Consider the following 144179-nt stretch of genomic DNA (forward strand, 5'->3'; position numbering starts at 1 on the left):
TGATATACAATGTTGTGTTAGTTTCAGGTGTACAATACAGTGACTCAGTTACACATACATCAGGCCACTCAGTTTTGACAATTAATTTGGTCTCAAAGACACTGAAGGAGGCCCTTGGTTATTAGGAGCCCCTGGTGCTGCTGCTGCTGCTAAGTCACTTCAGTTTTATCCCACTCTGTGTGACCCCATAGACGGCAGCCCACCAGGCTCCCCCGTCCCTGGGATTCTCCCGGCAAGAACACTGGAGTGGGTTGCCCCTACCAAACTATTATTTCAGCACATGCTCAAGATTGCCATCTTGGTGAGATTAAAATCAAGAGTGTTTTGAAACAGAAACAACTGAGTTTAAAAAAAAATTCTTCCATCTATTACTAAACACTTCAAAGCACTGAGGGAAGGCAAGCATTAAGCCTCTAAATAGATGGTAAAGAGCTTGCCTGCAGTGTAGGAGACACGGGTTCTATCCCTGAGTCGGGAAGATCCTCTGGGGAAGGAAATGGCAACCCACTCCAGTATTCTTGCCTGGAGAATCCCGTGGACAGAGGAGCTTGCCAGGCTACAGTCCATGAGGTCAGGAAAGAGTCGGACATGACTGAGCAACTAACACTTTCAAACATCTGCTGGGTTAAATTAAGGAGGTGCCATGGGGTCCCACAGAAGGCTTAAAGCTACTTATCTTATCAAATGCTGTGATGAGCTATGAAATGAGTTCTGGCACATATTCTTTGCTATTAGCAAGCTATGCTCTTTTTAAAGAAATGTCTTATTTCTTATGCACTGTAGAATTATGCACAAGAATAGAAAAAAGGTTTGGCAACCAAGTCCCTTGACAAATCACATCAAGGTGAAGACCAACAAAACAGCTTCTACAGACACATTTGCAGTCTCCAAGCAACAGTTACAGTTTTTGACAACAGAGGGACAATATAATGAGATTTGACCATCAGAATATTCCCAGGTCTTTCCAAATTCATAACGGGTTCAGCTGTATCTACTTGGCACACCTCCAAAGGGGAATAGGATTAAGATAGCCTTGTGTATCAGACACATTACAACTCTCTATGGACACAGTGCTATCTTTCCAGGAAAGCCCAGCATTTTCCAGTAGTTTTAAACTCAAAATCCAGCCCCAATAATGAGAAAGAGATGTTGTTATACAGTTGTGCAAACCCATAGAAGATATTCACACCATGCAGCATGTGCTGGTCTTAGTTCCTTACCCAGGGATCAAATTCAGCACTCCAGCATTGGAAGGGCAGAATCTTAACCACTGGGCCACCAGGGAAGTCCTGAAAGATAGGCTTTAAAAAGCAGTTGCACTTTAAATAAATGACATGTAAAGCCAGACACAAGTAAATGACTTGACTAAAATCTCCAATTTTGTTTTCCTGTGATTTATAAAGCTAAATTAAGAGAGGGCCTAGGTAGTAACAAGATGTCCAGATTATTTAAAAATTTTTTCTACACCTAAAAGCACGTTATATTACTTGTACATTTATGTACATGGTTTTAAATTTTTATAGTTTTTAATGAAGTTTATTTGATTTATAGTGTTGTATTAGCTTCTGGTATAGAGCAAAGTGATTCAGTATTTTGGTAGATTATATTTCACTATAGGTTGTTACAGGGTAATGGGTATAATTCCCCATGCTTCACAGTATATGCTTGTTGCTTAGGTATGTATGTATTTTGCATCTGTTAATCCCATATACCAAAGTTGTCGCTCCTCCCCTTCTCTCTCCTCTTTGGTAACCACAAGTTTGTTTTCTATATTCTGTGAGTCTGTGTCTGTTTTGCATATACATTCATGTTATCCTTCAGAGTCCACATATAGATACTATCATATGGTATTTGTGTTTTCTCTGTCCAACTTATTTCACTAAGCATAGTATTCTCTAGGTCCAGCCACATTGCAAATGGCAATATTTCGTTCTTTTTTATGGCTGAGTAGTATTCCATTGTGTGTATATACACACACAAACATATATATACCCTGCATGTGTGCTAAGTTTCTTCAGTGATGTCCAGCTCTGTGCAACCCTATGGACTATAGCCCTCCAGGCTCCTCTGTCCATGGGGTTCTCCGGGCAAGAATACTGGAGTGAGTTGCCATGCCCTCCTCCTAGGGGATCTTCCTGACCCAAGGACTGCACTTGGGTCTCTTAAGTCTCTTACATTGGTGGAATTTTTACCACTGGGGTCACCTGGGAAGCATATATATGTATATGTACATATATATGTGTATATATATATATATATATATACACACTACATCTTCTAAATCTCATTGTCTGTTGATGGACAGTTGGGTTGTTTCCATGCCTTGGCTATTTTAAATAATGCTGTTATGTATATTGGGGGGCATGTATGTTTTCAAATTAGTGTTTTTATCTTTTCTGGATATATACCCAGGAGTTGTATTGCTGAATCATATGGTGCTCTATTTTTGGTTTTTTAAGAACTTTCATACTGCTTTCCAGACAGTGACTGGAATAGTGGCTATGCCAAATTTTCATTCCTACCAATAGTGTAGTATAGGAGGGTTCCCTTTTTCCACATCTTCTCCTACATTTTTCATTTGTGGACTTTTTGATGATAGCCATTCTGATGGGTGTGAGCTGATACTTCATTATGGTTTGATTTGCGTTTCTCTAAATGAACAATATTGAGAATCTTTTCACATCCCTGTTGGCCATCTGTATGCCTTCTTTGCTGAAATGTCTATTTAGGCCTTCTTCCCATATTTGACTGAGTTTTTTGGGTTTTTGGGTTTTTTGATATGAACTGTTTGTATATTTCGTAATTAATATAATTAATATATTTCATATATTAATATGCCAGCAAGTTTGGAAAGCTCAGCAGTGGCCACAGGACTGGAAAAGGTCAGTTTTCACTCCAATTCCAAAGAAAGGCAATGCCAAAGAATGCTCAAACTACCACACCATTGCACTCATCTCACATGCTAGTAAAGTAATGCTCAAAATTCTCCAAGCCAGGCTTCAGCAATACGTGAACCGTGAACTCCCTGATGTTCAAGCTGGTTTTAGAAAAGGCAGAGGAACCAGAGATGAAATTGCCAACATCCGCTGGATCACGGAAAAAGCAAGAGAGTTCCAGAAAAACATCTATTTCTGCTTTATTGACTATGCCAAGGCCTTTGACTGTGTGGATCACAATAAGCTGTGGAAAATTCTGAAAGAGATGGGAATACCAGACCACCTGACCTGCCTCCTAAGAAATCTACATGCAGGTCAGGAAGCAACAGTTAGAACTGGACATGGAACAACAGACTGCTTCCAAATAGGAAAAGGAGTGCATCAAGGCTGTATATTGTCACCCTGCTTATTTAACTTCTATGCAGAGTACATCATGAGAAATGCTGGACTGGAAGAAACACAAGCTGGAATCAAGATTGCTGGGAGGAATATCATTAACCGCCGATATGCAGATGACACCACGCTTATGGCAGAAAGTGAAGAGGAGCTAAAAGCCTCCTGATGAAAGTGAAAGAGGAGAGTGAAAAAGTTGGCTTAAAGCTCAACATTCAGAAAACAAAGATCATGGCATCCAGTCCCATCACTTCATGGCAAATAGATGGGGAAACAGTGGAAACAGTGTCAGACTTTATTTTTTTGGGCTCCAAAATCACTGCAGATGGTGACTGTAGCCATGAAATTAAAAGACACTTACTCCTTGGAAGAAAAGTTATGACCAACCTAGATAGTATATTCAAAAGCAGAGACATTACTTTGCCGACTAAGGTCCCTCTAGTCAAGGCTATGGTTTTTCCTGTGGTCATGTATGCATGTGAGAGTTGGACTGTGAAGAAGGCTGAGCGCCGAAGAATTGATGCGTTTGAACTGTGGTGTTGGAGAAGACTCTTGAAAGTCTCTTGGACTGCAAGGAGATCCAACCAGTCCATTCTGAAGGAGATCAACCCTGGGATTTCTTTGGAAGGACTGATGCTATAGCTGAAGCTCCAGTACTTTGGACACCTCATGCAAAGAGTTGACTCATTGGAAAAGACTCTGATGCTGGGAGAGATTGGGGGCAGGAGGAGAAGGGGACGACCCAGGATGAGATGGCTGGATGGCATCACGGACTCGATGGACGTGAATCTGAGTGAACTCCAGGAGATGGTGATGAACAAGGAGGCCCGGCGTGCTGTGATTCATGGGGTCGCAGAGTTGGACATGACTGAGCGACTGAACTGAACTGAACTGAACCCCTTGTCAGTCTCATCATTTGCAAATATTTTCTCCCAATCTATAGGTTGTCTTTTCATTTCATTGATGGTTACTTTTGCTGTGCAAAAGTTTAATGAGGCCCCATTTATTTTTATTTCTTTTGCCTTAGTAGACTTACACAAGATAATATTGCTACGATTCATGTCAGAGTGTTTCACCGATGTTCTGTTCTCAGAGTTTTATGGTTTCAGGTCAGCTAGGTCTTTAAATCATTTTGTGTTTATTTTTGTATATGGTGTGAGAAAATGTTCTAATTTCATTATTTTATGTAGCTGTCCAGTTCTCCCGGCACCACTTGTTGAATAGACTGTCTTTTCTCCATCGTATATTCTTGCCTCTTTTGTTGTAGATTGCCTGTAGGCGTGTCAGTTTATTTCTAGGCTCTCCACTCTGTTCCATTCTGTTCCATGAATATATGTGTCTCTTTTAGTGGCAGTACCATGCTGTTTTGATTACTGTAGCTTTGTAGTATTGTCTGAAGTCTGGGAGGGTCATATCTTAAGCATTGTCCTTTTTTATCAAGATTGCTTTGGCAATTTGGGATCTTTTTTGGTTCCATATAAATTTTAGGATTATTTGTTTTAGTCATTGATATTTTGATCGGAATTGCATTAAATCTATAGATTGCTTTGGGTAGTATGGCCATTTTAATAATTTTAATTCCTCCATTCGAAGAGCATGGGCTAACCTTCTATTTCTTGAAATCATCAGTTTTCTTCATCAATGCTTTTAAGTCTTAAGAATGTAGGTCTTGTACCTCCTTGGTTAAATTTATTCCTAGAGATTTGTCTGACTGCTGTGGCTAGGACTTCTAATCCTATGTTGAATAGAAGTGGTGAGAGTGGGCATCCTTGTCTTATTTCTGAATTTAGTGAGAAGGCTTACAGCTTTTTACTATTGAATATTACATTGGCTGTGAGTTTGTAGTAAATGACTTTTATTATGCTAAAAAACAGCCCCGCTCTACCCATTTGGAGAGTTTTTAATCATGAATGAATATTGTCAAATGCTTTTCCTATTCCTGTTGAGATGATCTTGTGGTTTTTGTCTTTTGTTGATGTTGATTTGCCTATGTTGAGCTATCCTTGTGACCTTGGAATAAATCCAGCTTGATCATGGTGTATGATCTTTTTAAGGTATTGTTGGTTTTGGTTTGCTTTTATCTAATTGTTAATTGCCTGCTTTCCCTCATTATAAAGAAGCTGCAAGAGCAGGAATTTTCTCTTATTTCCTGCTTTGTCCCATGGATCTGTGCCATGCAAACCTTTATTGACTGAAAGCAAACAACATAGACTTTTCAACAGTAAACTCTAGGCACAGTCACATATTTCCATCAGATATATTGTATTGTTAATTCTTGAGAATATGCAGTCATCTGAAATGTTTTAGTAATTAAGTCATCTTAATGGAGCCTAGTAGTAAACATGGGATAGCTTATTTTTACAATCTGAGGAGTAGTTAGCATCAAAAAAATTACATATTCTTTTTCTGTTTATCAAAGAAATACATAACAGTTGTCATATTGTGTTTATACCATATGCTTCTCATTACATAAATTCATGTCCCTGGCATACAAGAAGTACCATGTGTTTGACAAAAGAAGGAAATACTAGAATTCACGTATGTCATAAATCTGTCATTTAGGGAATTTATAGTGTACTTTGTTGCACTGAAAACAAAATTTGTAAGATGTATTTTCTTCATTTTCACACCATACTAATTTTATACCATAGAGAAAATACCACATTCTTACAAGTTCACTAAATGAAAGGTGTGTGACCAAACAATGAGTTTAGCATTAGACTCATGGGTTTTATCCCCTTGGTTATAATCAGACTAGAATAAATGAATGGGTCATACAAAAATGACCACTTCTCCATCTAAAGAAGGGCAAAACACCCCACTCTTCTCAAATTGGCCTTGGGGAACCTCAGAGCTCACACATACAATAGAATTTATGCTAGATGGAATTAAAAGGAGATTCTGCTTCCAAAACCGCCATAAGACGTAATTCAAAGTTAGAGTGGAAATTGTTTCTACCAGAATATATAAATGTCTTGTTTGGGGTTTCCCTGGAGGCAAGAAGGTGAATGCCAGCAGGTATTTGGAAGGTGATTCCTGGAAACACTGGCAAGGGAGGGGAAAGTGAGACAAGGAAAAGAAGGAAGCCACGGGAGAGTAAGTTACGAAGCCTGTTTCCTCTCTGGGCCTCTGGACATCATTCCCACTGGGGATCACTAAGGGAGGATGTACGGTATGACTCAGTTTTCCCAAACAAGGGGTGAGGTGGCTGGGGTATTGACTCACCAACTCCCTATCCGTCAATGGTTTTGGGCTGCTGTCAGTAACTAAGAAACTCTCAAAGAGTTGCAGGTGTTCACAGTAAGAAGCCTTTGGCAATTAATGGATTCAGAAGCCTTGGTGCCCTTAAACACACATATCTGATCATGTATCATGTTCAGTTCAGTTCAGTCACTCAGTCGTGTCCGACTCTTTGTGACCCTACGGACTGCAGCACACCAGGCCTTCCTGTCCATCACCAGCTCCTGGTGTTTACTCAAACATATGATACCATCCAACCATCTCATCTGCATCCCCTTCTCCCACCTTCAATCTTTCCCAGCATCAGGGTCTTTTCCAGTGAGTCAGTTCTTTGATCAGGTGGCCAAAGTATTGGAATTTCAGCTTCAGTATCAGTCCTTCCAATGAATATTCAGGACTGATCTTCTTTAGGATGGACTGGTTGGATCTCCTTGCAGTCCAAGGGACTCTAAAGAGTCTTCTCTAACACCACAGTTCAAAAGCATCAATTCTTTGGTGCTCAGCTTTCTTTATAGTCCAACTCTCACATCGATACATGACTATTGGAAAAACCATAGCTTTGACTTGGCAGTGTAATGTCTTTGTTGGCAAAGTGATGTTGCTGCTTTTTAATATGCTGTCTAGGTTGGTCATAACTTTTCCAAGGAGCAAGTGTCTTTTAATTTAATGGCTGCAGTCACCATCTGCAGTGATTTTGGGGCCAAAAAATAAAGTCTGCCACTGTTTCTATTGTTTCCCCATCTATTTGCCATGAAGTGATGGGACCAGATGCCATGATTTTGGTTTTCTGAATGTTGAGTTTTAAGCCAACTTTTTCCACTCTCCTCTTTCACTTTCATCAAGAGGCTCTTTAGTTCTTCTTTGCTTTCTGCCATAAGTGTGGTATCATCTGCATATCTGAGGTTATTGATATTTCTCCCGGCAATCTTGATTCCAGCTTGTGCTTCATCCAGCCCAGCATTTCTCATGATGTACTCTCCATAAGTTAAATAAGCAGGTGACAATATACAGCCTTGATGTACTCCTTTCCCAAATTGGAACCAGTCTGTTGTTCCATGTCCAGTTCTAACTCTTGCTTCCTGACCTGCATGTAGATTTCTCAGGAGGCAGGTCAGGTGGTCGGTCTGCTATTCCCATCTCTTTAAGAATTTTCCACAGTTTGTTGTGATGCACACAGTCCAAGCCTTTGGCATAGTCAATAAAGCACAAGTAGATGTGTTTCTGGAACTCTCTTGCTTTTTCGATGATCCAACAGATGTTGGCATGTATCATGTTGCTGCTGCTGCTGCTGCTAAGTCGCTTCAGGCATGTCCAACCCTGTGTGACTCCATAGATGGCAGCCCACTAGGCTCCCTCATCCCTGGGATTCTCCAGGCAAGAACACTGGAGTGGGTTGCCATCTCCTTCTCCAATGCATGAAAGTGAAAAGTGAAAGTGAAGTCGCTCAGTCGTGTTGGACTCTTAGTGACCCCATGGACTGTAGCCCACCAGGCTCCTCCATCCATCGGATTTTCCAGGCAAGAGTACTGGAGTGGGGTGCCATTGCCTTCTCCAATGTATCATGTTAGTCCCTGTTTAAAGTCCCTCAATGGCTCCCAGAGTCCATAGGATGAAATCCAAACCCTTCAGCCAGGCTCATGAAGCTCGTCAGCATGCTAGGCCAGTGGTTCTCACCAGGACAGTACCACTTTCATGAGGGTGTTTTGAAAATTCACAGTGGCTTTAAAGGTAAGCATGATGACTGGGGGCACTAATGTCAGTTAATGCTAGACATCCTGAACTTTATATCACCAACCCCAGGCATTGTTCCTGGCCCCAAATGGATACTCAACAAATTAATATGTACATGTAACAGCTCTCACAGGATGTGGAATAAACTCTAGAAGCAAAGCTGGATGGATATTAACCACAATGGAAGAAAAAAAAATCCACTCATTTGTCTATCCATTGATTCTTGAGATCAAGTTTCCTTTGTTGAAGTTAACCCAACTTTGCCATTTCAAATACGGTCTTTGGGGACATAGATGATTTTTTCCCACCCTCCTCCCAAACAAAGTGCTTGAATCAGGCAACTTTGGAGAAAGACAGTGAAGGGTCCAGAACTCTTTTGTTGTTGTTTAGTTGCTCAGTCACTCATGTCCAACTCTTTTCTGACCCCTTGGACCATAGCCTGCCAGGTTCCTCTGTCCATGAAATTTTCCAGGCAAGAATACTGGAGTGCATTGCCATTTCCTTCTTCAGGGGATCTTCCTGACCCAGGGATCAAACTTGCATCTCCTGCATTGTAGGCAGATTCTTTACTGTCTAAGCCACCTCGGATGGAGAAGGCAATGGCACCCCACTCCAGTGTTCTTGCCTGGAGAATCTCAGGGACAGAGGAGACTAGTGGGCTGCCGTCTATGGGGTCACACAGAGTTAGACATGACTGAAGCAACTTAGCAGCAGCAGCAACAGCAAGCCATCTGGAAAGCCCCCAGAATCCTTTGCAAGCACAACATAGAAGTAGAAAGTGAGACCCAAACAGGTAGACTGGATTGAACTTGGCACTAAATTCTGATTCTTGTCATTTCCAGTTCTGGGCTTTTTTTTTTTTTTTTTAACCAAATAGTGCCTCACTCAAGAATAGCAGAACTCCTGTGAGTCAGGACAGTGGGTTTGGGGCAAATTATTTTCTGAATGAATTCAGTTGTCAGGGTTTTCTATTTTCTAGAAATCTTGCCATTAAAAATCATTTTATAAGACGATTCATAAATGCAGGGAGTCAAACAGGGACAAACATTTGCACATAGAGAACACAAAGAATTCATCTCTTCCCTTTTTTATTTCTGCAGGCTTTCCTTGTGGCTCAGCTGGTAAAGAATCAGCCTGCAATGAGGAAGACCTAGGTTCAATCCTTGGGTTGGGAAGATCCCCTGAAGAAGGGAAAGACTACCCACTCCAGTATTCTGGCCTGGAGAATTCCATGGACTGTATAGTCTATGGCATTGCAAAGAGTCAGACAAGACTGAGCGACTTTCACTTTTTTTATGTCCACAGCACCCTAAAGTACTTCTTTAAGACTTAGGCTATTTATTCTAATAGTATATTTACATTTCTGTCACCTAGGGGTAGGGATTATGTCTTAGCCATCTTTATACCTCAACCAAACACTGTCCAGCCCGTGATGGCCAGAAGACATCAAATGTTTGTTAAGAATGAATAAATCTATAAACCATGTATGAGAACTTTTTGAAAATAGAGAGGTAAATATGTTTTAAAAATTTTTTGTTTTAACAAATTTTACTATTTTTATCTTTTTTTAAAAAAAGGTCATAAATGTAGTTCTAATCTTAGAGTTCACAGAATATTTCTCAACCCAACTTTCCCAAATCAAGTTGGAGTGACTTTGAGTAAAAGCCTTTACTCTTAAGGCTATCTAAACTGAGTTTCCTGGCTTTAGCTCTCAGAAATCATTCTATAACGTTTACACAGGAAAAAGTAAATAGACAAGCCTGGTAGGTGTAGGCCAAGTTATTATTACATTCAATTGTGAACAAGAAAATAGCAAGATGTTTACACATGGGACAGGAAGGAAGTGCTCAGGATGAACTCAAGCCACACCTTCCCCCAATAAAGACAGAAAAGCCCCTGATGATTGAGTGCCTTAAGTTGGAAACATGAATTTGGTAAAAGTCAAGAGAGCTCACATGCAGACAACAAGATTTTATTCATGGACAAGGGGATTTTTCTATATGGTAACCACATTTAAAGGGTCATAGGCTCACTTAACGGAGAAGGCAATGGCACTCCACTCCAGTACTCTTGCCTGGAAAGTCCCATGGACGGAGGAGCCTGGTAGGCTGCAGTCCATGGGGTCGCTAAGAGTCAGACATGACTAAGCGACTTCCCTTTCACTTTTCACTTTCTTGCATTGGAGAAGGAAATGGCAACCCACTCCAGTGTTCTTGCCTGGAGAATCCCAGGGACGGGGGGAACTGGTGGGCTGCCATCTATGGAGTCGCACAGAGTCAGACACGACTGAAGCAACTTAGCAGCAGCAGCAGATTCACTTAAAAATCTGAAGAAACTCCTATCGCTCCTCACTAGAACATACTCCCCTCCCCTCCACATACAACATGATTCACTGTTGCTGGTGGTGAACTGATCCCTGCCCCCTTCCCCACCACCACCACCCCATGTCATGAAGAATGAAATCTGGTGGCAAAATTAATCTTCAGTGAGATCTAACTTCAAAACCATGTTCCTTCTGTTACGTTGATAAGTGATCTTAACATAACATTTTGTCTGCTCTAAACATCCCATTGATGTAAAATTGTGTAGTGATGTCTACTTTATATCAATATTGTTAGGAGTAAACAGTTACTATCTCTAAAATGTTTGAAAGTCACTCAGTTGTGTCCGACTCTGCAACCCTTAGGACTATGCAGTCCATGGAATTCTCCAGGCCAGAATACTGGAGTGGGTAGACTTTCACTTCTCCAGGGGATTTTCCCAACCCAGGGGTCGAAGCCAGGTCTCCCACATTACAGGCGGGTTCTTTATCAACTGAGCTATCAGGGAGGCCTAAAATGTTTACATGTCAGAATCACTCCACAAATATCAATTACTTTCTCTTCCCCAAATCTCAAGTGGGAAGTTGGCAAAATTTGAGGAGAAAATGGATCATGATGGGTTTTTTCCCTCTTTTAATCTTACCTTCATTTTTTCCTGCTTCCTAAGAGGTGAGAGTCCTACTGTTAAAGATCATATGTTCTTATACTGCTGGTTATCCAGCCCATGTCACCAGGGAGTAAAGGGAACCAGGGACTATCTTTGTACCCATGTCCACCAAGTGTCCTCACTTAGTGGACAATAAATACCAGGGCCTGGCATTTTGTAGCTTCCAGGTAAATGTTTTATGGACTTCCCTAGTGGCTCAGATGGTAAAGCGTCTGCCTACTATGCAGGAGACCCTGGTTCAATCTCTGGGTCGGGGAGATCCCCTGGAGAAGGGAATGGCAACTCACTCCAGTATTCTTGCCTGGAAAATTTCATGGACGGAGGAGTCTGATATGCTACAGCCATGGGGTTGCAGAGAGTCGGACATGACTGAGCAATGTGGCACTCAGGTAAATGTTTGAGTAAGGACAGAGGGTAGGAATTGAAAGGGAAGGATAGAGGCTGTGAGGTGGGAAGGGAGAAAAGGAAAGACAACTGAAGTTGTTTGGAATTTCTTTTTCAACCTTAAATCCCCAAGAACAGATTCCTTGAGAGGCACGGGATGAAGGAAAGCAATGGGTCCCTAAAGACACACTTTCCCCTGCAGAATTTAACAGTGTCTGCATTGAGTCTAACACTTACTTCTTCACTGCGCCATTTCATGGAACAAGCAGAGATGAAAAGGAAGAGACTAGGAAAAGACATCCATTTCTAGACCATGTTGCTGGGGTACAACTGATGGAGAAGGTGAAGAAGCCATGCCATTTTCTTCTTCGGTAGGACTGGTGATGGAGAAAATGTTGTAAAGTTTGAAGGGGAGGGCTGATGTGATGGAAACTCAGGGACATGAACTCATCCTGGGTGCGGCCTCAGGCAAGGTGCTTCACACATGGAGTTTTCCCATCTGTAAGATATCAGAGCTGGTCCAGATCAATGGATCTCAATCTTGGTTCTCCAATAGAACCACCCAAGGAGTTTCCAACTGTCCCCATGCCCAAGTAATAGTCCAGACAGTAGACTCACCTTGCATGGGACACAGGCCTCAGTAGTTTCAGTTTCCCAGATGATCCCAATATGCAGCTGAACTTGAGAACTACTGGGCCAGGTGGTCTCTAGACCCTCACTGCCCTAAGTTGTTCTCAACAAACTGCCTGGGCACCACTTGGGTTCCTTTTTGTAATCAAGACTCAGCCCTCATTCCAGAGCCACACAGACAGAACCTGCATTTTCACAAGTGCGTGCTAAGTCGCTTCAGTTGTGTCCGACTCTGCGACCCCTGCCAGGCTCCTCTGTCCATGGGATTCTCCAGGCAAGAATATGGGAGTGGGTTGCCATGGCCTCCTCCAGGGGATCTTCCCGGACCAGGGACTGAACCTATTTCTCTTGCATCGTCTGCATGCAGGCAGGATCTTTGCCATTAGCGCCACCTGGGAACATTTTAACTAGAGACCCCCCCCCCCCAGGTAATTTGTATTGATATTAAAGTTTGAAAACTCTGGCTTGGACACCCTCCCACCCTGCCTTTTCATGCAACAGTGCTTTACTTCTGGTGTTGATATTTCAGTATAACTTCTGGATCGCAACCCCAGGCAGATCATAAGGGTTGAAAGCTTTATGTGTGTGTTATGTGTATATATTCAGCAAGCACAAAAATACCCCATCACTCCTGTGCCATGCAGGGGGCTAAGTGGAAATACATTGGGAAAAAATAAGTATTCCTGTAAAAAGGGCGGGTGATTTTATGATTCTGATCAAAGATTGCGTTTCCTTTGTAGAATGCAGTAGGGCCGTCTAAAGAGCAGTTCTCCTCAAAGTCAGCCCTGCCGGTGTGGTTATTACAAACACCTGCCTCTAAGTGGCGGTTTGTGTCCTGCATCTTCTCACCTGGCTGCACATCATTTCCAGCTTTCCTTCTCTGTTCCTCACGTTTCCGGACCGTGCCCTCGTCGATAGCTCTCCCCAGGAAATAATGGGTGCATTGGCGGAGGAGTGTTTGACTTCCTCTGAAAGTTTCCCCTTTCATGTTCCCCTTGTCATGTTCGTCACCTCCTTTAATTAAACAAAAGTCACCTCAGAAAAATACAAAGCAGAAACCGCATCAAAATGCTGAAACTAAAGCTAGAAAGTGACAGACAAATGTTATGCGAGATGTAATTCTGACCCTTGATAATGCAGGGCTAAGCAGGTGGGAGGCTTGTTATTTTCTAGTAGGACTTTTTTGAAGAATGGTGATTTTGGAGGAGGGAGTGATTTGGGTCTGAATGTGTGGGGAGAAGTGGCATGGGTAAAAGCTTAAGTCTCAGTTCAATTCAACTTCTAGACTTTAGGTCACAGTCACTGTGGGGCCTTGCCCACATGCCTCCAGCCTTAACGTTTCAATAGGACTTCACCAGTTGGCATCTACAGGACTAAGGGCTTTCTTTGGCTCAGCTCTCTGCCCTCAGCTTTCTCTGCCCTCAGCTCAGCAAGCAGAAGACCTGCGATCAGTGCCCTGCTAGAAGGCATTGCCCTTTAGGCAATCTCTGAATTCAGATGGTGTCTAAATACCCTAGCTCCCTTGCCTGTTGCGTGAGATCCCGTGGCGATGCACAATCTAGGCTGGCTCTGGCTGATGCTGGCAGCCTGATGCTTCAGTGGCCCTGTGATAACTTGATACATTCCTGCTATTGTTTTCCTCCCTTCCTGATTCACTCCCTCACTCCCCTACTACTGTTTTGTGTGCCTGTAGAGCAATCTGCTGCTGCTGCTGCTGCTAAGTCGCTTCAGTTGTGTCCAACCCTGTGTGACCCATACACGGCAGCCCACCAGGCTCCACTATCCCTGGGATTCTCAGGGCAAGAACACTGGAGTGGATTGCCATTGCCTTCTCTGGTAGAGCAATCTACTTCTGCTCAAATCCTTGCCTTAGCATCTGCTTGTGGGAAAACCCACACTTAGACAAATTTAATCTTGCATTTGCTTTAAGATACCATTCATTCATAGGTAGGTATACCATTCATACCTTTATATTCTTTCCATTCAATTTTGATATTTTTGGTTGATAGAGCTCATTATGATATGAAGATTTCAAAGGGTTTTAGTAATGACCTTGAAGAGATCATCTTATTACCTTGTTCATGAGACTCACTGACATCTGAAGTCACCAAGGAGTCAGAAGATGAAAAAAAGGGGTCAGTATAGTAGCGGCACAGCCCAGGGGGGAGATGCCTGCTGGTCTCCAATCCTGGTGCTATACTTGTTAGCTTTGTGAACTGGGGCAAGTCATTTCACCTCTCTGCCTCTCAGTTGGATGCTTCAAACATGAGGGAGCTATTTACCCTAACCTACACAGTTGTGAGTGTTCAGTAAGATGTGTGCAAAGTGTTTAGGATAATGCTTGTCACTATTAGCTATGAACAGTTCAAGGCTTAAATGGTTACTAACCAAGGATACTGAGTCCATTAAGATGTCTTCATCCATAAAACAGAAGATCCAGTGGAGCATGGCTTACTCCAGTATGGATGTCCATGGTTTGAAGCAGGCATCTGCCATATCCCCATTTTGCATATTTCACTGCCTAGAATTAAAGCATATACCCATTATGTAACCAGGAGTCAAGCTTACAGTCAAGACAAATCTCCTCTTTCTCTATATTCTTCATTTTATTTCTGATAGCAGGTCACAGGTGTATCAGACTGTTTGTTACTGCTGTGTAACAAATTATCCCAATAAGCCTCAGTAGCTTGGCTGGTGCTGCTGACCGTGACTGAGTTTACTCATGCATCTGCGGGTTGGCTAGTATACACTAGGCTTGCTACAGGTCTGCAGTTGACCAAGTAGCTCTGTTCCCCTGATCCTCATTCTCCTTGAGTCAAGAGGCTGGCTGGGGCATGGTCTTCTCAGCACCATAATAGAGGCCCAGGTCTTAACATCTAGGCTTGGAACTGGTCCTTATGCCATTAGTCAAACAAGTCACACAGCCACGTCCAAAGCCAAAGTGTGGGACCAGAGGCTCTGCCCATCATGAAGCTGCAGGGTGTGGGTTCAGGGAGGGGGTGCAGGAGGGACCAGTCATTCATTCTATTATAACAAGTTGTCAAAACAGAGAACCTCTAAATACCCACGTGAATTCTCTGAGCTCACATAGCACTGGTGTTTCTACCATGATTTCTACACTGGTTATTATATTACAATATCCTCTGGCGGCCCCTAGGTCAGGAAAGCTGTTGCAAATGAGCAGGAGAGATCACTTGTCAGCTGAAGGGGTCGCCCAGAACCTGGTGACCTTCCAGGTCTAGCCGCCGGTGATTTGCCATCTGGGAAGAAAACCTCGCAGAGTATGAAAGCACAGAAAGTAAGGCAGAAGTGTCTTACTGAGAGAGCTAAGGAAGGTGGGTGGTGCTGGAGGTGGTTCCCGGCCACTTGTGCATGGCCCGCCCCGCCCTCCCTTGCGCACCAGGAGAGGAGCCACAGTGCCCATCACAGGGGCGCCCCTAGCATCTCCTAGGCTGCGAACACCCCCGCCACAGTTGCCCAGCATCTCCTTCCCGCCGGCGAGGACCGAGCCCCAGGAGGAGCCGAGGCAGGAGCAGCCGAGGTTAGCAGAGGCGGTGGCCCCGGGGTGCCTGGGGTTCCACGCCCTCCCGAGGCGGCGCAGCAGGAGTCATGGAAGAAGGAGGACCCCGCGAAGATGCTGCAGCCCTGGGCTCTGGCTCTCCCGCTTCTGCTCTTCTGGGTGGCAGGTGGAGTAGGGAAGGCAGCCAGGTGAGTGTCTGGCTGACGACTGGCCCCGGGCCAAGAGCTTTCCGCACCCCCCTCCACCGTTGGCCCCTTTTCTTTGTCCCCCGTCCCCCTAGGCACCCATGGGCAGGTGTATCTGTGTGCATTGAGACGGAGTTCAAAGAGGATGTCAGGCTGGGTGCGCCTACGGACTCCCCCCCCTCTGGCGGGCTTCGCAGAACCTCCTTGGCATCTGCTGCACCCCACCTGGCTGCATCCTTAGGCAGAGGGACCCACCGGTGCGTGCGGACTCCGAGGGCTGCAGACATCCACCGCTGGGCTGGCGTGCGTGTCTGTGGGTGGCTGTGTTCCGTGCTTGTACCGTCCTGTGTTTTCCACTCTATTGGAAGGGGGCCAACTGATGGTCAGTGGCTAGTTTTGCTGCGGAAGGAGGGGGAAAACCAGAGGATGATCCATGGTGAGGGTTTACTGCTCCCGCCGTGAGGGGCTGGGGGGCCCGCTGCTCAATGCCTTTATGATTAATGTTGATGAACTGGAGAGAAAGGCAGGGATTGTCAGATGAAATTGACTCTCTCTTCTTGCCCTGGCAATTCAGCGTCTGAAGCTGTTTCTTTACTTCTCACAAACTTTTCTAAGCCCTGAACTGATTTTTCCAGAGAATAGCAAGTTCAGTTCAGTCGCTCAGTCGTGTCGGACTCTTTGGGACCCCATGAAGCGCAGCACGCCAGGCCTCCCTGTCCATCACCAACTCCAAGAGTTCACTCACTCACGTCCATTGAGTCAATGATGCCATCCAGCCATCTCATCCTCGGTCGTCCCCTTCTCCTCCTGCCCACAATCCCTCCCAGCATCAGAGTCTTTTCCAATGAGTCAACTCTTCTCATGAGTTGGCCAAAGTACTGGAGCTTCAGCTTTAGCATCATTCATTCCAAAGAAATCCCAGGGTTGATCTCCTTCAGAATGGACTGGTTGGATCTCCTTGCAGTCCAAGGGACTCTCAAGAGTCTTTTCCAACACCACAGTTCAAACGCATCAATTCTTCAGCACTCAGCTTTCTTCACAGTCCAACTGTCACATCCATACATGACTACTGGAAAACCATAGCCTTGACTAGACGGACCTTAGTCAGCAAAGTAATGTCTCTGCTTTTGAATATGCTATCTAGGTTGGTCATAACTTTTCTTTCAAGGAGTAAGGGTCTTTTAATTTCATGGCTGCAGTCACCATCTGCAGTGATTTTGGAGCCCCCCCAAAATAAATTCTGACACTGTTTCCACTGTTTCCCATCTATTTCCCATGAAGTGAGGGAACTGGATGCCATGATCTTTGTTTTCTGAATGTTGAGCTTTAAGCCAACTTTTTCACTCTCCTCTTTCACTTTCATCAAGAGGCTTTTAGCTCCTCTTCACTTTCTGCCATAAGCGTGGTGTCATCTGCATATCTGAGGTTATTGATATTTCTCCCAGCAATCTTGATTCCAGCTTATGTTTCTTCCAGTCCAGCGTTTCTCATGATGTACTCTGCATTTCTCATGATGTACTCTGCATAGAAGTTAAATAAGCAGGGTGACAATATACAGCCTTGACGTACTCCTTTTCCTATTTGGAACCAGTCTGTTGTTCCATGTCCAGTTCTAACTGTTGCTTCCTGACCTGCATAAAGATTTCTCAAGAGGCAGGTCAAGTGGTCTGCTATTCCCATCTCTTGAATAATTTTCCACAGTTTATTGTGATCCACACAGTCAAAGGCTTTGGCATAGTCAATAAAGCAGAAATAGTTGGAACTCTCTTGCTTTTTCCAAGATCCAATGGATGTTGGCAATTTGATCTCTGTTTCCTCTGCCTTTTCTGAAGCCAGCTTGTACATCAGGAAGTTCGCGGTTCATGTATTGCTGAAGCCTTGCTTGGAGAATTTTGAGCATGACTTTACTAGCATGTGCGATGAGTGCAGTTGTGCAGTAGTTTGAGCATTCTTTGGCATTGCCTTTCTTTGGGACTGGAATGAAAACTGACCTTTTCCAGTCCTGTGGCCACTGCTGAGTTTTCCCAATTTGCTGATATTGAGTGCAGCACTTTGACAGCATCATCTTTCAGGATTGAAATAGCTCAACTGGAATTCCATCACCTCCACTAGCTTTGTTCATGGTGATGCTTTCTAAGGCCCACTTGACTTCACATTCCAGGATGTCTGGCTCTAGATGAGTGATCACACCATCGTGATTATCTGGGTCGTGAAGATCTTTTTTGTACAGTTCTTCCTTGTATTCTTGCCACCTCTTCTTAATATCTTCTGCTTCTGTTAGGTCCATACCATTTCTGTCCTTTATCAAGCCCACCTTTGCATGAAATGTTCCCTTAGTATCTCTAATTTTCTTGAAGAGATCTCTAGTCTTTCCCATTCTGTTCTTTTCATTTCTTTGCATTGATCGCTGAAGAAGGCTTTGTTATCTCTTCTTGCTATTCTTTGGAACTCTGCATTCAGATGCTTATATCTTTCCTTTTCTCCTTTGTTTTTCACCTCTCTTCTTTTCACAGCTATGTGTAACGCCTCCTCAGACAGCCATTTTGCTATTTTTCATTTCTTTTCCATGGGGATGGTCTTGATCCCTGTCTCCTGTACAATGTCATGAACCTCCGTCCATAGTTCATCAGGCACTCTGTCTATCAGATCTAGGCCCTCAAATCTATTTCTCACTTCCACTGTATAATCATAAGGGATTTGATTTAGGTCATACCTGACTGGTCTAGTGGTTTTCCCTACTTTCTTCAATTTAAGTCTGAATTTGGCAATAAGGAGTTCATGATCTGAGCTACGGTCAGCTCCTGGTCTTGTTTTTGTTGACTGTATAGAGCTTCTCCATCTTTGGCTGCAAAGATTATAATCAATCTGATTTCGGTGTTGATTTCAGTGTTGACCATCTGGTGATGTCCATGTGTAAAGTCTTCTCTTCTGTTGTTGGAAGAGGGTGTTTGCTATGACCAGTGCATTTTCTTGGCAAAACTCTATTAGTCTTTGCCCTGCTTCATTCCGCATTCCAAGCCCAAATTTGCCTGTTACTCCAGGTGTTTCCTGACTTCCTACTTTTGCATTCCAGTCCCCTATAATGAAAAGGACATCTTTTTTGGGTGTTAGTTCTAAAGGGTCTTGTAGGTCTTCATAGAACCGTTCAACTTCAGCTTCTTCAGCGTTACTGGTTGGGGCATAGACTTGGATTACCATGATATTGAATGGTTTGCCTTGGAAATGAACAGAGATCATTCTGTCATTTTTGAGATTGCATCCAAGTACTGCATTTCGGACTCTTCTGTTGACCATGATGGCTACTCCATTTCTTCTGAGGGATTCCTGCCCGCAGTAGTAGATATAATGGGCATCTGAGTTAAATTCACCCATTCCAGTCCATTTTAGTTCGCTGATTCCTAGAATGTCGATGTTCACTATTGCCACCTCTTGTTTGACCACTTCCAATTTGCCTTGATTCATGGACCTGACATTCCAGGTTCCTATGCAATGTTGGTCTTTACAGCATGGGACCTTGCTTCTATCACCAGTCACATCCACAGCTGGGTATTGTTTTTGCTTTGGCTCCATCCCTTCATTTTTTCTGGAGTTATTTCTCCACTGATCTCCAGTAGTGTGTTGGGCACCTACTGACCTGGGGAGTTCCTCTTTCAGTATCCTATCATTTTGCCTTTTCATACTGTTCATGGGGTTCTCAAGGCAAAAATACTGAAGTGGCTTACTATTCCCTTCTCCAGTGGACCACATTCTGTCAGACCTCTCCACCATGACCCGCCCATCTTGGGTTGCCCCGCAGGAATGGCTTGGTTTCATTGAGTTAGACAAGGCTGTGGTCCTAGTGTGATTAGATTGACTAGTTTTCTGTGAGTATGTTGTCAGTGTGTCTGCCCTCTGATGCCCTCTTGCAGCACCTACCATCTTACTTGGGTTTCTCTTACCTTGAGCGTGGCGTATCTCTTCCTGGCTATTCCAGCAAAGCTCAGCCACTGCTCCTTACCTTGGACGAAGGGTATCTCCTCACTGCTGCACTTCCTGACCTTCAGCATGGGATGGCTCCTCTAGGCCCTCCTGCACCTGCGCAGCCACCATGCCTTGGACGTGGGCTCTCTCCTTCCAGCTGCCTCCCCTGGCCTCGGGCATGGGGTTGATCAGCAAAGCCACCTAATAAATAGACACATATAGTGCATCATGTAGGCCTGGCACTGTCCTAAACACGTGAGACTTATGAACCCACTTACAGCCTGTAAGGGCTCTCCCTGGAAGATACTGTTATTATAATCCTCGAGTTGTAGAAGAGAAAAAGTAGGCACAGAGAGGTCTAGTAGCTTGCCCCAAGACGCACAGTCAGTAAATGAGGACACCATCTGGTCTGGAGTCCCTGCTCTTCCCCAGTGCTGTGCTGCTGCTGTTGTTTAATCGCCCAGTCGTGTCCGACTGTTTGGGACCCCATGGACTGTAGCCCCGCAGGCTCCTCTGTACATGGACTTTCTTGGTGAGAATACCAGAGTGGGTTGCCATTTCCTTCTCCAGGGGGTCTTCCTCACCCAGGAATCGAACCCACATCTCCTGCATTGGCAGGCGAGTTCCTTACCTTTTACTTTTTGAGCCACCAGGGAAGCCCTAGGACAGCCTTTTGGGAATCACTCACTGAAAAAGTATTCCTGGTTCTCCTGCTTTCCAAGGCATACCCTAGTTTCTTTCTCTACTGTGGCACTATTGAGCACTGTTGGGCTGGGCGGGACAATTATTTGTTCAGGGTGGTTAGAGAGCGGTCCTATGTACTGTAGGATTCTTAGCAGCCTCTGTAACCTCTGCACACTAGATCAGTAGCAATTTCCCTAGGTTGTGACCATCAGAACTGGGTCCAGACATTGCCCAAAGTACTGATATGGGGCTGGGGGTTTTGCACAGTTGTCTCCAGCTGAGTGAGGACCTCTGCACTATTAGTTTTTTTTAGTCAACAGTTTCTGTGGAGAGCTGGCTGAGAGCCTTGGTTTGGAATGGGCTTCTTAAAGGCGAGCCTAGCTATCTTTGTTTGACTTACAGGAAAAATCTTTCATCAGCGTCAGTCACAATATTAAGGGATTTTGAAGTTCAAATAGAATAAGCTTCAGACCTGGTTCTTAGAATGTATGATCGCAAGTGTCAATTTCGTTTTTGTGATAAAAATGTAAGGAGATGCAATTTGCTCATGATCACATTTCCTGGAATGCTGGAGGTTCTGGCACCACTAGAAAGCCCACTTAAGAAACATCAAGTGCTATTTGGAGATGAGACTAATAGTTGTTCTAGCAGTGGACAAACAGACCTCCAGGAGCCTCAGTTTCAGAGGGCCACCAAATTAAATCAGCAGTCGAAAAGCTCCCAAGTTAAACCCAAGAATATTACAATGGAGGCTTGACGTCACGATTCTGCAATTTCACAGTTTTAAAGATGTGAACCGTGGTTTCTGTCTGTGGTCTCAGGTTCACGAGCTGGTATGCTCATTATCTGTGCAACATGCTTGGAAACGTCTCACGCTCAGATTTTCAGGAACTTCCCAGGGACCAGGTGTAATCACCTCCAGCCCCTAGGTTACAGACAGGATGTTTACAGGAAAGGCAAGGTGCTCGTAGCACAAGAGCGTGTCCACTGGTTATTTCCTGAGGTTTTACGACTTTTAGTAAAAACTGACTGCTTTATAGGGATTTCTAAGATAAGCACCAGTTGTTGTATTTTTTAATTGAGACACCGTACCATAATTTCAGTGACCTAGAAAATTATATGCCTCTTAAATGGTGATTAGTGTATTAGTAGTCAATTAACAATCATCAAGTGAATAAATCCTCAAGAGCATGATTTTTTTTTCAATCTTCAGCATCAGAATTTGGCATAAACCCTTTACTTTTATCTTGTATGCTACTTGAAATGAATATTCTAAGTATCTTTGACTTACAGTATTATTTTCAAGTGTATAACATAGTGATTCAGTATTTTTGTAGCTGACACACCATACAGAGTTCTTATAAAATATTGACTATTTCCCTATGTGACCTCCATGAATTTTAATGCCATTTGGGCTTTGGGACTATTTAGATGCTCTCAGTCTGCTTTGTCCAATACAGTAAATACAGTAGTCACTAGCCCCATGTAGCTGTTGAGTACCTGAAACATAACCAGTCCAAGTTGTGATGTGCTGTGATTGCAAAATATACGTTGGATTTTGAAGACTTTCTAATAAACAAAGAACATAAAGCATCTCACCAATCATTTCATATTGAATACATGTTGATAATGTTGTAGAAACACTGTATTAGATAAAATATATTACTACAATTAATTCCACCTGTTTCTTTCACAGTTAAAACAATATGGCTGCTAGAATTATATTTCTATTGCATGGTGTTAGTCTAGAACACTTACTGATCTGAACTCCATCTCCAGCATTCCAGGTCCTGACACTGCTACCTTTCTGCCTTGGGCACATAAGATAAATATGCTATTAACTTTGCTGTTCTTGAGTTTGATGTGTGATACAACTCCCTTCTTATATTTATGCAATATACATTTTTTCTCTATTGAGTTCAAGTAACAATAATGTGAGCGATAAAGGAATTACTGAGTTCATGTATTCATGGACAGAGGCCTGCTTTCTGCAAACTACACCGTGTTTGAGAATTGATTCTTCTCAGAGCCCTGGTGAGGAAGTGCCATTGTCACAATTTTCCACAAAATTAGAGCTTAAAATAGCGTAAATTTGGGATTTCCCTGGTGGTCTCGTGGTTAGGACTCCTTGCTTCTATTGCCGAGGGCACAGGGAACTAAGAGGAAATCAGTTCGACTCCTGGCCGGGGAACGAAGATCCCACAAGCCTTGCAGCGTAGGGCAGGGGTGGGAGCAGGGATATACATTGATTTTTCTAGAGTTCTGGAGGTTGGAAGTCCACAATTTGTCTTATGGGGCTAGAACTAAGCTGTTGGCACGGTTTGTTCCTTCTGTAGACTCCATGGGAGAATCCATTCCTTGTCTCTTAGACTTAGAGAAGCTCCAACAGTCCTTGGCTTGTAGGCACATCACTGCGTCTCTTCTTCCTTTGTCCCTTTGTCTTTTCTCTGACTCTTAATCATGTTCCTCCCTCTAAAAAGAACCTTTTGATTATACCTGGCCCACCCAGAAAATACAGGGTGACCTCCCTGTCTTAAGATGCATAAGAGCACAGATGAAATTTCCCTTTTGTTCCATAAGGTAACATTTCCAGGTTCCAGGGATTATGACATGACCAACTTTTTGGGGGGTCATTATTCAGCCTGCCACAGGAAGTCTGATTTATGAGTCTGTTGGTCTTGGTTTTATGGATTGGATCTTATATTTAAACATGATTTTAATGATTTGTGAGTGGTTGGTATATCATTCCTTTCTCTATTCTTAAAACCAGGGTTTGTGGGAATATACCCAAAACTCAAGAGCTGAGTGTTTCTAGGAAATGGTGACCATGACATGCCCAACTACAGTATAGAAATCATTTCTGAGCAGTCTTGTTTCAATAGTTTCATTGGTTTAAAGGGTGTTAAAGTCCAATTTAGATGTAATTTATGTACATAATCTAAGGTTATGTAAATATTAAAATGAATAAGTATATTATCCAGTCTTCATAAATCAGATTGGCATTCAGCTAATTTTGTTGAAACACTATGTGTCAACACTTTTACAGAGTGATTTCAGACAACTGTCTCTTCAATCCTAAGACATAAGTGTTGGATCTCTTTGACACACAGTGGGAAGGAGAAAATTGAAATTAGATGATTCCTCAAGAACTGCATTGGATTTGGTCTTCTTCCTTAACAACAGTAACATTCCAATATTTCAAACTTGTTTCTCAAGAAAAATTGAATTCATAGAAGCTGACGATCTTACAAAGTACTTTCTCACATGTTATCACCAGTGAGCCTGTTGAGCTTGATGCTTGCCCAGCACCATCAAGGTATGTGTATAGAATGAGTGGGGACTTCCTGGTGCTCCATTCTCCCAAGCCCTTCCTCTTTAGGTTTCATTCTCTCAGAAATAGACTCTGAAACCAGAATTCAAGTGTGCACGGTTTATTTGGGAGGTTGTCCCCAAAGTTCTAGTTCTAGTAGGACAGAGGAGGGAAAGACATGTTATATAAATAAGTTACCATTGTGATTGAATTCTGCTGGGGAGTTCTAGAGACAGTAGGACCCAAGCCTATAATTACCCACCCTGAGGCACAGGAGCTGGGGTATCTGTGCTCCTGGCAGTCATTGGTGGAGGGCTTCAGAGGATGCTGAGTCTACGTGTTCAGCTTGCCATGCTCACAGGCAGCACGGACTCTGTGAGGAGCCCTGCATGCCTGGGGAAGGAATTTGAGCTTTGATCTGAGGGCAGTAGTGAGCAAAGCAGGGCATTGCTGGCTGAATTCTTTAACGATAACCCCAACCAATTCATGCTCAGAATTATCACACAATTGCACAAAATAATTTTTAAGATAATGAACAATAATTTAGTTTACCTGGCAGCATTTTTCCCCTAGTGTACATAATAATAGTCTATAGTATCTCAGATTCGATGAATACAAATTAAAAATCAAAACACCAAAGCAGCAAATACCTTTACAAAGATCATCACCTTATCCTTCAAGTTTTCCCTTTGTCCGATTTCTGGTCCCCACATATATTACAGTTCTCTATTGCTATTCAACAAAATCCTGCAAAGCTTAGTGGTTTAAAACAACATTTATTGTCTCACAGTTTCTGTGAATGGGAAATTCAGGGGCAGTGTACCTAAATGGGGCCTGGGGTTTTTCACCAGGTTACAGTTGAGTTCTTGGCCAAGGCTGCAGTCGTCGAAAGGCTTGACTCCAACTGGAGGATCTTCTTTCAAGATGGTGTGCTCATATGGCCATGGGCTCCTCGCCTTGTGGACCTCTCCATAAGGCTACTTGGGTGTCCTTATGAGGTGTCAGCTGACTTCCTACATATCAAGAGTTACAAAAGACAGAGAACAAAGAGGAGATTATAGTGCCTCCTATGCCCTAATCTCAGAAGTTACTCTCCATCACTCCCACCATAATCTCTCATCAGAAACCAGTCACTAAGTACAGTCCCACATCCGTGTTAGGTCCAACTGCCCACCACTCAAAAGCCAATCCTTGAGAGGTAAGATTGGTGGGAAGGAAGTTTGCCTTATTTCAGAGGACAGGGTGCACTCATGTCCACAGGCCGACTCCTCACTGACAATCAGTAGGCAAGAGCGCTCATAGGAGAGTTTCAGGGGTGTCTAGATGGAGGGAGGGGCTACAGGTAGAAACAACATAGTCAACTCTGACAGTCCTGTCTTGGAATTGACCATGCGGTGGTCTGATCAGTGTTAATCTTGATTGTTTTAAGTACAGTTACTCTTCAGCTCCCAAGGTTGGTTTGTTCCCATTTCTTTGAGGCCAGTTCTCAGAACCGTGGCAGCCTATGTCATGACTACAGCCTGGCCATTGTATAGTTACATTCTTACACACAGTGAGGGTTTTAGTATCTATGAAACAACTCAAAGGATATAGCTCAGAATACTATCTAGAGCTCTTGAGGCGAACTAAAGGTCCTTGACATTTCTTAATGACTAAACTATTATTATTATTATCTTTGGATGGCATCACCAACTCGATGGACATGAGTTTGAGCAAGTTCTGGGAGTTGGTGATGGACACAGAAGCTTGGTGCGCTGCAGTCCATGGGGTCGCAGAGAGCTGGATATGACTGAGCAACTGAACTGAACCGAAACTATTATTATTGTGTCTCCTTGCTTCTTCATTTTCTCACCTATCTGATTAAATTTTTCTACAGGCAAAAAGCAAGAGACTTTCCTGCACCTGCCATTTCTCAGATTCCTTCAGCTTAAAATATTCACTATGCCAAAGTGCCAGATGGGGTAGCGTGTCCTCAATCCCATCACCGAGGACTCCATCAACTGTAAGGATGCAGGGAGTGCAGTCTTTGTGCACTCTTGCTAGAAACCAGTTAAATGACACTGGGGCCCCTGCCTCTGTCCTTGCTTCCCTCCTCATCTGCCTTCACACAGCAGCCAGAGAGATGCTTCCTGAGGTCATTCAAATTGCATCACTACCCACCCTCAGCTACCATGGCTTCCTGTCAAGCTTGGCAAAAATTCCAAAGTCCTCATCATGACTCCCCAGGGCCCTCATGAGCCTGGCATCTCCTGAATCCTTCATCCCCTTCCTCCTACTGTGCCTCAGCTCCAACCGACTCTGCCTGTGCCCTGTCTGTGTCAGACACCCTCCCATCCATTACTGTCCTTGTAAAAATTATTTTAACGGAAATGAGAGCTCCTTTACTCCATGAGTGCTTTAAAAGAAAACCCCCTTCTTTTCAGGAGATAAGCATAGGATGTAAAGGAACTCTTATCTATACTTGGAAAATGTAATGCTCTCTTATTGACTAAAAGAAAATGAAAACTGGTTACTATTTTTCTATCTATAGTTGCAACACTCACTGACAAAGTTGATACAAAATGAAGAAGACATGCATATACATATGTCTGATGCTCCGTTTTGTCCAACTCTTTGTGACCCCATGGACTGTAGCCTGCTAGGCTCCTCTATCCCTCTATCCATGGGATTCTCCAGGCAAGAATACTGGAGTGGGTTGCGATTCCCTTCTCCAAGGGATCTTCCTGACCCAGAGATCAAACCTAGGTCTCCCTCATTGCAGGCAGATTCTTTACTGTCTGAGTCAACAGGGAAGGCCATAAACTTAGAAAATGTAATGCTCTCTCACTGACTAAAAGAAAAAAAACCAGATTACTATTTTTCTATCTATAGTTACAACTCACTGACAAAGTTGATACAAAATGAGGAAGACACCTCAGATTTTAGATATTGGAGAATAAAGGAATTTCCATTTCGAGTGCTTCCATTCATTTGTACAGTTTGCAAAATTCTGGTACAAATAAAAAACACCAAAATAAAAAACAAACATACAAAATCCTACCCTCTAAAACACACCCCAAAAGCCCCCAACCAAAAGACAAACCCTGACGTGAACTGATCACACGCGGGTTTCACGTGCTGTGCTCTTTTCTAACCACTGAATAGTTTTGAAGACCACTCCAAGCAAGCCACATGAAACCACACTTGGTGAAACCTGAAGTTCTAGTTGGCTGTGCAGAGTTCTTCTTAAAAGACTGTTACATCACAATAGGCAGTGCTGGGAAGCCTCCGGGAGAAAGATATCAAAACAGAATTCCTCCCAGAGGGCCTCAAGCTGCTTTCTTTAAAACCGTTTGAAAACACAAATATATTTGCTTTGTGTGTTCTGCACATTTCGGGAAATTCTGTTACGAGGCAGGTAAACTGTATAGTCCGTGGAGACATCAGAGCTCTGCCAAAGGGACTTAGGAGAGTAAAGAAAGAAGAACTGGTGAAAATGGGTAGGTTTGGAGGTAACTTACACACTATAGTGAAAACGATAAAGTAAAATTCTATGAATTTCTAAAAAAATCAGCTGTAATCACACAGAAGGACTGTTGTATTTTAACATTATACAGGTTGGTTCCACACTGTTTACAAAAGCCTCACGGAAATGATTCCCTTTTCCTTGAGGAGACAAACATTGGGAGGTTCAAAGACCGAGGTAACAGACTTCCTCTGAGAGGTTAATGCCAGTTTTTACAAAAGCAGAATTGGAACTTCAGACCTAAAGGGGTTTGGAGCGTGCCACCCTCAAAATACAAGGGCAGAAAGATCACTGGAACTGAAAGCACACAAAAAAGAGGAAACACGGCTGAGCTCTCTGCCCTCCCCCAACTGCCTGAAAGCAGCACCAAAATTCCCCTTGTGAATTCCCTACCAGGGGATAAGCACCCGATCACTGGAGGCAACATGGCACAGAGGGGAGTCTACACAAACCATACTAGAAGACCCATATCGTCTATCAGTTCCCCAGCTAAAGGACCTTCCCACAGCCTGCTGCCCTAAAAGCCTACAGCCATTTTCCTTGGTATTAGTTGGAATTTCACTGAAATTTGTTGTTTCTGCTCTCATGGCTCAGACAGTAAAGCGTCTGCCTACAATGCTGGAGACCAGGGTTCGATCCTTGGGCCAGGAATAACCCTGGAGAAGGAAATGGCAACTCACTCCAGTACTCTTGCTGGAAAATCCCATGGACAATGGAGGATCCTGGCAGGCTACAGTCCATGGGGTGGCAAAGAGTGGGACATGACCAAGCGACTTCACTTCCTTGGTCCTTCTCTACAAATGGACTGTTCTTTCTTAAAATGTTGTCTAAGCCCAAGTTCTAACCATCCCTTTGAGTTACTCATCACTGAGTTTCTCCTGCAGGTATAGGTGCTGCACATGTAAATAAACTTGACTCCTCTCTGGTTCCTCTGTCTGTCTTTCGGCAGTTCTAATTTGCAGGGTCCCAGTTACAGAGTCTAGGGTTTTTTTTTTCCTCCCCTACAGATCTAAACACATGCCCATGGAAACATGAAGACTTCTAACATCAATAACCAAATATTCTAAGAGTTTATGTACCCTGGAGAAATTGTGTGGAGGAAAAGCAATGTGTGACTCCTATGACTAAGAGGGCTGGAAACAAAATTCTAGCTGGAATTAATAGGGGAACTTTCAGGGCTCAAGGGAGACCTGTAAAGTGGAAAGAGAAAAGAGAATGGAAAACAACAAAGCTCCCATCCGCCGACGTGGGAGCTTGAAGACACTATTCTTTTAGCCCCACATCTCCAGGGCTGTATTTCTCAGGAGTCAGTATGGAAGCCGTCTCAGACAGGGAACTGGAAGGAAGAAAATCTAGCTGCAGTTCGAGTGTGACTATTTACGGTTGTGTTGCCGAGGTGAGCCACAGGACCTCTGTGGACGTTTCCTCAACTGTGAAGTGTACAAAATAACACTTTTGTTAAAGGTGACAAAAGGATCAAGTGCAAGCCTTTGGAACTCTGATTGCAACTTCAAGTAACTTGAAGAAAGAAAACAGAAATGGTGATGCTGGGGCTGCATCCCCATAGTAAAAAGTCGAAGTGTTGGTCGCTCAGTCATGTCTGACTCTTTGTGAGCCCACAGACTGTAGCCCGCCAGGATCCTCTGTCCATGGGATTCTCCCGGCGAGAATACTGGTGTGGGTTGCCATTTCCTCCTCCACGCATTCCAAAGATACAGATGTAATTGTCCTGGGGTGGGGGGTGGTCAAACTACTCCCCTCCCCCAAGGCAAAAAGAATGCTCAAACTACCACACAATTGCACTCATCTCACACGCTAGCAAAGTAATGCTCAAAGTTCTCCAAGCCAGGCTTCAACAATACGTGAACTGCGAACTTCCAGATGTTCAAGCTGGTTTTAGAAAAGGCAGCGGAAACAGATCAAATTGCCAACATCTGCTGGATCATCGAAAAAGCAAGAGAGTTCCAGGAAAACCTCTATTTCTGCTTTATTGACTATGCCAAAACCTTTGAGTGTGTAGATTACAATAAACTGTGGAAAATTCTGAAAGAGATGGGAATACAGACCACCTGACCTGCCTCTTGAGAAATCTATATGCAGATCAGGACGCAACAGTTAGAACTGGACATGGAACAACGGACGGGTTCCAAACAGGAAAAGGAGTACATCAAGGCTGTATATTGTCACCCTGCTTATTTAACTTCTATGCAGAGTACATCATGAGAAATGCTGGGCTAGATGAAGCACTAGCTGGAATCAAGATTGCCAGAAGAAATATCAATAACCTCAGATATGCAGATGACACCACCCTTATGGTAGAAAGCGAAGAAAAACTAAAGAGCCTCTTGATGAAAGTGAAAAAGGAGAGTGAAAAAAGTTGGCTTAAAACTCAACATCCAGAAAACTAAGATCATGGCATCTGGTCCCATCACTTCATGGCAAATAGATGGGGCAACAGTGGAAACAGTGGCAGATTTTATTTTGGCGAGTTCCAAAATCACTGCAGATGGTGACTGCAGCCATGAAATTAAAAGATGCATACTCCTTGGAATGAAGTTATGACCAACCTAGACAACATATTAAAAAGCAGAGATATTACTTTGCCAACAAAGGTGTGTCTAGTCAATGCTATGGTTTTTCCAGTTGTCATGTATGGATGTGAGAGTTGGACTATAAAGAAAGCTGAGTGCCGAAGAATTGATGCTTTTGAACTGTGCTGTTGGAGAAGACTCTTGAGAGTCCCTTGGACTGCAAGGAGATCCAACCAGTCCATCATAAAGGAGATCAGTATTGAGTGTTCATGGGAAGGACTGATGTTGAAGGTGAAACTCCAATACTTTGGCCACCTGATGGGAAGAGCTGACTCATTTGAAAAGACCCCAATGCTGGGAAAGATTGAAGGCGGGAGGAGAAGGGACAACAGAGCATGAGATGGTTGGATGGCATCACCGACTCAATGGACATGAGTTTGAGTAAACTCTGGGAGTTGGTGATGGACAGGGAAGCCTGGCATGGTGCAGTTCATGGGGTCACAAAGAGTCAGACACGACTGAGCGACTGAACTGAACTGAATCACTTTGCCATACACTTCAGACTAGTAAAACATTATAAATTAAATATACCTCAATTAAGAAAAAGAATAGTATGTATAAGATTTAAAAGGCAAGCATAAAAAGGTGGTACAAATAAAGGATATCACTTCAGTTATCTGCTGTTAAAAGAACATTTATTTATAATCATAAGCACACCCACTTGCTATGATACCACTGCTCCCCACATTCATTGCAGATGACATAGGTCATCATTTCTTCATCTGGGCCTGGATTCCGCACCCAACTTGGAAGGAAGAGTGTCCCTCTGGGGATCACAGTGACCTGGCAGTTGAATTTCTCACAGCGCTCACATTTTATTTTCCTCGTCGGCGTGCCCTCCACCACTTGGGGCAGGTAATGTTCCCGTAAGGCAGATTTCGTGTAGGAGGCCCTCAACTGCTTCAGTTCCTGGCTGGCCATCTCCATGGCGGTCATTTCAGCAAATTCCCTTGGAGACATGGTCCCAGAGAGCAAGTTCTGCTGTAAGTGAGAATTGCGGGGGTTCCTTAGATTGGCCACTTTGCTGCGGATGCATGTTTTGTATTTTTGGAGGTTCTTGGGGTGAAGGGCAAAAACGTTTGCTTCGATTTCTTGTGCCAAGTTGGGCCACAGGTGGGCTCTGGGCTGGCCTGGGGAGGAGGCAGTTAGAGCTTCGTACAGCAGCTCTGCGCATCTGGCTCTCAGGGGCACTATGGGGTCCGGCTGCCCACTCGCTGCCAGGTTGGTGGATTGAGGGTCCCGGGCGCTCAGAGGCACTGCCTTAGGCTCCGCTCCGCCGCAGCTATCCTCCGGCACAATCGTTTCAACAGCTCCCACCACATCTTGGGATGTGAACAGAGAATTATACCTGGAGCCACCCCGTACCTCCTCCTCCTGATTTGGGTCAGGAGGAAGTCCTCGATTTTCTTCTTGACTTCCACCCAGAGGAAATCGTTTAGGGCTGCCCTCTGGCTTGCAGAGATTATCCTCATACAATGCTTTCCATTCTGACAGCAGACGCTTGGCTTTCTGCTTCAGAGCCGCCGTGGGGCAGTTTTTGAGGACTCTGTACACCGCCCTGACCACCCCCGTCTCCTGAAGGTGCTCTGGAGTCACATGCAGAGTTTCCAGCACAGTGAGGTGATGGCCGAGATCCTCAAAATTCCTTTGAGACATCAGCTGCTCAATAAGGGAAACTCTGGCCGCTATCTGGTTCTTGTCAGACATCGTTAGAGCTGCCAAGAAAAAAGGGCTTTCCATGTTCTCAAGCTTGTGTTTGCCAGGCGTAGCTCCATCATACATGCACCGTGCTCTCTGCCAGTTACCTAGGCAAAGAAAAAGAAGAAGAAAGTTGCTCAGTCTTGTCTGACTCTTTGTGACCCCAGAGACTATACAGTTCATGGAATTCTCCAGGCCAGAATACTGGAGTGGGTAGCCTTTCCCTTTTCCAGGGGATCTTCCCAAGCCAGGGATAGAACACTTCCATGTTGCAGGCAGTTTCTTTACCATCTGAGCCAGGCAGAGAAAGAGTTAGGTAATAAAAGTGGGTGTGACATGTTAGAAAATGCAATCTGCAATGCAGTATGGATCAGTCTCAAAAGTCTGAGTCTCAGTAGTTAAAACAACCACAACAACAACAAAAAAACAGTGGCCCTGTAAACAGCCTCTGCATTAACAATTGCTTAAACGAGGCTTGCTGAAAGAGCTGCTATAACTTTCCCATCTCTACTTTTACAAATGAATGCCCTTTCCAGATCAGGATTAGTCAGTTCTTTCGTGTGGAATTTGGTGGTTATGTTGGGAATGAAAACATGCCAATGTCACCGTCCATGGGGAAAGGCTGAGGAGGCCAGACTACTTTCCCCTGTGTTCAGCTATTTAAACTGAAGTCCTTGCTGATTTTATAGTTTAACTTTTTTAAATATGTAGCTTTTATTGGCTGTACTGTGGCTTGTGGGATCTTAGTTCTCCAATCAGGGGCTGAACCTAAATTCTTAAAAAGACGGGAATACCAGACCACCAGTCCTGCCTCCTGAGAAATCTGTATGCAGGTCAAGAAGCAACATATAGAACTGGACATGGAACAACAGACTGGTTCCAAATCAGGAAAGGAGTATGTCAAGGCTATATATTGTCACCCTGCTTATTTACCTTATATGCAGAGTACATCATGAGAAACACTGGGTTGGAGGAAGCACAAACTGGAATCAAGATTGCTGGCAGAAATATCAATAACTTCAAATAAGCAGATGACACCACCCTTATGGCAGAAAGTGAAGAAGAACTCAAGAGCCTCTTGATGGAAGTGAAAGAGGAGAGTGAAAAAGTTGGCTTAAAACACAACATTCAGAAAACGAAGATCATGGCATCCAGTACCATCACTTCATGGCAAATAGATGGCAAACAGTGGAAACAGTGGCAGACTTTTATTTTTGGGGGGTTCCAAAATCACTGCAGATGGTGACTGCAGCCATGAAATTAAAAGACTCTTGTTCTTTGAAAGAAAAGTTATGACCAACCTAGACAGCATATTAAAAAGCAAAGACATTACTTTGCCAACAAATATCCGTCTAGTCAAGGCTATGGTTTTTCCAGTAGTCATGTATGGATGTGAGAACTGGACTACAAAGAAAGCTGAGCACAGAAGAATGGATGCTTTTGAACTGTGGTGTTGGAGAAGACTCTTGGGAGTCCCTTAGACTGCAAGGAGATCCAACCAGTCCATCCTAAAGGTAATCAGTCCTGAATATTCACTGGAAGGACTGATGCTAAAGCTGAAACTCCAATATTCTGGCCACCTGATGTGAAGAATTGACGCACTGGAAAAGACCCTGATGCTGGGAAAGATGAAGGCGGGAGGAGAAGGAGCCAACAGAGGATGAGATGGTTGGATGGCATCACTGACTCAATGGACATGAGTCTGAGTAAATTCCAGGAGGTGGTCATGGACAGGGAGGACTGGCATGCTGCAGTCCATGGGGTTCAGACACGACTGAGCGACTGAACTAACTGACTGTGGCTTCTGAGATCTTAGTTCTCCGATCAGGGGCTGAACCTGGGTTACCTGGAGTGGAAGCATGGAGTTTTAACTGCTGGACTGCCAGGGAATTCCCTGATTTTATAGCCTTGAAGTAGGACTTTTCTGAATATAAAAGCATGAAAAGCAGAGCCAAAACCAGCTGCTGTTCAGAAGTCCCAAGGAATCTACAGAAATGATGAAACACCACAGGTTTGGAGGCAGCTGGATGCAGGTCAGATGGGCCCCAAGAGTCACCAGGTCACAGGGTGCTGACGTCCAAGTCTTCTGAACATCGGGGTCAAGGGTCTGACTCTGCAATCCAGAGGATTTAGGACTTTGGACTAATGGGTCTCTAGGCCAGAGCTTAGTTCCATTACCTACCCCCCCCCCACCTCACTTTTAGGTGTAAAAAGCTGGTTATGTCTGTGTGAACCTCACCCTGGGGAGGCAAAAGTTCACTTCATCTAACCCGTCTCTTTTTCTCTCCACCTAATGCACACAACCTTGCCTACAAATACCCTTGGATCTGTATCTGCCTGTTCGGTCTAAATGTGAACATAAGCATTTTGATGGCAGGGATATCATCTTTTCCAGACTCCATGGACTCTTGTTTTATAGCACATGATATTAAATAACAATCACCAAAGACACAGGTTCACAACACTGAAGTGATTATAGAGATATAAATGCAGTCTTCCTAGACACCATCTGACAAGTGCTGTAAAGTTTAAGGTCCTTTTAGTCAGCAATTCTATTTCTAAAAATTTACTTTAAGGAAATGAGAGATGTGGAGGCTGTTATTGTAAGAATTTTCTGCAAACTTAGAAGAAACGATGAGGTTCCAAATGGTTAGCCTTGCACACAAACATTCATAGCAGCATGGCTCATAACAGACAAAAAGTGGAAACAATCCAAATGTCTATCAACTGAGGAAACGAGAAACAAACCCTAATATATCCATGCAATGGGATGTTGTCAATAAAATGAAATTCTGAGACAGACAACATGGATGAGCCTTCAAAGCTTTATGCTAAATTGAAGACACAGAAGACCACATATTGTATGATTTCTTTTACATGAGATGTCCAGAATACACAAATCTAGAGACAGAATGTAAAGTCTTGGTGGACGAGGGCTGGGATGGAGGGAATCGGGGAACCAGTGGGGTGGAATGAAGAGGTGGTGGCTATTAATGGGTACACAGCTTTTCTTGGGGGAGGTACAAATTCTTCTCTCAAATTGACTGTGGTAAACACTGCACAGCTGTGAATATGATTTTAAAAACCCCAGGAAACTGTACACTTAAACTAGGTGAACTTATGGTATAAAAAGTGTATCTGAACAAAGCTGTTATTTAAAAACAACATCGAGGGAATGCCTTGGCAGTCCAGTGGTTCGGACTTAGTAGTCTCAGTGTTGAGGGCCTGGGTTCAATCCCTGTTCAGGGGACCAAGATCCTATAAGCTGCGCAGTGTGACCAAAAAAAACAAAACAAAACAAAACAAAACAAAAACAAGCTAAAAATTAATAAAAATAAAAACAACATCCAAAGTCTGTTTATTTTTATCTTTACAATTTTTTTCTGGTCACGCTGCACAGCTTGTGGGATCTAAAGCCTGATCTAAATTTTATTTAAAAATCACATGTGAAGAGAAAAGACTGAAAATAGATTCAAAAAATTCCTGACAGTGTTACTTTCTGAATGGCAAGATCTTAAGTGATTCTTGTTTGCTGTTTTACACTTTTTTAATATTTTCTATTGATGTATACATATGCACTGTTTTCCTAACCAGGAAAGTTATCGGTCTATTACAATTTCATGATAAACCCTATATGTTCCAGAGATTTGCTTACTGAAAATGCCATGGTACATGGATCATCCTAGTCCTACTGCCCCTTGGAATCAGGACACCAGAAGGCAAGCGCCTCACCTCACCTGTGACTGCATTCATATCAGCTCTCAGCTTCCACAGAAGCCCACTGCTGCACTGCAAACAGCCCCATCTCCCCTCAAACCTGATCCCCAAATATGAACAGGTGATCACCCACAGCTACAACTCTGAGGTTCCTACTGGTTTTCCCCCATTGCATAGTGCACATGATCAAGGTTCTGGGTCTTGTATTTTTTACCACCTGGTGGTATTTTTTATTTATCATTCTTTTTTAAAGCCAGTTAACAAGAACTCAATGGGCCACTGATTCTGGATTGTAAGTGGTATTCTCTAATTATCGGGAACTGGTACTTCAAGATCCTTGTTTTTCCTTTTGGAATTCCATTTCTTTTTTTGAATGATCAGAATGAAGATTTATGTGTTAACTAATTTTTTTGTACATAAAGTTTTATTGGAACACAATCCTACCCATTTACTTATATATTGTTCCTTTTAAAATTTTATTGTAGTTGATTTACAATGTTGTGTTAATTTCTGCTGTATAACCAAGTGATTCAGTTATACATGAATATTCTTTTTCATATTCTTTCCCATGATGGCTTATCACAGGATGCTGAATATAGTTCCCTGCGCTCTATGGTAAGACCTTGTTGTTTATCCATTTGTATACAGCAGTTTGCATCTGCTAATCCCAAACTCCCAATCCTTCCCTCTCACCCTGTCCTCCTGGCAACCCCCGTCTGTTCTCTTTGTCTGCGAGTCTGCTTCTGTTTCAGAGATAGGTTCATTTGCATCACATTTTAGATTCCATAGCTAAGTGATATCATATAGCATTTGTTTTTCTCTTTCTGACTTACTCACTTAGTATGATAATCTCTAGGTCCATCCATGTTGCTGTAAATGTCAGTATTTCATTGGAATCCACTGCAACAGTAAAAGGGTCTTCCTAAAGAATCAAAGGCTCAGTCAACAAAGAACAGGCAAGACAGCACAGAAAAATTAAAAATACACATCCTCACTTGCTGACTACTGCTCTCAGCATGTCTGCTTGAGATCTCGGGACCTGGAGGAAGTCAAGCAAGGGAGTCACGACGGTCCGGTCACAAGGAGCTCAGGGCACTTGAACCCTCCCCCGTGTGTGGGAACGTTTCCTAGCAAGGACTCAGTCTCCTCACGTTCTACACTCATTCTCTACGCTTCGTTACCTGAGAAAGCAGGATTCAACTGGGCTGGATGTCAGCAAGGGGGTTAATAAGACACTGGTCTAGAGTTCCCCCAAGGAGGTTAGGCAATCTTTAACTCAGGTCAAATTTCTCAATGAAAGGTCAGAGCTTTAAGGGGATTCTGAAGGCGAAGTTAATTGTAGCTTCAGGGTTTCAGGGAGATGGAAGCATTGTTTCTTGAAACTTTCTTTACTCAAGGAAATCTACTGAAGTTAAAGGTTTCATATATATGCGCACTCTGCTCTTCACTTCATAACCCTTTTATTTACTGTTCCTCTACATTTTAAAATTTTTAATTGTGGTAAAAATGCACATGTAATTTATCATCTTAACCATTTTGACATGGATGGTTCACTAAGGACATTGACACTGTTGTGCAACCAGCTTTTGGAATGCTAGTTGTCTTGCAAAACAAACTTTGCACCTATTCAACAGCTCTCCACGTCTTTCTACCCTGCATTCCCTAGTAACCATCATTCTACTGTCTGAGTTTGACTACTTTAGATACTTCATATAAGTGGAATCATACAGTATATGCTTTTTTGTGTCGGGCTTATTTCACACAGCATAATGTTCTCAAGGTTCATCCACATTGGAGTGTCTGTCAGAATTCCCCTCCTTTCAAGGCTAGATACTATTCCACTGGATGGGTAGACCACGTTGTATTTATCCATCCATCTGCTGATGGACACTTGAATTGCTTCCACCTTTGGGCTCTTGTCAAGAATGCTGCCATGAACATGAATGCATAGATATCTTTCTGCTTTCAGTTCTGTCAGGTATTTACCCAAAGTGGGGTTGCAGGATCATATAGTCATTCTATTTTTAATTTTTTGAGAGACTGCCATATATATATTTGTTGGAGGATGAAGTGGCCTTATTACTTTGCCAGACAAACAGGGAACACAGTAGGCTGATCCCTCAAGAACTGTGCCTCTCTTCCATATTTTCTGCAGCATTTCAATGATGTCAAACTTTCTATTCTCCCTGTGGGACAGTCATGTTGATAGAAAGAAATTTATTGCCTTAGGAGCAACTGGGATATAACATTTTGAGAACTGCCATAAAAAGATGAAGTAGGCTGTGTGTCCAGTTTAGAGTTCTACACAGTTCACTGAATAAATATCTGTTATGTATCTCATACACGATAGATGCTGAACCTAACAAGATACTCTCTGCCATAATGGAGCTGACAGCCCGGCAGAACACAGACAAGAAACTGGCAAATACAAGGACAGGCACCACTGCTAAGGGGCATGCGTAGGAGGGATACACAAACCAAACCTCTACTTCCAGCTGTCTGGCCGGCTCCAGTTCTTCACTGCTTTCACTCTACGCATGACATTTTGTTAGAGGGATCATCTTCTAGTAGAGATTTCAGCAAAAGGACCCCTCCTTTTCTTGCTTAAGGCCCTTCAGAAGTTCCCCACTGCTCCCAGGATGGAGCCCAAGGTCCCTGGCCAGTAGTCAAAAGCCCCTTTCCAGCCTCCTTTGTGATCTGACTGAATCACTGGCAGGCACTTGCATCTCCCAGCTCAGTGCCTTTGCTCCACTAGCTCTCTGAGCCTGTGTGTGGTTCTCACTCCTGCCTGCAAATCTATGTCATCTGGAGAACTTACACAGCCAAAACAAAAACAATGCCAGGGCCTCACCCCAGACAGAATGAATTTGAATCTCTGCGGGCAGGCCTGGGCACGTTGCAGCTCTCCAGGTGACTGTGATCTAAACCAGAGCCATCACCACGGCCCTGAACACACAGGCACAACTCCTCTCCCGCAGCAGGACTGACCCAGCTCGTGGGCCTCCACCCAAAGGCAGTTCCTGAACTGCTCCTGGGCTGAATGCACACCACCTCTCCGACTTCACATTCTGCTGGAGAGAGCCTCATTAAATTGTGAAATGTTTAAAACAAAAACCAAAATCCTGCTGTGCGCAATTCGCCTGAAAACCTTCTCTACAAATTCCAACCAGCGACTGCAATGTTTTCAGTGTCACTGTGTGCCCAGTCCCCTGCATTCACTCCTGCACTTACCTCTTAACAGCGGAAAGCACTGCACGTGGAGTAAGTCTGTGTGCTATAGACGCTCATCTCCATCTTCACAGGTACAGGGCTACCGCCATCTTACAGAGGAGGAAACCTGTTAAGAACATCAAAGATGTGTACATTTTCTCCCCTCATGGTGCATATCACACTGAAGAGGAGAGTGAAAAAGCTGGCTTAAAACTCAACATTCAAAAAATGAAGATCATGGCATCCGGTCCCATCACTTCATGGCAAATAGATGGGGAAACAATGGAAACAGTAAAAGATTTTATTTTCTTGGGCTCCAAAATCACTGCAGATGGTGACTGGAGTCATGAAATTAAAAGACGCTTGGGAACTGTAAAGATGGCGGAGGAATAGGACGGGTAGACCACTTTCTCCCTCACAAATTCCTCAAAAGAACATTTCAATGCCGAGCAAACTCCACAAAACAACTTCTGTAGGCTGGCAGAGGACATCAGGCAACCAGAAAAGCAGACCATTGTCTTCAAAAACAGGTAGGAAAAAATATAAAAGACGAAAAAGGAGACAAAGGAGGTGGGGAGGGAGCTCTGTCCCGGGAAGGGAAGCCTGTCCCGGGAAGGGAATTTTAAGAAGAGAGGTTTCCAAACACCAGGAAACACTCTCCCTGCCGAGTCTGTGGCGAGCCTTGGAAACACAGAGGCAACATAACAGGAAGGAAAAATAAAGAAATAATTAAAACCAACAGATTACAAGCCCAACAGTAACTCCCCCAGCGGAAAAGCAGCACAGACGCCTGCATCCGCCATTGGGAAGTGGTGGCAGGGCAGGGACGCACGGGAGGCGTGGGCTGCAGCGCTTTGTAAGAATTGGGCAGGAACGCCCCACGCGCAACCAGAACGATCTAACTTGGGCTAGCAAACCAGACTGTGGGATAGCTACCACGCGAAAAGCTCGAACGTAAGACACCGCCAGGACCATGCACAGAACAAAGGACGGAGCGGAAAAAGCCGGCTGCAGACCATCCCCCGCCGGGGACAGGCAGCCAGAGCCATAAGGGCTGGAAAGGGGCAATTGCAGACCCAGAGAGACTTTACTTACCTAACTGCAAGCAGGCTCCTTTGCTAAGACTTCTGGGGGTGCTGGACAGTCACAATCTGCCTCACAGGGGGCGCCAGTGGTCCACCCAGAAAGCTGAGCAGCAGCGGCAGAAAAGGTGACAAGCCGCGGCGATCGCGCTCGCCAAACTCCTGAGCTACTCAAACCTGGGAAGGGCACAAAGCGCAGTCCCAGCCAAATCTGTGCCTCTGAGGGCTGCCTGAGCACCGAACCTGAGCGGCTTGGACCGGGGAAGTGCACACAGCCTAGGGCCGGCCCCAGATGGTTCCCGGCTGAGCATCGTAGAGCCGGAGCGGTTTGTGTGCCGCGAGAAGGGACAGGTCAAGCGGGCCTGAGACACTGTGTGCACATGACAGTGCTATTTGTTTGCAGCATCCCTTCTCCCCACAGCGCGACTGAACTACTGAGCCTAAAAACCAGCAAACAGAAGAAGTGAAACAGAGGGAACCACCTTGGAAGTGATCCCACACGGCCCACATCAGAGAAGGGCTAGATATATTTTTAAAAGCATTCCTTTTTTTTTGTTTTTGTTTGTTTGTTTGTTTTTTGTTTTTTTTCTTTTTTCTTTTTTTTCTAACTTTTTAAAAATTGTTAAGTCTTCTATTTCTCCTCGAATTTTTATTTCTATAACCTACTATTACTATTAAAAAAAAAAGACTTTTTTTTTTAAGGCAAACACTATATATAGTCTTTGGATGGTTGGTGGTGGTTTTTTGTTTGTTTTTTGTTGTTGTAGTTTTTTTGTTTGTTTTTTTTTAAATAATTCTTGTTTTTTTTTTTCTTTCTTCCTTTTTGCTTCTGCTTCTTTTCCTTAATATTGTATTTTTGAAAATCCAACCTCTACTCTAGATTTTTAATCTTTGCTCTTAGGTTTTTCTTGTCAATTTTGTACATTTAAAAACCCAAACTTCACTACCCAAGTTTACCTGAGAGCGAGATTACTGACTTGACCACTCTCTCCTCCTTTGGACTCTCCTTTTTCTCCACCAGATGGCCTCTGTCTCTTTTCTCCCCCATCTCTTCTCTATCCAACTCTGTGAATCTCTGTGTGTTCCAGACAGTGGAGAACACCTAAGGAACTGGTTACTGGCAGGATTTGTCTCTCTCCTTCTCATTCCTCTCTCTTATCCTCCTGGTCACCTCTGTCTACTTCCTCCCTCTCCTCTTCCCCGTATAATTCCGTAAATACCTCTGAGCGGTCCAGACTATAGAGCGCACATAAGGAAGTGACTACTGGCTAGCTTGCTCTCTCCTCTTTTGATCTCACCGCATCTCATTCCAGTTACCTCTAACTACCCCCTCCATCTTCTCTTCTTCTTGTAACTCAGTGAACTTCTCTGAGTGTCCCTCAATGTGGAGAAACTTTTCATCTTTAACCTAGATGTTTGATCATCGGTGCTGTATAGATGGAGAAGTCTAGAGGCTATTGTAAAAATAAAACTGAAAACCAGAAGCAGGAGGCTTAAATCCAAAGCCTGAAAACATTAGAGAACTCTTAAATTCAGGGAACACTAAGCAATAGGAGCTCATCAAATGCCTTCATACCTACACCGAAACCAAGCTCCACCCAAGGGCCAACAAGTTCCAAAACAAGACATACCACTCAAATTCTCCAGCAACACAGGAATACTCCCCTGAGCTTCAATATACAGGCAGCTCAAAATTATCCCAAAACCTTTGATGTCTCATAACCCATTACTGGTCACTCCACTGCACTCCAGAGAGAAGAAACCCAGCTCCACCCACCAGAACTCCAACACAAGCCTCCCTAACCAGGAAACCTTACAAGCCACTGATAGAACCCCACCCACAGTGAGGAAGCTCCATAATAAAGAGAACTCCGCAAATTACCAGAATATAAAAAGGCCACCCCAAACACAGCAATATAACCAAGATGAAGAGACAGAGGAATACTCAGCAGGTAAAGGAACAGGAGAGTTGCCCACCAAACCAAACAAAAGAGGAAGAAGTAGGGAATCTACCTGAGAAGGAATTCTGAATATTGATAGTGAAAATGATCCAAAATCTTGAAATCAAAATGGAATCACAGATAAATAGCCTAGAGACAAGGATTGAAAAGATGCAAGAAAGGTTTAACAAGGACCTAGAAGAAATAAAAAAGAGTCAAAATATAATGAATAACGCAATAAATGAGATCAGAAACACTCTGGAGGCAACAAAATAGTAGAATAACGGAGGCAGAAGATAGGATTAGTGAAATAGAAGATAGAATGGTAGAAATAAATGAATCAGAGAGGAAACAAGAAAAACGAATTAAAAGAAACGAGGACAATCTCAGAGACCTCCAGGACAATATGAAACGCTCCAACATTCGAATTATAGGAGTCCCAGAAGAAGAAGACAGAAAGAAAGATCATGAGAAAATCCTTGAGGAGATAATAGTTGAAAACTTCCCTAAAATGGGGAAGGAAATAATCACCCAAGTCCAAGACACACAGAGAGTCCCAAATAGGATAAACCCAAGGCGAAACACCCCAAGACACATATTAATCAAATTAACAAAGATCAAACACAAAGAACAAATATTAAAAGCAGCAAGGGAAAAACAACAAATAACACACAAGGGGATTCCCATAAGGATAACAGCTGATCTTTCAATAGAAACTCTTCAGGCCAGGAGGGAATGGCAAGACATACTTAAAGTGATGAAAGACAATAACCTACAGCCCAGATTACTGTACCCAGCAAGGATCTCATTCAAATACGAAGGAGAAATCAAAAGCTTTACAGACAAGCAAAAGCTGAGAGAATTCAGCACCACCAAACCAGCTCTCCAACAAATTCTAAAGGATATTCTCTAGACAGGAAACACGAAAAGGGTGTATAAACCCGAACCCAAAACAATAAAGTAAATGGTAACGGGATCATACTTATCAATAATTACCTTAAACGTAAATGGGTTGAATGCCCCAACCAAAAGGCAAAGACTGGCCGAATGGATACAAAAACAAGACCCCTCTATATGCTGCTTGCAAGAGACCCACCTCAAAACAAGGGACACATACAGACTGAAAGTGAAGGGCTGGAAAAAGATATACCACGCAAATAGAGACCAAAAGAAAGCAGGAGTGGCAATACTCATATCCGATAAAATAGACTTTAAAACAAAGGCTGTGAAAAGAGACAAAGAAAGCCACTACATAATGATCAAAGGGTCAATCCAAGAAGAAGATATAACAATTATAAATATATATGCACCCAATATAGGAGCACTGCAATATGTAAGACAAATGCTAACAAGTATGAAAGGGGAAATCAACAATAACTCAATAATAGTGGGAGACTTTAATTCCCCACTCATACCTATGGACAGATCAACTAAACAGAAAATTAACAAAGAAATGCAAACTTTAAATGATACATTAGATCAGTTAGACCTAATTGATATCTATAGGACATTTCACCCCAAAACAATAAATTTCACCTTTTTTTCAAGTGCTCATGGAACCTTCTCCAGGATAGATCACATCAGGATGTGATGGGCCATAAATCTAAACGTGATAAATTTAAAAAAATCGAACTCATTCCAAGCATCTTTTCTGACCATAATGCATTAAGATTAGATCTCAATTACAGGAGAAAAACTATTAAAAATTCCAACATATGGAGGTTGAACAACACACTTCTGAATAACCAACAAATCACAGAAGAAATCAAAAAAGAAGTCAAAATATGCATAGAAACTAGTGAAAATGAAAACACAACAACCCAAAACCTGTGGGACACTACAAAAGCAGTGCTAAGAGGAAAGTTCATAGCAATACAGGCATACCTCAAGAAACAAGAAAAAAGTCAAATAAATAACCTAACTCTACAACTAAAGCAACTAGAAAAGGAAGAATTGGAGAACCCCAGAGTTAGTAGAAGGAAAGAAATCTTAAAAATTAGGGCAGAAATAAATGCAAAAGAAACAAAAGAGACCATAGCAAAAATCAACAAAGCCAAAAGCTGGTTCTTTGAAAGGATAAATAAAATTGACAAATCATTAGCCAGACTCATCAAGAAGCAAAGAGAGAAAAATCAAATCAATAAAATTAGAAATGAAAATGGAGAGATCACAACAGACAACACAGAAATACAAAGGATCATAAGAGACTACTATTAGCAGTTGTATGCCAATAAAATGGACAACGTGGAAGAAATGGACAAATTCTTAGAAAAGTACAATTTTCCAAAAATGAACCAGGAAGAAATAGAAAATCTTAACAGACCCATCACAAGCACAGAAATTGAAACTGTAATCAGAAATCTTCCAGCAAACAAAAGCCCAGGTCCAGACGGCTTCACAGCTGAATTCTACCAAAAATTTCGAGAAGAGCTAACACCTATCCTACTCAAACTCTTCCAGAAAATTGCAGAGGAAGGTAAACTTCCAAACTCATTCTATGAGGCCACCATCACCCTAATACCAAAACCGGACAAAGATGTCACAAAAAAAGAAAACTACAGGCCAATATCACTGATGAACATAGATGCAAAAATCCTCAACAAAATTCTAGCAATCAGAATCCAACAACACATTAAAAAGATCATACACCATGACCAAGTGGGCTTTATCCCAGGGATGCAAGGATTCTTCAATATCCGCAAATCAATCAATGTAATTCACCACATTAACAAATTGAAAAATAAAAACCATATGATTATCTCAATAGATGCAGAGAAGGCCTTTGACAAAATTCAACATCCGTTTATGATAAAAACTCTCCAGAAAGCAGGAATAGAAGGAACATACCTCAACATAATAAAAGCTATATATGACAAACCCACAGCAAACATTATCCTCAATGGTGAAAAATTGAAAGCATTTCCCCTAAAGTCAGGAACAAGACAAGGGTGTCCACTTTCACCGCTACTATTCAACATAGTTCTGGAAGTTTTGGCCACAGCAATCAGAGCAGAAAAAGAAATAAAAGGAATCCACGTTGGAAAAGAAGAAGTAAAACTCTCACTGTTTGCAGATGACATGATCCTCTACATGGAAAACCCTAAAGACTCCACCAGAAAATTACTAGAGCTCATCAATGAATATAGTAAAGTTGCAGGATATAAAATCAACACACAGAAATCCCTTGCATTCCTATACACTAATAATGAGAAAGTAGAAAAGAAATTAAGGAAACAATTCCATTCACCATTGCAACAAAAAGAATAAAATACTTAGGAATATATCTACCTAAAGAAACTAAAGACCTATATATAGAAAACTATAAAACACTGATGAAAGAAATCAAAGAGGACACTAATAGATGGAGAAATATACCATGTTCATGGATTGGAAGAAGCAATATAGTGAAGATGAGTGTACTACCCAAAGCAATTTACAAATTCAATGCAATCCCTATCAAGCTACCAGCCATATTTTTCACAGAACTAGAACAAATAATTTCAAGATTTGTATGGAAATACAAAAAACCTCGAATTGCCAAAGCAATCTTGAGAAAGAAGAATGGAACTGGAGGAATCAACTTGCCTGACTTCAGGCTCTACTACAAAGCCACAGTCATCAAAACAGTATGGTACTGGCACAAAGACAGACATATAGATCAATGGAACAAAATAGAAAGCCCAGAGATAAATCCACACACATATGGACACCTTATCTTTGACAAAGGAGGCAAGAATATACAAGGGAGTAAAGACAATCTCTTTAACAAGTGGTGCTGGGAAAACTGGTCAACCACTTGTAAAAGAATGAAACTAGATCACTTTCTAACACCCCACACAAAAATAAACTCAAAATGGATTAAAGATCTAAATGTAAGACCAGAAACTATAAAACTCCTAGAGGAGAACATAGGCAAAACACTCTCAGACATAAATCACAGCAGGATCCTCTATGATCCACCTCCCAGAATTCTGGAAATAAAAGCAAAAATAAACAAATGGGATCTAATTAAAATTAAAAGCTTCTGCACAACAAAGGAAAATATAAGCAAGGTGAAAAGACAGCCTCCTGAATGGGAGAAAATAATAGCAAATGAAGCAACTGACAAACAACTAATCTCAAAAATATACAAGCAACTTATGCAGCTCAATTCCAGAAAAATAAACGACCCAATCAAAAAATGGGCCAAAGAACTAAATAGACAATTCTCCAAAGAAGACATACGGATGCCTAACAAACACATGAAAAGATGCTCAACATCACTCATTATTAGAGAAATGCAAATCAAAACCACAATGAGGTACCACTTCACACCAGTCAGAATGGCTGCGATCCAAAAATCTGCAAGCAATAAATGCTGGAGAGGGTGTGGAGAAAAGGGAACCCTCCTACACTGTTGGTGGGAATGCAAACTAGTACAGCCACTATGGAGAACAGTGTGGAGATTCCTTAAAAAATTGCAAATAGAACTACCTTATGACCCAGCAATCCCGCTGCTGGGCATACACACCAAGGAAACCAGAATTGAAAGAGACACATGTACCCCAATGTTCATCGCAGCACTGTTTATAATAGCCAGGACATGGAAACAACCTAGATGTCCATCAGCAGATGAATGGATAAGAAAGCTGTGGTACATATACACAATGGAGTATTACTCAGCCGTGAAAAAGAATTCATTTGAATCAGTTCTGATGAGATGGATGAAACTGGAGCCGATTATACAGAGTGAAGTAAGCCAGAAAGAAAAACACCAATACAGTATACTAACGCATATATATGGAATTTAGAAAGATGGCAATGACGACCCTGTACGCAAGACAGCAAAAAGACACAGATGTGTATAACGGACTTTTGGACTCAGAGGGAGAGGGAGAGGGTGGGATGATTTGGGAGAATGGCATTCTAACATGTATACTATCATGTAAGAATTGAATTGCCAGTCTATGTCTGACGCAGGATACAGCAAGATTGGGGCTGGTGCATGGGGATGACCCAGAGAGATGTTATGGGGAGGGAGGTGGGAGGGGGGTGAGTGTTTGGGAACGCATGTAAGAATTAAAGATTTTAAAATTAAAAAAATAGAAAAAAATAAAAATAAAAAAAATAAAAAAATAAAAGACGCTTGCTCCTTGGAAGAAAAGCTATGACAAATCTAGATAGCTTATTAAAAAGCACAGACATTACTTTGCCAACAAGGTCCATCTTGTCAAAGCTATGGTTTTTCCAGCAGTCACACAGGGATGTGAGAGTTGGACCACAAAGAAAGCTGAGTGCCGAAGAACTGATGCTTTTGAACTGGGGCACTGGAGAAGAGTCTTGAGAGTCCTTTGGACTGCAAGGAGATAAAACCAGTCCATCCTAAAGGAAATCAATCCTGATTATTCATTGGAAGGACTGATGCTGAAGCTGAAGCTCCAATAAGTTGGGCACCTGATGCAAAGAATTGATTCATTGGAAAAGACCCTGATGCTGGGAAAGACTGAAGGCAGAAGGGGATGACAAAGGAGGAGATGGCTGAATGGCATCATTGATTCGATGGACATGAGTTTGATCAAGCTCTGGGAGTTAGTGATGGACAAGGAAACCCTGTGTGCTGCAGTCCATGGGGTTGCAAAGAGTCAGACACGACTGGGCCACTGAACTGAACTGAATCACACTACATCATTTTTTCTTGTCTGCTTTCCCTACAAGACCACAGAAGAATGATGTCTGTTTCATTCTCTGATACACATCTGGCAAACACCTGGCCAGGGTTCACTATTACTCAACAAATTCTCCCCTCTCTGTTTGTGAGCATCATCCTTTGCACCAGACGGGCTTGCCTGTACCCACTGCACCTAAGCCCCTCAGGTTCTTCCATGGGAAACATACCTTATCTCAATTTTAGTTTAGAAAATCATTTCAAAATATTCTAGTTAAAAAGAAAAAAAAGCAGCACAGTGCCTCCTGTGGGCTAATCAGGACGCGAGGAGTCAAGTCATTTGAGGATAATGAAAGACTAGAAGGTACAGTTCCCAGAAGTATAAGTATGTTGGGGGTGGAGGGAGAATGCAACATCATAGGATTAATATGAGAATTAAAAGGGACAGTCCTTACAAAGTCCTTGGAACTATGTCACACACTAAGCCCAACTGAGGATTATACAGCAATGAAGAGGAATAATACATATTCATTATATATACAAAGAAGAGGTTTACATGTATCTACCATACTTGACATTGTTCTAGAGCAGAGGTTCAGCAAACTTTTTCTATAAAAGGACAGATGGTAAATACTTTAGGCTTTGTAGTCCATCCAGCTTCTGTATGGACTACTCAGTTGCACTGTTCTTGTAGCAGGAACAGCAGCCACAGACAATAAACATCGTGTTGGTGGGTGGTTCAGACGGTAAAGAATCTGCCTGCAATGAGGGAGACCCGAGTTCCGTCCCTAGGTCGGGAAGATCCCCTGGAGAAGGAAACGGCAACCCACTCCAGTATTCTTGCCTAGAGAATTCCATGGACAGAAGAGCCTGGTGGGCTACAGTCCATGGGGTCCCAAAGAGTCAGACACACCAGCCACAAAAAATATATAAATGAACGGATATGGCTTTGCTACAATAAATCTCTTTTTCAAAGACAGAAAGGCTGGATTTGGTTGCAGGCAATGCTGTCCAACAGCAGTATAGCAGCAAGCCAGACAAAGAATTTAAAAATCTCTAGTGGCCACAGAAAAAAATATAAACAGGTGAAATTAGTAATAAAGTGAAGTCACTCAGTCCTGTCCGACTCTTTGTGATCCCATGGACTTAGCCTACCAGGCTCCTCCCTCCATGGGATTCTGGGATTCTCCAGGGAAGTGTACTGGACTGGGTTGCCATTTCCTTCTCCAGGGTATCTTCCCAACACAGGGATCAAACCCCGGTCTCCCGCATTCCAGGCAAACGCTTTAACCTCTGAGCCACCAGGGAAGCCCAAAACCTAAACATATCAGCAATAACCTAGACGAGTTTAGACCTAAGATCTAAAGAAAAAATTTAAAATTCTAGTAACTACCCAGGTACACCTCTCTGGCTATACAGGCAGCGTCTTACTCTATGGCGAGAAATTATGCTGCCAGGAGCGTCGCAGTTTCTGAAGCGGCACAATACTGCGCTAGCGCCCGTCTGCTTTATGACGACCAATAGCAAATGTGCAGCGAGGGGAAGGGACGGGCACAAGCGCCCACTCAGGCCTGGGTTCGGGTTCCAGTGGGTGGGGTGGGGCGACAAGCAAAGTCGGCTGCACGACTTCCAAGGGTGACAGCCTGGCACCCAGCACGCAGGGAGCGGCGGCCCCGAGGGATCTACCCACGCTCGGCTGGAGCAGAGGGGAAGGCGAAAGCACGTCCGGGTCTACCGGCCCCGGCAACACTGAGAGCCTCCCCGAGCGGGGTGGGCTTCCACTGGGAACAACTGGGTCGCCTGTCTGCAGCCAAAGACACACTGGCAAAACCTGCACACCGCTCACCAAGAAGCACGGGCGAAACCCGGAAGTCCTCGGTGTCCTCGGTGTCCTCGGTGCCCGGGAGGGCTTCTGGTCTCAGGGCGGGACCATGGAAGCTCAACCAATCATCCCTCAGACTAGAGAACAAGGCGCGGGACTCAACGCATGCGTGCTAGGGAAGTGGCGTCTGCGCAGAGCGATCGGCCGGCGAGAGGCCGGCTCCACCCCCACCTCCACTCCCCGCACCTCCCAAATTCTGGTCCTGGCCTCCAGCTGGCAATCTGCAGCCAGCCATGAACTGAAAAAAATAAAAAGAAATAAACAAACAGCCCCACTGTTGCTTTTGAGCATCGAAGTTTGTTGAACTACCCTTTCTGTTTCCCATCAAGACAGCGCTCGGCTAAATGTTGACGACACTTAGGGAGAAAATGAATTTACTTAACGCGGTAATTAATTCAACAAGCACTTATTGCACCCCTCGCATGCATCGGTTGACATGAAAGCAGAAGGCATGCATTAAGGAGCTTTGTGCATGCTGTATGTCCTACCTGGTCACATGCTTTCCCTGCCAGGATCCCATAAAGACACCCTGATGGTGGGACTAGAGAAAGTGGCAGCCTTCTTTGCTGATCCTTTACTCTATGGTAACTTGGGGGACGGTTCAAGGAAGCAGGGTGACTCTATGATTGAGCCACATGGTAAACGTTACCTAGAAGGAGGGAAGACAGGTCTCTCCAGGATAAGGACAGGAAGGAGGGGTAAAAAGTTTGATCTGATTAGTATTGTGGATTGAATGGTGCTCTGCCTCCCCCAGAAAGATATACTCACTTCCTAACACTGGAACCTATGAATGTCACATTTTTTTAAAAAGAAGGGGGGGGGGGGCTCTTTATAGATATAATTAAGTAATAGATCCTGACATAAGATCATCTCGGATGACCTGGGTGGATCTAACCCCAGTGATGAGTATCTCTAGAAAAGACGAAAGAGAAGACACAGAGACAGAGGAGAAGCCATTGAAGATCAAGGTGGGCATCAGGGTGATGCACCCACAAGCCAAGAGACTCCTAGCGCCACAAGAAACAAGGAAGGATTCTCCCCAGAAGTTTTTGGAGGAGCATGGTCCTGCCAACACTTTGAGGTTGAACTTGTAGCTCCAGAACTGAGACAATAGATTTCCATTCTTTGAAGCCACCCAGTTTTTTATGGCAGCCACAGGAAACTAATTAACGATTGTGTTACCTGGTATCAGAGCACTCTGGATGCTGATATTCAAAGGCTGCCTCTTTTGTGTGCTCACTTTGGGGATATTTTTTGGAGACCCCTCCTTGCTGGGGGGCCCCTATGCACCCATTCTCTGGTTCAGATGGTACAGTGGTTGACCACCAGCTCCTGCACTTAGTGGCATGTTGCACCCAGCCTTCTGTTGAGTCAGGCCACCTGCAGACAGGCCTCTTAGGTGAGGTCCTTCCAGAATCACCCAGCTACTGGCTTGCTATGCACTTAGCCCTTGGGAAAGTCCTAGCAGCTCTGCCCCCCTCCCCACCCCGCTGCAAGCCCTGGGACCAGAGGCTGCTCCCTCTGCCATCAGAGGTAGACTTGCCAGAAACGCTGGAGGAAGTTTCTAGAATTCTAACAACCATCTTCCAATTTTGCCTTCTCTTGTGCATCAGCTGAAAAGGGGTGACATACCATGGTTGGCAGATGTAGTGTTGGGCTCCCCACTTAGCCCTATGTAGACTGTCTCTCTAGAAGAGTGCCCAGCGGGCGCTTAAACACTGAGCTCAGATCTAGGGGGAATCAAAGTCAGGAAATTCCCATTTAATATCCTCTTGCCCCAGGGGTGACCCGGGGGTCATTTCCATACCTCTTGTTCTCCCCTCCCGCACCTTCTGTCCATTCTGCCCTTCCTCTGGAAGGGAAGTTCTTCTACCACAGATCTGTGGCAACAGAGTAGGAGAGAATGAAGGATCCACAAGCTGGGCTCCCATTACTTGGTGGTACATATCATTCAAGAGGCAGCGAAACAACACAGATACTACTTGATCACTGTTGGCAGGGGAGGGCTTCACAATCAATGTAATCAGCGAAATAGAGAAAAAGTACAAAAAGAGACGGGATGAAAGGATACCAACTCAAATACCGCCGCCTGTCTATTCAGCTGACTCCTGCGTTGCTGTTAACAAGTTCGAGCTGAAGCCCACCCCCTGGGACGTCACTCTGTCAGTGACTTGTTACCATGAGGAATGCATCTACCTGTGATGTGGACTATTCTATGAGAGCCCCCACTGCATTTGGTTCTCAGGGTTTTCTTTCAAAAGGGTGTCGTTTTGTAAGAGCATTTCATCAGAGGAGCAGCATGCGTCTGACTCTTTGTGACTATAGCCCACCAGGCTCCTCTGTCCATGGGATTCTCCAGGCAGGAATGCTGGAGTGGGTTGCCATGCCCTCCTTCAGGGGATCTTCCCCACCCAGGGATCGAACCCAGGTCTCCTGCATTGTAGGCGGATTCCTTACCATCTGAGCCACCAGGGAAGCCCAAGAAGTAAGCAGTGAACTAAAATCCATTGACGTATGCTGCTTCCTTGGTCTTTCGTGCGTGTAGCCCACAGCCTGAAGGCTTACTGTCCCAGATTCACCACTGTACGCAGCATCCTCAGACCCCCTTTCCCCACATAACCAGGGCGTGCTGCCAGAAGCGACCATTCATCAGGAACGACAATATGAAGGAGAACCATGCTCATCCCAGGTCTTCTGAGTCTTCAGCGGGAGATGCATTTGCCCAGAAGTGCACCATTCTGATTTATGGTGCCCAAGAGAAGCAGTTTTTCCATTTCAGCCTCACTTTCCCCCCATAACAACCTACCATACTGTAGTTGCTATGTCATTTGGTGCATACAACAGTATTTATGTTGTTATTCATTTCAAACCTGACCCAAACACCACCTAGGTTTCTAGCTGCTGAAGACGATGAAGGTGTTCACCTCCTTGTCGTGACAAGAATAAATCACTTAGCTTGCTATGTTGCTTCGGACAATTACATGTACTCAATGCCAGCTTTTATGTGACGGCGTTCATGTGGTGGACTCAGACAGGTTTCGCAACCCAGCTTTCATCCCACCTTCTGAACAGCCATCAGGTGCCCTGCTCTGCCCTAGCCAGGGGGCAGCTACATGATCCAAGGTGGCCTGATCACACACCTCTCCCTGGAAAGTGACTTTTGTGGAACAATGGGGAGAGTAACTTGGTAAGAGATCAGTCCAGCAGATGGTGGCTTCCTGATCAACAGTGGCTTTTTCCCATCCACTTCTAGCCCTGGAGCTTATTTCCAAGGCTGGGTTGCTGGGCTTTCCATCCTCCTACACACTTGTCTTTCCTTACTGTAACTTCCCTTTGCTATAGGTTAGCAGAAGTCTGTTTTCTGTTGCTGGCTACCAGCAAACACTGACTCAGCCTCCATCTTAATGCAGCTGTGTGATGTGAATCATCAGAGGAGAATCCCTGATCTTACACAGTGCTGAAAGTGCCTTCTTCCCTGTTCCTTGGTATTAAGGCAATAGAAGCTGCTATTATAAAAGAGTAAATATTATTTGGGCTTCCCTGGTGGCTTGGTGGTAAAGAATCTGCCTGCCAATGCAGGACCCGGAGGTTCGATCCCTGGGTCGTCAGGAAGACCTCCTGGAGAAGGCAATGGCAACCTACTCCAGTATTCCTGCCTGAGAAATCCCATGGACAGAGGAGCCCGGCGGCCTACAGTCCACGGGATCACAAAAGAGTCAGACACGACTCAGTGACTAAACAACAACAACAATTACTTAGTGAGGTTACAGTTCCAGCTGTTTATTCCTTAAGCCTGAGTTTTCTTTCTTTTTTTTTTTTAAGGGCTGTTTCCTTTTCATTTGTCAGAGATCAACAGAATGGGACAGAGGACAAGTCAACATTGACAGGGTGAACATGGAGGGAATGAGAGGCCTGCAAGCTTGGATATTCAAGAGCTCAGGGGTGAGTGACTAGAAGGTTCTGGGTATCCAGAAAGAAGCATGAGTTCACAAAACACTAGAGAGAGGAGAAATGGGATGGAGAGGAAGCAAGAGACACTGAAGACAGCCCTCTTTGCTGTCTGCCTGTAGGCAACCACGCATGTTCATGGAAGCCGCCACGCGAGGGCACTGTGGGAACTCTGAGAGAGGGGCTGGAAACCAAGGGAGCCAAGTGCCAACTGTCCTTTTCAGTGGGGGAGCTGTGGGACCCCAGCTCAATTTCAGGAGGAAAACCATTTTAAAAGGATAGTGACAGGGAGAACAAAGGGGGATGTGGAAACTTTTCCCAGTGTCCAGAAAGACCAACAAATATGGCAGAGATCAGGGTTCCACCACCCGAACAGCAGGAAAGAAGGCCCTTAGGCCTGAACCCCTGGGCCTGTTGAACCCACTCCTTAGGATTCCAATGCTGGGATTTCCCTGGTGGCCCAGTGGTTAAGACTCCGTGCTTCCATAGCAAGGGACACAAGTTCCATCCCTGACTAGGGAGCTAAGATCTCATGTGCTGCCTAGCGTGGCCAAGAAGAGCTGGGGGCGGGTTCCAAAGCCATTTATCTCCAGGCCAAAGTCCCTGGGTATCCTGGATGGCAGGCTAGGGGACATCCCCAAGGTCAAAGTCAATAGTGGCTGGATTATGCATGAATCTATGGAACTGCAGTCACAACCTGCCTGTATTGAGAGATGAACTCATGTCCCAAGTCAGCAGGCCCCAAGTCATACTGATGAGGTTCATCTTAAAGAGGGGTAACACTTTCACTTAAGTGAAGCAATGACCATCCCCAAAAGTCCCCCTGTGTTCCTTCCTAGCACCCTCTCCAAGGGTAAACACAATGCCAACTTCGCCACCCTAGATTCATTGCATCTGATCTCAAAACTTATATAAGTGTGTGTTGGGGAGAACATATATATGGAACCATACATTATCTACTTTGTTTTTTTTTTTTTTTTTTTTTTTTTTTTACTTTTCAGGTGTGCTACGTGGCTTGTGGGATCATAGTTTCCCAACCAGGGATTGAACCCAGGCCCTCGGCAATGACAGCAAGTTCAACCACTGGACCACCAGGGAATTCCCAGGCTTCTTTTGATCAGTGCCATATTTCAGAAATTCATCAGTGTTCCTGTAAGTAGTATTAGTTTGTTCATTCTCATTTCTTGCTAGTATTTCCCTGAATAAATATACTAGTTTATTTATCCTTTCTACTCAAAAGGGACGTGATGGATATTTGAGTTGTGGAGGGATTGGGTGCAGGAGGAGAAAGGGACGACCGAGGATGAGATGGCTGGATGGCATCACTGACTCAATGGATGTGAGTTTGAGTGAACTCTGGGAGTTGGTGATGGACAGGGAGGCCTGGCGTGCTGTGATTCATGGGGTCGCAAAGAGTCAGACACGACTGAGCAACTGAACAGAACTGAGTGTGATTATTATAAACAGTGCCATGATGTGTTTCTATAGAGTATATACCTAGGAGTGGAGTCCTGGGTTGGTAAGATGTGCTGTTCTTGGTCATAAATGACGTGTGACCATAAATTGCATATGAAGTCTTCTGTACGATTTTTGTACCCGAAAAAGGCACTTCCAAATGTGTTTTGGGCAATATTGCCAGTGAAATACATATATAGGCTATCAAAGAAATTACTGAGAAGGAAAGAGTAATTAGTTCTCACCTAATTGCACTGAATCCGCCACCCATCATGGTCTAGAAAGTGGCGAGACCATGGGTGGGAGAAAGCATAACAAACAAAACCACGACCTAGAAATGGAGAACGATTTCTATAACATTCCCAAACCGACTAGAGACATACACAGGACAAGTTTCGGTCAAAAATAGGTGGATGTAACCTTCCCATTCTAAACCCACTTTGGGGAGCCCTCCTCAGCTCCAGGAGGGCTCTCACCGCCCCACAACTGCCTCTCAGATAAAAGCCGATTTGCAAATTGTTGTACGGAGTTTTTCCACATGTGTGCTAAGGATGGACTCTTTAGGAAGCAGGCTAGGATATTTAAAGATGTAAGAGTTCCCCAGAGGTCATAAATAACTAGTCCAATCTACAACTCCATTTTCCACGGGAAGAAAGAACCCCTATCTGTACACATTTACAAATTCCTAAATTGCTAGCTGCTTTGCTGTTCCCTGGCCACACAGAATGAAGCGGCCTCCATGTAGCAGCAGGATAAGGCTTTGAGTGGAGACTGGACACAGCGATCTGGCATTTGCAGTCACTGTTTCACTGACTTGAAGAGGAAGACGAAAAAGGTTGAAAATATCCCACTTACATGTGGAATCTAAAAAGATGATACAAATGAACTTATTTACAAGACAGAAACAGACTCACAGACTTTGAAAACAAACTTACGGTTACCAAAGGGGAAAGGTGAGGGGGAGGGATAAATGAGGAGTTTGGGATTAATACATACACATTTATATAAAATAGATAATCAACAAGGACCTGCTGTATAGTGCCGGGAACTCTACTCAATATTCTGTAATAACTTATACGGGAAAAGAATCTGAAAAAGAATGGATATATGTGCATGTTTAACTAAACCACTGTGCTATACATCAGAAATACAATATTGTAAATCAATTCTACACCAATGTAAAATGCAAATAAAATTACAAAAAATAAAAAAAAATCTGATAGTTCTCTCTCAGAAGATAGAATGCTTTTACTTTATGTCTGTTTATTTGGCAGAAACTAACTCACCTGATTTCTTCCGGTCTGATTGGAAAAAGATTTAAACATTGGTCCTGGAAAAGTAAGTTCCAGAAAGCAGTAGTATCAAAGGTGAGAATGTTAGCTGCCAAGTTCTAAACTTCTCAGGAGTCCACACTGCTACCCAGCTTTTCCCACTGCCATCCCCTCCCCCAACTGACTATTGCAAGGTCCTAAGAGTCTGCTGTCGGGAGGCCAGTCTCCATGGGTCTCATGTGTTTCTGCCTGTTTTCCGTACAAAGACGTTGGCAGCTTTTGTTCTGTGCTGTCTTATCAAGGATGGTGGTAGGGCACACAGCCTGGGAGAATAGAGATAATATCTTATTTCTCGAGAGCAGATTTCTTTCCTGACAAAGCCAACAAAACAGTGCCTTCTAGGGCAAAGTTTGGGCAGGTGGGCTAGTGGTCCTCTTAGAAGTCTGGGGCTTTCCTTAACTCAGGACTCCTCAGCTGGGAAACAAACTCACCCTGTACCTGGCATCCCTCTGGACACGCCTCTTTGTCGCCCGCCCCCTGGGAGACGCAGGGTGGGGAGTAAGGGGCAGTGGACTGACCGAGGCCCATGCTACCTGTTGTCCCATGAGAAATAGAGTCTCTCTCTGACCCAGGAGGCTTGTCTTTTCTACTGACACCTAATAAAACTGTGACAGGTCAACTTATTAGCTTTGCAAGTAGGGCTATGGTTCTTGACATCTGAAAACATCTTCAGGCAAAAGTATTCCAGAGTCATCCCACGAGTATTCTGTGCCTGAGGAAAAAAGAAGAGCACCGAAAATATAGGCTACATCAGGCCACGCTAGAGATCAGTGCAGTCTTCAGGAGGCATCAAGTGCCGGAGCGGAAGGGGTCATTCAGTACTCCTCCTTGGTTGGGAGAGGAGCAGGTGTGATGGGGAAGGGGCAGAAATGGTGGGAGTTAGTGTCCAGAGGAGGGAGCCTATAACGGCGATGGGAGGAGGGAGTGGGAGAGGATGAATGACCAGGGGAGTTCCATGTTGAGCAGTGGCCAGGGTCCACAGGTGTGGGAGTCGTGGCTGGAATATTTGACCTTAGGTTCGCCAAAGGAATCCAATGGGATTCTGTGCTGCTGCAGGCTAGAGATCCATGACTAGAGGCTGTGGACCTGAATTCAAAACAAGATATTGGTGTTTAAGGTCCAAGAAGTTAGTCCCAAAGACTGTGGTCTTGCAGCGGACATGGCAGGGCAGCCCTCTGGGGCTCAGGAAGAATGGTCGCCTGACATCGGATTGTGTTTTGTTTGAAATCCTAGATAGGCCAAGAGAGGATTTCTTTCTGTCTCATGTAACGTCAAGCGGTGGCCAGTGCGGGACAGGGTAGACATGCCGCCATGTCGTCAGGAGCCCGGCTTTCCTCCAGCTGTGTGCTCCACCATGGGCTGTGGCCCTTGCCCTCGTGGCCACAAGGCAGCTCCCAGAGCTCCTGCCTTCACAATCACATTGTAGGCAGGAAGGAGGGAGGGAAATGGCACAAGGAGCTGCCCACTGAGAGCCTTCTTTCACGATCCTTCCTGGAAGCCTCACCAATGACTTCAGTGAGCCCCCCATCTGTAGGAGAGGTTGGGAAGCACAGCCTGTTAGTTGAACACATTGCAGTCCCCCCATGTATATTTATACATGGTCATACTGGTAAGGAAAAAGGTGAGAAAGGATATTGGGTAGGCAACTAGAAGTCTCTGCTACAGATACTAGAGAAACGTGCAATATTACTACATTCAATTTAAATCAGCTTCATACTGATTTTCTCCCTACAGGTAACGTAATTGCAGGCCTCCCGATTTATTTCAGTTTAACATCTCTTCCTATAACATGGATTACTGGGGCACTGACTGGCCTTCACTGCACAGTCTCCTCTCTTCCTTTACTCTAAGCCGTAACTGTGCTCTCAAATTTCCCTGGTCACGGAGGAGACACGGTGGGGGAGGTCTTCTTCAGGTTCTAGCAGAGTCATGTAATAGCAATCACTTGTGTTAGTCAACCTCTGCCGTGTAACAAACCACCCCACATTTGCATTTCGCACCTTAACACAACCATTTTATAATATTATCTCTTACAATTCTGTGGGCTGATTTCACTGAGCCAGGCAGTTCTTCATCTGCTCTCACTAGAAACATTGTTTTGGGGGTTTCTATAACTAGTACTTATCCTAACAGATAGAGCCACAGTCCTGTGTCGACTTTCTATGGGAAAAGGACTTCACAGTAAACGAAGACAATGTGTTTTTTCCCACCATCTTATAAGGTCCATTTAAACCCTTTGTACTCCTTCTTGTCTTTTTTTTCTTTTAAATGATCCTTCTTATTTAAAAGAAAAAGACAAAGAAGAAGGATTACTATGACTTTCAATATAAAAAAACTCTAAGAAAAAGGCTACAAATTTTAAGGATTAGTAGGTGGACACATTCTCGCTCTCCTTCCATTTACAGGTCAATGCCTTCGTCGCTTCCAGGGCAAACAGGCAAATACCTGGGGAATCTTCTGTTTGGGAGTTGTCCTGAACCACCTTCCAACCTAGAATCTTAAAACACAATATACTTTTATCCACAGGAATGTACACTCAGAATTCATTACCACACAAACAAGTTCTTAAATTTGGAAGAAAAACGAAATAGACAAGGAGGCATTCGTCTTTTTTGGAATCTGGTTACTAGCATAATTTTGATTTTAGATAATTCTCCGACACCTTCAATTCAACAGCTTAAGCTAATTGGCCTCATAGTTATGAGCCCTACGAAAGCAGTCATGTGTTTCCATAATAGCAAGTAATTTTAAGAATTTTTAAGAATATAAGTTAAAAATAATATAAGTATTTTCACAGAAAAAAGTATAAAACACATTTTCTAGCAAAGCAAATAACCATACACATAATTAAGCATACAATTAACAACACATTTTCTTACTTAGAAAAACTTAAACCATGACACAAGGTGATTATTTGGATATTATTATTACAAAGGACTTAAATATACAAACTTGGTTGTGAAAGATCTGGCTAAGCAACTTAGGTAAAAGTCTATCTGTGATGTTATAGTTTCCAAGAAGTGCCATTAAAGTCAAATAGTTAAACATTTCTCTGTGCTGCTTTTTTTTTTTTTTTTTTGTAATTCTAGAAATGTTACATAAAATGGTTCAGGAAGTCATGTAGACACATCACATGTACTGGGGTGGGGAGGGCTGAACTGATACGTCCAAGTTTTATAGACTCAGTAATGAATGAGAAGACACAGTGGTACTATATTTAAAGCAAATATTAGTATATCATATACAAGAAAGGCATCTCACAATAATGAGTCTGTTTGAACACCACAGTTTTTCAGATTGTATTTCTAAAATGCGGGGGATCTATGATATGCTGTCAAAAGACAGAGAACTGACATAAAAAGCCAAATATAAAGATATAAAAGATAACAGTAACATTCAACCATCCACAGGTAAAAGGCCATCTGGACATAAGCCTGAAACCAGCAAGACGCCGTCCACTGCAATTTCTCCAGTCTTGCCCTTGCCACGTTCAGCTTCAAAAATGATCTAATAATGGAGAGGGAATAAAAAATTACTTGAAGATATTTAAAGCAATGATAAAGTCCCACTATTTAATTGCTATTAAACTGAATGCAATTCATATGTCCCTATTCCATAGAAACAGGCTTTGACATTGAATATATATGGTCATGTATTTTCCGGATGCCTGGTATCTACACTGAGTGAATTACAATCAGAGAAAATAGGGCTCCTGCAACACCTAAAAGAATCTGGAAAGCCCTGGAAAGCTGAGAACAGTAAAGTTTAAGAGGAAATTTTGGAATTCCTTCCTTTTTAGAAGAAAAAAAAAAAACACTAAAGGAATAGTACAGTTTTCTTTTCAAAACCCAGGCTAGAAGAAATTTAATTATCGTCATGAATCTTCCTACTCCACTCGTGGGAATGCAAATTTGTACAGCCACTTGGGAGATCTGTGTGGTAGTCCCTTAAAATATAAACACAGAGCTACTGTATGATAGGCCAATCCCACTCCTAGGTGCACAGAAAACTGTAATTCGAAAAGACATATGCATTCCAATGTCCATTGCAGAGCTGTTTACAGTAGCCAAGTTATGGAAGCATCCTAGATGTCCATCGACAGATGAAGGGAAAAGAAGGTGCGGCATAATGGAATATTAGTCAGCCATAAAAAAGAATGAGATAATGCCATTTGCAACAATATGGATGGATCTAGTTGGTCCTACTGAATGAAGTAAGACATAGAAAGACAAATGTGATATGATTTATATATGCAATCTTAAAAAAATCGTGGGAAAAATAGTACATATAAATGTATCTACAAAACAGAGCCACAGACGAAGAAAACAAACAGGGTTACCAAAGGGGACAGGGGTAGGGAGGCATAAACTGGGAGACTGGGATTAACATATATACACTATCATATGTAAGATAGTAACTGGGAAGGTCTTTTGGTTAGGACTTGGAGCTTGCACTGTCAGGGCCCAGGTTCAATGCCTGGGCCAGGAACTAACATGGATGGACCTAGAGAATATCACATTAAGTGAAGTAAGTCAGACAGGGAAAGACCAACACCATGTGATGCCAGTCATATGTGGAATCTAAAATGTGACACACATGTGGACTTCCCTGGCAGTCCAGTGGTTAAGACTCTGCAGTCCCAATGCAGGGGGCAAGGGTTTGATCCCTAGTCGGGGAACTAAGATCCTGCATGTGGCACATTGGGGCCAAAACATAAATAAAATAAAATATGAGACAAGTGAACCTATCTACAAAACAGAAACAGACTCGCAGACATAGAGGGCAGACTTGCGGTTACCAAGGTGGGGTGGGGGAGGGGCGGGTTGAGAATGTGGGGTTAGCAGATGCAAACTATTAGAGAATGGATAAACAGCGAGGTCCTCCTGTAGGGCACGGGGAACTCTGTTCAGTACCTTGTGACAAACCATAATGGAAAAGATTAGGAAGAAGCGTTACAGTTAAGTCCCCTACATATGAGCCTTCAAGTTTCTAGCTTTCAGAGATGCGAAGGTACCTTCCATTCAGGTCGGGCGTGAGTGACATTACAGCTCGCCCTCCGCCTCCTATTGCTGACGGTCCTTCAGCTCTGCCAGCTCCCACCTCCTCGCCCTCCTCCATCGTAACTCTTCTTGCCTGTCCACTTGATGCCAGCCCCTGTGTGCCAGCTGTTGTACTGCACCACTCTACTTTTTGAGGTACTGTACTGTAAGATTTAAAATGTTTTCTTTATTTGCCGTGTTTTTTTATGTATTACTTGTGTGAAAAGTATTATAAACCTATTACAGTACAGTACTATATAGCCAGTTGAGTTAGACGGGTACCTTGGCTAAATTGGTTGGACTTACAAATGCGTTCTAGGAAGAGAACTCACTCATATGCAGGGGACTTACTGTATCTAGAGGTAGAACTCAATCACCTGTGCAGCAGAGAGGAACACAACATTATAGATTAACTATACTTGAATAAAATAAATATTTTGGAAAATGACCTTCTGGTTTCCATTCATTGTGATAAGTGCTGGGCACAGAATCAATGAGCAGGATGTGCTTTTATGTAGTAAGGGATTTAGAGCCTGGTTTGGAAGGAAGCTGGTGGGAGGAGCCTGACACATGAGCAGTTCATTTCCACAGAGTATGATATGCCTGCACCTGACAAGTATTATCGTTAGTTGTGTATTTCACTCCAGAATATAAGCTGTTTAAGTGGAGGGGAAAGTCTTATTCATCTCTGTAGCCCCAGGGCCTAGGTACTTCAGGAAGTGTTTTGCTTTGTTTGTTAAGTCAGTGAAAAAGAATGTAAACATCTCATTTTATACAGTTTTCCACTTACGCTTTTGGGAGTATCAATTCCATGATACAGCTGAATTTTCCCCATCCTCCACTGTTCATTGGTGCTCCTGGTTTTCTCCCAGGCCAGGGCATTGTTACTATTTTTCGCAAACACTCTAAGCTTCCCTACTTTGCGTCCAGCCAGCCGGTAATGAAAGAGCAAACAGAAGTTGCTGTGGGGTTGCAGGTTGGGGAGGAGAAGTTTCAAACGGCCGATGTCCTTCTTCTGACCTGCCATGGCTGAAACAGCCATGTAGTAGCCAAGAGCTGGAAGAGAAGAAAAACCCACAGATAATGAGGCCATTGCAAAGGGTTTGGCTACAGTGAATAAAATAGCAGTTAAAAAATGAACAATAGGCGCCTATAGGGGAAGCTCAAGTCCTTTTCATTTCAAATATTTAGGAACAAAATTTTCATGCTAACATGAATTTTAGAATCCTAGGGCTAAAATTCTTTGCTCTGTAGAGAAGGAAACTGAGAGTTAGAGAAACTGAGGAATCTGCTCACATTCACAAACTTGATAGTAGTATGTATGGGGTAAGAATCTAATTTAATGGTCTTTGAGCACTGTAGATAATTTTCAGCTAACAGAAAACTTGTATTCCAGAACTTTCCACCTTGGTTGTTTGACCCGGGAATGCATTTCTCCACTGAGTTGTATGTACAATGGCTAGCTGGTTAGGTGGGTCCACAGTGTGGTATTTAATTCACAACGTACATGAATCTATACTAACGGTATCATGGAGCTCAGCCACCATGTGCAACGTGTCACTCCATGTTCTGCTTGAAGATGGTAGGAACACAGATCACCTGTTTCTCAGATCCTTTTCCCAAGAATTTTGTAACCAGTGTAGTGGATATTTGCTCATCTGCAGCCTTATGGTTGTGGCTTTGATGGACTTGGACAAAAACTCTCATAGGGTGGGGTTTGGAGAAGTTGACAGAAAGCAGATATTCCTCTAGAAGCCAGGTGAAAGACACAGTGGGTGGGTGGAGTTTTCTGGTAGTCCAACTCCTAGAGACATTCTCAGGGCCCAGATTGACATTGCTTTAGTTTTCACTGGACCCAGAGACTGCCTGGTCTTCTTCCCCAGTTAGTAAGTTTGCCAGATTCAGAGAATAAAAGTCCAGAATGCCCTGTGGAGTTTGCATTTCACATAAACAACATGTCTGAGATATACTAAACAGCATGTGCTGATTATCTGAAATTGAGGCATCCTACATTTTATCTAGCAGCTCTACTAGCTACAGTCTTTTGTGACCCACTGTGGTAGGTTTCCCTTTTACTCCAGTTCAAGCCCACTTTGATCTGTCCTTGAGATTTCATCCTTCTAAAAATGCTGATTCAGCCTGTGTTGAGTGAACCTCAGGGTTATTTGCAAATCAGGTGTTTGTAAATAGGGAACTTCTATCCTCTACCTATATCCCACATTGTAAAAGGAATTTTTGTTAGGAGACACCCAGGTTTCCTGATTGCATGTAAGGGCTTGCAAGGAAGGCTCTCAGGGAGGAATCAGTGTCAAGGAAGGATCTAGGAGGATCTTTTACCTGAGGGCTGGGCATATACCTCTCCAAAGAAGCACTTTGATGGGTAAAGAACCAGACTTCCTGAAAGTATAACAGTTGTTTCTAATTACAGAGTCAGCCTTAGATGACCAAAATTCTATTTATGCTCCAAATGGGATCTGCCAACCAAATGCTCTGCCTCAAAGGAAGTTAGAGCCCTTCAAAGGTAGACAGTAGAAAGTAGGCAACTCAGAGCTTCAGCAGAGAAAAATTCAAGGTTAACTGGAAAGAAAGAAATCCTCCAGCGATAGGTGGGCAAGTCCAGTCCAGGAGTTCAGAGTGCTGATCTGCTGCTCATTATGATTGCAGTGCTCTGAGGGGTGACGCTCCTAAAACTCCAGGTTTAGGGAGAGGTCATATTAATATTTCCTTTCCAGATTCCTTTCCCCCTCCTCCTAAACTCAAAAGAAAACCACAGAGCACCATAGCTGGTAAACTAGGGAAAAGAAACAACTTCCTTCTACGTTTTCCCGAATACTCTTAAACCTTATACAAAGTCCTACATCTGTGTCTCAGCAGCAGGGGAGTGAATACGGAAGAGGTTTGCTGGAGAATCCTTTACGGGGTAGGTGGCTGGGAAATGGACTAAGTCAATCATTTATCAGGGGAGACTTGGGAAGGTCTAAAAGCTTCCAAAGGTGACAAACAACCCTGACTTCACAAGCAATGAGAACAATTACCCTTGAATCATTGGATAGCTTTAATTCCAGGGCCAGATCACAGGACATGGATCAGTGAAGACTACATACCATTATCTCTGTCTGCAGGATTCCAGTCGAAATCATCTTCTATATCCTGTTTCCAGTCACAGACGCCATGGTCAAAGGTGCAGTCAACTGAGATATTTAAATGTGCTAAGAAAAAGGGTGCATTTCAGCATCATTAAGCGGATTAGGAAATGTTTTAACATTGGGATCTCTGGAAGGCGTGGCCATGTTTGCAGTTGCTGTCAAGAGTTTAGGGAATTTGGGACTAAAAGATGCAAACTATTATCTGTAGGATGGGTAAACAACAAAGTCCTACTGCATAGCACAGGGGACTATATTCAATATCCTATGACAAGCCATAACGGGAAAGAATGCAAAAATAAATATATACATATGAATGTATAACTGGGTCACTCTGCTGTGCAGCGGAAACTAACACAACATTGTCAATGAAATTATTTCAATTAAAAAAAAGTTTAGCTAAGTATGGCTGTCTTGGTATCCATTTTGTTTGGCCCTGCAGTCTGTGAGGGCCTTAAACTGGCATTAGCCCTCATGCAAGTGCAAGTCCTAGATAAGAGCCCATGGAGTCACTCATAAAAGTGAGTTGCTCATATGACCTTCCCAATGTCCCCTGTGATTGACACCCTCCCCTGCTTCCCAGGGCCTTGTGTCTGCCTTAGATAAGGGCCCCCTGAAGCTTACTAATACCCAAATTGTTTTCATTGGAATCCGTCAATGCAACCTTAGCCCAGCAAGCCCAAAGCACTACACACACATGGACCCTCATAGAGGCGTGTGCCCCACGTTCTGCCTGGACTTCCCTCTAGGGCCCCTGGAGGCCACGCCATGTCGTTCCCCAAGACCTGGAGTAATAAACTTGCTATTTCAATTTCTTTCGTGGTCTTTTGTTGAACCATCTGGCACCCAGGGGCTTGATCTAACAAATGTTCATTTAAGAAATCCTAACAACTGCATGGAGTACAGGGTCAGCTAGCACAACCTTTGACCCAGTGCTCCCAGTTACTTTTATGTAGATTGGGGTCAGCAAACTAACATCCTGGCCCACTGCTTGTTCTTGCAAATAAAGTTTTATTGAAACACACCACGCCTATTCATTTACAGATTGTGGCTGCTTTTGAGCTGCAGTGATAGAGCTGACAGATGCAACAGAGAGCATATGGTTCCCAAAGCCTGAAATAGTCACCCTCTGGCCCTTTACAGAAAACAGTCTTGACCTCTGATGTAGGTGTCAGAAGTTACCACTGGGAAAAAGAGGAAAGACTGAGATGTTTCTGATTTGTAACGAATGCCAGGCTCTGGCTTGGAATGGGGGGCTTTCGCAGTTTATACTAAGGAATAAAGGAAGGGCAAAGAAAGGGGGAAAGCTGAAGAGATAAGGGGCAGCAACTGGTTGTTGACGCATTAATGATTTGCAAAGCATTTTCACATACATTACATCATTTGATGTGGCTGCCACAAAAATTCTCCCATCATGCCCATTTTCAAGAAAGTAAAACTGAGAGTCATAAGTGACTTGACCAAGTCCTCCAAACACTGAGGGCTGGAACTAGACCTGACTCCTAAACTAGGTTGGAATCCAGGCTGTCCATCTACATATATCTAAGCCAGTACAAACACACGGCCTCTTCTCTCACTTTCCTTTCTTCTTAACGCATATTTCCCCTATTCCAGAAAAGATATTTTATTTCTGTCTAACTTCTAAAATTAAAAGATGCCATGCCAGGTAATTCTTGCTTCCATTCTTCAATATTCTTTATGAGTGCTAGTACTCCTAAAATATACTCACTCCTAATATATGTTACTCACCTTTGTGTTTCCGATGGGATGATGCAGTTTTTCTTTGCATCAGAACCAGATCAACTTCACTCGCTTCATTCACCTTAGAGGCTAACAATGAACACTCGATCAGTAAAAAAAAATCCCTAAAGCCCCACATACTAAGAAGGTATGAATCAATGAATGAAGAGGGTTTATCATATATGGCTTATCATACATAGCCGGCTATTTGTAACCATGGGCTCCACATCCACAGATTCAACCAATGACAGGTTGAAAATGTATTTTTAAAAAAATTCAGAAAGTTCCAAAGAGCAAAACTTGAATTTGCCTTGCATACCAGGAAACCATTTACATAGTATTTACATTGTACTAGGTCTTTTAAGTAATCTAGAGACTACTTAAAGTATAGGGGAGGATGTGTTTAGGTTATATATGAATACTGCACCATTTTATATAGAACTTGAGCATCCATGGATTTTTGTGTCTGCAGGGGTTCCTGGGACCAATCCCCCAGGGATACCAAGGGACAGCTGTGTTCTACTTACAGAGTAGGTTACAGCAGTGTTTCCCCCAATCCCCCAGGGATACCAACGGACAGTTGTGTTCTACTTACAGAGTAGGTTACAGCAGTGTTTCCCTAACATTTCCAAAGCATTCATATCAGTGCCAGTTTCCACATCTAGAACATCTTTTTTGAAAGGTGTCCCCAGTGGACCCCATTAGGCATCACCTAGCTAACCTAAACACAGCATGTTAAAAAGCAGAGACATGACTTTGGAGACAAAGATCCATAGAGTCAAAACTATGGTTTTTCCAGTAATTATATATAGATGTAAGAGTTGGACCATAAAGAAGGCTGAGCACTGAAGAACTAATGCTTTCAAGCTGTGGTGTTGGAGAAGATTCTTGAGAGTCCCTTGGTCTGCAAGGCGATCAAACCAGTCAATCCTAAAGGAAATCAATCCTGAATAGTCATTGGAAGGATTGATGCTGAAGCTGAAGCTCCAATACTTTGGCCACCTGATGGGAAGAACTGACTCCTTAGAAAAGACCTTGATGCTGGGAAAGATTGAAGGCAGGAGGAGAAGGGGACAACAGAGGATGAAATGGCTGGATGGTATCACTGAATCAATGGACATGAGTTTGAGTAGGCTCCAAGAGATGGTGAAGGACAGGGAAGCCTGGCATGCTGCAGGCCATGGGGTCGCAAAGAGTTGGACACTACTGAGCGACTGAACAACAGCAATGGGGCAAGCACAGACAAGGCAAAATAGAGAGGGAGCAACGGTTGCCTGGTGAGAATGGAAGGGAAAGTCTCAGGCTGGGTCAACATGGAAATCCCCCTGCAGGGGCCGAGGCTGATGATGGCTCTGGACAGTCACCAGTGACGATGGTGATTCTCCAGCTCATGTAGTAATCTGAAGCTTAAGCTCTAAATAGAATGTTCCTCAATTTTACCTTTTAAAATTATAACCACACAACTCTGACATTCTCCTTTCACTGAGTGTGCCTGTAAAAAGTGCCTTGAAGAAGGAAAAAGGTAGAGCTCAGCAAATCTACCTGGGTGGGGGGCATCTCTCTGGGGTTTAGGGGTGCACTGCACCCAGAGCTGGGCAGCCAGATGGCTGAGCTGGCAGGACAAGCAGGTCTCCTTGGTCAGGAGCAGAAGGAGGGGCTGCATCAAATAGGACACATCCCAGGTAAGTGGAAAGGACTGACCTTCTGTGCATCCCACAGCAGCAAATGTGATTTTGTTCTGCAGAAGATGTTAGTTTCCAGACCGTATAGACAACCCTGCTTCTTAAAATTTAAAGCTGACCCCATCTTACTTAGGCTTCCCTGGCGGCTCAGGCAGTAAAGAATCTGCCTGCAATGTGGGAGACCAGGGTGCGATCCCGGGGTTGGGAAGATTCCCTGGAGTAGGGATTGGCTACTCATTCCACGGGCAGAGGAGCCCCATGGACTTCAGTCCTTGGGGTGGTAAAGAGCTGGACACGACTGAGCGACCAACTGTCACACTTCACTTCACCATCTTAGTTACGGCATCTTCCTCTTTCCTGTCATCTGCCAGGGAAAACTACAATTCACTTTTCGTGAGATGCATAAATTAACAAAAATCATACTTGATACTCACAAAATACATCTCCACGAAGGCTTTGTTCCTGCTCCACATGGTTCTCATCTCTGTTCTCATCCTCCAGCCTTTCTTTCTTTCTGTTTCCATTCCGCTTCTTTTCTCTGTGAGGGTTCCCATCTCTGGAAACACTCTCTTCAGAGATGAAGGGCTCCAAGTCAACCTTTGGGGTGGGCGTCCCTCTGGGTTCTGCAATGTTTTTCATTTTTACCTTCTTTCTCATGCTATTCTTGTGAGCAAGCAACTTCTTAATTCTGTCCTTGATGGTACCAGGTGCTCTGAGGAATTCTTTCACAGAATTTTCGGGGATAACTAAAACCAACAGTAAAAGAGAAGTTCCACATTGACCAATAGTCAGATCTCTCACAAAAATGGAGCATTTAAAAAATGTCAAAGTGCAGTCAATGAATGCTTCCAGAATCAACACATATGAGGCTCAATCATCTGATATTTTAGAAAGAACTGCATTTGCATCTGGTTTAAGTGGTTCCAATGGTTACAGCAGGATCTTAACTACCTTAATTGTTCAAAGACAAACCTTCGTTTTGCTTCATAAACCATGATGATGAAATACCTGCTCCTACCAAGCTGGGTTACAGATCACAACGTGATGAATTTTCCAGAATCCTCTAATATTGCTGCTTTCACATTGGTATCTGTCAAAGCTGCTGCTGCCCAGGGAGCCCTGTATTTGTTTAAATGTGATGTTAAAAAATTATAGCTAGCATTATGTTGAACGATATGTACATTGTCAATAATGAGCCATTTGTGACCTACAAAAATGGTGATTTTTGATTCAGTGAATACATATATTTGAATTTCTTCACCTCAACCAACTAGTTTCAAAAGCTAAATGATTTTACTTATTGGTTATTTATAGAGAGGCATCTATATTTAGTTTTACATTCATTTCATATTTCTCACCACTAAATTAAATTCTTTTTTAAAATGCATCTTTGTGGTAACGATAACCCTGTATGTGAGACAGCAAAAGAGACACAGATGTATAGAACAGTCTTTTGGACTCTGTGGGAGAGGGAGAGGGTGGGATGATTTGGGAGAATGGCATTGAAACATGTATAATATCATATATGAAATGAATCGCCAGTCCAGGTTCGATGCATGATACTGGATGTTTGGGGCTGGTGCACTGGGACGACCCAGAGGGATGGTATGAGGAGGGAGGAGGGAGGGGGGTTCGTGGCAGATTCATGTTGATGTATGGCAAAACCAATACAATATTGTAAAGTAATTAACCTCCAATTAAAATAAATAAATTTATATTAAAAAAATAGAACCTAAAAAAATAAATAAAATGCATCTTTGTAATAGACTGACAGACATAGAAAGCAAATTTATGATTACTAAAGGGGAAAGGGAGGGAGAGAGAAAATAGGAGTTTGGGATTAACAGACACACACTACTACTTATTGATAAAATAATCAATAAGGACCCTACTATATAGCACAATCCCTGGTTGGGGAACTACAATTCCCACATGCTATGGAGCAGCTAAGCCCACATGCCACAACTAGAGACCCTGTGCACTGCAATGAAAGATTCTGTATGCTGCAACTAAGATCTGACACAGCCAAATAAATCAATAAGTGCCCTGCTGACTTTAAAGCACAGCTAGGATAAAAGGAGGGCATTTATGAGGGTGAAATGGGTGAATACATGTCAATTACTAAGGTCAGTGCTCAACATATATTGAGCCTGTGTTTACTATTATTTTTAGAATTCATCACCAGAATGTCGAAAATCTCCTACTAAGTTAAATTCTTTTCCAGATCATACCTCTTCTGCTTATGTTATTATTGAAGGAAAAAGTATTGGAATGCCCTGTTGTACTCACACCTATATTCTTGAATATGCTCTGTAAAATGTGAATGTCAAATGATTACAGCATATTTTCAATGACTAAAGAAGCTGCTTTCCGATGGGAACCGTCATCGAATTTTGGTAAAGAAGCCATTGTCACTATTACTCCTCCTATGAGTGCATGGTTGTAGAGCATTTAATCCATTCTGGGCTGGAGTTAAGCCCTACACGTGGGTGTTTATTTATTGTGAATGGATTATTTCATGTAATAGCCAAAACAGTATTAAGGGTCAGACACTATTATGGGCTTCCCAGGAGACATAAGAGACACAGGTTCAATCCCTGGGCTGGGAAGATCCCCTGGAGAAGAGCATGACAACCCGCTCCAGTTGCCTGGAGAATCCCATGGACAGAAGAGCCTGGCAGGCTATAGTCCATAGTGTCGCAAAGAGTCAGATATGACCAAAGCGACTTAGCATGCATGCACGCACTGTTTTGAAGAGAGAAGCTGAGATCCTAAAAGGTTAGTTTGCTCTCAGAGCAGAGGCAGTATGCTAGGGAGCCAGGAATCAAGCCAAGTTAATTTGACTCCAGAAGCCATGCTCTTGGTAACTAAATGACACAGTGTCCTTTCTTAAATTGACTGATACTAACAAAGTTGGGTAGTACTAGAGTTTTGATTTCCTTAGAATGATGTATAGCTGCTGTCAAACTAAGACCAAATGATCTAATGGTGCCTTATTAATAGCCACATATTCCCTGGTGGCTCAGATGGTAAAGAATCTGCCTGCAATGCAGGAGACCCGGGTTTGATCCCTGGGTTGGGAAGATCCCCTAGAGAAGAGAATGGCTATTCACTCCAGTATTCTTGTCTGGAGAATTCCATGGACAGAGGAGCCTGGTGGGCTACAGTCTATGGGGTTGCAAAGAGTCAGATATGACTGAGAGACTAACACATACACACACGTATAAGAACAGTAAAAAAATACACACATCCACATTCAGGTTGCATTGTTCTTTGGATACAGATGGTGCATAAGGATAATTGACTAACTCCTCTTCTGTACTGCCATCTAGGGTCTGGACTTTTTCAAAAGCAACACACTCATAATAAAAGCTGCTTTCTTATTGTATACAAGCAGTTCACACAGATACAAATGGATTTTACAACAGAGCATTTTATAATGCTGAACACTAATTAGATGTGATTCTCTCATTTTTCTATGACTTTTCTTTGCATGGAAGGGCGGATTTCGGCCATCCTTTAAGCAGTGTGTGTTAAGACGTTAAGATCAATTTTCAAAAAAGACATGGCTGTTTATTTTACAGAGAATCAATCAAAGCAGAATGGAAAAGGACTGGGCAAATAACATATTGAGTGGTCTGAAGATAGTTTTCTCTTGTAAATAAACATTTTGGCAAAAGACTAGAGAAATGATTCTGCCGCAGAATGGATAGTAACAAAATGAATGATTTTTCAGATCTCAATCAGAATATTGTGATAAGTTTGAGGTTTTCAAGAATCAACAAAAATCTGTTTTAAACTGCTCCCCTAAATAAGCTTAGAGTTGGATGACCAAAGGAAAAAAAAGTTTTCTTCGCATAAGAAATGTTTAGGTTGACCAAAATAACAAACATCTCCTGCAACTCTATGTCAAACAAACAAGCCAATCAGGAAAATGGACATTTCTTCAAAGAAGACATACAGATGGCCAAAAACCACATGAGAAGATGCTCAACATCACTAAGTATCAGAGAAATGCAATCAAAACTACAACGAGGTATCACCTCACACCAGCCAGAATGGCCATCATCAAAAAGTCCACAAATAGTAAGTGCTGGAGAGGGTTTGGAGGGAAGGGAAGCCGCCTATACTGTTGGTGGGAATGTCAATTGATACAGCCACTGTGGAGAACAGTATGGAGAGCACTTTAAGAGCTACAAACAGAGCTGCCATATGATCCAGCAATCCCACTCCTGGGCATATATCCAGAGAAACTGTAATTCAAAAATATACATGCACTGCTAAGCTCCTAGCACTATTTACAACAGCCAAGACATGAAAACAACCTAAATGCCCATCAACAGAGGGGTGCGTAAAGAAGAGGTGGTACATATATACAATGGAAAACTACTCAGCCACAAAAAAGACACAACAAGGCCATTTGCAGCAACATGGAGGGACCAAGAGATGATCATACGAAGGGAAGTCAGTCAGGTAGGGGAAGACAATTTCACATGATAGTACTTACACATGGAATCTAATTTTAAAAAGTGATACAAATGACCTTATTTACAAAACCGAAACAGACTCACATATTTCGGAAACGAATCTATGGTTATCAAAGGGGAAAGGTGGAGGGGTGGATAAATTAGGAGGCTGGGGTTAACATATACTCCCTACTGTACATATACACACACACACACACACACATATATCAGAGTCACTTTGCTGTACACCTGCAACTAACACAACATTGTACACAAACTATACTTCAATAACCTCACTGGAGCCAGGGGTCTCCGAGGAATGGTGGCCTGGCCCCTTCTGAGCACTCGCTAAAGGGCCACCACGGGGCCCATTTCAGATAGAAACACTGAGTTTAGAGAGGTGAAGCACCTGGCGAAAGACCACAGGCAGTACGGGGTGCAGCTCGGATTCAAATTCAGGCCTTCCTAGCCCTAAGCTGGGCTGTCAACCAGACGACCTGAGACGGGCGAGGCCAGAATTGACATGGGCAAAGTTGGTGGCGTGAAGGAGCCCTTGACCACTGATCCTGTGTGGGAGGTTTACTGATTCCGTCCCTTCTCTGCAGGTCTTTCAAAATTATGGCATCTTTCCCTCCATCCCACCTACCCATGTACATCCCCGCACAGGAAGCCAGTCTCTCAGCCTTTCTTTGAACACAGTTTCAGAAGGACACCACGGGCATGTCTACACAGAGGGATGGAAACCACAGCAGCAAGCTGCTGGACCCGAGGAGTCGCTGAATCCCACCTCCAACCCAAGGGGGTCCCTCCTGGAGGCCATGGTCCCCACTCCACAGATTCTCTTCACTCTGAGATCACTGATGGGGAAATTTGTCAGAGAGAACACAGTTCCCCCCGTGGCCTACTTCGGCTATGGGAAAGCACTTTTTCTTTTGTTGTTGTTCAGTCGCTCAGTCATGGCCGACTCTTTGTGACCCGATGGACTGCAGCACACCAGGCCTCGCTGTCCACCACCAACTCCTGGAGTTTGCTCAAACTCGTGTCCATTGAGCCGGGGATGCCGTCTCTCCACCTCATTCTCTGTCTTCCCCTTCTCCTCCTGCCTTTAATCTTTCCCAGCATCAGGGTCTTTTCCAGTGAGCTGGCTTTCTTTCTTTACATTCCTCAAAATATTGACAGGCACTATGTCTGCTTTTCCACACCTTTTTTTCCTTTTTTTCCAGGTTAAACGCCGCCCAGTTCTTTTGGAAGTTCTTCGCAGAATGTGATTTCCAGACTCATCTCCTTTGCTTATACTCCTGTGTACATCATCTCATCCAGTGCCGCTGGGGTATGATGAATCTTTTATGAGTGTGGTGCTCAGAGTCCATCATGGTGTGTGGACTGTTCATTTTTGCCATCACTGAGTTCGGCTCTGTTGTCATCAGGAGTATCAGCCAGGTCGGGGTACAGGATGGGATACGGTCAAGGGACGACTTACAGCCATATTTATTGGAATATGTGGCTATGCTCCTAAGGCATCTATGAGAGAGTGGAGTCAGGGTGGCCGACAAGTCTTGGCACACAATGAGCCAGTGCTAAAAGGGGCGTGATCAAAGGATAAGCCAGGTGGCTAAACAGAGTGGAACACGGTTGGTCAGGCACGTGACGGACCTGTAATCTTTGCTGGCTGGTCTCAGAAGGTATTCCGGGTGAGCTCACCGTGATTTCTAGTTTTCTTCTCTTTCAGGATGCATGACAGGATTAGATATATTTTCTCCCCTGCTTCCAAGCTTAATCATGATTGTCCACACTTCTTTAACTGCTGTGATGAACCCTCAGCCTCGGATTGACACCATGGTACCATAAGACAGTGGGACCTCTGCCAGCCTAAGTGACAGTGTGGACAAGAAACGCCCTGACGACTCTCTCTGGGTGTAGCATAAGTGGCAAAAGAAACTGTGATTATTGTTGCAGCTTTTGACAGCAGTGATGTTTTCTTGTTATACATTGAGTGTATCAGAGTTTACCAGCTGAGCATTAAAGAATTCATCAGCAGAAACCATGGGACTTGACTCTACATCAAAAGGAAAAGTGCACAGAGGCTTGAGGAGGATGACAAAGGGAGGTGCGCTTCACTGTACTTTTTTTCAGTTATACGTGCTGAAAAAAGTCCTGACTCACATGGTTAAAAACCTTCTCCGGTTCTAAGCCACTGACTCTTCAGGACTGTTTGGTATTGCCCCATAACCGAGCCTCTCCTGACTGATACATTTGCTCAGTGTCATCGTCCTCAACTTTTATTTTCAGTATTTGAAAACATGTCGTGAGCAGAAGACCCTTCAGAATCCCTGTGGTGCTTTCAGTGCAGTGCCTACAACTTCTGTGAGAACTGGAGGTGTGGTCTGAGTAGCTGAGAAGGCCAGTCGGAGGCGGAGTTAAGTTTCCAAACACCCTATGCAGGCTTCCTGCTCCCCTTCAGCTCCCAACACACCAGAGGGGAAGGAGCAGGGAGAAGGAAGGGAGGAAGGAGACAAGGAGCAAATGCTTCATGGGGAAGAGCGAAGATGCGGTGACCGTGGGTACTCACGGGCGCACTGCAGTCCGCTGCCTTTATACCCCTGCTTGCACTTGCACTTGAAGGATCCCTGGGTATTGAGGCAATTGGCATGGAGGCTGCACGCGTGGGTATTCGCAGCACATTCATTTATATCTGAAAATGTGAACAGTCGCATGAATCATCTTGTGGTAACAGCACTTGCTGAAAGGCTATCCCCTGAACCTGAGTCACTCCAGGGCCAACCACTCCACCCAGCCAGGCAACCCTGTGTGGCCGGGGAACTGAGAAGCGCTGAGCATGCCTGGCGCCTTGGCCCAAAGCCCTGGCTTTGCTTGCTGCCCAGTATGGAGGGAGGGTGTCTGCAGCTCACCTCCCCCACGGCAACCTCCTCTCCTGCTTATCAACGCTCCTGACATCTCTACGTTGTTTGGGTTTGATTGCTTAACATTGTCATCGGCCAAACTTACCACTAAATAACAATATCAGAAAGTCAATTCTATACATGGAAGGGCTTGGGACTCCTAGCCCACAAAGAACAAGACGGGCTAGGAAGCACTGACATCATCTGAAAAATGTGAACCTTTTGTTCACAGGCTGCCAGGAGCAGGGGTTAGGCCGGTCTGAGCTCGTCTGTTGGGTTTAGACTCAGAAAGTTTACTGAATTCCACCCATGTGACAGCTTCCTTGGCCTTCTGTTCCCTCCTGCTTTTTTTCTATACTTCTCGAGGGCTTCCCATGGGCGCTTGTGGTAAAGAACCCACCGGCCAACGCAGGAGACATAGGTTGGATTCTTGGGTCGGGAAGATCCCTGGAGAAGGAAATGGCAACCCACTCCAATATTCTTGCCTGGAGAATATGCACACAAAACAGGCTATTGTTTGCTTGTTTAATTAATTAATTTCTCTATGGCTGTGCCACATGGCATGTGGGATCCTAGCTACCTGATCCCTGATCAGGGATCGAATCGGTGCCACCCTGCAGGTGAAGTGCAGAGTCTTACCCACTGGACCGCCAGGGAGGTCCCCTAGGCTATTGTTTTTAACTCAGCCACAAGGGGGCTCAGGTGCTGATCTTAATCACTTCTTAAATCAGAAAGATTTGCTTCCTTTGACAGCTCCGCGTGTGGACTCCCACCCTGTCCTGTGGCATCTCCCTCTACGTCTTAGGAAACAGGCTCCAACTCTGTGACCCAGCCTGGAGATGGACCCCAGAGATGGTGGGTTCTGGAGCATCTTGGAGGATCCCAGCTCCAAGAAGTGAAGATGTTACAAGCCGGATTAGGATGGCCTTCCAGCTTGAGGGAAGAGCTATGGAGGCTTCGTACGATGTGTTCAAAACGCAGGAATGGATATTGCCCCAACACGATTAGACAGGACACGTCCTGGTCAGCTCTGAGCTTAGGGTGGAAAGAAACCCCACTTTCCCCGCTGCTGTCAGCTTTCCGTGTTACGCACACACGTGTGTCATGTGCACGTTATGTAAACAGGAATCTCCGGGGGGCCGAGATGCCTGCAGGACCAGCCCCATCCATGCTCTATCAAGGGCAATGGGAAGCCGTGCAAGGGCTCCCCAAATACCCCACTTCACTTGCTCATTGAGACTTGGAATTCCTTCCCTAGGGGACAGGATTTCTGATTTCACCCATATCAGGCCGAGAGCTGAGTGATACCCCAGTCTTATCATAGAGTGATCTTGAGGACCCCAGAAAGCAAACATTTTAGGGGACGCAGAGCTGGAACCATGGAAGGGTTGAAGGAGGAGCGAGGAAAGAGAACATTGCACCTCCTTCATTCATTTTTCAAAAGCCACTCCTGAGGGAGACTTAGGCAAGGGCCACTGAGGTCAAGATTAAGCAGGACTTGTTATGCCTCCTTTTATCAAATATAAATATGCTTCACTGTCCTCATTTTTAGGGCTTCCCAGGTGGTGCTAGTGGTAAAGAAGCCACCTGCCAATGCAGGAGACGTAAGAGATGCGGGTTCGATCCCTGGGTTGGGAAGAACTTCTGGAGGGGGAAATGGCAACCCACGCCAGTATTTTTGCCTGGAGAATCCCGTGGACAGAGGAGCCTGGAGGCCTACGGTCCATAGGGTCACAAAGAGTCTGACACAACTGAAGTAACAGCACTTTTAGCTATACCTGGAGATAGAACCAAAAATATAAACAGAACGAAACCGATCAATTTCTTTCAAAAAACCCACAAAAATCATCTCAAGCTATTTATCTCCATAATAGAGCTACAGAGACTGCGATTCTTTACTTCAAACTTTGATGAACCTGGTTTCATGTAATTCATGTCATCAGAGTTCCAAATGACAAAAATTTAAAAAACATAACTTTCTCTGTGTTGTTAAGATGGTCAGTACAGTAGATGGTTCCACTAATAGACTGAACTGATGTAGAAATATCTGTAAGAAAGCCTCTAGGTTTCTTACCTACACAATCGTACCGGCCACTGATATATTTCAGTTCGAAACCAACATGACATTTGCAATAGTAGCTTCCAAATGTGTTCACACATCTTCGATTGTAGGGACAGAAGGCTTTATCAGAGACACATTCATCAATGTCTAGGATAGAGAACCAGGACACGTCAGACACACCAAGAAAGCACTGTCCCTCCAACACACTCTCGTGCCCGAACTCAGAGCACACAGCGCGCACACACACGCATGGTTTCTTCACTGGAAAACTCTGATTATTCTGCTACCAAGTTCCTATCCTCCGGGAAGAGTTCTGGATCCCCGAGGCACTTCCACTGGATTTCTATCCCTTTGTACAGCTTATTTTAGAGGTATTATCTTGCTGTAATGGCATTACTTCTAGTCACATTTTCTCTCTCATTAGGCCCTGCCTTTTCTGGGGCAGGGAACATATGGCTGGCACTTGGTACACAGATACTCCATTTTGCTGAAGGAATTAATATTCTTCCAGCCCACGAACATTCAAAGCTTGCATTTTTCAAAAGAATTATTTCATTAGCAACCACCTCCAAATCCTGTCATATTGCTCCAAAGCATAGAAACACGGTTTTTAAAGAATGTAGTGATACATAAATGGTGGGTCAAGTGGCATGAAGCCATGATGCAACTTAGGAGACAAGAGGCTTCCTTCCTTTGCTACCGCGGAAAGTCACATCACAGAGGGGCTGACAGCTATGCTGACCAAACCATTAAGACTCATTCTTTGCCTTAACTTTCAGATGTCTAATCAAATAAATTTGGAACCATCGTTTTGGAACAGTGGTTAAACAAGAAATGTGGTGCTGGCTTGTATGTTCTTTTTGCATTCTAGATATAACTAACGAGTAAGTGTTGGCTTGACCAAAATTATTTTTCAGGGATCACTTTCATATACATCAAGTTGCTCCTCCAATACCAATGGCCCTCGACAGATCAAAGAGGTGGGTGAACACTCGGATTTGTTTGGTCAAGAATTGGCCTTGACATAAATCTGATTTTACTGAACAGCACTAAACCCTGTGAATTGAATTAAATATTTGCCTCCTCTCAAAGAGCAGAACCAAAATCTTAATTTATACAGACTTCTTATTAAAGTGGTTAACTGATTTCGGATCTATTTGGGTGAGCTTTCTAAATGTGGTTTATCAAGTTATGTATCAATACATTTAGGGTAAATAAACACCAACCAGCTCAGCTGAAAAATATTTCTATTGTAGTCCAGAAGTTAGAATATTAAATCATAGTGCTATTTGCTTGCTTCCATCAAAAAAGATTAAGAACTCTTTCAACATTCTGTTTGGTTTGACATCCCATATTAACGCTATGTGTTAACTTTGTCATAATATTATCTATCTTTGGTACAATATAGTTAAATACACTAAGAGTATATACCACTTGGTAGATGAAGTAAAAAGTGCAGGGTAAATATACAAAAATAAAATTACTTCTATCTTTTTCCATTATGGCATCAGGCAACCCAACAAATTATAGAGAAGTGTTTTCTCTAGCATGGCAAAGTGTGTCTGGAACATACGTGCTATAAATGTCATGGAAATGGACATAAATCTGTCATTTCAGGAACTTTCGATGTCTAGTCCACAAGTAGGTTGTGATGGATGAAAAAGGAGGAGTGGAGTAAAGGGTGAAGTCAGGGGAGGAGGTAACTCCAGATACTCTACCTAGACAGGCTCTTCCATTGTGGGCCAAGCGGAGGCCCGGAGATGGACACAGACAGCGCGGCCCCTCTTCCGTGTCTTTACAGCCGTACTGGCAGTTGGTCATGGCACACGTCCAAGAGTCTGCGAAAAGAGGCACGGGTTAGCCTTTTCCCCAGGAGATGATAAAAAAATGCTCACTAAGGAACGATCCCTGACCCCTGAGATATGAAATGTAACACATGGAATGGTATCAGAGGATAAGCTTCATCATCTAAGTCCCAGATGGAGATCCAAATGGAATCTGTGCAGGAGTGGTGTCTTGGTGGCCCCATGGTTGATTCTGTTGGCCAGTGAATTGCACCTGACTGTGTTTAGGCAGAACATGCACCCCTAAGTCACCAAAGACGGCATCTCTCTCTCTTCCTATATAAGCTCCTTTACATCACCTGACTGGTCTCTGCTATTGGCTGAAATGCAACCTCTGATGGAGATGATTCATTTGAATAAATAGGGTAAAAAATGCCAATTCTACCCATCTCTCCATTCATATCTAGCCTCCGTGAGAGTCACTCAAATCACAAAACCTTGTCTTGTAGGTGTGTGTATTAAAACACGCAGCAGATAAGGCTGATCAGCTACCCAAAAGCCATTACTGGGGCTGAAAAGACAGTTCCACATCTTTTCCCTAGATTCCCATGCAGCAACAAGGGAGTCGCCATATGATTCGGTCATAGCCAAAGAGATATTAAGATAAGTCTGCTGGAGTTTCTGGAAAAGATGCTGCTGCGTGACAAAACGGATGGACATAAAAGAGGTGTTTGTTTCCTGGCATCATTCCTTTTCCCTTTGTCTTGCCAACCTCTGATGTGTGTGTGATATCTGGAGCTAGGGCAGCCACATTGTGGCCACAAGGCCACAAGCATGCGGATGAAATCAATACCCTGAAGATGGCAGAGGCTGAGTCCTTGCTGACCTGTTCTGGAGCTGCTTGCCTCCAGCTTTTAAAAGTAAAGATAATTTAGTTCGATTTTTCTGTCACTCATTGCTAAATAGACCTTGTCTCACAAAAACACATATCGGGTTCCAGTATATATGGATCAAAAGTGCCTTTAACAGGGGAGCACAGTGAATATCCTCTCTTTATACACCCGCATCTATAACATGCCAGTCAACCAGCTGGGCGAAAGAGACTGCAAAGGGCTGGGTAAATAAAATCAGCATCCAGGAGAGACATTCAGGGCCACCTGGCCACTATAAGCTGTAAACAGGGAGGCAGAGGCAACCCTCACATGTAGAGTAACAGACAAAGAGGGCACCAGTACAGACACAGGCCACGGTAATGTAGCAAACACTGACCAATGGTTATATTTCTAGTTTATTTCTTTTCTCTTTAGTTGTCTTCTTTCAAAATTAATCTTCAAAATTTACCTCATTTTATTCTCCCATTTGGAGAAAGATAGCTTTTTTGGCACTAATTAGGCTTTCGTGGAATGTTTCAGAAACATCCATTAGCATATATCTTTTTAAAAATGTTAAGTGATGACTAGAAAACTGTGGACAGTTGTTCCCAAGGGTCTGGGGGGGTGAAGGGGGTGGTTCTGGCAAAGTTCTATTTGCTAGTGGTTATATGGACGCTAGCTTTATAAGAATTCATTAAGGTACATATTTGTTTCCTGGGGGTTTCTGTTTAATTTATAATATTTTATTTAATACTCAAAAAATTTTTTTTAATACTCTCTGAATGCCTGCTTTATCTCTTAAGCATGCTTGCTAATGGAGACCCTAGTTGTGTTGGGGCATTTTGCCAAGTGAGGCGAGCAGCTCAAGGGTGAGGCAGGGGTGTGGGAAGTGAGTTATGCACATGCCCGTATTTTGGATTTTAAAACTGAGGGAGAGCCCAGGATAGGCTGGGGAGTCAGATGACCCTGCAACCACGGGAAGCTGGCAGAAGGCACAAGCTGTGGGCTTGGTTGGGGCGGCAGGGCAGATGGATTTGCCTTTCAGCTGCAACATAAAACCTGAAAAGACTTCCTTCTCAATCAATGAATGGCTATAGACATTTAGGCTCCCGCAGGACATGGGTTCTCTTTATCAGAGAAGGGCTTTTCTTTCCAGGAATGTGAACTGGAATGGACTTCCAACAAGAGTCACTAATCTCTGAGCGTGGGGCAAGGGGCATGAGAAAGATAGCTGGTGGGAAGAACTGATGTCCTGAGATGGAATTGAGATTTATCACCTTCCTGAAACAATATGCTTACATTTTCAGTATGCTTATTTTTTTCATGAAGAATTCTAATTCATCCTTGTATATATAGAGAGACTCAGTTTATCTTTCTCCTCAGTTAGTCTTTTTATTTAAAAAACGATGAGGCCAGAACAGGCAAATCCAGAGAGACAGAATGCAGGGCTGGGGTGGAGGAGAAGAGGAGTGGAGAGTGACTGCTAATGGGGGCAGGTTTCCTTTTGGGGTGATGGAGATATTCTGAAGAGTGGTGATGGTTTGCACAACATTGTGAAATTACAAAATGCCTGAAGTACACTTAAAATTGTCAAAATGGTGAGTTGCACAATATACGTATTTTACCACAATTAAAAATAAGTCCTAGAGGGAAGGAACATATATATATATATATATATATATGGCTGATTGGTGTTGATGTTTGGCAGAAATAAATACAATTCTGTAAAGCAATTATCCTTCAATTAACAATATATAAATTGAAAAAAATATGTGCACAAGATGTTTTAGTCTTGGGTAATGTGAAAGTCCTTTTGCGGGTGGGGTTCCCCTCCAATAACTTACTTTAACTTTGCCCCAAGCATTAAATGGCAAAAGTCAAGCCTCTGGATTGACGGAGAGCAGGCCAGCTGCTGAAACTTACTGGAACATGTGGCATTCGGCAGGAGCATGTGGCTGCTGAGGCAAAAGCACTTGTAGCTACCGTGTGTATTCACGCATCTGTGTTGGCACGGCCGGGGTTTGAATCCACACTCATTCACATCTGCAGGGGGCAGTCAGAAAATGGAGAAAGGTGAACTGAAGGAGGAAACACCCAGATGTGGAACGGGGTTGGCCTCCCTGGACCCCAGCTGTGGAGGTAGGTACCAAGGGTGGTGACTCGCCTCTTCTCCGACCATCATTAAAGCGCTGGTGAGGATGTGGAGCAAACTGAATCATCGTACACTGCTGAAGGGAATGCAAATATAGGCACAACCACTCTGGAAAACTGTGTGGCAGCTAGATACAGGCACTCGTGAGCCAGCCATTCCACTCCTGGGCAAATGTCCAACAGAGACATGGGTACATGCCCACCGGACTTCCCTGGGGGCTCAGTCAGTAAAGAATCCGCCTGCAATGCGGGAGACCTGGGTTCGATCCCTGGGTCAGGAAGATCTCCTGGAGAAGGAATGGCAGCCCATTCCAGTATGCTTGCCTGGAGAATCCCATGGACAGAGGAGCCTGGCGGGTTATCACAAAGAGTTGGACACGACGGAGCCACTAAACCACCAAAAAATCACATGCTAAAATGATCACAGTAGCACTATTCTGAATTGCCTCAAACCAGAAAGAATCCAAATCTCTCCTCCCAAAAGGATGGCTAAATGACTTGTAGACTCATGCAATAGAATACTATACAGCAGCGAGGCTGAACAAACCACAAGTCCAAACAACTGTGGATGAAACTCACAAACGTGATACTGACTGGGAGAAGCTGGACACAAGTGCGCACACTGAAAACCAGGCATGAGGGAAAGAAACAAAAGAAATCCAGGCACAATGACTCTGTGGTGTGAGAGACAAGGTACAGCGCCTCGTTGGGGGCTAGGGGCAAGTCATGGAGGGGAGCATGAGGGGTCTTCAGGGAGGCTGAGTTTCCATTTCTTGATCTGAATGCCAGCTATGTGGGTGTTCGTGAACATGCATGGACTTGTACATTGTTGACACGTGTACAATTTTGTGTTTCCTACTTGAATAAAAAGTTAAAACATAATCTAGATACTGCTGCCTTTAATGCTGTTCCAGGTAGTCTGTGACAGGTGCCAACAGCACAGTCTCCTTTCAGTTATTATTTTGAGCAGCCTCATGATGGCCAAATGGCCTTGTCTCACACCTTTCCTGAGGGAGTCCTGCTAGGCAGCTATTACCTGTGGTCAGGTCACAGGACAATATTTAATCCCATGTAAAGGTGCTCAGAGGATGCTGTCACACAAGAAGGTTACAAAACTATGTATATAGACATGACATTTTTAAAATAAGCATAGGGAAAATTGCCTAGGGAAATTCCCTGGCATTCCAGTGGTTAAAACTCAGCATTTTCACAGCTGGGGTCCGTATTCTATCCCTGGTTGGGCAACTAACATCCTGCGAGCAATGTGGCACAGGCAGGAAAAGAAAAAAAACCCTGGGAGACCAGGCTCTACACTTTCATAATGGTTACCTCCTGGGGAGATTGAGAGGGACTTTCTTCTCTGAGCTTTTCAGGGTTTAAAACATGAAACATTAAGAATGAAGTAGCTTTTATTAAAATAAAAAAAGATACGTAAGGGAAAAAACTTGGAAAGCCATCATGGGTGTTGTCTTTGGGCACGTGGTGATGTGGGTGCCACATGTCGTAACTCTCCCAAGGCAGATATAGAAAGCAGAAAAGAACCAAATTCCATGTGAGACCAAAATTCAGCACAGTAACAAGCAAAGGCCATTCTGGAAAATAAGTAAGTGTCTGCTTTCATCTCTGAAAAGAACCTTACAAGGAGATTTTCCAGCACATAATCTGGACACTTGAACCCCCTTCTCCACTGCCAGTCCCCTGTACACTACCATCTCCTGTATGGATCCTAACTGCTTCAAATGCATGAATTAAATAATGCTGGTTGGACATAATGGGAAAGCCAGGGATAGTCCATCACTTGGCCCTAAGTCAGAGGCGTCTCTTGGAAGAAGCATTTTGGGGAAAGACATCAGTTGAGTTGAGGCCTGTGGCCATCAGTGGATATACATGGACTTTGATCAGGCGGCCCTGGGGCAGGGAGGCTGTGGGGAAAAGCCAGACAGCCCCACATCCGAGCCAACTGGACACTCCCTCAAAGTGAAATATTTTGCAAGGACTTGAAAAGCAGCATGAAAAAACACCTTCTCCATTCCAACTCTCTTGAGAAGGTATCTTGGTACAGAATCCAAGACATATGGAAAACCAGGTCTTCTGGTGGGAAAAGCTCTGGTAAGGGACATGGTTGAATTATTACTTCTGAGAGCATGGCTCCTGCCGCACTTCCCTCAAGCCTTCTGGACAAGTTCTAAGGAGCCCCTTGGTGGTGCTGGCCCCCGTCCTGGGGTTGGGACAGGAGAGCTAGAGGCTCCCCCCTGAGCCTGCAGGTCTGTCAGCACAGAGAAAGGCTATGTGAGCATCTGGCCTTGGCAGTGAGCCAGGGGCAGGGGGACAGAGTGGGGCAGAGCCCTGGCTTTCTCTGGAATTCCATTCTCCCTTCCAGAACCCTGGCAGGGCTCTTTCCTAAGGGCAGCTGACCTGGATTTGCTGCTCTTTGCCTAACTGTGTTATAGAACTGGGGACCCTTTCTTAATTAGCATAGGTTTCTTGGTGCCTGGGCTCCTCCACACTGTGGACATCTGGGGCCAGATCACCCTTAGTGGGGGGCTGCCCTGTGCACTATAGATGTTCAGCTGGGCTCTACCCACCAGATGCCAGTAGTAACCCCTCCAAAAGTCTCCAGGCACCGCCAGATGACCTCGGGGGTAAGACTTCCAGATTTATCAATTAAAAATACAGGATGCCCGGGTGAATGTGAATTTCGGAAAAATGACTAATATTTGTTCAGTGTGCATATGTCCCATACAATATTTGCAACATGCATACACTATAAAATTATTTGTTGTTTATGTGAAATTGCCTTTGACAATAAGATTTAAATCTTATCCCTAACTAGGGATATGTATTGTATCTGGCAAGTCTTCCTAGGGGACAAAACTGGCCACCTTAAGAACCACTGTTCTTAATATTATAACTGCTTTAATGTCTTCAGATAAACAGCCTATGACTAAATTGCCTTTTAAAATATATCCATTACAATAAAAATATGCATGCAATTCAACCCAACAATTCCATTTTTAGATATTTACCCTATAAAAATACTCAGAGGTGGAAGGATATGCATAGGATAATGGCTGATATAGCACTATTTGTAGTGGCAAGACGTTGGGGATAACTTTTATAATAGTGGTTAAAGTATTTTTACGTAAATGACACAAGCATTTGCTCTAGGGACTAGGATACAGCCTTAAAAAGTATGAGACAGCTCTCTATGTGCTGACATGCAAAAATGCCCATGAGAAATATCCATTATTGTAACTATAACAGAAAAGAAACTGCAGAGATGGCGGTCAAACTCTTAGCTACAGGTGGAGGATGGACTGTGGGTGTTCACACTCACTTTTTAATTTATATCCTTTTGTTTTGTTGGATTTTCTTAAATAAAATATATGCACTGCTTCCTTATCTTAAAAAAACCACTAAATATTATTTGTTCAGAGGGAAAATATTGATTTTTATCTGGCATCCTAACAAAAGCATCAGAATGACTGACGTTTTTCTAGAAGATATTGATGGAAAAATCTCACTGTGAAACCACTGTCGTTTGAAGATCGGAGTTAAAAACTACAGAATCCTGACTGCTATACTGTGTCCCAAACACCACTGCGCTGCCTGAGTTGATTCTGAAAGCTCTGGGGGAGGTCTGTATTACCACCGTGGTCTCTAGTACTGACCTTGGCTGCAGGTTTTCCCGGTGTATCCTGGAAAGCATCTACATTTGTTTGGTCCAACACACTCACCAAACTTGCATCCAGGTTCACACAGAGCTGTGGAAGAAAAGGTATTTTGACAATTAAAGAATAGGAGCCAATAGGTATATGAGAAGATGTTTAACATGGCTAATTATGAGAAAAAGGCAAATCAAAACTACAGTGAGGTATCATCTCACACCAGGCGGAATGGCCATCATCAAAATGTCTACAAATAATAAATGCTGGAAAGAGTATATAGGAAATGGAACACTCCTACGCTGTGGGTTGGAATGTAAATTGGTGCAGACACTAGAGAGAACAGTATGGAAGTTCCTCAAAAAAGCTAAAATAGAGTTGCAATCCCACTAAGGGGCATTTATCTGAACAAAAGTTTAATTTGGAAAGATACATACATGCACTATCAACAATAGCCAAGACATGGAAATAACCAAAATATCCACTGAAAGGCAAAAGGATGAAAAAGACATGATACATATACACAATGGACTATTACTCTGCCATGAAAAAGAATAAAATAAAACCATTTGTAGCCACATGGATGGACCTAGAGAGATTATCATACAGGAAGAGAAAGACAAACACCTTATGATACCACTTACATGTGGAATCTGAAATATGAGACATATAAACTTATCTGCAAAACAGAAATGGACTCACACACATAGACAACAGACTTGTGGCTGCCGATGGGAAGGGAGGATAAGAGAGGGCAGGACTGGGAGTTTGGGAGTAGCAGATGCAAGCTAGTGTATATAGGATGAGTAAACAACAGGTCCTACTGTAGAGCACAGGGATCTACATTCAGTATCCTCTGATAAACCATAATAGAAAACCATAAGAGAACAGAATATGAAAAAGGAATACAAATATGTATAGCTGAATCACTTTGTTGTAGAGCACAAATCAACACAACAGTGTAAGTCAACTGTATTTCAGTAAAGAAATGGAAAAGAACAGGGGTAGTCAGCCCAGTGAAATGCACACATGTTAAACTTAGCCGCCTTCTGTGTGGCAGAGAAATCCATGGTGACACACAATACAGAGGGTGATCTGCTTCCTCTCCAGTTTATTTTCACCTTTAAAATACTGCTTTGCTTCTGAACTACATCTCCGCCCCCCATCTCCGCACCCCCTTTCACCCCACAAGTACAAGTTGACCATAACTTTGCCTAGCACTGCCACACCTCCAGCGGCATTCAAAGGAAACAAAAAGCCTCCTACATCACAATTAGCCAGTTTTGTATGTAAACACAAAAGATTTAACAAAAGGAATATGATTTGTGAGCTGGAAGAAACTCCATGGTTATGCTGGGCCAAGGTCCTTCTCCCCCTTTCTACTGTTTTTTTGTTTTTCTCTTCTGTATTAGTTCCCCCTTTCTCTTTTGTATGATCAAAATTTCAAAATTCTGTGTGTTATCAGCCAAAATGAACAAAGCACAGGTTGGAGGCAGGGAGACGCTGCCTCCGGTCCCAAGGATGGGAACCACACGCATGATGGTGATGGCGATAGTGGTGGTGATGGAGGCATACCAAAGGCAGCATTTGGTTTTCTGCTTTATCCACTTCTGTATCCAGACAACTGACACAAACTAGGAACTCAATAACTATTTGTTGGATGGCTGAAGTGGCAGGAGAAACAAAGATAGGATGGGTAACAGATTGGATTGGGGGCAAGAAAGCGTAGTCAAAGATGGTGGAAAGTTTGAGTCTGGCTCATAAGGAGGAGACAGGGAGAAAACGCTGTGGATAGGAAGAGAGGAAAATGTGAGAGCCCAAAGACATGAAGGGGAATGAGAGAAAAAGCAATGAATGAGAGAGAAACTAGGCCGGTAGGGAATCATGGACTCTCACACTTTCTGGATCTACTAGGCGTTCCAGAAACAGCCAGCATATGAAAGATGACTCAGCAATTGCCAGAAATGCTTGCTTACTTCTCTGCACATTGATTCTCTGGCTCATAGTAGGCCCACCCCTAGGCAAGCCTGTTCCTAAAGACTCCGGCTTGTTCCCATTTGACCCAACCTTACCTTAGCTAATGTCATGTTTCATCTCCCAGCTACCTGGACTCAAAATCTCAGCTGTCTCTATTCTTGTTCCCCAAACAGTCACCCAGAGTATCCTACCCCTCTATCCCTGTTTCTACCACCAAGTTCCTCAACTAAGTATTTGGTTGGCCAAAAAAGTGTGTTTTGCTTTCTCTACAGTCGCTTACAGAAAACCCCAAACGAACTTTTTGGCCAAGCCAATATTTATCCAGCTGCTGGGAACCACTTTGCCCATAGATGTCTGGGAGACTTGTCACATGCCTCTCTCTCTTCACTTTCCTCATCTCAGTCTGTGACCAGGGCTTGGCTGATGCACGGGTCTAACAGGCTAGCCCCTGGTTTCTGGGCAGGACAAATGTTGCGGTGCAATTAACACTCCAGAGCTCCCTGTGGGATCAGGATGACGCCAAACTTCTCTTGAAGCCACATCTTTGCCTCGCTTCTTCCCCAGCTCCCTCACTCCCTTACAGCTTTCCCCCAAGTGCCTCTCAACGGGATATTTGTGCAAGAATCACCTTCACAGGTACTGCTCCTAGAACATCAAGGTCCAATGAGACATGAAAGGGATATTCCAGAAGTAGAGCTCTGATCATGCCACTCATTGCTGCAGTTCTGTTCAGTTCAGTGGCTCAGTCGTGGCTGACTCTGTGACCCCATGGATGCAGCACACCAGGCTTCCCTGTCCATAACCAGCTCCCGGAGCGTACTCAAACTCATGTCCATCGAGTCGGTGATGCCATCCAACCATCTCATCCTCTGTCGTCCCCTTCTCCTCCCGCCTTCAATCTTTCCCAGCATCAGGGTCTTTTCCAAAGAGTCAGTTCTTTGCATCAAGTGGCCAAAGTATTGGAGTTTCAGCTTCAGTGTCAGTCCTTCCAACGAATATTCAGGACCGATTTCATTGCCTAGAAGTCATCAAATAATCTCTGTTGGGTCCTGAATCCAGGACAGGGGTCATAACCATGATCTGGCCTTGGCCCTTTTTTAGTCTTACTCTGTTCCCCGAACCCAGGCAACGATGAGGTCAAACCAGACTGCCTGCTCTTCTCTGACCTACTCTGCACTTTTCACCCCTTCTCTATTGTTACCCCACCCTGCGGCACCCCTTCCCGCCACTCCAATGGTTAATATCCTAACAGTCCTTCAAGGACTACCTTGTAGGGCCCCTCCTTCCAGAAGCTTGTACAGATTTCTCCAGCCAGACGTGAACTTCTGCTCATCTCTGAGAACTCCACAGAACTCTGGCAGGCTTCTCCCACAAAACTGATATCTTCACCGTATTCAATAACTAGCCAGATATTTCGCTTCTGTGTTTCACTTCTATCTACTATCTGAGGCTAAGTGCTTTCAGAACAGGGATACAAACGCTCACCTTTGTTTCTCCTTCTGCATGTAATAGTGTGAACATGTTAGACACTGAAATAGTTTTGAATGACAAAGCAGTCCGTGTAGAACTTTGAACAGGGAAACATTTCAAGGCTTGAAGTAGATCGTAAGTGAAAGAAGATAGGAGAAAACACGCTTCCCACCAAAGTTCTACTTTTGGAGGCAAACGAGATAGAATTGGATTTCCAGGGATATTTTGTTATGGTTATGTTCTTGGAGATGCAGCTTTAATTCTAAATGTTAGAAAAATAAATCTTTTTTTTTAAGCCCCCAAGACCTCTGATTGCTCCCTGGAAAGTTATTTTCAGTGTAGTCCAGACAGGAAAGCCCAGGATAAATGCCAAAGAGAAGAGAGGAGAAGTGGTGAATATTAATACCCTTGCTGTTTGGAGGTCAGCACTCCAGAAAGACGTTTTTGATTTACGGTAACTTTGGATCTGTGATGGGAACAGCCAATCTATGGCATGGGGAAATTCCATTTATGTCTAAAATGGTGTGAGATTTAAGTGTGCTTTAGATAAAGGAAGCTCTCTTGTCTAATTTCCCTGCAAACTCCTCCATCTTTCTGGAGTGTTTATCCACTCTTTACCTACTCTTTCTGGCTCATTATCCCATATCTCACTAAGTGACCCATACCTGAAGGCTAACGATATTGAGTGAAGCAGACCCTGCCCTGGGAACAGATTTAAGCAGGGCAGAGGCTGAGATCTAGAAAGCTCTGGCATAGAGGCAGGGCCTCTGAAGGACTGAGGGCTGATCAGTCAGTGGAGGTGAAGGCCGGGGCAGACTGCACCCTCACAGGCTGGAGCCTGGCTCTGCCTGTTCAGGCAAGTTGGCATGCATTCCTGTCACATCGCCATGCCCCCCACGGCTTAGAAATCAGAGGCCTGGTGATCAGGGACTAACCAGCCTGTTACCTGGTGCTTCGAGGAGCGTATGACTTTACCATCAAGAAGGACCATGCCGATTGGATGTAATATGATACAGATCCTAGATACAAAAATCATTGCCATTTACTGTGTCAACATTTGACGGGGGCAGAGGGTGGGCTGACCGTCTCTTCCGCTTGCCAAACACGCAGTGGGAGCGGTGTGTTGGAAATGCCCTTTAGCATCTGGCTTTCAATTCTTTTCAGGCCTCTGGTATGAATACTGGCCACAAAAGTGGTGAGAATGTGATTGGCTGTGTGCACCATGGTCAGACTTTTTTATGGCCGGAGGTCCTGAGCTTCCTGTGGCGGTAAGAGAGATTCCAAAGCAGGTATCCCGTGTGGTTTTTGACCCTTTCCACCTCACTGACTTCAAAGACAATTGTATCATGGTTGTGTTTAGAAGGAGAAAAAAGCAACATTGAACCCCCTCATCACCTGCTGCTTTGACGGACAGAAGTCTGCAGGGAGGAAATGGAGCCTGAGCAAGCTTATCTACCTTGCCCAAGGTCACCCACGTCAGTCTGGTTCTCAAGACAATGCCCTTGATCGTGACCCCCCTGATCAGTGTGAGCACCACCCTTTTCAACCGACAAAGTCCCAGGGGAATGTTCTAACTTTCTTTTGCTAGGCAGGCAGTTGTGACTTTCAAACACTTCTGCTATCTTCACACTCTTGTCATCTCCTCATTAGGAAACCGCGGCAGTGCAGGGTTTTACATAATATCAAACACGTGGGGGGATTCCCTGGTGGCTCAGATGGTAAAGCGTCTGCCCGCAATGTGAGAGACCCGGGTTCGATCTCTTCCCTGGAGAAGGAAATGGCAACCCACTCCAGTATTCTTGCCTAGGAAATTCCATGGATGGAGGAGCCTGGTGGGCTACAGTCCATGGGGTGGCAAAGAGTCGGACACAACTGAGCGACTTCACTAAACATGTGGGAGTGAGATCAACGTCCTCTAATGTTTTAGGGATTTTGGACATGGTCAAGTTCTGCCCGCAGCTACAGTCTGCCCAGATTATTTTTGAACCAGCTAAATCAAAGAGAAGAGGTTGGGGCAGGGAAAGAGCAAAAAAGGAATGTAGAATTATTATTCTTAAAAATCGCTAACACTCTTGGGCTTTATAGTTTATAATCCAATATGATCCACACCAGTGCCTAAAGTATATGGGACGTGCAAATGTCTGTTCATCCCACTTAACAGATTAAGGATTCAGGTTCTATGCCACCTTCTAGATACACGGGGCCCTGTGACCAGATTCCTGCCCTGAAAGAATGTACCCCTGGTTAGTCAGCTTCGAAGAATACAGATTTGATTCTTTTGCACTGAGAGTGTCGGTTATTATAGAAATTTACATGAAAAACAATGCCACACAGAACTCTTTGCTCATCCCTAGCCTCCCCAACTTTTTTGAAATTGTCGGAGGCCTCTCTCGGAGTCCAGAACACTGGTGTGACAAATGATGTCAAAAACAAATTATGGAAACTTACTTTGAAATATACACAACAGAACCATGCATATCTTACATATATATGCACGCATCCCTTGAAACCATCTAGAAATAGGCACGATGGACTTGAAAAATGTGAGTAACCAAACTACAAAGTAAATGGCTAACCTTCTTGCTTGTGACCAAAGCCTACTGGTTGGGTGATTCATAATTAAAAAGTGGAATTCATTAGAATTCGGTTGGAAAAATTATCATTAGAATGAGGTATTTCTTGACCTGTTTTTGCCTAACTCAGTTTCTCTAGATTAAAACAAAAACAGCCATACTGACTAAGAGAACAGCAGAAAGAATTGATGAAACAGGGCTCCTAAAACAAACACATCACATCAAGGGTGATGGGTCAGCCACATTTTGAATGGGAAGAGATCTCACAAGAACTTCGACCTTGGCTGTCAGTTAGGACTGTGTCCCTGCTCTGGGAAAGCCACTGGCAACCTGGTGACAGCTCATGGTGTCACAGAGAAAAACTGCAGGACCCAGGCCAACCACCTGAGCACCGGGTGGTCTGAGTTTTTACAAAAGTACCTTCACAGACTCCCTTGCTGCTCCTTCTCCAGCCATAGCAGCAGGCCAGTATGGTTCCATAGCGACAGACACCAGGCTGGAGCGACAATGCCGACAACGTGTGATCCCTTGGACTGTGGATAAAGAGCCACATGTTAGAACTGAGAAAATGGGAAGCACCAGAGACTCTATGGACAGGAGACGTGACAGTTACCTGGTCAATTGCCACAAACCTGCTGGAAGTGCTAGATCGGATTTTGAAAACCTGAATTTCAGATTGCCAGCCTCTGCTCTCATCCCTTGCCAGCCTTCACCAATAATTGTGCTAAGTCACTTCAGGCATGTCCCACTCTTCGCGACCCCATGGACTGCAGCCCACCAGGCTCCTCTGTCCATGGGGATTCTCCAGGGAAGAATACTGGAGTGGGTTGCCATGCCCTTCTCCAGGTCCCCAATGTTTAGCATCAGCCATTTCCTTCTTCCCCAGGGTTAAGAGAACTGGATTACATGGGACTTCCCTGGGGGTTCAGTGGCTAAGAGTCCTCCTGCCAGCGCAGGCGACACAGGTGCAATCCCTGGTCTGAGAGGGTTCTGCCTCCTGCGGGGCCATTAAGCCCATGCGCCACCGCTAGAGAGCCCCTGCTCTGCAGCAAGAGAAGCCAGTGCAGGGAGAAGCCCGCCACTGGAGAGCAGCCCCCACTCCCTGCAACTAGGGAAACGCCCGTACAGCAAGGAAGACCCAGCGCAGCCATTAAATACGGAAATCAACAGAACTGGGCTCCATATAATCTATGAAACTTGGACATGTGAGAGTGGCCCAAATCGTCTGCTTCTGAACCCTGGAGAGGGCCAGTTTTCAGATCTGTCTGTCCAGACACACTGGCTCCCCAGGTCTGGGTCCAGGTCCGTGCCCCTGTGTGCTCACATGACTCCCTGGGCCCCCTGGCTTCGTCGCAGACAAGAGCGCTGCCCCTCTGCCCCACTGGCCACCTGGCGGCCACCGAACACACTGGAATCTTGATACACTAGAGACGGTCAAAGCTGGAAAGACGCTATAGAGCGCCTTCATGCAAGCCATCTCCTGTCACAGATGAGGCAACTCCAGCCCGAAGGAGCAGTCACAACCCCAGCAGAGCCCTGTCAGCGGTTCCAGCCCAGGGCGCCCTCCTTACTCCTGGAAACACAATTCACTCAACTCTTCATCTGTAGAGCAGAGGTTGGCAGATGTTTTCCATAAAGGGGCAGATGGTAAGTAGTTTAGGCTCTGTGGGCCACGGGGTCTTTGTCCAAGTGCAAAAGCAGCTGCAAGCAACAGTAGATAGATGGGCATGGCCGTATTCAGTAAATATTTATGGACACTGAAACATTAGAATTTCATAAGCTTTCCACATGTCATGCAATAATATGCTTTTTTTGGTTTAGTTTTAACTGTTTTTAAAGTAAAAGCCATTCTTAGCTCAAGAGCCACATAGAAACAGAGGGCCACCTAGCCTTGGCCTGAGGGCTGCAGTTTGCTGACCTTGACCTAGAGGCCGGAAAGAGTGGGCCCCAACCCCAAGTGCCAAGGTGGTAGCTTGTCACACATTCCACGATTGGGCAGGGTTACCACCAGGTTCTGGAAGAAAAGGCTTCTGCTGTGTATTTGGTGGATGGCTGGGGTGGTTTCCTCTTGCATAGGAAATACATGATAAGATGCATGCATGTTAAACACCTGGGCATTTTAACAGACAAGGAATGCACATTTGACCATGCGCTTGTTGCAGCTGTCAGCACCGATCCCAGGACACACCTAACAGCACTTGGTCCCAATTCTCCCCTCCCTCCATTCCCTGGCACCCACAAATTTACATTCTGTCTCTAGATTTGCCCATTCCGGACATTTCCCATAAGTGTAGTCATACCTCTATGGTCGTTTTGTGTCTGACTTTTTTCATTTAGCATGTTTTCAAGGTTCGTTCATCTTGTGGCACATAAGAGTAGTTCGTTTTTACTGGTGAATAATATTCTATTGTATGAATAGACCACATTTATCTGTTTGTCAGTTGATGGGCATTTGGGATGTCTCTACCTTTTGGCTATTAAGAATAATGCTGCTATGAACACTGTGTATTAGCTTTTGTGTGAACATATGTTTTCGTTTTTCTTGGGTATATACCTAGGAGTGGAACTGCTGGATCATAGGCACTCTATGTTTAACTTTTTGAAGAACTGACGCACTGTTTTCCTTCCTTTTCTCCTTTGCCTTTTGCTTCTCTTCTTTTCTCAGATGTTTGTAAGTCATCCTCAGTCAATCATTTTACCTTTTTGCATTTCAGGGAATGAATGGAAGCCTGGCTGCAGTCCATGCAGTAACAAAGAGTCGGATACGACTGAGTGACTGAACAACAATAAAACACTGTTTTCCAAGAGAGCTGTATCGTTTCACACCTCCACCAACAGTGTGTGAGGACTCCAACTTGTGCATGTTCCCACCAGCACTTGTTATTGTCCATTTTTTCATTACAGCTATCCCAGTGGTTGAGAGGAGAAGGAAATGGCAACCCACTCCAGTGTTCTTGCCTGGAGAATCACGTGGATGGGGGAGCCTGGTGGGCTGCTGTCTATGTTGTTGCACAGAGTCGGACACGACTGAAGCGACTTAGCAGCAGCAGCAGCAGCAGTGGTTGAGAAGTAGTACTGTGCTTGGATTTGTATTTCCCAGATGGTTAATGATGTCGAGCATTTTTTATGTGTTTATTGGCTCTTTGTGTATCTTCTTTGGAGAAAGGTCTATTCAGGTCCTTTCCCCATTTTCTAATTGGGTTATTTGTCTTGATATGCTTAAGAATGAAACACAAAGATCAAAACTAATTGGTAAAAGCAGCTGTCCCCATGCCCCGATGAATAACATAATGTAATTTTACCTTATCCTGAGGAAAAAATCTTCCATCTAGATCCTCAAAGAGTCAGTTTTTTTTTTTAACCATATTTGTACTGAACTTTGACAAAGTGCCCAAATCTGTTTTCTCTTCCTTTAGCAACATGGAGCTGAGTCTGCGGAGCAGAGTGGAGGGAGAAACTGTCTTTGCCCATTAAAGAAGCAGATGTCACATTTCAGGTGGATTTAAAAAGAACATATGACAAAGAAGAAACCTATAGAGGGGGATATTTTCCCTATGGCAATTTAATTCCATATTTTTATAAGGAACATGTATTCATTTAGTGAGATTCCAATCTATCAACAAATCATGGAGCTGACCTGTAAATTTCTTTTTTAAAATATTTTTATTTTGTATTGGAGTATAGCTGATTTACAATGTTGTATAGTTTCAGGTGTATAGCAAAGTGATTCAGGTATACATATACATATATTGATTCTTTTAAAATTATTTTCCCATTTAGGTTATTACAGAACATTGAGTAGAATTCCCTGTGCTATAGAGTAGGTCCTTGCTTATTTTCTGTTTTAAATATAGCAGTGTGCACAGGTCAATCCCAAACTCCTAAAATATCCCTCTCTCCTACCTTTCCCCTTTTCCCACTTTTCCCCTTCTTGACCTCAGATTTGCAAGCAATAAGTGCCCCAGCTCCAATAGGAAGAGCCCTATGGCAAGAATACACAGAAGAACAGTACAAAAAGATCTTCATGACCTGGATAATCACGATGGTGTGATCACTCACCTAGAGCCAGACATCCTGGAATGTGAAGTCAAGTGGGCCTTAGAAAGCATCACTACGAACAAAGCTAGTGGAGGTGATGGAATTCCAGTGGAGCTATTTCAAATCCTGAAAGATGATGCTGTGAAAGTGCTGCACTCAATATACCAGCAAATTTGGAAAACTCAGCAGTGGCCACAGGACTGGAAAAGGTCAGTTTTCATTACAATCCCAAAGAAAGGCAATGCCAAAGAATGCTCAAACTACCACACCATTGCACTCATCTCACACACTAGTAAAGTCATGCTCAAAATTCTCCAAGCCAGGCTTCAGCAATATGTGAACCGTGAATTTCCTGATGTTCAAGCTGGTTTTAGAAAAGGCAGAGGAACCAGAGATCAAATTGCCAACATCCACTAGATCATGGAAAAAGCAAGAGGATTCCAGAAAAACATCTATTTCTGCTTTACTGACTATGCCAAAGCCTTTGACTGTGTGGATCACAATAAACTGTGGAAAATTCTGAGAGAGATGGGAATACAGACCACCTGACCTGCCTCTTGAGAAATCTGTATGCAGGTCAGGAAGCAACAGTTAGAACTGGACATGGGACAACAGACTGGTTCCAAATAGGAAAAGGAGTACATCAAGGCTGTATATTGTCCCCCTGCTTATTTAACATATATGCAGAGTACATCATGAGAAACCCTGGATTGGAAGAAGCACAAACTGGAATCAAGATTGCCGGGAGAAATATCAATAACCTCAGATATGCAGATGACACCACCCTTATGGCAGAAGGTGAAGAGGAACTAAAAGCCTCTTGATGAAAGTGAAAGAGGAGACTGAAAAAGTTGGCTTAAAGCTCGACATTCAGAAAATGAAGATCACGGCATTCAGTCCCATCACTTCATGGGAAATAAATGGGGAACGGTGGAAACAGTGTCAGACTTTATCTTTTGGGGCTCCAAAATCACTGCAGATGGTGACTGCAGCCAGGAAATTAAAAACGCTTACTCCTTGGAAGAAAAGTTATGACCAACTTAGATAACATATTCAAAAGCAGAGACATTACTTTGCCAACTAAGGTCCTTCTAGTCAAGGCTATGGTTTTTCCAGTGGTCATGTATGGATGTGAGAGTGGGCTGTGAAGAAGGCTGAGTGCCAAAGAATTGATGCTTTTGAACGGTGCTGTTGGAGAAGACTCTTGAGAGTCCCTTGGACTGCAAGGAGATCCAACCAGTCCATTCTGAAGGAGATCAGCCCTGGGATTTCTTTGGAAGGAATGGTGCTAAAGCTGAAACTTCAGTACTTTGGCCACCTCATGCGAAGAGTTGACTCATTGGAAAAGACTCTGATGATGGGAGGGATTCGGGGCAGGATGAGAAGGGGACGACAGAGGATGAGATGGCTGGATGGCATCACGGACTCGATGGATGTGAGTCTGAGTGAACTCCAGGAGTTGGTGATGGACAGGGAGGCCTTGCGTGCTGCGATTCATGGGGTCGCACAGAGTCAGACACGACTGAGCGACTGAACTGAACTACCTATTCCCTGATGCCAAAAACCCAGCTTCATCCTCAAAAGGGGCCATCAAGAACATGAGGAGTCTGTTGGAGCAGAGAAAGTGTGTGGATCAGGGGAGTGAGAAGGAAAGCAGGGAGAACAGTGGGAGGGAGAAAGAGCAGGAGATAAACAAGGTCCAGAAAGGAAGGGCCTGTGTCCACATGAAACATTTGGCCCATCCTAAAGGCACCAGAGAGTTATCCAGAGGTTTCAAGCAGTTGGAAATAGCAAGGCTTTTGCAAGACACAAAGCAGCTTCCATAGAAGTGAGGTGAACTCAACAGGCACCAACAAGATTATTGAAACATTAGACCAAAAGCAAAGGCAAGAAAAGCAAAAGCAAACAAGTAGGAACTACATCAAACTAAGAAGCTCTGCACAGCAAAGGAAACCAACAGAATGAAAAGGCAACCTACCAAATGGAAGAAAATATTTGCAAATCATGTATCTGATAAGGGGCTAATACCCAAATATAAAATATAAGATAAATATTTATAATATAAAAGGAACTCAAACAACTCATTTCAAAAAAAAAAAAACCACTCTGATTTGAAATGGGTAGAAAATGTGAAGTGACATTTTTTCACAGGACGACATTCAGATGGGCAACACACATACAAAAAGATGCTCAGCATCAACTAGTCATCAGGAAAATGCAAATCAAAACCACAATGAGGCATCACCTTACACCTGCCAAAATGGCTATCATCAAAAGACAACAAATAACTAGTGTCTGAGGATATGAAGAAAAGGAACCATCCTCCACTGTTGTTGGGAATAAATATTGGGTACAGCCACTCTGAAAAACAGCATGGAGGGTCCTCAAAATTTTAAAACAAAACAACACAACCGTACAATCTAGCAGTTACATTTCTGGGTATTTATCCAAAGAAAATCTATATGCTCCCCTATGTTCACTGCAGCATTATTTACAATAGCCAATATATGGAAACAACCTAAGTGTCTATCAGTGAGTGAATGGATGGGAAAAAAAAAAGTGGTATGTATATACAATGGAATATTATTCAGCCATGATAAAGAATGAAATCTTGCCATTTTCAACAACATGGATGGACCTTGAGGGCATTATGCTACGTGAAAGACAGATTCTGTATGACCTCACTTATATATACTTACATGTGGAATCTAAAACACAGACCAAAAAACCACCCCAAGCTCAAAGATACAGAGAAGAGATCTATGATTGCTGGCAGGGGCCACAAAACAGGTAAGGGGGATCAAAAGGTACAAACTTCCAGTTATACAACAAATGAGTCCTGGGGATGTAATATATAGCATGGCCACTATAGTTAATTGTGCTTGCTCATACTCAATTGCTAAGTCGTGTCTGACCCTTTGTGACCCCACAGACTGTAGCCCACCAGGCTCCTCCGTCCATGGGATTCCCAGGCAAGAATACTGGAGTAGGTTGCCATGCCCTCCTCCAGGAGATCTTCCCCACCCAGGGATCGAAATCAAGTCTCCTGCGGTGGCAGGCAGATCTTTACTACTGAGCCACCAGGAAAGCCCCATCATTAATAATACTGTAATGCATATTTTAAAGTTGCTAAGAGAGTAAATCTTAAAAGTTGCCATCACAAGGAAAAAAGTGCTGTAGCTATGTATGGTTTAGAGATGGTAGCTAGACTTACTGTTGTGATCATTTTGCAGTGTATACAAGTATTGAATCACTGTGTTGTACATCTGAAATGAACATAATGTTTTATGACAATTATACCAAAAAAAAAGATTACTGAAACTGTGAGGTGTGAAATTACAAAGAACCAAATTGAAATGTTGAAATATGATTTTTTTTAAAAAAAAGGTTACTTAGAAACTTTGGTGAAAAAGCCCAGGGTTCCTGGTACAGGTGGTCAAACCCATTTCATATGTATTTGTCAAAGTCAATTAGTTTTGATTGTGGAGAATACTGCCTGGGGTTAAGTAAGAGAAGAAAGTTACCAGAAGGTGAAATTCATATACTGTTTGTACATTAACAGAACTCTACAGAGAAATCTGCTTTCTCGAGTTGTATTGCTTTCACGTGTTTGCCTTTAGATGAAAGGTGAAACTGAGAAATCTGAGGAGTATTGATTTCTTCCAAAACATCATTTTTGACACTGTACAAAGTATCACTTGTAAAGTTCTCCAAAATGTTAATGATGAACACTTAAGCAAAAGCTTGTTAATGAAGTCAGACTTCTTATCCACTATCAGGGATGCCTTCCCTGGTCACAAATGCATTTTAGCATTACAGATCTGTTGGAAGACATCACAAATTCGACATTACATCTAGCATTCTCCTCACTTCTTTAAAATATGGAAAGAACAACTAAGACTCAACTCATGACTGAGAAATATACAATGGATTCTGGATGTTCAGGCAACTACACAAATCATAAAACATCGCTCTGGTCTCCAGCTGCTCTGTGGATGCAGAGACATGTTCCGTGCATATTTCCTACAGGAGAGCAAGCACCTTGAAAGAACTCTGTAGAAAAAGCCATCAGAGAACCATGTGAGTCCATAAATGAGCAACGTGCCTTGCAATTAATGAGTGTGCAGTCCATGTAGTCACCCAGTTTTGAGAAACAGCTTCAAAGGGATAGCCACAAATGGGATTTTACTGGTTTAATCATCAAATTCTACATCTGGTCAGGAAAGTGGGAAAACAGTTTAAAAGAGGGAAATCACTAGTGGATAGAATGGCTAATAATTACTTGCTGATTTGTAGATTCTGGAGGAAATTTATTTATTACACCAAGAATCCAGTTCTATAGAATCCAGCATTCTATGCTTGCTAGTTTTCTTAATTCACATATGGCAGCTATTTAAAATTATGGGTAAAAATAAAAGTATTTAAAATGTTTCTGATTAAGCTGAAACAATATTATTGAGGGGAAGAGAGAATCTACCACAGGCAAGCACAATATTGATGAGAACAGTGGGACACACTATCTTATAAAATTTTTCTAAAATCTACTAAAAAAAAAGCTTTAACTTTTTGTTTCTTTAACTGCAGAGTTCTTGAATGACACTGCAAGTAAATGTTAGTAAGTAATTCAGATTACTTTCCCAGTATCATCTCCTACCTGCCTTTTGCCCTAATCCAGGGCCAGTCACTAACTTTCCCACCAGTAATTTGACCACTCTTTTAATATCTAGTTGTGAGTACTCTGGATAAGAAATACAAACTATTAGGTGAAACCATATGAAACTATAATTTTAGAAGTTAAAAATGTCCAAATATCTGTATATCATATATTACAATTTAACGATCACGGAAGAGAAGGCTAAGTGCTCAGTAAATACATTTCTGTGACTGCTGGGCACAAAGCTACATTCCATGACTGGTTTTGGCCAACAGAATGGGGGTAGGCTGTCTCCAAGCCTGTGCACAGAGCCTCCTGTGGAATCCTCGATTTCATTTCCATCAGCCCAATATAGAGGACACTGGGGCCCTGGCCAAAGATGGCACCTCAAGATGGATGGAACCTGGTCCCATGTGAGAGCACGTAGCAGACTCTCTTAAATGTGTGTTGGACTTGAAGGCAGGCAAAGAAATGAACTTCTACTGTGTTCGGCCACTGTGATTTTGGGATGGTTTGACACATGAAGTTAGCCTACCTTGATAAAGAGAGTAATAGTCCAAGACCGTTTCTTTTCCTAAAGTATAGTACACATGATATTTTCCTCATGTGTGAATCCACTGAAACAACAAACAAAAACTTAGAAAGATGTCAGTATGATTTGCATTTAGTTTCATATTTAGCAAAGCATTTTTTTAAATGTACAAAAATGGAGCAGTGCATGCTGGGAGATCAAGAATGCATGGTTAAGGCATAGTCCTGAATTTAGAAGACATCTGAGTATCATGAGACATATGCATTTGGCTGGATTAACCCAACTCCATGGAACCCGGTAAACCTGGGGTGATCAATAAAAAAGGAGTTCCTGAAAGAGAAAGAGAAAGCTAGAAAGAGAATTCTTGGTCTTGGACTGAAAGGATCCCACCAACATTCTCTGCCACCCTGGGAGGTCTGGCCAGGCTAGACAGCTGCTTGCGCATGTGTGCTTGTGTGCTCTGCCTTTGATCTCTCTTCCTAAACAACACTGGACATATAGAAGGTTCAAGGCACCCAGTCCTGAGGCAGGGAAGTGGCACTGTAGGTGAAGTCTCTGTGGGGAGGAGGCCCTGAGCTGTGGCTGTCTGAGCTACCTGCTGAATTGCCCAGAGCTCCTTTCACATATTACACAGCTTGCTGTCTACATTGATCAGATTAATCATAAGTCACCGTCTTCACAGCTGAAGTTAATGTTTTTTAAAACATTCCAGGGATTGGGTAAGTTGTATAATATTTCTTCATGGGATTCCTTATTTTCTGCATAAATACACTTTGCCAGAATTTTTAGTATGCTTGTTTATGGTCAGGTTCCAGGAAACTTTATGATAGGATCCAAGACAAATTGGGAAGTTAAAACTTTTTTGCCGATGTTTTTACATTTAAATATTGCCAAACGAAAGATGGAAGTATTTTCTAAATACAGACAACAAGGCCCAGCCAGAAGAGATTTTTTTTTTTTTGCTTTCTCCTGTTTTTATCATAACTTCCAGCACAACAAGTCCATAGTACCCAACTAGTTAAAATAAATTCTGGGCTCCCATCTATTTTTGAGATACAGAGTCCAAGTCCAGCAGGCCCAGGGATGCCCCCAAAACATCTCACTTTCCTGGACGTGTCGGCATCTGAGAACCCAATCCAAAATGCTCAAGCTATCAAGTGTATCCCAGTGTGTGTTGATGCATCTTCAAATTTCCCATGCCATGAGTATACAAAGCTTGGAACTCTTCACTGCTTCTTCTATTTCTCTCACTTATTATTAATCCAATGGAGAGTTGCTGGAAGGTTTTAAGGAGAGGGCTGACCTGACCTAATGTATTCTCAAGGAGAAAACTCTAAGACATGGACTAGAGGGGACAAAAGAAGAAGCTAGTGGAAGCTCTTGGTGGGGGGGGGGGGTGGTTCCAGTGAGAGAGGATGGTTATAAGGCTGGATGGTGGCAGGCAGGAAGGAGAGAAGGAGACGGACTTGACACATTGTCGGAGTGGGACTTAGTGCCTGACTGTGCATAAGTGGGGAGGAAGAGCAACTGGTCAGGAACGACACCCGGGTTTTTGACACTAATCCGTCTGGACACTCCTGGAACAGGGGGAATGGATGAGAAGCAGGGAATAAGTTTTGGAGAGCTGACCAAGAGTTTGGTTTTGGATGTCCTAAGCTCAGTGAGACATCCCGATGGATAGGGCAAGAATTGACAAGGGATGAATCTCCAAAATATGTAAACAGCTCATGTAGCTCAATATCAAGAATACAAACACCCCAATCAAAAAATGGGTGGAAGATCTAAGTAGACACTTCTTCAAAGAAGACACTCAGATGGCTAAAAAACACATGAAAAGATGGTCAGTATCACTAATTATGAGAGAAATGCAAATCCAAACTACAGTGTGGTGTCACCTCATGCCAGTCAGAATGGCCAACTGCCAGGGTCCAGCCCCAGTGGATCCAGGGAATTCGAAACGGGGATGGAGTCAGCGTTTGGGAAAGGACTATTTAATTAGAAATATAAAGAGATTAGGAAAGAATAGTGTAGTAGGAAAATTAGTGGAGAAAAGAGGCTGAATAACTTGGTTTATGTGGAAAGCTAATAAAACCTCGAGACAAGAGGTTTGCACCATCTACGTAGGCCACCGGCGCCCGCTTGAATAGCAGAGGGTGCCCCGCCTTGGGCTTCCGCTTGCATGGGTCTTAGAAGCCAGGGCAAGTAAATAGACATGGTGAGCCTCCACGCCCCAGATGGGAATTCAGCCAGAAAAGAAGAGAAGGAGAAAAGACCACATGGGGGAAACCAGTCTTTCCAGTGACTGGTCTATCCTTTATTGTTCAGGAAAGCTTTTTACACTTTTGGTTGTACATAGAGATCAATGGATAATACAAAGTTATGCAGCATCAGCAGCCCTGACTTTTATCAAGACCAGGCTTTCTCTCTGCACACCTAGCTGTATACACAAGTCTTAGGTGATTTACATCATCTTCTGGCCAGAAGGCCTATTAGCATTTTACAGTCCTTTTCTGATAAGGGTCTGTCAAGCAGAAAACTTATTTGCCTTAATAGTGTTGTTCTTCCCAAAGTCTGGTGCCACTCTCAGAAAGCAGTAAATAAAGTTACATTCTTACATAGGACACAACAATTTATAACAAGGAAAGAGGAGTACAGTGATTTATAACAAAGAGAAAATTCATTAACTCAAAAGTCTAGTATTGCTAACATCAAAACTACTGTATTCCTACTTCTGCATCCCATTTACATTGATTAATATCCTCCCAGGTGCCTAAAAGATAAAGGATATGGAGGCCTGGCGGCAAACATTAACTCAACGATGAAACCCTTCACCAAACTAATTCTTAGCTGTAAAAGGCTCTATATCTTTAAGATGTTTTAAGTTTCATGCCTCTCACGGTTGGGGGGCTGTAAACAACCACAAGTTGTAAAAGTCCATGGAAGTCTGTCAGGCAAGTTAGAGAGCCATCAGAGGGATTTGGGCTGAAACATTTCTTTCATATGCAGGAGACCAGTTGGAGCTCTAAGTTAACTTTTTGCAGAGAAAGGTGGTCGAGTATAGCCCCCTGTAATGTCAGAAGAGTATAGTATAGCAGACAGTAAACAGACAGAATTTGGTTTCGGGGTGGATGCTCAGGCGGAGGACCACTTGAGACCTGACTCGCCTTGCCCGTCAGGTCTCTCCACATGACCTTGTCATGGGTGGGATCACCCGTGCTGGCTCCCAGCAGCCAACATCAAAAAATGTATAAGCAATAAGAGAGGGTATGTAGAAAAGCGAACCCTACTACACTGTCAGTGGGAACATAAACTGGTACAGCCACTATGGAGAACGGTATGGAGGTTCCTTAAAAAAACTAAAAATAGAGCTACCATATGATCCAGCAATCCCACTCCTGGGCATGTATCTGAAGAAAATTATAATTCAGAAAGATACATGCTCCCCTGTGTTCACTGCAGCACTATTTACAATAGCCAGGACATGGAAACAACCTAAATGTTCATCAATAGAGGAATGGATAAAGCAGATGTACATATACAGAATGGAATATTATTCAGCTATAAAAAAGAATGAAATAATGCCATCTGCCACAACATGGATAGATCTGGAGATTGTTATACTGAGGGAAGTAAGTCAGAGAAAGACAAACACCATATGTCATCACTTATATGTGGAGTCTAAAAAGGGGGGGTACAAATAAACTTATCTACAAAACAGCAATAGAGTCACACTGTAGAAAATATACTTGTGGCTACCAGGGGGTAAAGAGGGGGTAAGGGATAAATCAGAAGACTAGGATTGACATATACAAACTACTATATAGAAAATAGATAACCAATAAGGACCTACTGTACAACACAGGGAAATGTAGACTCTGGCCTATATGCGGAAAGAATCTTAAAAAGAGAGGATATATGTATATATTTAACTGATTCACTTTGCTGTACACTTGAAACTAACACAACATTGTAAATCAAGTATTCTCCAATAAAAATTAGAAAAAGTAAAAAAGAGAATGCAGCAGAGAGAGCCTAAGATTTAAGATTCGCATTTTTAAGTCATCGACACACAGATGGCATGAAAGAGCAAGGACTGGCAAGATCACATGGAGATAGTTTAGATAAGGAAGATAATAGGGTCAGAGACGGATCTCTGTAGAAACGAAGGCTGGGAAAGGAGGCTGAGGAGTAATCAGTGTGAGAAAAGGAAAAAGAGAATGCTTTGTGATGTTTTTAAAACATACCCACCAATTCTTTGATATTTTTCCTTTTAAAATTTAAGCCCAATTCCCCTTCCCTTATGAAATAGAGCAGGACTCTATAGTCTTTCCCCAACATGTCTTCCTCTTGCTTTTTGCCTATAGAAAAATTTGATCAGATAAGTGAGAAAATGCAGAAGCAAAGGAAACACAATAATAATAGTTTCAGTTCAGTTCAGTTGCTCAGTCATATCCAGCTCTCTGCAGCCCCATGGACTGCAGCACACCAAGCTTCCCTGTCCATCACCAACTCCCGGAGCTTGCTCAAACTCATGTCCATTGAGTCAGTGATGCTATCCAACGATAATAATAATAGTTTAGTCTTTAAGAAATGTCAAGGACCTTTAGTTCGTCCTCAAGAGCTCTAGATAATATTCTGAGCTATATCCTTTGAGTTGTTTCATAGATACTAAAACCCTCACTGTGTACAAGAATGTAACTATACAATGGCCAGGCTGTAGTCATGACATAGGCTGCCACGGTTCTGAGAACTGGCCTCAAAGAAATGGGAACAAACCAACCTTGGGAGCTGAAGAGTAACTGTACTTAAAACAATCAAGATTAACACTGATCAGACCACCGCATGGTCAATTCCAAGACAGGACTGTCAGAGTTGACTATGTTGTTTCTACCTGTAGCCCCTCCCTCCATCTAGACACCCCTGAAACTCTCCTATGAGCGCTCTTGCCTACTGATTGTCAGTGAGGAGTCGGCCTGTGGACATGAGTGCACCCTGTCCTCTGAAATAAGGCAAACTTCCTTCCCACCAATCTTGCCTCTCAAGGATTGGCTTTTGAGTGGTGGGCAGTTGGACCTAACACGGATGTGGGACTGTACTTAGTGACTGGTTTCTGATGAGAGATTATGGTGGGAGTGATGGAGAGTAACTTCTGAGATTAGGGCATAGGAGGCACTATAATCTCCTCTTTGTTCTCTGTCTTTTGTAACTCTTGATATGTAGGAAGTCAGCTGACACCTCATAAGGACACCCAAGTAGCCTTATGGAGAGGTCCACAAGGCGAGGAGCCCATGGCCATGTGAGCACACCATCTTGAAAGAAGATCCTCCAGTTGGAGTCAAGCCTTTCGACGACTGCAGCCTTGGCCAACAACTCAACTGTAACCTGGTAAAAAACCCCAGGCCCCATTTAGGTACACTGCCCCTGAATTTCCCATTCACAGAAACTGTGAGACAATAAATGTTGTTTTAAACCACTAAGCTTTGCAGGATTTTGTTGAATAGCAATAGAGAACTGTAATATATGTGGGGACCAGAAATCGGACAAAGGGAAAACTTGAAGGATAAGGTGATGATCTTTGTAAAGGTATTTGCTGCTTTGGTGTTTTGATTTTTAATTTGTATTCATCGAATCTGAGATACTATAGACTATTACTATGTACACTAGGGGAAAAATGCTGCCAGGTAAACTAAATTATTGCTCATTATCTTAAAAATTATTTTGTGCAATTGTGTGACAATTCTGAGCATGAGTTGGTTGGGGTTATCGTTAAAGAATTCAGCCAGCGATGCTCTGCTTTGCTCACTACTGCCCTCAGATCAAAGCTCAAATTCCTTCCTCAGGCATGCAGGGCTTCTCACAGAGTCCACGCTGCCTGTGAGCATGGCAAGCTGAACACGTAGACTCAGCATCCTCCGAAGCCCTCCACCAATGACTGCCGGGAGCACAGATACCCCAGCTCCTGTGCCTCAGGGTGGGTAATTCTAAGGCTTGGGCCCTGCTGTCTCTAGAACTCCCCAGCAGAATTCAATCACAATGGTAACTTATTTATATAACATGTCTTTCCCTTCTCTGTCCTACTAGAACTAGAACTTTGGGGACAACCTCCCAAATAAACCGTGCACACTTGAATTCTGGTTTCAGAGTCTATTTCTGAGAGAATGAAACCTAAAGAGGAAGGGCTTGGGAGAATGGAGCACCAGGAAGTCCCCACTCATTCTACACACATACCTTGATGGTGCTGGGCAAGCATCAAGCTCAACAGGCTCACTGGTGATAACATGTGAGAAAGTACTTTGTAAGATCGTCAGCTTCTATGAATTCAATTTTTCTTGAGAAACAAACTTGAAATATTGGAATGCTACTGTTGTTAAGGCAGAAGACCAAATCCAATGCAGTTCTTGAGGAATCATCTAATTTCAATTTTCTCTATCCCACTGTCTGTCAAAGAGACCCAACACTATGTCTTAGAATTGAAGAGACAGTTGTCTGAAATCACTCTGTAAAAGTGTTGACACATAGTGTTTCAACAAAATTAGCTGAATGCCAATCTGATTTATGAAGACTGGATAATATACTTATTCATTTTAATATTTACATAACCTTAGATTATGTACATAAATTACATCTAAATTGGACTTTAACACCCTTTAAACCAATGAAACTATTGAAACAAGACTGCTCAGAAATGATTTCCATACTGTAGTTGGGCATTTCATGGTCACCATTTCCTAGAAACACTCAGCTCTTGAGTTTTGGGTATATTCCCACAAACCCTGGTTTTAAGAATAGAGAAAGGAATGATATACCAACCACTCACAAATCATTAAAATCATGTTTAAATATAAGATCCAATCCATAAAACCAAGACCAACAGACTCATAAATCAGACTTCCTGTGGCAGGCTGAATAATGACCCCCCAAAAAGTTGGTCATGTCATAATCCCTGGAACCTGGAAATGTTACCTTATGGAACAAAAGGGAAATTTCATCTGTGCTCTTATGCATCTTAAGACAGGGAGGTCACCCTGTATTTTCTGGGTGGGCCAGGTATAATCAAAGGGTTCTTTTTAGAGGGAGGAACATGATTAAGAGTCAGAGAAAAGACAAAGGGACAAAGGAAGAAGAGACGCAGTGATGTGCCTACAAGCCAAGGACTGTTGGAGCTTCTATAAGTCTAAGAGACAAGGAATGGATTCTCCCATGGAGTCTACAGAAGGAACAAACCGTGCCAACAGCTTAGTTCTAGCCCCATAAGACAAATTGTGGACTTCCAACCTCCAGAACTCTAGAAAAATCAATGTATATCCCTGCTCCCACCCCTGCCCTACACTGCAAGGCTTGTGGGATCTTAGTTCCCCGGCCAGGAGTCGAACTGATTTTCTCTTAGTTCCCTGTGCCCTCGGCAATAGAAGCAAGGAGTCCTAACCACAAGACCACCAGGGAAATCCCAAATTTACGCTATTTTAAGCTCTAATTTTGTGGAAAATTGTGACAATGGCACTTCCTCACCAGGGCTCTGAGAAGAATCAATTCTCAAACAGGGTGTAGTTTGCAGAAAGCAGACCTCTGTCCATGAATACATGAACTCAGTAATTCCTTTATCGCTCACATTATTGTTACTTGAACTCAATAGAGAAAAAAATGTATATTGCATAAATATAAGAAGGGAGTTGTATCACACATCGAACTCAAGAACAGCAAAGTTAATAGCGTATTTATCTTATGTGCCCAAGGCAGAAAGGTAGCAGTGTCAGGACCTGGAATGCTGGAGATGGAGTTCAGATCAGTAAGTGTTCTAGACTAACACCATGCAATAGAAATATAATTCTAGCAGCCATATTGTTTTAACTGTGAAAGAAACAGGTGGAATTAATTGTAGTAATATATTTTATTTAATACAGTGTTTCTACAACATTATCAACATGTATTCAATATGAAATGATTGGTGAGATGCTTTATGTTCTTTGTTTATTAGAAAGTCTTCAAAATCCAATGTATATTTTGCAATCACAGCACATCACAACTTGGACTGGTTATGTTTCAGGTACTCAACAGCTACATGGGGCTAGTGACTACTGTATTTACTGTATTGGACAAAGCAGACTGAGAGCATCTAAATAGTCCCAAAGCCCAAATGGCATTAAAATTCATGGAGGTCACATAGGGAAATAGTCAATATTTTATAAGAACTCTGTATGGTGTGTCAGCTACAAAAATACTGAATCACTATGTTGTACACTTGAAAATAATACTGTAAGTCAAAGATACTTAGAATATTCATTTCAAGTAGCATACAAGATAAAAGTAAAGGGTTTATGCCAAATTCTGATGCTGAAGATTGAAAAAAAAATCATGCTCTTGAGGATTTATTCACTTGATGACTGTTAATTGACTACTAATACACTAATCACCATTTAAGAGGCATATAATTTTCTAGGTCACTGAAATTATGGTACGGTGTCTCAATTAAAAAATACAACAACAGGTGCTTATCTTAGAAATCCCTATAAAGCAGTCAGTTTTTACTAAAAGTTGTAAAACCTCAGGAAATTACCAGGGGACACGCTCTTGTGCTACGAGCACCTTGCCTTTCCTGTAAACATCCTGTCTGTAACCTGGGGGCTGGAGGTGATTACACCTGGTCCCTGGGCAGTTCCTGAAAATCTGAGCATGAGACGTTTCCAAGCATGTTGCACAGATAATGAGCATACCAGCTCGTGAACCTGAGACCACAGACAGAAACCACGGTTCGCAAACTAAAAATTAAAATAAAAAAAAATAAAAATAAAATAAAACTGTGAAATTGCAGAATCGTGACGTCAAGCCTCCATTGTAATATTCTTGGGTTTAACTTGGGAGCTTTTCGACTGCTGATTTAATTTGGTGGCCCTCTGAAACTGAGGCTCCTGGAGGTCTGTTTGTCCACTGCTAGAACAGCTATTAGTCTCATCTCCAAATAGCACTTGATGTTTCTTAAGTGGGCTTTCTAGTGGTGCCAGAACCTCCAGCATTCCAGGAAATGTGATCATGAGCAAATTGCATCTCCTTACATTTTTATCACAAAAACGAAATTGACACTTGCGATCATACATTCTAAGAACCAGGTCTGAAGCTTATTCTATTTGAACTTCAAAATCCCTTAATATTGTGACTGACGCTGATGAAAGATTTTTCCTGTAAGTCAAACAAAGATAGCTAGGCTCGCCTTTAAGAAGCCCATTCCAAACCAAGGCTCTCAGCCAGCTCTCCACAGAAACTGTTGACTAAAAAAAACTAATAGTGCAGAGGTCCTCACTCAGCTGGAGACAACTGTGCAAAACCCCCAGCCCCATATCAGTACTTTGGGCAATGTCTGGACCCAGTTCTGATGGTCACAACCTAGGGAAATTGCTACTGATCTAGTGTGCAGAGGTTACAGAGGCTGCTAAGAATCCTACAGTACATAGGACCGCTCTCTAACCACCCTGAACAAATAATTGTCCCGCCCAGCCCAACAGTGCTCAATAGTGCCACAGTAGAGAAAGAAACTAGGGTATGCCTTGGAAAGCAGGAGAACCAGGAATACTTTTTCAGTGAGTGATTCCCAAAAGGCTGTCCTAGGGCTTCCCTGGCGGCTCAAAAAGTAAAAGGTAAAGAACTCGCCTGCCAATGCAGGAGATGTGGGTTCGATTCCTGGGTGAGGAAGACCCCCTGGAGAAGGAAATGGCAACCCACTCTGGTATTCTCACCAAGAAAATTCCATGTACAGAGGAGCCTGTGGGGCTACAGTCCATGGGGTCCCAAACAGTTGGACACGACTGGGCGATTAAACAACAGCAGCAGCGCAGCACTGGGGAAGAGCAGGGACTCCAGACCAGATGGTGTCCTCATTTACTGACTGTGCGTCTTGGGGCAAGCTACTAGACCTCTCTGTGCCTACTTTTTCTCTTCTACAACTCGAGGATTATAATAACAGTATCTTCCAGGGAGCGCCCTTACAGGCTGTAAATGGGTTCATAAGTCTCACGTGTTTATAACAGTGCCAGGCCTACATGATGCACTACAAGTGTGTATTTATTAGGTGGCTTTGCTGATCTCTGGAAAAATAAGTTTCAGGGCTTAGAAAAGTTTGTGAGAAGTAAAGAAACAGCTTCAGATGCTGAATTGCCAGGGCAAGAAGAGAGAGTCAATTTCATCTGACCATCCCCGCCTTTCTCTCCAGTTCATCAACATTAATCATAAAGGCATTGGGTAGAGGGCCCCTCAGCCCCTCACAGCGGGCTCTGTAAACCCTCACCATGGATCCTCCTCTGGTTTTCCCCCTCCTTCCGCAGCAAAACTAGCCACTGACCATCAGTTGGCCCCCTTCCAATAGAGTGGAAAACACAGGACGGTACAAGCACGGAACACAGCCACCCACAGACACGCACGCCAGCCCAGCGGTGGATGTCTGCAGCCCTCGGAGTCCGCAGGCACCGGTGGGTCCCTCTGCCTAAGGATGCAGCCAGGTGGGGCGCAGCAGATGCCAAGGAGGTTCTGCGAAGCCCGCCAGAGGGAGGGGAGTCCGTAGGCGCACCCAGCCTGACATCCTCTTTGAATTCCGTCTCAAGGCACAACAGATACACCTGCCCACGGGTGCCTAGGGGGACGGGGGACAAAGAAAAGGGGCCAACGGTGGGGGGCGGGGAAGCTCTTGGCCCGGGGCCAGTCGTCAGCCAGACACTCACCTGGCTGCCTTCCCTACTCCACCTGCCACCCAGAAGAGCAGAAGCGGGAGAGCCAGAGCCCAGGGCTGCAGCATCTTCGCGGGGTCCTCCTTCTTCCGTGCCTCCTGCTGCGCCGCCTCGGGAGGGCGTGGAACCCCAGGCGCCCCGGGGCCACTGCCTCCGCTGCCCTCGGCTGCTCCGGGCCTCGGCTCCTCCCGGGGCTCGGTCCTCGCCGGCGGGGAGGGGACGCCGGGCAACTGCGGCGGGGGCGCTCGCTGCCCGGGAGAGGCTAGGGGCGCCCGGGAGAGGCGCACTGCAGCTCCTCTCCGGTGCGGGAGGGAGGGCGGGGCGGGCTGTGCATAAGTGGAACCGCCTCCAGCACCACCCGCCGTCCTTCCCTCTCTCACAGACACACTTCTTCCTTACTTTCTGCGCTTTCATTCTTTGCGAGGTTTTCTTCCCAGATGGCAAATCACCGGCGGCTAGACCTGGAAGGTCACCAGGTTCTGGGCGACCCCTTCAGCTGACAAGTGATCTCTCCTGCTCATTTGCAACAGCTTTCCTGACCTGGGGGCCGCCAGAGGATATTGTAATATAATAACCAGTGTAGAAATCATGGTAGAAACACCAGTGCTATGTGAGCTCAGAGAATTCACGTGGGTATTTAGAGGTTCTCTGTTTTGACAACTTGTTATAATAGAATGAATGACTGGTCCCTCCTGCACCCCCTCCCTGAACCCACACCCTGCAGCTTCACGATGGGCAGAGCCTCTGGTCCCACACTTTGGCTTTGGACGTGGCTGTGTGACTTGCTTTGACTAATGGCATAAGGACCAGTTCCAAGCCTAGATGTTAAGACCTGGGCCTCTATTATGGTGCTGAGAAGACCATGCCCCAGCCAGCCTCTTGACTCAAAGAGAATGAGGATCAGGGGGAACAGAGCTACTTGGTCAGCTGCAGACCTGTAGCAAGCCTAGTGTATACTAGCCAACCCGCAGATGCATGAATAAACTCAGTCACGGTCAGCAGCACCAGCCAAGCTACTGAGGCTTATTGGGATAATTTGTTACACAGCAGTAACAAACAGTCTGATACACCTGTGACTTGCCATCAGAAATAAAATGAAGAATATAAAGAGGAGATTTGTCTTGACTGTAAGCTTGACTCCTGGTTACATAATGGGTATATACTTTAATTTTAGGCAGTGAAATATGCGAAATGGGGATATGGCAGATGCCTGCTGCAAACCATGGACATCTGTACTGGAGTAAGCCATGCTCCACTGGATCTTCTGTTTTATGGATGAAGACATCTTAATGGACTCAGTATCCTTGGTTAGTAACCATTTAAGCCTTGAACTGTTCATAGCTAATAGTGACAAGCATTATCCTAAACACTTTACACACATCTTACTGAACACTCACAACTGTGTAGGTTAGGGTAAATAGCTCCCTCATGTTTGAAGCATCCAACTGAGAGGCAGAGAGGTGAAATGACTTGCCCCAGTTCATAAAGCTAACAAGTATAGCACCAGGATTGGAGACCAGCAGGCATCTCCCCCCTGGGCTGTGCCACTACTATACTGACCCCTTTTTTCCATCTTCTGACTCCTTGGTGACTTCAGATGTCAGTGAGTCTCATGAACAAGGTAATAAGATGATCTCTTCAAGGCCATTACTAAAACCCTTTGAAATCTTCATATCATAATGAGCTCTATCAACCAAAAATATCAAAATTGAATGGAAAGAATATAAAGGTATGAATGGTATACCTACCTATGAATGAATGGTATCTTAAAGCAAATGCAAGATTAAATTTGTCTAAGTGTGGGTTTTCCCACAAGCAGATGCTAAGGCAAGGATTTGAGCAGAAGTAGATTGCTCTACCGGAGAAGGCAATGGCAATCCACTCCAGTGTTCTTGCCCTGAGAATCCCAGGGATAGTGAAGCCTGGTGGGCTGCCGTCTATGGGTCACACAGGGTTGGACATGACTGAAGCGACTTAGCAGCAGCAGCAGCAGCAGATTGCTCTACAGGGACACAAAACAGTAGTAGGGGAGTGAGGGAGTGAATCAGGAAGGGAGGAAAACAATAGCAGGAATGTATCAAGTTATCACAGGGCCACTGAAGCATCAGGCTGCCAGCATCAGCCAGAGCCAGCCTAGATTGTGCATCGCCACGGGATCTCACACAACAGGCAAGGGAGCTAGGGTATTTAGACACCATCTGAATTCAGAGATTGCCTAAAGGGCAATGCCTTCTAGCAGGGCACTGATTGCAAGTCTTCTGCTTGCTGAGCGGAGGGCAGAGAAAGCTGAGGGCAGAGAGCTGAGCCAAAGAAAGCCCTTAGTCCTGTAGATGCCAACTGGTGAAGTCCTATTGAAATGTTAAGGCCGGAGTCATGTGGGCAAGGCCCCACAGTGACTGTGACCTAAAGTCTAGAAATTGAATTGAACTGAGACTTAAGTTTTTACCCATGCCACTTCTCCCCACACATTCAGACCCAAATCACTCCCTCCTCCAAAATCACCATTCTTCAAAAAAGTCCTACTAGAAAATAACAAGCCTCCCACCTGCTTAGCCCTGCGTTATCAAGGGTCAGAATTACATCTCGCATAACATTTGTCTGTCACTTTCTAGCTTTAGTTTCAGCATTTTGATGCGATTTCTGCTTTGTTTTTTTCCGAGGTGACTTTTGTTTAATTAAAGGAGGTGACGAACATGACAAGGGGAACATGAAAGGGGAAACTTTCAGAGGAAGTCAAACACTCCTCCGCCAATGCACCCATTATTTCCTGGGGAGAGCTATCGACGAGGGCACGGTCCGGAAACGTGAGGAACAGAGAAGGAAAGCTGGAAATGATGTGCAGCCAGGTGAGAAGATGCAGGACACAAACCGCCACTTAGAGGCAGGTGTTTATAATAACCACACCGGCAGGGCTGACTTTGAGGAGAACTGCTCTTTAGACGGCCCTACTGCATTCTACAAAGGAAAAGCAATCTTTGATCAGAATCATAAAATCACCCGCCCTTTTTACAGGAATACTTATTTTTTCCCAATGTATTTCCACTTAGCCCCCTGCATGGCACAGGAGTGATGGGGTATTTTTGTGCTTGCTGAATATATACACATAACACACACATAAAGCTTTCAACCCTTATGATCTGCCTGGGGTTGCGATCCAGAAGTTATACTGAAATATCAACACCAGAAGTAAAGCACTGTTGCATGAAAAGGCAGGGTGGGAGGGTGTCCAAGCCAGAGTTTTCAAACTTTAATATCAATACAAATTACCTGGGGGGGGGGGGGTCTCTAGTTAAAATGTTCCCAGGTGGCGCTAATGGCAAAGATCCTGCCTGCATGCAGACGATGCAAGAGAAATAGGTTCAGTCCCTGGTCCGGGAAGATCCCCTGGAGGAGGCCATGGCAACCCACTCCCATATTCTTGCCTGGAGAATCCCATGGACAGAGGAGCCTGGCAGGGGTCGCAGAGTCGGACACAACTGAAGTGACTTAGCACGCACTTGTGAAAATGCAGGTTCTGTCTGTGTGGCTCTGGAATGAGGGCTGAGTCTTGATTACAAAAAGGAACCCAAGTGGTGCCCAGGCAGTTTGTTGAGAACAACTTAGGGCAGTGAGGGTCTAGAGACCACCTGGCCCAGTAGTTCTCAAGTTCAGCTGCATATTGGGATCATCTGGGAAACTGAAACTACTGAGGCCTGTGTCCCATGCAAGGTGAGTCTACTGTCTGGACTATGGCTTGGGCATGGGGACAGTTGGAAACTCCTTGGGTGGTTCTATTGGAGAACCAAGATTGAGATCCATTGATCTGGACCAGCTCTGATATCTTACAGATGGAAAAACTCCATGTGTGAAGCACCTTGCCTGAGGCCGCACCCAGGATGAGTTCATGTCCCTGAGTTTCCATCACATCAGCCCTCCCCTTCAAACTTTACAACATTTTCTCCATCACCAGTCCTACCGAAGAAGAAAATGGCATGGCTTCTTCACCTTCTCCATCAGTTGTACCCCAGCAACATGGTCTAGAAATGGATGTCTTTTCCTAGTCTCTTCCTTTTCATCTCTGCTTGTTCCATGAAATGGGGCAGTGAAGAAGTAAGTGTTAGACTCAATGCAGACACTGTTAAATTCTGCAGGGGAAAGTGTGTCTTTAGGGACCCATTGCTTTCCTTCATCCCGTGCCTCTCAAGGAATCTGTTCTTGGGGATTTAAGGTTGAAAAAGAAATTCCAAACAACTTCAGTTGTGTTTCCTTTTCTCCCTTCCCACCTCACAGCCTCTATCCTTCCCTTTCAATTCCTACCCTCTGTCCTTACTCAAACATTTACCTGAGTGCCACATTGCTCAGTCGTGTCCGACTCTCTGCAACCCCATGGCTGTAGCATACCAGACTCCTCCGTCCATGAAATTTTCCAGGCAAGAATACTGGAGTGAGTTGCCATTCCCTTCTCCAGGGGATCTCCCCGACCCAGAGATTGAACCAGGGTCTCCTGCATAGTAGGCAGACGCTTTACCATCTGAGCCACTAGGGAAGTCCATAAAACCTTTACCTGGAAGCAACAAAATGCCAGGCCCTGGTATTTATTGTCCACTAAGTGAGGACACTTGGTGGACATGGGTACAAAGATGGTCCCTGGTTCCCTTTACTCCCTGGTGACATGGGCTGGATAACCAGCAATATAAGAACATATGATCTTTAACAGTAGGACTCTCACCTCTTAGGAAGCAGGAAAAAATGAAGGTAAGATTAAAAGAGGGAAAAAAACCCATCATGATCCATTTTCTCCTCAAATTTTGCCAACTTCCCACTTGAGATTTGGGGAAGAGAAAGTAATTGATATTTGTGGAGTGATTCTGACATGTAAACATTTTAGGCCTCCCTGATAGCTCAGTTGATAAAGAACCCGCCTGTAATGTGGGAGACCTGGCTTCGACCCCTGGGTTGGGAAAATCCCCTGGAGAAGTGAAAGTCTACCCACTCCAGTATTCTGGCCTGGAGAATACCATGGACTGCATAGTCCTTAGGGTTGCAGAGTCGGACACAACTGAGCGACTTTCACTTTCAAACATTTTAGAGATAGTAACTGTTTACTCCTAACAATATTGATATAAAGTAGACATCACTACACAATTTTACATCAATGGGAGGTTTAGAGCAGACAAAATGTTATGTTAAGATCACTTATCAACCTAACAGAAGGAACATGGTTTTGAAGTTAGATCTCACTGAAGATTAATTTTGCCACCAGATTTCATTCTTCATGACATGGGGTGGTGGTGGTGGGGAAGGGGGCAGGGATCAGTTCACCACCAGCAACAGTGAATCATGTTGTATGTGGAGGGGAGGGGAGTATGTTCTAGTGAGGAGCGATAGGAGTTTCTTCAGATTTTTAAGTGAATCTGCTGCTGCTGCTAAGTCCCTTCAGTCGTGTCTGACTCTGTGCGACTCCATAGATGGCAGCCCACCAGGTCCCCCCGTCCCTGGGATTCTCCAGGCAAGAACACTGGAGTGGGTTGCCATTTCCTTCTCCAATGCAAGAAAGTGAAAAGTGAAAGGGAAGTCGCTTAGTCATGTCTGACTCTTAGCGACCCCATGGACTGCAGCCTACCAGGCTCCTCCGTCCATGGGACTTTCCAGGCAAGAGTACTGGAGTGGGGTGCCATTGCCTTCTCCGTTAAGTGAGTCTATGACCCTTTAAATGTGGTTACCATATAGAAAAATCCCCTTGTCCATGAATAAAATCTTGTTGTCTGCATGTGAGCTCTCTTGACTTTTACCAAATTCATGTTTCCAAATTAAGGCACTCAATCATCAGGGGCTTTTCTGTCTTTATTGGGAGAAGGTATGGCTTGAGTTCATCCTGAGCACTTCCTTCCTGTCCCATGTGTAAACATCTTGCTATTTTCTTGTTCACAATTGAATGTAATAATAACTTGGCCTACACCTACCAGGCTTGTCTATTTACTTTTTCCTATGTAAACGCTATAGAATGATTTCTGAGAGCTAAAGCCAGGAAACTCAGTTTAGATAGCCTTAAGAGTAAAGGCTTTTACTCAAAGTCACTCCAACTTGATTTGGGAAAGTTGGGTTGAGAAATATTCTGTGAACTCTAAGATTAGAACTACATTTATGACCTTTTTTAAAAAAAAGATAAAAATAGTAAATTTGTTAAAACAAAAAATTTTTAAAACATATTTACCTCTCTATTTTCAAAAAGTTCTCATACATGGTTTATAGATTTATTCATTCTTAACAAACATTTGATGTCTTCTGGCCATCACGGGCTGGACAGTGTTTGGTTGAGGTATAAAGATGACTAAGACATAATCCCTACCCCTAGGTGACAGAAATGTAAATATACTATTAGAATAAATAGCCTAAGTCTTAAAGAAGTACTTTAGGGTGCTGTGGACATAAAAAAAGTGAAAGTCGCTCAGTCTTGTCTGACTCTTTGCAATGCCATAGACTATACAGTCCATGGAATTCTCCAGGCCAGAATACTGGAGTGGGTAGTCTTTCCCTTCTTCAGGGGATCTTCCCAACCCAAGGATTGAACCTAGGTCTTCCTCATTGCAGGCTGATTCTTTACCAGCTGAGCCACAAGGAAAGCCTGCAGAAATAAAAAAGGGAAGAGATGAATTCTTTGTGTTCTCTACATGCAAATGTTTGTCCCTGTTTGACTCCCTGCATTTATGAATCGTCTTATAAAATGATTTTTAAATGGCAAGATTTCTAGAAAATAGAAAACCCTGACAACTGAATTCATTCAGAAAATAATTTGCCCCAAACCCACTGTCCTGACTCACAGGAGTTCTGCTATTCTTGAGTGAGGCACTATTTGGTTAAAAAAAAAAAAAAAAGAAAAGAAAAAAAAAAAGCCCAGAACTGGAAATGAGAAGAATCAGAATTTAGTGCCAAGTTCAATCCAGTCTACCTGTTTGGGTCTCACTTTCTACTTCTATGTTGTGCTTGCAAAGGATTCTGGGGGCTTTCCAGATGGCTTGCTGTTGCTGCTGCTGCTAAGTTGCTTCAGTCATGTCTGACTCTGTGTGACCCCATAGACGGCAGCCTACTAGTCTCCTCTGTCCCTGAGATTCTCCAGGCAAGAACACTGGAGTGGGGTGCCATTGCCTTCTCCATCCGAGGTGGCTTAGACAGTAAAGAATCTGCCTACAATGCAGGAGATGCAAGTTTGATCCCTGGGTCAGGAAGATCCCCTGAAGAAGGAAATGGCAATGCATTCCAGTATTCTTGCCTGGAAAATTTCATGGACAGAGGAACCTGGCAGGCTATGGTCCAAGGGGTCAGAAAAGAGTTGGACATGAGTGACTGAGCAACTAAACAACAACAAAAGAGTTCTGGACCCTTCACTGTCTTTCTCCAAAGTTGCCTGATTCAAGCACTTTGTTTGGGAGGAGGGTGGGAAAAAATCATCTATGTCCCCAAAGACCATATTTGAAATGGCAAAGTTGGGTTAACTTCAGCAAAGGAAACTTGATCTCAAGAATCAATGGATAGACAAATGAGTGGATTTTTTTTTCTTCCGTTGTGATTAAGATCCATCCAGCTTTGCTTCTAGAGTTTATTCCACATCCTGTGAGAGCTGTTACATGTACATATTAATTTGTTGAGTATCCATTTGGGGCCAGGAACAATGCCTGGGGTTGGTGATATAAAGTTCAGGATGTCTAGCATTAACTGACATTAGTGCCCCCAGTCATCATGCTTACCTTTAAAGCCACTGTGAATTTTCAAAACACCCTCATGAAAGTGGTACTGTCCTGGTGAGAACCACTGGCCTAGCATGCTGACGAGCTTCATGAGCCTGGCTGAAGGGTTTGGATTTCATCCTATGGACTCTGGGAGCCATTGAGGGACTTTAAACAGGGACTAACATGATACATTGGAGAAGGCAATGGCACCCCATTCCAGTACTCTTGCCTGGAAAATCCGATGGATGGAGGAGCCTGGTGGGCTACAGTCCATGGGGTCACTAAGAGTCCAACACGACTGAGCGACTTCACTTTCACTTTCCACTTTCATGCATTGGAGAAGGAGATGGCAACCCACTCCAGTGTTCTTGCCTGGAGAATCCCAGGGATGAGGGAGCCTAGTGGGCTGCCATCTATGGAGTCACACAGGGTTGGACATGCCTGAAGCGACTTAGCAGCAGCAGCAGCAGCAACATGATACATGCCAACATCTGTTGGATCATCGAAAAAGCAAGAGAGTTCCAGAAACACATCTACTTGTGCTTTATTGACTATGCCAAAGGCTTGGACTGTGTGCATCACAACAAACTGTGGAAAATTCTTAAAGAGATGGGAATACCAGACCGACCACCTGACCTGCCTCCTGAGAAATCTGAATGCAGGTCAGGAAGCAAGAGTTAGAACTGGACATGGAACAACAGACTGGTTCCAATTTGGGAAAGGAGTACATCAAGGCTGTATATTGTCACCTGCTTATTTAACTTATATGGAGAGTACATCATGAGAAATGCTGGGCTGGATGAAGCACAAGCTGGAATCAAGATTGCCGGGAGAAATATCAATAACCTCCGATATGCACATGACACCACACTTATGGCAGAAAGCAAAGAAGAACTAAAGAGCCTCTTGATGAAAGTGAAAGAAGAGAGTGAAAAAGTTGGCTTAAAACTCAACATTCAGAAAACCAAAATCATGGCATCTGGTCCCATCACTTCATGGCAAATAGATGGGGAAACAATAGAAACAGTGACAGACTTTATTTTTTGGGCTCCAAAATCACTGCAGATGGTGACTGCAGCCATTAAATTAAAAGACACTTGCTCCTTGGAAAAGTTATGACCAACCTAGACAGCATATTAAAAAGCAGCAACATCACTTTGCCAACAAAGACATTACACTGCCAAGTCAAAGCTATGGTTTTTCCAGTAGTCATGTATCGATGTGAGAGTTGGACTATAAAGAAAGCTGAGCACCAAAGAATTGATGCTTTTGAACTGTGGTGTTAGAGAAGACTCTTGAGAGTCCCTTGGACTGCAAGGAGATCCAACCAGTCCATCCTAAAGGAGATCAGTCCTGAATATTCATTGGAAGGACTGATGCTGAAGCTAAAATTCCAATACTTTGGCCACCTGATCAAAGAACTGACTCATTGGAAAAGACCCTGATGCTGGGAAAGATTGAAGGTGGGAGAAGGGGATGCAGATGAGATGGTTGGATGGTATCATATGTTTGAGTAAACACCAGGAGCTGGTGATGGACAGGAAGGCCTGGTGTGCTGCAGTCCGTAGGGTCACAAAGAGTCGGACACGACTGAGTGACTGAACTGAACTGAACATGATACATGATCAGATACGTGTGTTTAAGGGCACCAAGGCTTCTGAATCCATTAATTGCCAAAGGCTTCTTACTGTGAACACCTGCAACTCTTTGAGAGTTTCTTAGTTACTGACAGCAGCCCAAAACCATTGACGGATAGGGAGTTGGTGAGTCAATACCCCAGCCACCTCACCCCTTGTTTGGGAAAACTGAGTCATATCGTACATCCTCCCTTAGTGATCCCCAGTGGGAATGATGTCCAGAGGCCCAGAGAGGAAACAGGCTTCGTAACTTACTCTCCCGTGGCTTCCTTCTTTTCCTTGTCTCACTTTCCCCTCCCTTGCCAGTGTTTCCAGGAATCACCTTCCAAATACCTGCTGGCATTCACCTTCTTGCCTCCAGGGAAACCCCAAACAAGACATTTACATATTCTGGTAGAAACAATTTCCACTCTAACTTTGAATTACGTCTTATGGCGGTTTTGGAAGCAGAATCTCCTTTTAATTCCATCTAGCATAAATTCTATTGTATGTGTGAGCTCTGAGGTTCCCCAAGGCCAATTTGAGAAGAGTGGGGTGTTTTGCCCTTCTTTAGATGGAGAAGTGGTCATTTTTGTATGACCCATTCATTTATTCTAGTCTGATTATAACCAAGGGGATAAAACCCATGAGTCTAATCCTAAACTCATTGTTTGGTCACACACCTTTCATTTAGTGAACTTGTAAGAATGTGGTATTTTCTCTATGGTATAAAATTAGTATGGTGTGAAAATGAAGAAAATACATCTTACAAATTTTGTTTTCAGTGCAACAAAGTACACTATAAATTCCCTAAATGACAGATTTATGACATACGTGAATTCTAGTATTTCCTTCTTTTGTCAAACGCATGGTACTTCTTGTATGCCAGGGACATGAATTTATGTAATGAGAAGCATACGGTATAAACACAATATGACAACTGTTATGTATTTCTTTGATAAACAGAAAAAGAATATGTAATTTTTTTGATGCTAACTACTCCTCAGATTGTAAAAATAAGCTATCCCATGTTTACTACTAGGCTCCATTAAGATGACTTAATTACTAAAACATTTCAGATGACTGCATATTCTCAAGAATTAACAATACAATATATCTGATGGAAATATGTGACTGTGCCTAGAGTTTACTGTTGAAAAGTCTATGTTGTTTGCTTTCAGTCAATAAAGGTTTGCATGGCACAGATCCATGGGACAAAGCAGGAAATAAGAGAAAATTCCTGCTCTTGCAGCTTCTTTATAATGAGGGAAAGCAGGCAATTAACAATTAGATAAAAGCAAACCAAAACCAACAATACCTTAAAAAGATCATACACCATGATCAAGCCGGATTTATTCCAAGGTCACAAGGATAGCTCAACATAGGCAAATCAATCAGTGTGATATACAACATCAACAAAAGACAAAAACCACAAGATCATCTCAACAGGAATAGGAAAAGCATTTGACAATATTCATTCATGATTAAAAACTCTCCAAATGGGTAGAGCGGGACCGTTTTTTAACATAATAAAAGTCATTTACTACAAACTCACAGCCAATGTAATATTCAATAGTAAAAAGCTGTAAGCCTTCTCACTAAATTCAGAAATAAGACAAGGATGCCCACTCTCACCACTTCTATTCAACATAGGATTAGAAATCCTAGCCACAGCAGTCAGACAAATCTCTAGGAATAAATTTAACCAAGGAGGTACAAGACCTACATTCTTAAGACTTAAAAGCATTGATGAAGAAAACTGATGATTTCAAGAAATAGGTTAGCCCATGCTCTTCGAATGGAGGAATTAAAATTATTAAAATGGCCATACTACCCAAAGCAATCTATAGATTTAATGCAATTCCTATCAAAATATCCATGACTAAAACAAATAATCCTAAAATTTATATGGAACCAAAAAAGACCCCAAATTGCCAAAGCAATCTTGATAAAAAAGGACAATGCTGAAGATATGACCCTCCCAGACTTCAGACAATACTACAAAGCTACAGTAATCAAAACAGCATGGTACTGCCACTAAAAGAGACACATATATTCATGGAACAGAATGGAACAGAGTGGAGAGCCTAGAAATAAACTGACACGCCTACAGTCAATCTACAACAAAAGAGGCAAGAATATACGATGGAGAAAAGACAGTCTATTCAACAAGTGGTGCCGGGAGAACTGGACAGCTACATAAAATAATGAAATTAGAACATTTTCTCACACCATATACAAAAATAAACACAAAATGATTTAAAGACCTAGCTGACCTGAAACCATAAAACTCTGAGAACAGAACATCGGTGAAACACTCTCTGACATGAATCGTAGCAATATTATCTTGTGTAAGTCTACTAAGGCAAAAGAAATAAAAATTAATGGGGCCTCATTAAACTTTTGCACAGCAAAAGTAACCATCAATGAAATGAAAAGACAACCTATAGATTGGGAGAAAATATTTGCAAATGATGAGACTGACAAGGGGTTCAGTTCAGTTCAGTTCAGTAGCTCAGTCGTGTCCGACTCTGCGACCCCATGAATCACAGCACGCCAGGCCTCCTTGTCCATCACCATCTCCCAGAGTTCACTCAGATTCACGTCCCTCGAGTCCGTGATGCCATCCAGCCATCTCATCCTGGGTCGTCCCCTTCTCCTCCTGCCCCCAATCTCTCCCAGCATCAGAGTCTTTTCCAATGAGTCAACTCTTTGCATGAGGTGTCCAAAGTACTGGAGCTTCAGCTTTAGCATCATTCCTTCCAAAGAAATCCCAGGGTTGATCTCCTTCAGAATGGACTGGTTGGATCTCCTTGTAGTCCAAGGGACTCTCAAGAGTCTTCTCCAACACCACAGTTCAAACGCATCAATTCTTCGGCGCTCAGCCTTCTTCACAGTCCAACTCTCACATCCATACATGACCACAGGAAAAACCATAGCCTTGATTAGAGGGACTTTAGTCGGCAAAGTAATGTCTCTGCTTTTGAATATACTATCTAGGTTGGTCATAACTTTTCTTCCAAGGAGTAAGCACCTTTTAATTTCATGGCCACAGTCACCATCTGCAGTGATTTTGGAGCCCAGAAAACTAAATTGTGTCACTGTTTCCACTGTTTCCCCATCTATTTTCCATGAAGTGATGGGATCGGATGCCATGATCTTTGTTTTCTGAATGTGGAGCTTTAAGTCAACTTTTTCATTCTCCTCTTTCACTTTCATCAGGAGGCTTTTTAGCTCCTCTTCACTTTCTGCCATAAGGGTGGTGTCATGTGCATATCAGAGGTTATTGATATTTCTCCCAGCAGTCTTGATTCCAGCTTGTGTTTCTTCCAGTCCAGTGTTTCTCATGATGTACTCTGCATATAAGTTAAATAAGCAGGGTGACAATATACAGCCTTGATGCACTGCTTTTCCTATTTGGAACCAGTCTGTTGTTCCATGTCCAGTTCTAACTGTTGCTTCCTGACCTGCATAAAGATTTCTCAAGAGGCAGGTCAGGTGGTCTGTATTCCCATCTCTTTCAGAATTTTCCACAGCTTATTGTGATCCACACAGTCAAAGGCCTTGGCATAGTCAATAAAGCAGAAATAGATGTTTTTCTGGAACTCTCTTGCTTTTTTCCATGATCCAGCAGATGTTGGCAATTTGATCTCTAATTCCTCTGCCTTTTCTAAAACCAGCTTGAACATCAGGGAGTTCACGGTTCACGTATTGCTGAAGTCTGGCTTGGAGAATTTTGAGCATTACTTTACTAGCATGTGAGATGAGTGCAATGGTGTGGTAGTTTGAGCATTCTTTGGCATTGCATTTCTTTGGGATTGGAATGAAAACTGACCTTTTCCAGTCCTGTGGCCACTGCTGAGTTTTCCAAACTTGCTGGCATATTAATATATGAAATATACAAACAGTTCATATAACTCAATATCAAAAAACCCAAACAACTCAGTCAATATAGGAAGAAGACCTAAATAGACATTTCAGCAAAGAAGGCATACAGATGGCCAACAGGGATGTGAAAAGATTCTCAATATTGTTCATTTAGAGAAACGCAAATCAAACCATAATGAAGTATCAACTCACACCCATCAGAATGGCTATCATCAAAAAGTCCACAAATAAAAAATGTTGGAGAAGATGTGGAAAAAGGGAACCCTCCTATACTACACTATTGGTAGGAATGAAAATTTGGCATAGCCACTATTCCAGTCACTGTCTGGAAAGCAGTATGAAAGTTCTTAAAAAACCAAAAATAGAGCACCATATGATTCAGCAATACAACTCCTGGGTATATATCCAGAAAAGATAAAAACACTAATTTGAAAACATACATGCCCCCCAATATACATAACAGCATTATTTAAAATAGCCAAGGCATGGAAACAACCCAACTGTCCATCAACAGACAATGAGATTTAGAAGATGTAGTGTGTATATATATATATATATACACATATACATATATATGCTTCCCAGGTGACCCCAGTGGTAAAAATTCCACCAATGTAAGAGACTTAAGAGACCCAAGTGCAGTCCTTGGGTCAGGAAGATCCCCTAGGAGGAGGGCATGGCAACTCACTCCAGTATTCTTGCCCGGAGAACCCCATGGACAGAGGAGCCTGGAGGGCTACAGTCCATAGGGTTGCATAGAGCTGGACATCACTGAAGAAACTTAGCACACATGCAGGGTATATATATATATATATATGTTTGTGTGTGTATATACACACAATGGAATACTACTCAGCCATAAAAAAGAACGAAATATTGCCATTTGCAATGTGGCTGGACCTAGAGAATACTATGCTTAGTGAAATAAGTTGGACAGAGAAAACACAAATACCATATGATAGTATCTATATGTGGACTCTGAAGGATAACATGAATGTATATGCAAAACAGACACAGACTCACAGAATATAGAAAACAAACTTGTGGTTACCAAAGAGGAGAGAGAAGGGGAGGAGCGACAACTTTGGTATATGGGATTAACAGATGCAAAATACATACATACCTAAGCAACAAGCATATACTGTGAAGCATGGGGAATTATACCCATTACCCTGTAACAACCTATAGTGAAATATAATCTACCAAAATACTGAATCACTTTGCTCTATACCAGAAGCTAATACAACACTATAAATCAAATAAACTTCATTAAAAAACTATAGAAATTTAAAACCATGTACATAAATGCACAAGTAATATAACGTGCTTTTAGGTGTAGAAAAAAATTTTAAATAATCTGGACATCTTGTTACTACCTAGGCCCTCTCTTGATTTGGCTTTATAAATCACAGGAAAACAAAACTGGAGATTTTAGTCAAGTCATTTACTTGTGTCTGGCTTTACATGTCATTTATTTAAACTGCAACTGCTTTTTAAAGCCTATCTTTCAGGACTTCCCTGGTGGCCCAGTGGTTAAGATTCTGCCCTTCCAATGCTGGAGTGCTGAATTTGATCCCCGGGCAAGGAACTAAGACCAGCACATGCTGCATGGTGTGGGGAAAAAAAAACCAACCTGTCTTTCAAAGTAACATTTTAATTAAGATTTTTTAAAATAACAAAACATTCATTTGGTCTCATTTGGAGACACGGAGAGGGATATTAATCACAGCATGTGTATTTTTCAAATGTGACTTTGGACCTCATGCAAAATAGCTGTTGAAAGCTTAATATTACTAAGTCCCAACTGGTCATGGATAATTCAACATCAGGAAATGCAGAGAAATAATAAAAGTGCAAACTTCAGCAATAAAGCAGCACAAGACTTCCTACTTCTCAAATAAAATCAAATGCCTTTAGAATTCAGTTCAGTTCAGTCGCAAAGTCATGTCCAACTCTTTGCGACCCCATGAACTGCAGCACACCAGGCCTCCCTGTCCAACACCAACCCCCAGAGCCCACCCAAACTCATGTCCATTGAGTCGGTGACACCATCCAACCATCTCATCCTCTGTCATCCCCTTCTCCTCCTGCCCTCAATCTTTCCCAGCATCAGGGTCTTTTCCAATGAGTCAGCTCTTCGCATCAGGTGCCCAAAGTATCGGAGTTTCAACTTCAACATCAGACGCTCCAATGAACACCCAGGACTGATCTCCTTTAGGATGGACTGGTTGGGTCTCCTTGCAGCCCAAGGGACTCTCAAGAGTCCCAACACCACAGTTCAAAAGCATCAATTCTTCGGCGCTCAGCTTTCTTTATAGTCCAGCTCTCACATCCATACATGACCACTGGAGAAACCATAGCTTTGACTAGACGGACTTTTGTTGGGAAAGTAACGTCTCTGCTTTTGAATATGCTATCTAGGTTGGCCATAACTTTCCTTCCAAGGAGTAAGCGTCTTTTAATTTCATGGCTTCAGTCACCATCTGCAGTGATTTTGGAGCCCAGCTGTGTTATATTATGAGCTTTGCTTCCACTTTGGGGAGCTAACTTAAGAATCTTCTTTTCTCTGTTCTTAATGAATTGAACCACAGACGTGACCAAACCTGCAAATAAGTGTCACCTGGATGTCAACAATACTGCTGAAATACAGTCCAGCTCCAGTGTCCTTACCCTGAATGTGACATGATCTGTTTTCTTGTAATGAGAGCATCACAAGCATGTAATTCTGAGATCAAATATGGCTGGACTTTCAAGACTTACAAATCAAGTGATCTGTCTCAAGCTGCTACTAATTCTTGGGGAAAGTGAATCGTTTGATCATGGTATTTCTTCACCAGTTTTGATGGTCAATGAGAACACTCTTAGATGTTTGACATTGAGAAAGCTTGTGCTCTGATTTGAGTGTAAGTGCAAATACATGTCAGACACTGTCACTGAAGGAGGTGACAAGTCTGCTGTACTGTGCTGTGCTTACTTGCTTCAGTTGTGTGACCTATGGACTGTGGCCCGCCAGGCTTCTCTGTCCATGGGATTCTCCAGACAAGAACACTGGAGTGGGTTGCCATGCCCTCCTCCAGGGGATCTTCCCAACCTAGGAACTGAACTCGTATCTCCTGTGTCTCCTGCATTGCAGGCAGGTTCTTTACCTGAGTCACCTGGGAAGTTCCCCAAGTTTGCTATCCATGGTTGAATCTCTTCTTGTGCTTTTCCCTTTCTGTCCTACTCAAACTGATGCAAGGCCAGCTGGAAGTTCTGGTTTCCACTCTTATTCATAAAGGCATGGACATGATAAATAATGAATTCTAAGACAAATTTTGGAAAATAAACTTCTACAGAAGTAGACTCCATTTTACCTGATTATCCTCCATCTTTATTTTGACTTTATGACATAAAATTTCAGAGCTAGATGGCACCTTGTGCATGATCTGGATCACTTCCACAAATATGGAACTGAGGTTAAAGCCCCACTTCTTACTAACTGTATCACAAGGGATGCATTGGTTTTTTTCTTAATTTTCTTAACTGTGAAACAGGAAGAAGCTACTTTGCAGAGTCATTGAGAAGTTACATGAGTTGATATAAACTCAGCCCTTAGAACGGGCTTCCCTGGTGGCTCAGTGGTAAGGAATCTGCCTTCAATGCAGAAGTTGCAGGAGACACAAGTTCAAACCCTGGGTGGGAAGATCCTGTGGAGGAGGGCATGGCAACCCACTTCAATATTCTTGCCTGGAGAATCCCAGGGACAGAGGAGCCTGGCGGGCAACAGTCTATAGGGTCACAAAGAGTCAGACACAACTGAAGCAACTTAGCACTCACACACAGCCCTTGGAATGGTGCCTGGCACGGGGCAAGCACCCACTAAGTGTAAGATGACATTGGGGTTGGAAAGGTTTTTTTATGAGATGGATCCAAGGACCGCAACTAGAGAAAGGCAGCCAGGACTTCTGATTCCCAGCCCAAAGTTCTTTCCATTATACCACACTATAAAGCTAACATTGGTTTTGGAGTTTGGGGCTTAAATATTGTTGATTAGTATACCAAAGAGACTGTATATTGTCACCCTGCTTATTTAACTTATATGGAGAGTACATCATGAGAAATGCTGGACTGGATGAAGAACAAGCTGGAATCAAGACTGCCAGGAGAAATAGCAATAACCTCAGATATGCAGATGACACCACACTTATGGCAGAAAGCAAAGAACTAAAGAGCCTCTTGATGAAAGTGAAAGAGGAGAATGAAAAAGTTGGCTTACAATGCAACATTCAGAAAACTAAGATCATGGCATCTGGTCCCATCATTTCATGGCAAATAGATGGAGAAACAGTGGAAACAGTGACAGACTTTATTATCTTGGGCTCCAAAATCACTGCAGATGGTGATTGCAGCCATGAAATTAAAAGACATTTACTCCTTGGAAGAAAATCTATGCCCAACCTAGACAGCATAATAAGAAACAGAGACATTACTTTGCCAACAAAAGTCCATCTAGTCAAAGCTATGGTTTTTCCAGTAGTCATGTATGGATGTGAGAGTTGGACTATAACGAAAGCTGAGTGCCAAAGAATTGATGTTTTTGAACTGTGGTGTTGGAGAAGACTCTTGAGAGTCCCTTGGACTGCAAGGAGATCCAATCAGTCCATCCTAAAGGAAGTCAGTCCTGAATATTCATTGGAAGGACTGACACTGAAGCTTACTTTTGCCACCTGATGCAAAGAACTGACTCACTGGAAAAGACCCTGATGCTGAGAAAGATTGAAGGTGGGAGGAGAAGGGGATGACAGAGGATAAGATGGTTGCATGGCATCACTGACTCGATGGACATGAGTTTGAGTAAACTACGGGAGTTGGTGATGGACAGAGAGGCCTGGTGTGCTGCAGTCCATGGGGTCACAAAGAGTCAGACATGACTGAGGGACTGAACTGGACACCAAAGAGGTATGTATTTGGTAGACCTAACTTTCTGCATAATGACAAATACAGAGTCAATATTAAATATAAGAATTCTGCTAATGCTTTCTAACATAAAACAATTCTTAAAAGTTGTCTTCTTTAGCCTCCTATTTTCTATAATAAATCTTCTAAAGCTTTATTCTTCAGCTATGTTAGATCCCAAACACAATCACACCAATAAAAAACTCAGTCTAGGACATCCCCTGTGGCACAGTGGAAAAGAATTCACCTGCCAATGCAGGGGACATGGGTTTGATCCCCTGTCTGGGAAGATTTCACATGCTGAGGAACAACGTACCCTGTATGCCACAACCACTGAGCCCGCTCTCTAGAACCCACAAGCCCCAACTACCAAGCCTGTGAGCTGCAACTACTGAAGCTCACATGCTCTAGGGGAGGCATGTCGCAACTACTGAGTTCATGTGCCAAGAGCCTGTGCTATGTAACAAGAGAACCCACCATAATGAGAAGTAGCATACCGCAACAACGGGTAGCTGCCACTCGCTGCAACTAGAGAAAGCCCATGCAAAGCAACAAAAAGACTCACTGCAGCCAAAAAATGCACAAATAAAAAATGTTATTTCTTTTTTTTAATGTTATTTCTAAAAAAAGAAAACTCAGTGTGTACTATCCATACACATTAAGGTTCATAGTAGCAATATTTACACTAGTCAAGACATGAAAGCAACCTAAATGTCCAAAGTCAGGTGAATGGATAAAGAAGGTGCAGTACATAATACAATGGACTATTACTCAGCCATAAAAAAGAACAAACAATGCCATCTGGACCTAGAGGTTATCATACTAAGGGAAGTAAGTCAGAGAGATATGAATATCATATTATACCACTTCATGTGGAATTTAAAATATGACATAAATGAACTTATTTACAAAACAGAATGAGACTTATAGACATGGAAAATAAACTTCTAGTTGTCAAAGGAGGAAGGGAGGGGAACAGGTATAAAGGAGCTCAGGATTTGCACATACAAGTTACTATATATAAAACAGTAAACAACAAGGTCCTACTCTATAGCACAGGGAGCTATATTCAGTATCCTGTAATAACAATAATGGAAAAGAATATGAAAAAGAATATATGTAAATATATACAAAACTGACTATATACATATAACTGAATCACTCTGCTGTGCAATAGAGACTGACACAACATTGTAAATGAATTATACTTCAATTTAAAAAATAGTAAATGTGTTCCCAAACATGAACCCCCCTCCCAACGTCAATGTATGGCAAAACCAATACGGTATTGTAAAGTAAAATAAAGTAAAAATAAAAATTTAAATAAAAAATAAAAATAAAATAAAAAATAGTAAATGGAAAAAATGTATTATCTCATGGTGGTGTAGAGAAACATTTATGCTTCAATGAAAAGTACTGTTTAGATCACACCCTTCCTGGTTTTCTGAGTCTAGCCTTTCATTGTCTTTGAGCTATTTTCTTGCAAGCTATAAGTTACTAATATAACAATGCAAAATCATTCATATCTACAGACATGTACATCCTGTCTTCTGGAGATTCAAGCGACTTCCCTCCCTCATGGTTGAAGAGGACAGTTTTGGTTCCATTTGCAAGCTCATTTCAACATTTCTGATTTATATGTGTCTGTTCTTTGGTTTCTCCTTTGAACTAGTTGTAATATCTTACTAGTTCGCACAGTAATTAAATAAAATCTTTAACATGTGTTTATATCTTTATCATCTCACCTTTTAAAAAATTATTTTTAATTAATCTTAACCTTTATACTAAGAGCTATCTGACATATTAGTTGAAATATTTGAGATATAATACAAACATACATATATTTACATTTTATTTTATTTGTGAGGCATAGATTTATTAACTAAAACATTCCCAGTTGCTGTTGTTCTAGTCTATGTTACTTTTATCAACTTAGATTCCCTAACCAGTTTTCTTGGTCACAATTTATTTCCACTTAACTCAAATATATTTCTTAAATTTGAATAATACAAAATATCTCTCCCATTCAAATTTGTTCAAGTAGAGATAATAAAATTTAATTTTAAAATTAGTATATCAAAAATAAAATAAAATTAATGTATCATATCACATCAAAAAGAATAAAGCCTAGGACTAAATCTAAAACTATCAGACACTGATGAAAGAAATTAAGGAAGAGAAAAACAGAGGGAAAGTGAAAGTTGCTCAGTTGTGTCTGACTCTGCAATCCCATGGACTATACAGTCCATGGAATTCTCCAGGCCAGAATACTGGAGTGGGTAGCCTTTCCCTTCTCTAGGGGATCTTCCCAACCCAGGGATTGAACCCAGGTTTCCCACATTGCAAGTGGATTCTTTACCAGTTGAGCCACAAGGAAATCCCAGTAATACTGGAGTGGGTAGCCTGTTCCTTCTCCAGTGGATCTTCCAGACCCAGGAATCGAACCACGGTCTCCTGCATTGCAGGCAGATTCTTTACAAACTGAGCTATGAGAGAAACCCATTTAAGGATTGCAGGAATGAATATTGTTAAAAAGTCCATACTGGGGGATGACAGGAAGATTCAAGAGGGAGAGGATATATGTATACTAACAGCTGATTCATGCTGTTGTATGGCAGAATCCAACACAACATTGTAAAGCAATTAGCCTCCAATTTTTTTAAAAAAATGTTTTAATGGAGAGGGGGAAAAATGAAAACAAAAACTAGGTCACAGACATCGTTAGAGCCTAGAATAAAGCCTCATCTGAAAGATTCCCTCTCAATTAATCAATTAAAGGAGCTAGTAAATGTTATTTTTTTTCTTAAAAAAAAAGTTCATACTGACCAAGGCAATATACAGATTCAATGCAAAATCCTTATCAAATTGTCAATGGCATTCTTCACAGAACGAGAATGAACAATTCTAAAGTTGATATGGAAACAGAAAAGATCTCAAATAGCCGAAACAACTGGAGATATCACACTCCCTGTTTTCAAACTATACCTCAGAGCTAATCATCAAAACGGTATGGTCCTGGTATAAAAGCATACACATAGATCAAGGGAACAGAACAGAGAACCCACACATGAACCCACACATATACAGGCAATGAATCTATGACAAAGGAGGCACAAATATACAATGGAGAAAAGACAGTCTCTTCAATAAATGGTGTTTGGAAAACTGGACAGCTATGTGCCAAAAGAATCAAACTGGACTACTCTCTCACACCATGCACAAAAAGAAATTCAAAGTGGTTTAAAGACTTAAATGTAAGACCTGAAACCAGAAAACTTCTAGAAAAGAACATAGGCAGTAAGCTCTTTGACATGACTTCTAATATTTCTTTCAATATGTCTCTTCAGGCAAGGGAAAGAAAAGCAAAAATAAATAAATGGGACTACATCAAACTAAAAAGCTTTTGCACACAAAACTAAACAATACACAAAACAAAAAGGTAACCTACTGAATGGAAGAAAATATTTGCAAACAGTATACCTGATAAAGGATTAATGTCCAAAATATTAAAAAAATTTATATAATTCAATATCCAAAAAAAAAGCAAACAACCCAATTTTAAAAATGAGAAGAGAATCTGAATAAACATTTTTCAAAAGAAGACATATAGATGGCCAACAAGTACATGAAAAGAATCTCAACATCACTAATCATCAGGGATGTGCAAATCAAAACCACAGTGAGGTACCACCTCACACCTGTCAGAATAGCTATTATTAAAAAGACAACAAATAACAAGTGTTAGCAAAGATGTGCAGGAAAGGGAACCCTTGTGTACTGTTGATGGGAATGTAAATCAGTGCAGTTCAGTTCAGTTCAGTCGCTCAGTCATGTCTGACTCTGTGACCCCATGGAGTGCAGCACGCCAGGCCTCCCTGTCCATCACCAACTTCTGGAATTCACTCAAACTCATGTCCATTGAGTCAGTGATCCCATCCAAACATCTCATCCTCTATTGTCCCCTTCTCCTCCCACCTTCAATCTTTCCCAGCATCAGGGTCTTTTCAAATGAGTCAGCTATTCGAATCAGGTGGCCAAAGGATTGGAGTTTCAGCTTCAGCATCAGTCCTTCCAATGAATATTCAGGACTGATTTCCTTTAGGATGGACTGGTTGGATCCCCTTGCAGTCCAAGGGACTCTCAAGAGTCTTCTCCAACACCACAGTTCAAAAGCATCAATTCTTTGGCACTCAGCTGTCTTTATAGTCCGACTCTTACATCCATACATGACTACTGTATGGATAGCTTTGACTAGATGGACCTTTGTTGGGAAAATAATGTCTCTGCTTTTTATTGTGTTCTCTAGGTTGGTCATAGCTTTTCTTCCAAGGAGCAAGTGTCTTTTAATTTCATGGCTGCAGTCACCATCTGCAGTGATTTTGGAGCCCTCCAAATAAAGTCTCTTACTGTTTCCATTGTTTCCCCATTTATTTGCCATGAAGGGATGGGACTGGATGCCATGATCTTAGTTTCTGAATGTTGAGATTTAAGTCAACTTTTTCACTTTCCTCTTTCACTTTCATCAAGAGGCTCTTTAGTTCCTCTTCACTTTTTGCCATAAGAGTGCTGTCATCTGCATATCTGAGGTTATTGATATTTCTCCCAGCAACCTTCATTCCAGATTGGAAGGGAAGGTTATTTCCCCAAAATTAATGAATCCATTCCAAATATACACCTTTTTCTCCCCAAAGAGAATCAGAGCACAAAAATATCTGGAAACTGAAACTTAAGTGAGTAACCATGTCATTCGTCTGAGTTTCTGGAGAATGAAGATACGGGAAACTCTAAAACCATTTGAACATTTGTCTGTGAAAGGTAACCAGAGATAGAACAGTAGGTGATTCGAACTGACAATTTCAAACATTTAACTGGGTGTTAAACATTTTGGGAGTGAGGGCCTCATCAGACATCATAGGCAATGTTCCATTTCCTGTCAAGATGCTTTCCCCATTGTACACCCAGAATAGATGACTGTCATTTTAGTAAACACTCTGTCCTTAGTATATAGGGAAAAGCAGAGTCACAAATGACCCATGTGTAGAGATTACCATACTAAGAAAAGTAAGTCAGACAGAGAAAGACAAATATCATGTGATATTGTATATATGTGGAATCTAGAAAAATGACACCAGTGAACTTATTTATGAAACAGAGGTAGACCCATAGACATAGAAAACAAACTTACGGTTACCAAAGGGGAAGGGAGGGAACGAGTTAGAAGTTTGGGGTTAGGGACTCCCCTGGTGGTCAGTGGCTGAGACTCTGAGCTCTCAGTGCTGGGGCCCTGGGTTTGATCCCTGGTTGGGGAACTAGATCCCACATGCCACAACTAAGACCCTGCACAACCAAATAAATAAATAAAAATAAATGCTTTTACTTTTTTTAAAAAAAAGAAGTTTGGGGTTAGCAGACACAAATTACTATATACCAAATAGATAAATCAAGCCCTACTGTAGAGCACCGGGAACTATCCTCAGTGTTTTGTAATAGCATAAGAGAATAGAATCTGACAAAAATATACATATAAAATAAATATAACTCAATCACTTTGCTATATACCTGAAACACAATATTGTAAATCAACTATATTTCAATAAAGATTTTTAAAAATACTTGAAACCAGAAAAAAAAAACAAAAACAAAACTTACACATGTTCAGTGAGTTGTATATGACACAAAAAAATATAGCCAAAGACTTTGTAAATGTCAATGTCTGGGTACTATAAATGCTGATATTCAAAATCAATCATTTAAGCAGATGAAAGAAGCCTAGAGGAGACTTTGGGGCTTAAGTGGCAAGAAAGAATATATATCTGGAGGGAAACACACTGGCAGAAACGTTATGGTTCCAGACCGTCGGGAGTTTAAAGGTTTTTTTTTAAGAGAGTTTGAAGTTGGCTGAGACAGGACTGGTGTTTTAAATAAAATATGGGTTTCAACAGCAGCATGTATTTCCTATGCTATAAAGATGTTGTTTTGAGTTTAGAGCTGTAGTTAAGGATTTTGTCCTGCTATTTCCTTCTGGAGAGGCACAGGACAAATCATTTCACCTGAAGTCTAAGTGACGATAATGGCTCTAAGAAGACTACATCATAGTGTCCTGTTCATTCCTAGGACTGTCGTCCAGGGACTAGATCTCTTCCATAGGTATGGAGAGCCTGGACTTTGTTGGAAAAACGAAGCCTATAGGATTCTGGCAGTAGGAACTGAAGGAAAGGAGTCAAAGAGCGGGGCGGGGGGGGGGGGGAAGGACCAAGATTTGATAAGAAAATCAATATAAGTAGTAAGAGAGCAGAAACAAAAGTTAAAGACAATCCTAAGGTTTTCATTTGGGAACCTCTCATTGCTACGATGCAAGTTTTTTTTTTTTTTTTTAAAAAAAGTATCACATCTGTAGGAGAAAGATAAGAGAAACTTATTCAGAGTGATGTCCAGTGAACAGCTAGAAGCATGGAACTAGGGTCAGATAGTAAGTTGAGACTGATCCACGTTGAAAGCTAGTTACCCACAATCTTAGAGCATTCTTTGGATGTACAGAGAGTGAAAATTAATTTTCTTTGTGACATTTGAGAAGAGACTCTGAACTATCATTCATAAACAAAAAGATTGAGATTTACTGCTTAGCAATAGCCCATCCTCTGAAGTTGTTCTAACGGTGCTGAAAATGTTCAACAGAACGATAATTTCTGGCCACATGTAACATCATTGGCAACAAATTCCTTTGATGAAAAGGGGCATTGATCTCAGAGAGTGCGAGGCAGCCCTGGCCCCTGAGACAGACATGATGTGGGCATGGTTCCTCTGAGCACAGATGTGGCGAGCCCCAGTGAATCCGGGCAGACCTGTGCAGCCCTGAGCTACAAGGATGCTCACCAGCTCTGTCTTAGCAACTTGCCCTCGTGTATTCAGGCCTCAGCAAAGCCCAGGAAGGTCATGGGCAGCACTGCCAAGGGAAGGTCCCTGGACCTTACTGGAGAGTGGTGAAGAGTGTAGTTGAGAAAGCAAACTCTCCCTGTTGTCAGGTGAGTAACTCTTCTTTGTAAAACCCTCCTCCAGCTCACATCTCACTTAGAAGAAAATACAACCCCCCACCCCCACCCCGTCTCCCTGCCCAGAGCGCTCCAGCCCCTGCATCCTCTGCTAGCTCCGCCCTGGCTCACCCTATGCAGGCCCCACTGGCCTTCTGCTGTTCACTCCAATCACAGGATGCTCTCCTTTACTGTTACCGCTGTCTGGACTGCTCTTTGTCCTGATCTTTATATGCTGGGTCCTTCTCATCATTCAGGTCTCAGCTAAAATACCCCTCCCTCTTGCTACTTATATTGATTTTGTTATCAAATCTTGGAGACTTAGAGAGAGATCTTCCTGGTGTCCATAGCTGAGGCTGTATTCAGGATCTCAATCGGTCCTGTGCAAGCCGATCTGGGAGCCTGTTACAAGGCAGACTTGGACTCAGCCAGCGGTCGGGGGTGGGGGTAGGGGTGGTGGAGGAAAAACTGGGGGTAGTGGGGGGAGGCACCGAGTTTAGCATTTCTAACAAGATCCCAGGAGCTGGGTAGGACTACCCCTTCATCTCTGTCACACTACTTGTTTCATTTTTCTCATGATTCTTCACATTTTGAAATTACTTATCTGTTTGTGTACCGGATTGTTCATGAGTGGGCTGATCTTTTCGTCTACTAGTAACTTCCATAAGAGCATAAGAGCGGGGACTTCTTTTTCACATGATTCTTCCTTATTCTTTAATCTTTGTATTCTCAGCATTAGCAGAGTTCCCCTGGTGTTCAAATCAAGTAAGTGGAAAAAAATATTGTAATTTGCTTATCTGAATCCTACCTCCTCTGACAGTCTGCTCCCAGCGGAACATACTAGATACAGCACGGCCTAGATTCTGGCTTCAGCAGAGCCAGGCTCACTATGCTCTCAGATTGAAAGTGAAGTTGCTCAGTCGTGTCCCACTCTTTGTGACCCCATGGACTGCAGCCTTCCAGGCTCCTCTGTCCATGGGATTTTCCAGGCAAGAGTACTGGAGTGGGTTGCCATTTCCTTCTCCAATGATCTCAGATTAGCACAGCTAAATGAGGACTCTGGTGGGGAGAGTGCGACTTCAGTGAGCATAGAACATCTGCTGGGCAATTTTGGGGGGAGATTCAGCTGCAATATTCTGCACTGAAGGGAAAATCCTCCAAATGGGACAAATGGTGCAGGGCCTCCAGTTTCTGTTGAAGCTGAGTATGATCTCTATCTCATTGTTCCATGTAAAAGTCAAGGCCTGAAAGTTCTCAACAATGCATGTTTGTGTCACAGACTTGGGGATTAAAACCACATTTCTCTGGATGGGGGACTCGATCAGAACCTGGCCTTCAGTTTTTGTGCTTTGCAGCAATCTCCTTAATCTTGGGATCTTGCAGTAGGGAAGAGTCCTCTGGGTTGGCTTGAGCTTTATCTGGAGAGCCCAGAGGGCTATGCAGGCTTCCCAGGTGGTACTAGTGGTAAAGAACTCGCCTGCCAATGCAGTAGACACAGAGGCTGAGACCCAGAGCCCCTCAGGAAGATCCCCTGGAGGAGGGCATGGCAACCCACTCCAGTATTCTTGCCTGGAAAATCCCATGGACAGAGGAGCCTGGAAGACTGCAGTCCATGGGGTTGCAAAGAGTCAGACTCGACTGAGCACACGTACACACACCAGAGGGCTGTACAGTATGACAGTTATGCCCCTGGAGTGGCATTACTGGCTCCATTCCTCCTTCCTGTATGAAGTAGGGGTGACAGTCTGGTTAGTCACTGTATTTCATTCTGGGTCTGCTCAACAGCATTGTGTGTCTGAACATACAAGAAGGTACTATGGAAGAGTACAGAGAACATAGTCAATATCCTATAAGTCATAATGGAAAAGTTTCAGAAAAGATGTGTGAATGTGTGTGTATTTATATATATTAATATGTATATTTGTGAATATATATATATATATATATATGAACCACTTTGCTATATAGCAGAAATTAACACAACATTGTAGGTCAAGCATACTTCATTTAAAAAATTTTTAATTTATTTATCTGGCTGTGCTGGTTCTTAGTTGCAGCATGTGAACTCTTCGTTGTGGCATGTGGGATCTAGTTCCCTGATCAAGGATTAAACCCAGACGCCCAACATTAGGAGTGCGGAGACTTCACCACTCAGCCACCAGGGAAGTCTCTATACTTCAGTTTGTAAAAGATTTTTTTTTAAGTTAAATAAAGAGTCCTTTCCAGAGAAGGCAATGACAACCCACTCCAGTACTCTTGCCTGGAAAATCCCATGGACGGAGGAGCCTGGTAGGCTGCAGTCCATGGGTTCGCTAAGAGTCGGACACGACTTCACTTTCACTTTCACTTTTCACTTTCAGGCATTGGAGAAGGAAATGGCAACCCACTCCAGTGTTCTTGCCTGGAGAATCCCATGGACAGAGGAGCCTGGTGGGCTGCTGTCTATGGGGTCACACAGACTCGGACACTACTGAAGCGACTTAGCAGCAGCAGCAACAGCAAAGAGTCCTTTGATCTGGAAGTTGCTGAAGTTAGAGATTCCAATGGCTTTCACCAACCCCCTTACCCACCAGCCCACCATGGTCTCTCAGGCTTCCAAGAATGCTATTTTACTGCTGAGGACATCACCTTTCTTGTGTTTGAGGAAAAGTCTTCCCCAGGCTGGAATCCCAGCCATTAAGATAAATGTCCAGATGGTCCAGTTTTCAGTCCTTAAGGATCTTCTGACAAGTTTCCTTCACCAGCTTCTCTCAAAGAAGATGCACTATAACTTATTCATGATGAAGAGGTCCCCATGCTTCACAACCTTCTCTCAGATGGCTTCCGCCATCTTATTCTTCTTCTGATAAGACACAGGCACAGTGAATGTGGTGGTTTCCTGCACCAATGGCCTCCTTCACAGGCTCCTTGACTTTGCCGGTGGGAGACTTTCATGTGTCCAGGCCCACAGTGGACACCACGGCTTCGGTATTGAGCACCAGAAGGTGGCCATGGTCGGTGCAGACAGTTCTGAGCAAGGAGATAGGGACCCTGGGCCCTGGTAAAGAGGACTGGCCCACACGCGGGGACTCTGTTCAGCGTGTTCACTTCTGTATTCCCAGCACTTAACACAGAACTTGGCAGGTCACAGATGCTCCATAAGTACAGGTGAATGAATGAGGCTTTTCAAGTGCAATTCCTTTATCCCTTTACTGCCCCTTACTGCTTCAGTGACTGCTCCTTCACACCACAGGATCTAGACTATAAGTGGTAGAGGGCAGTGCTAACCGATTGCCAGTGCAAGAAGTGTGAGTTACTGGTCTAAGCTGAGACACAAAGCTTATACCAAAATGTACATCTGATATGCCAGTCAGCACAGTGATTATCAGGATGACTTTTTTTCCATAGTAAGATTTTATTGATGAAAGAAATTGTGCTCCATTCTAGCACAGGCTTATCTCATAAAGCAGTGTGTGCACTGGTGCCTGTGTTCAGGATGCACTGTGACCAGCACAGACACAGGGGTTACACAACTAATGACATACATTTTCTGACTTCAGAAAACTCATAGGTAGGAGAAATACACAGTTTAAGACACAATTACCAAATTCTGTGTCAAGTTGTATAATAAACAGTTGTGGGAGAAAACACGGAATTGTGGGAGTAATAAGGAATTGTGGGAAAGAATGGAAAATTGTGAGAGCCTTGGGAGAAAACAGAATTTTAAAAGAGGATGGAGAACCAACAGAGAGAAACAGAAGTGTGAGAGTAAATGGAAAATATTAAGAGGAAACAGAATTCTGAGAGAAAAATGGAGAACTGTGTGGGAGAATGGGAAAATCCCAAGAGAACAGGGAGGATTTTAGGATAGAGGATTATAGACGAGATATGGAACTGTGGAAGTGAATGGAGAATGAAGGAGCCGTATGGAACTGTGGAAAAAATAGGGACTTGTGAGAGCTGGGAATTGTGAGAAAGAATGAAGAATTGCTAGAGAATAGATAACTGGGAAAGAGAATGGAGAACTGCCTGACAGGAAAAAATGGGAGAGAAAAGATGGAATTGTGGGAGAGAATGAGAAATTTTGGGAGAAACAGTGACTTGTGGAGACAATGAGGATTTGAGGGCACGAGTAAGGGATTGTGGTGGCTAGATGGCATTGTGGGAGAAACTTATGTGGAGAGGTTGCATGGAGTTGTGGGAGCAAGTGGGGGATTGTGGGGGCCGTGGGGATTAGTGGAGGGTACACAGAATTGTGGGAGTGATGGGGATTATGGGGCCACTGGGGATTGTAGGGGAACAGTGATGAGTGAGAGAGAGGGCTTTGTGGAATTGAGGAAAAATAGGGAATCGTAGCGGCTGCCTGGAATTGGGCCAGAGAACGAGGAATTACCGGAGAAGTAGTGATGTCGGAGTGAGTAGGAAATGGGGGAAAAGAGAATCATAAAAGAGCAAAAAGAATCATGGAGAGATCAAGAATCGTAGGATATATAGGAAATTGGCGGAGGGAATGGAGAATTCCAGAAGAGAATAAAGAATTGAGAGAGACAAGGAATTGTGGAAGCTGGAGAAGTACAAAAGGAGCACTGATAAGGATGAAAAGCTATAGATTTGGAAAGGCAGCTCACTTTACAAGGACCAACCCTAAACTGAGCTAGCAACCCAGAAAGTGGCTGACTGACCTCTGCTATCCCTTCATGTCTTTCAGCGGCAGTTCCTATCACGGTGTCACGGGCTGGCAACCTCCTAGGCACTGCCTCACGTGTTCCAAGGTCTGGTATTATTATTTCAGACCGTGTCGCTGCTCTTCTCCTCACAGGGCTGGCTTGGCCTCCATTCAGAAAGTGAAACGCAGCGGTTTAGTGCACTTTGCCACACTTGAAACTCTACCCTGAGGAGGCCTGAAATGTGTGCCCCATGCCCATTGTTCATGTCCCTTTGAGTTGTCAGTCCAGAAAGAAAAGGAACATAGGTCTTTGCTCAGTGACATTTTCCCTCTTTTGTACTTTATTTTCCATGAAACTAGGAAATCTGCTCATTCATCAGGAAATGGCCGATTTATCATTTTTATAAATAAATGTAATGAGAATGCTAGTTTCAACTTGGAAATGTTATAAATATAAATCATTGGCTTTGGAATGGAAAAAAAAATCTTTGCTGACCTCTGGCCAAGAGCTGAGGGCTTTGTATTGCTTCATTTATACATCGATGATTTTGTGTTTATAATTATAACCAGGGAGATCTCCTGGATGTAATTCAGGACTCTTTCACTTCTTGGTCAATAATGCTTTCCATATGTTAGTTTAGAAATGCTGTACCTCTCTGTCAGCAGCCTCTCCCCCTCTCAAATGCCAACAGCTTTTAAAGGCATAGGGATATTTCACCTTTTCAGTGGGAAGAACATTGCCATGTTACGGATAGTAACATTCTCTCTGAGGTACTTTCATGCCTGAACATACTTCGGGGGTCATTTTCAATCTGTAATTTGCTCTCACGTGCACCAAAAATTCATACCATTTCAACCCACTTCAACAGCTTCAGTCCAACTTAGAAAGGCAAAGCCCAGAATGTCCTGAGACAAACAAAAGACCTGCTAAGTCACTGGGCAATGGCAGCCAGTGTTTTCCAGCCTGTATCAAAGTTGAGACGTAATGTGCTAGAATTTCTCAAATCTGCGCCATAACAGTTAGGGACAGCAGAATCTAAATCTTAAAAACACAACCAATAAAGGATGTACGCTCTCTGAAAAGAAATCACAGACTATGACTTGTTATCAGTCGTGTCTGATTCTTTGTGACCCCGTGGACTGAAGCCCACCAGGCTCCTCTGTCCATGGGGATTCTCCAGGCAAGAATACTGGAGTGGGTTGCCATGCCCTTCTCCAGGGGATCTTCCCAACCCCGGGATCAAACCCAGGTTTCCTGCATGGCAGGTGGATTGTTTACCGTCTGGGCCACCAGGGGCCCTTATAATTGAGACAGCGCATTTAAATAAAAGAAAGCATACAGGTGAGGCTGGCACAAAACACCCCCCAGTGTGGGAACATGGGGCCCAAGGACCACAAACAGAACCAAGAATCTGGGTGGGGCCCTGTGTTAGTGTAGGTCCTCTGTGGAAGCATTCGTGATGGGCTTAAACATGTGAGGATTTTATGAGGGCAAACGCCTGTGGGAGAAATTGAGAAGGACACTGGGGAAGACTGGAGCCACTTCGGTCCTTGATGGAGGATGAAGGGGATCAGGAGGGCAGGCTGGTGGAAGCAGCCTAGACTCCCGTGCAGACTAAGAAAGGGTCACCCAAGCTGCTTGGGTGTCTTGGAGCCCAAGTCCACCAACAGAGGAAAGTGTGTCTCCCTTAACAGGCTGCCTCAGGGTCCTGTCACACTTGGCCACTGGCAGGGAGCCCCGCCCAGGAGGCATGGGTTCAACACAGATGCTGAGATGGTGTTCAGAGCACAGCCGCTGGGGCCTTAGTTAACTAGGCTCCTGCAGGTAGAGGTCAGCAAGGCCCGTGCTTATGACATTCTCAGGCCCTTCTGTGTCAGAATCAACATTCCCATCGAAAGCTGACTTGGGAGTTGATGTCACAACTAGTCCATCTCCTGCAGGTTGGACCCCTGGGTGGAGAGGATCCCCTGGAGGAGGGCATGGCAACCCACTCCAGTATTCCTGCCTGGGAAATCCCATGGACAGAGGAGCCTGGAGGGCTATGGTCCATGGAGTCACATGAGTCAGACACAACTGAAGCAAGTGAGCACGCATACGTAGTAGTCCATCTCCAGCCTTGTTCTGATCAATCTCTATCTGCTCAAGCCCACTACAATCAGCCCTCTGCATCCGCAGGGTCCAGATCCATGGATTTAACCAATAATGAGTGAAAAATACTCAGACAAAAAATTCCTGAAAGTTCCAAGAAGCAAAACTTGAATTTGCCAGTCCGGCAACTATTTCCACAGCATTTTCCATTGTGTTAGTATTATAAGTAATCTAGAGATAATTTAGGAGAAGGCAATGGCACCCGACTCCAGTACTCTTGCCTGGAAAATCCCATGGACAGAGGAGCCTGGTAGGCTGCAATCCATGGGGTTGCTAAGAGTTGGACACGAGTGAGCGACTTCACTTTCACTTTTCACTTTCATGCATTGGAGAAGGAAATGGCAACCCACTCCAGTGTTCTTGCCTGGAGAATCCCAGGGATGGGGGAGCCTGGTGGGCTGCCGTCTATGGGGTCGCACAGAGTCAGACACAACTGAAGCGACTTAGCAGCAGCAGAGATGATTTAAACTTTACGGAAGGATTGAGTAGGTTATATGCAAATCCTATTGAACCGTAATCAGTATCAAAGCTGCAAAGAACAAAGAGCTTTACTTCTTGTTTAGTTCCTAAGTCATGTCTGACTCTTTTTGACTCCATGGACTGCAGCATGCTAGACTCCTCAGCCCATGGGATCCATCAGGCAAGAATATTAGAGTGTGTTGCCATTTTCTTCTCCAAGAGAAGACTTGGGGTGTCGAAATTTCAGTTCAGGAGACACAGATTCAGATAAAACAAAGACTGACCTGGGGAAGAGAAAGGCAAAAGTCATGAGGTTATTAAAGTTGTCC

At 43.3% G+C, this 144179-nt stretch overlaps 2 protein-coding genes across 4 annotated transcripts; both read right to left on the minus strand.

Moving 5' to 3' along the window:
• Positions 1-30670: 30670 nt before the first annotated feature.
• LOC114108699 (transcription elongation factor A N-terminal and central domain-containing protein-like) lies at positions 30671-49246 on the minus strand. 3 transcript variants are annotated; one of them, XM_027963162.3, is made up of 4 exons: positions 49195-49246; positions 38704-38809; positions 36310-36394; positions 30671-31862 (listed from the first exon to the last, which is right to left on the minus strand). In XM_027963162.3, exons 3-4 carry the CDS (start codon positions 36332-36334, stop codon positions 30703-30705), a joined length of 1185 nt encoding a protein of 394 aa, XP_027818963.2. In that variant the 5' UTR covers positions 36335-36394; positions 38704-38809; positions 49195-49246; the 3' UTR covers positions 30671-30702. The 3 variants fall into 3 exon arrangements, with proteins under 3 accessions (XP_027818963.2, XP_060264203.1, XP_027818965.2); XM_060408220.1 differs by having other exon boundaries at positions 39778-49246; XM_027963164.3 differs by lacking the exon at positions 36310-36394.
• A 9625-nt stretch (positions 49247-58871) lies between these two features.
• On the minus strand, positions 58872-111661 carry LOC101121916 (epidermal growth factor-like protein 6). The gene is made up of 12 exons (XM_042242302.2): positions 111419-111661; positions 91909-92021; positions 85475-85567; positions 81576-81695; positions 78715-78834; positions 77009-77143; positions 74604-74726; positions 68003-68314; positions 65896-65976; positions 64108-64212; positions 61794-62059; positions 58872-59471 (listed from the first exon to the last, which is right to left on the minus strand). The coding sequence occupies exons 1-12, from the start codon at positions 111490-111492 to the stop codon at positions 59361-59363; spliced, it is 1653 nt and encodes a 550-aa protein (XP_042098236.1). The 5' UTR covers positions 111493-111661; the 3' UTR covers positions 58872-59360.
• Positions 111662-144179: the final 32518 nt, after the last annotated feature.

Source organism: Ovis aries, chromosome X (genome assembly GCF_016772045.2).
Source record: "Ovis aries strain OAR_USU_Benz2616 breed Rambouillet chromosome X, ARS-UI_Ramb_v3.0, whole genome shotgun sequence".
Taxonomy (NCBI): domain Eukaryota; kingdom Metazoa; phylum Chordata; class Mammalia; order Artiodactyla; family Bovidae; genus Ovis; species Ovis aries.

Excerpts from the sequence above, each read along its gene's own strand:
- LOC114108699 (XM_027963162.3), bottom strand. The coding sequence starts at position 36,334 with ATGGACCTAGAGATTATCATACTAA. Across the intron at positions 31,863-36,309 it reads CCTAGAGATTATCATACTAA|GTAACTGGCAGAGAGCACGG; the intron begins GTGAGTAAGTCA and ends TTCTTTGCCTAG.
- LOC101121916 (XM_042242302.2), bottom strand. The coding sequence starts at position 111,492 with ATGCTGCAGCCCTGGGCTCTGGCTCTCCCGCTTCTGCTCTTCTGGGTG. Across the intron at positions 68,315-74,603 it reads CAGCGGACTGCAGTGCGCCC|TTATCCCCGAAAATTCTGTG; the intron begins GTGAGTACCCAC and ends TGTTGGTTTTAG. Across the intron at positions 65,977-68,002 it reads CCTTCGTGGAGATGTATTTT|CCTCTAAGGTGAATGAAGCG; the intron begins GTGAGTATCAAG and ends GTTCATTGTTAG.